This window comes from Oryza glaberrima, chromosome 2, assembly GCF_000147395.1.
Source record: "Oryza glaberrima chromosome 2, OglaRS2, whole genome shotgun sequence".
NCBI lineage: Eukaryota > Viridiplantae > Streptophyta > Magnoliopsida > Poales > Poaceae > Oryza > Oryza glaberrima.
In genome coordinates this window covers 7,351,415-7,472,845 of record NC_068327.1, presented here as the reverse complement: position 1 = coordinate 7,472,845, position 121,431 = coordinate 7,351,415, and the positions used below count along the sequence as shown (strand labels likewise).

At 40.6% G+C, this 121,431-nt stretch overlaps 9 protein-coding genes across 12 annotated transcripts; 4 read left to right on the top strand and 5 right to left on the bottom strand.

Annotated features, from left to right (window-relative positions):
* The first annotated feature begins 25,967 nt into the window (after positions 1-25,967).
* Positions 25,968-29,073, top strand: LOC127764386 (aquaporin NIP1-1). Its single transcript, XM_052289265.1, has 4 exons — positions 25,968-26,267; positions 26,362-26,784; positions 26,968-27,029; positions 28,446-29,073. The coding sequence occupies exons 1-4, from the start codon at positions 26,121-26,123 to the stop codon at positions 28,666-28,668; spliced, it is 855 nt and encodes a 284-aa protein (XP_052145225.1). The 5' UTR covers positions 25,968-26,120; the 3' UTR covers positions 28,669-29,073.
* Positions 29,074-31,446: 2,373 nt separating this feature from the next.
* Positions 31,447-43,663, bottom strand: LOC127762187 (probable LRR receptor-like serine/threonine-protein kinase At1g53440). Its single transcript, XM_052286591.1, has 24 exons — positions 43,355-43,663; positions 40,905-41,106; positions 40,700-40,771; positions 40,553-40,621; positions 40,401-40,472; positions 39,844-39,915; positions 39,345-39,416; positions 39,193-39,264; positions 39,011-39,082; positions 38,847-38,918; positions 38,368-38,439; positions 37,835-37,912; positions 37,613-37,690; positions 37,398-37,457; positions 37,279-37,317; positions 37,129-37,178; positions 36,647-37,017; positions 35,466-35,661; positions 35,192-35,323; positions 34,281-34,435; positions 33,617-33,827; positions 33,247-33,481; positions 32,984-33,134; positions 31,447-32,316 (listed from the first exon to the last, which is right to left on the bottom strand). The coding sequence occupies exons 1-24, from the start codon at positions 43,485-43,487 to the stop codon at positions 31,948-31,950; spliced, it is 3,105 nt and encodes a 1,034-aa protein (XP_052142551.1). The 5' UTR covers positions 43,488-43,663; the 3' UTR covers positions 31,447-31,947.
* A 3,617-nt stretch (positions 43,664-47,280) lies between these two features.
* Positions 47,281-53,771, bottom strand: LOC127763277 (citrate synthase 3, peroxisomal-like). The gene is made up of 13 exons (XM_052287926.1): positions 53,436-53,771; positions 52,580-52,760; positions 52,418-52,503; positions 52,208-52,312; positions 51,976-52,038; positions 51,584-51,693; positions 51,334-51,453; positions 51,189-51,264; positions 50,770-50,843; positions 50,503-50,623; positions 48,436-48,533; positions 48,234-48,357; positions 47,281-47,719 (listed from the first exon to the last, which is right to left on the bottom strand). Exons 1-13 carry the CDS (start codon positions 53,646-53,648, stop codon positions 47,588-47,590), a joined length of 1,503 nt encoding a protein of 500 aa, XP_052143886.1. The 5' UTR covers positions 53,649-53,771; the 3' UTR covers positions 47,281-47,587.
* A 4,001-nt stretch (positions 53,772-57,772) lies between these two features.
* Positions 57,773-59,353, bottom strand: LOC127763564 (protein RICE FLOWERING LOCUS T 1-like). Its single transcript, XM_052288302.1, has 4 exons — positions 59,156-59,353; positions 58,905-58,966; positions 58,228-58,268; positions 57,773-58,029 (listed from the first exon to the last, which is right to left on the bottom strand). The coding sequence occupies exons 1-4, from the start codon at positions 59,351-59,353 to the stop codon at positions 57,773-57,775; spliced, it is 558 nt and encodes a 185-aa protein (XP_052144262.1).
* Positions 59,354-74,232: 14,879 nt separating this feature from the next.
* LOC127763753 (E3 ubiquitin-protein ligase CCNB1IP1 homolog) lies at positions 74,233-77,836 on the top strand. 4 transcript variants are annotated; one of them, XM_052288543.1, is made up of 9 exons: positions 74,233-74,453; positions 75,587-75,705; positions 75,825-75,897; positions 76,206-76,251; positions 76,327-76,357; positions 76,573-76,828; positions 76,924-77,087; positions 77,290-77,557; positions 77,721-77,836. In XM_052288543.1, exons 2-9 carry the CDS (start codon positions 75,636-75,638, stop codon positions 77,725-77,727), a joined length of 915 nt encoding a protein of 304 aa, XP_052144503.1. In that variant the 5' UTR covers positions 74,233-74,453; positions 75,587-75,635; the 3' UTR covers positions 77,728-77,836. The 4 variants fall into 4 exon arrangements, with proteins under 4 accessions (XP_052144503.1, XP_052144507.1, XP_052144504.1 ...); XM_052288545.1 differs by having other exon boundaries at positions 74,234-74,453; positions 77,317-77,557; XM_052288547.1 differs by lacking the exon at positions 77,721-77,836 and having other exon boundaries at positions 77,317-77,561.
* A 1,941-nt stretch (positions 77,837-79,777) lies between these two features.
* Positions 79,778-81,167, bottom strand: LOC127763754 (heat stress transcription factor C-2a). The gene is made up of 2 exons (XM_052288548.1): positions 80,827-81,167; positions 79,778-80,740 (listed from the first exon to the last, which is right to left on the bottom strand). The coding sequence occupies exons 1-2, from the start codon at positions 81,043-81,045 to the stop codon at positions 80,057-80,059; spliced, it is 903 nt and encodes a 300-aa protein (XP_052144508.1). The 5' UTR covers positions 81,046-81,167; the 3' UTR covers positions 79,778-80,056.
* Positions 81,168-107,248: 26,081 nt separating this feature from the next.
* LOC127764070 (probable LRR receptor-like serine/threonine-protein kinase At3g47570) lies at positions 107,249-111,291 on the top strand. The gene is made up of 2 exons (XM_052288895.1): positions 107,249-110,128; positions 110,434-111,291. Exons 1-2 carry the CDS (start codon positions 107,266-107,268, stop codon positions 110,814-110,816), a joined length of 3,246 nt encoding a protein of 1,081 aa, XP_052144855.1. The 5' UTR covers positions 107,249-107,265; the 3' UTR covers positions 110,817-111,291.
* A 164-nt stretch (positions 111,292-111,455) lies between these two features.
* LOC127764071 (uncharacterized) lies at positions 111,456-115,063 on the bottom strand. The gene is made up of 3 exons (XM_052288896.1): positions 113,934-115,063; positions 112,696-113,192; positions 111,456-112,613 (listed from the first exon to the last, which is right to left on the bottom strand). The coding sequence occupies exons 2-3, from the start codon at positions 113,179-113,181 to the stop codon at positions 111,906-111,908; spliced, it is 1,194 nt and encodes a 397-aa protein (XP_052144856.1). The 5' UTR covers positions 113,182-113,192; positions 113,934-115,063; the 3' UTR covers positions 111,456-111,905.
* Positions 115,064-116,325: 1,262 nt separating this feature from the next.
* LOC127764487 (mavicyanin-like) lies at positions 116,326-117,319 on the top strand. Its single transcript, XM_052289371.1, has 2 exons — positions 116,326-116,610; positions 116,714-117,319. The coding sequence occupies exons 1-2, from the start codon at positions 116,409-116,411 to the stop codon at positions 117,061-117,063; spliced, it is 552 nt and encodes a 183-aa protein (XP_052145331.1). The 5' UTR covers positions 116,326-116,408; the 3' UTR covers positions 117,064-117,319.
* Positions 117,320-121,431: the final 4,112 nt, after the last annotated feature.

Here is a 121,431-nt window from a genome sequence, read left to right as displayed (position 1 = left end):
CTGATGTGGCATTAACGTGGTGCTTACGTGGCAATTCGATCTGGAAAAGCAATAAACTTTGTAGGACCCACATGTCAGATTCACACATAAATTAATAAAAATTTGTGGGGCCCACGTGGGCCCCACATGTCATTCTCATCATCTCGCTTTCTTCAACTCTCTTCCCCTCTTCTTCCTCCTCTCTTCCCTCTCCTGTCCCCGAGGCGGCACGCGGCACCCGGGCGAGGAGGGAGGCGGCGCACGGCGACCAGGTGAGGAGGGAGGGCTCCGACCCGGATGTGACCATCAAGGACGTCAGCGATAGCAACCGGACGAGGAGGGAGGCGGTGTGCGGTGGCCGGGCAAGGAGGGAGGTGGCGCGGCGCGGCCGGGCAAGAAGGGGCAGCGTTGTTCTGCTGGGCATCGCGGGCAGAGCGGCCGACGGAGTGGAGCTACTGCGCTCATCGGCGATCTCCTCTTCTGCCTCTTCCTCCTCTGGTCACCTCCGCGCATCCGCGGCTTGCCACCGCTCTGTTAGCAACCTCCTCCTCTGACCACCTCCGCCTGGCGTTTGCCACCAGGGTGCATCTGCTGTTGCTCCACCCGCCCCTCCGTTCCGCCCGCGGCTTGCTGCTGCCGGCGCCCGCTCCTCTTCCCCACCGTTGCTCCGCCGCGAGGATGATGGAGAGCCGAGAGGGCTTGTGGGGCCCACGTGGGCCCCGCCATCTTTATTTTATTTGTAGCTGACATGTGGGCCCCACCATTTTTATATTAATTTATATGTGAGGCTGGCATGTGGGTCCCACAAAGTTTATTATTTTCTGGATCGAATTGCCACGTTAGCACCACGTCGATGCCACATCAGATGAAGACCAAGTCAAATTTGCCACGTAGGCACCACGTCAGCCAAAACCGCCGTCAAAACCGCAGAGGGGCCTCATCTACGCTGGTTTTGTCAGTTGAGGGACCCGTTGTATCTGGTTTTCCGATTGAAGGACGATTTTAGTTTTGACTGTTGAGGGACCCGTTGTATCTGGTTTTCCGGTTGAAGGACGAAAATCGGAATCGCTGACAAGTTAAGGGATCTCAGATGAACTTATTCCGTCCAAATTCTAGGCCTAATGCGGTACGTTAATATCTTGGCCTGATTACGTGGCTGGCCAGAATGGAGGCCCATCAAACAAGGACAAATCAGGCTACGGGCATGGGCCGAAATGCTGATTTCTTGGTAGTATTTTTTTTTTCTTTTTTTGTTGTTGAAACCTAGTAATGTTTTCTTCGATCTACTTCTGTTCCAACTAGTCAAAGATAACTTTTTTTTTAATTACACAGTACAACGCAGACACTCACAACGTACGTGCACTCACCTGAAGACCCCTGTGAACATACGCACGCAAATCCTACCCCTATGAGCATCTTCGAAAACTCACCCCTATGAACACACGCACGTCACAACGTACGTGCACTCACCTGAAGACCCCTGTGAACATACGCACGCAAATCCTACCCCTATGAGCATCTTCAAAAACTCACCCCTATGAACGCACGCACGCAAATCCTCCTACCCCTATGAGCATCTTCAAAAACTCACCCCTATGAACGCACGCACGCAAATCCTACCCCTATGAGCATCTTCGAAGACTGGGCCGGCAAATCCTGGAGATTGACGAAGTCACCACAGGCGCATCGCTGTCGATGGGTACGTCGCCTACCACTGAAAGCACAACGCCGTTAAATCCTGGAAAATTCGCTCCCATGGGGAGTCGAACTCAGGACCTCAGGTGCTACTGAGACTCTTGTAACCACTAGGTTACAGGCCCTTTCGCTAGTCAAAGATAACATTGAATGGCATAAAATAGGAGCTCTTTCTATTATTATTCATAAAACTTTTGCATGAAAGAAAAATCTAAGATTCAAATTTTGCATGGCAAAATCCCCTGTGCTACAAAGATGTATTTTCCTTAAGCATTTTTGCATTTGCATCGATCATTCGATCGGTCAACTCCCTGATTTCACTTGGGGCAAGACAATTTTATTCAAGTCCAACTGTACCGGCCAAAGTGCTAAGATTATTCAACTCCAGGCAACACGTTTGCCCCCATTTCCAGATAATTTTAGTTTTTCATTATGTGAAAAAAAAATAACCATGAAAACATGCATGTTAATTAGGGGTTGAAAAGATGAACAAATTTTGTCAAAGCTACATAACTCACTTAAATCTTATAGAAGAAAGTTCAGTACGCGCAAAGTTTCGCACCGGTCAGACAGATACGTGTACCATAGTTGTAGCTTCGGTTGGTTTCAATTGTGACTGATTAGGTCAAATTCCAGAACGTCTTGACTTGATAGTGTGCATGCACACACGATGCATGTCAAATCTTGGTATATAAGTGAACAAAAATGACCAAATTTAAGTTGACATTTTATCCACCTTTACGCGACTAAAATGCTTAACCCCTTTGAATCATAGGAATGGAAAAACGGAGGAATAGAAAAAACATAGGATTCTGACAGAAATACAAGTGTAAAACAGAGGATTGCAAAACACATGAATGATTGTTTGATTGGACCACAGGAAAAACACAAAAATCGGATGAGAGAGATAGACTCAAAGGATTTTTCCCAAGAGGTTGGACCTCTTGCTAAGTTTTCTCCAAAATCTATATGCAATAAGCCATTCCATAGGAATTTTGTAGGATTTGGAAAACTTCAATCCTTTGAATCAAAGAGCTACATAGGAAAATTTCCTATAGGATTTTAATCCTATAAAATTTATTCATAATTCCTTTGATTCAAAGGGGCCTAATTAGCCAGCTTATCCTATATACACGAAGTTGGGAATTTTACTGTTTGCCAATATTCCCAAACGGTACCGTACGTAGAAATACTACTTTGTATTCCTTCCGATTATAAATATTTGCCACAATTAAGTTTGATTATTTGTATTATTTAAAAAACGTATAAATATACAAGAATATACATACTTAAAACATCTTTAAAAATAAAATAAATCACACTAAAATATTTTATAGTTTTTTTAATAAGACGAATGGTTAAACTTCATCGCCAAAATCAATCGTTTAAATATTTATGATCAGACAAAATCATGTACACATAGATACGTATGGTATATCTATTCGCCTATATATATAATTCCAAAATATCGGGTCGTGTACACGGTCAATGTCTGGCCATGTACACAGCCAGACAACCTGGGGTCTTCCGGCTAACTTCACAAGGTGGTGGGCTAGACGATCTGGGTTTAAAGCCTTACCCTTTTTAATTATTTGATATTATGTCCTTCCCTCATATTCGCGTCTTTTTATGTACACAGCCAGATAATTTAGAATTGCAGATATATAGGTGAATAGATATAATGTACACTATAAGTGTCAATGTGTAACCGATAGTTTTGCTGGTTAATTTGTGCTACTGATCGAGTGATCGATCGAGCACACGCACTAGCTACTAGATCAGTTGGACACGGGCATGGCAGCGCAGTAGCCAGTAACGGCTGCGACTTGGGGTTGGGGGCCTCTCGATCGATCGGTTGCGCGCGTGCGAGTGCGACGATGTAAGCGGATCGATCCCACGCGATGCTGATAGACTCGAAGCATACGCACGTGCCAGTGTGGACGATGAACAGAAGCCAATTTAATTTGTAGCCCTTTTTATACTAGCTAGTAACGTATCCATGAATTACAACGGTCTAATTAGAGTAATTTTATTGTCCTTAAGGAGGTACTACGAGGTACCACTTACCTCCTCAAGAACGGTAAAATTGCTCGGCTAATTAAGTACCATTCGTCTTATTAAAAAATATAAAATATTTTATTGTGACTTATTTTATTTTAATTTAAAGACGTTTTAAGTATGTATATTCTCATATATTTATACAAACTTTTTAAATATTAATACAAATACTTAATTGTGTCGAATAATTATAATCGAAGGGAATACTGAATATTAATACTATCTGTGTCGCTTTAATTTGATCTCCAATGACAATGCGATCACATGTTTTACGGTTGGTGATAGGAAGCTGTGTATCAGTAAAGTCAGGGGCTTCATCGCTCTTCATCAATGTATCAATAATCAGATGGCAGTTGAGATCCAGTACATAAATCATCATGATGGAACTACATCAAAATGGACCAGCATTTTTTCAGATCTGGATACGCTTTCTGTACCTGACACACGTAATGTCTCCCTGGAGGCCCATGGAGACAGTTTTAATCTTTTTATACCGAAAGATTAAAACTGCAGTGCTTTGTTTATACTGAAAGATTAATGTCTTCCAGGGAGACAGTTTTAATCTTTTTTTGCTAGCTTGAGACTTTGATCAGTATAAACAAGCAGATACTGTTAAGCAGTTTTGTCTCTCGTTGAAAACTACGTACTGCTACTCTGTTTCTCACTTTCTCCTGTGCATACGAAAGGCAAGTGTTAAAGCTCAGATAAAACTGTCACAAAAAGCACATGAAATATTAAAGCTGCTTTGCTAAGTGTTGAACAAACTACACATGCAGTGCTTGAATTGAATTGCTTTCGTTAGCTTTGCTTTTTACGTAGCACGCGTGAAGAACCATCTGCACAACAAATTAAAGTCTACGAGCATGCAGCAGTCAAGATCGATCGATCGATCAACATAAGCTGCACGGTTAATTATCATCTCCACTATATATACTACTATATTCCAGTGAGAGAAAAAAAAAAGGCAACGGCTGTCGTTAATTTGATCTCAGTTGCAGATGCTCCAACTAAATGTGTGGAGTACTTTAACTTTGATCACATTCAGATGGTAAAAGGCAGGTTAAGCAATGTCACAATCACACTAATACTGACAACAACATGACTAGAAACTGGTGGCACCGGCACCCAGAAGCTTAGCCCTAATTAGTAGGGGGTGAAAAAGCCCATGTAAACACAAGAAATTCCCTGCCAAATGGTGAACATTCCATCAGGGAACAAAGAAAGAACAAGTCAAAAAAGGATTAGCTGAATATATCCCTGCATATTATAAGCCTTTTTGTGTGTGTGTGTGTGTGTTAGGAGGAAGAACACAAATTTACCATATGAAACGTGCATTGTGATGCATGTGTGTGACCTGTGCTGTGTTCATCTCCATTTTATCTGGAAGTTTTTGGTTGTGGTGAAAAGCCATGCAGACGATCTTTGCTAGTGCTGAGAGATGTCGGCAACACGTCATGTCTGAATTTAATCGTCTTTTGCATCGGTAGGGAAGGACCAAATGGCAGATATCTTGCTATACAATCTAGACGCTGGGGGCTAGCTCATCAGTGTGCTTATTTTTCCTTTGTCCTGGAGAATTTAATATGTAGGGACTTTGATATTATTAATTGTTAACTATGATTATCATGGCACCGATTAATTAAAGAGTTGATTGCGACACTGGTTACAAAACAAAACAGATAGAAGAATCGCTCGAAAAAAATATCAGGTTCAGACCCTCCAAAAAAGAACACAGAGGCTGATACAATTTGGTCCTCCGGTATCATAATAACATACGTACTAGTGTCATAGTATGTTAATTAGTATATATATAAATCATAGTATTATGAATAAACAGTTTAACCATAAATTCAATTAAAAATTGTTGACGTTGTCTTGCATTTAAGCTAACACGGTAGATCTGCCCACGACTCTGCAGGAGCAGTAAGCTTGGATGATGTGTGAACACTAGTAGTACTACACTTGTACTCCCTCCTTCCCTAAATATTTGACGCCGTTGACTTTTTTAAACATGTTTGACCGTTCGTCTTATTCAAAAACTTTTGTGAATATTATTCAAAAACTTGAGTGGTAGTAGTATATTTAACAATGAATCAAATGATAAAAAAAGAATTAATAATTGCTTAAATTTTTAATAAGACGAACGATTAAATATATTTAAAAAAATCAACGGCGTCAAATATTCAGGGACGGAGGGAGTACTATCCAACGGTTACATATAACGAAATTACCGGTAGCTAGCTAGCTCTAGCTCGTAGAGTGACATGAGGTTTGTTGGAGCAATGACGGATGGAGTCAACCCTGGCTGTGTCCAGACGAAGATCAGATGTAAGTGGAAAATTCAAAGAGAAGACTGATGGATGAATCAGTCAGTAAGACCGTGGTGGTTGATTAGAGCGTAATGTGCGGCACATTTTCCTCCCGGAAGAGAGGTCGATCGACCAGCCAACTGATGACCAGTGACCGGGTGTACTAACTAGTACACTACTGGCAGTAGTATACGTCGTAGTCGTAGTAGCGTTTAGTCCTCTGTTAACTTGCTACTAATCGTCAACTGTGGTTTATAATGGATTAAGTGTATATGGTCTGTCGTAGTAGGCCTGTGAGAGAGATTAATTTGGTCTAGGACGTGTATATGGTCGATTATCTTATCGTAGTGTTAAGGATATAGTAGTACTTTCATAGTGTTATACTCTGTTAATTTATTTAATTGCTAAAAAACTTCCACCAGTGTTTTTCTCCTCAAACACTACTAAAAAAATAGTTTTTTCCGCGAGGCTAAAGTGATTTTTACGTACAGATGAGTAGCCCACTTACACCAAAAGGTCCACAAAAATCGGATTATCCCATGCGGCCAACGCAACTGCACACGAAAATGAGATTTCTGATACGGTCAACTATACCAACCGCATGCAAAAATAAATTCGGTGAAAAAAATTCGAAAAACCCCGCCGTCATTGTTGCCGGAGCCACTGCCAAGGGCGGCATCGCCGGGTCCACCGCCAGCCGTCACCACCGGCCCTCGTCATGCACGCGTCGCTCCTGCTCGCCACTCGGTTAGGGGGCGAGAGGAGAAAAGGAGAGAGAGCAGAGGAGAGGAGAGGATAGGAGAGGAGGCGAAAGTTTTTTTAGTGATGAGAGAAAAAAGAAAGAGGAGGAGAGAATATATCCGGAGAAGATGGAGGTATTTTTTTCATATGGTCCATTTAAGAGGTCCACATGTGAAAATCTATTTTTTTTTTCATATGGTCCCTTAAGAGGACTACATGAGAAAATAGACTTATTTTTGCATGTGGCTCCTTAAGTGACCCACCGGCGAAAATAGATTTTTGCACACGTGCCTCTTAAGGAGCCAAATGCGAAGATGGGGGGTTCGATTTTTGTAGACACGATCTGTTATGGTCCGCGCGCAACCTATAGGGGCTCTCGTATAGAAAAATCGTTTTTTAGTAGTTAAAACTTTTAGATTTGTGATAATAATATTGGATTGCCCCAAGATTCATGTGAGAAGGGAAACAAATTGTATACCCATGCGCTAGTTGAGGGATGGGGGAGGAAGGTCGAACTCCTAATATCGAAGTACATGGTTGTTGATACCAGCCAACCAAACACAAACATGTTTTTCATAGGTCTACGATCCTCCTAAACCAGTTTTATTCATAGCTACCATTGATTCAAGTAAATTGCATTCTGTTAAAAGAAAAACATGTACTATTCATATAACATATCAAAAACTTCAACAATCCTCTTAAACCAGATTCATATGCAAATTTTATGTAATTGACTATATTTTCTTTTTAAATATTTATGCTGAAAACTTTTAGGACAACAGAAAGATATCATCAATATTTTTTTCTACAAAATCACATCATTAAAAACTAACAAGTAAACTACTTTGCTCCACAGTTACCTGATTCAAAATTTTTCATTGCAATTACTATATTTGTAATACCTTTTATAATAGAGAAAATTCCTTCCATACCCCAGAAATTTTAGCCGATCCCTTCTATGCCCCTGAATTTTCTTCACTCCTTTTATACCTCTGAATTTTGATTTGGATCCCTTTCATACCCTTGCCGTCAATTGACCGTTTAATAGGTATAGAAAAGTTAGTTTTACCCTTCAATACATGAGGAATATGTAGAAATTTGTAGACTATATTGTTGAAAGTATAGAAATTTGTTGTGTGATTATAACATTCGTAAGTTTGTTGTACATAGACATTTTAATAAATATTAAAAAGTATGTATAGAATTTTCTTTAAATGATAAGCATAGTTTTGGAAAACATTCCTAATATATAGGACAGGAAAAAAAATGTTGATCTAAGTACCATAAAAAATGCTACATATACTCTTTTAATAAGTAAATAAATATTAGTTTTTTATGTCATTATGTAAAAATAAACTTTGAAATGAATAATACCTTGTACAATAAAATCATGAATATAATAGTCTTATATAACAAAATTATACACTTCCAACAATATAGCTAGTCTACAATTTTCAGATTTCCTTCATGTATAAGGGCAAAATGGTCATTTTCATAGGAATTAAATATTCAACTAACGGTCAACTAACGGAATGGGTATGAAAGGGATCAAAACCAAAATTCAGGGGCATACAAGGGAGTGGACAAAACTCGGGGCGTAGAAGGGATTTGCTAAACTTTTAGGGGTATAGAAGGAATTTTCTCTTTATAATAGCAGTAGAAACAATATGCATCACATATGTGATAAAATTACATAATGAAATCATTGTATTTTTAATATAAAGACAATGTAAATGAAAAAGAAGCATGCTAGCATCTGAACATCATTCATGTTATAGTTATAATTTAAGATGCTTGCTCAATTATTTTCATTATGAAAAGTTTTTGTTGGTTAGTCCTATAATTTTTTTTTTGAAAATAAACGGGAACTACAGGAAATGAACTATTCAAATAATAGAGAGTGTCTTGAAGTGGAATGAAATAGTTCAAAGGATATACGTATACATCTATTGCTAAATTTGGCATTACTTTTAGTTTATGAATCATAAATGATTATGAGAAAATATATATACTGATTAGTTGAGAAACTTATAAAAAGATCTGAATTGGTTGGCATACATTATATGATCGATTGCATGATCTGTTAAGAAATGAGACGAGAAATTCAAATAAATTTGATGCTAAGAAATGTACAATTAGGCAACATGTAAGAGCATTGAAGTCATGATGAATTGATCAGGAAAGTACAATTAAGCAACATATAAGTTAACTAAGTTGATGAAAACAAAAACATATGGAAGAACACATCAATCTAATGAAATCAAAAGGAAAGTTTTCTCTATCCTTTGGTTCTTGATTTGACATGTACTCCATCTCCTCACTCAAATTGAGCTGACAAGTATGTAAACAGCATGGGGTGGATCTACTAGGAAACGAGATCAAATCTACATCATGGGAAGTTCAGATGCAAAGAGAACACAATCAAACTTTCATTCTGCTTAGCTCATAAAACTGGGTAATAGAACGGAACAATTTTTCAACTCCTACAAGATCATATTAACTCATTTGATTTATTCATATGTCTACTAGACAACATAAATTGTAACTATAAATACAGGTAATACTACATAATTTTTTTTCTTGAATATAATACAACTATAATATCATTATTCAACAATTTACAGTGCATATGTGATAAAATTGCACAATTAAAACACTGTGATTTTAATATAAGATAATGCAAATAAAAAAATAAGCATGCTAGTTAGTAAATAGTATCTAAAAACCATTCATATTAGTGTGGGCACCCCGGTAATTATATTTTCCAATATCCAACACGAGCATCGCACATGTTTTGGATCCCACTCATCCAAATATGTGTGATGCTCACGTTGGGCATTGGATAGTATAATACCCATCCAAATATTTGTGATGCTCGCGTTAGACATTAGATTTTATAATTCCCAGTGTCTCCATAGTTATAGTTATAATTTTAGATGTTCATTAAATATACAACAAATTTTGAATATACAGGGCAATTGTAGGAAATGAACTATTCAAAGACTAGAACATGGCTGAAGTGAAATGAAATAGTTCAAAGAATGCATATATACAAATATTTCTGAATTTTGCATTACTTTTGAGGTTATGAATTATAAATAATATAGATAAATTGTACTTATTTGTTGAAAAAGTTACCAAAAAATAATCCAAACTGGTTGACATTCATTACATGATCAATTGCATGTTTCGTTAAGAAATGAGATGAGATATTCAAATGAATTTGATGCTTAGAAAAGTACAATTAGGCAACATGTAAGCTAATAAAGTTGAAGTCGAAGGAAACAATTCAAAGGATAGAGGTACATAATTATAAATCATTTCATCAGCATTTATCGGCAGCCACGAGCTGGAAAGGAAGAAATAAGGTGGAGTATGAACCTCAAACCAGACGCACATATCTTAATAAAGCGATCCAACATCAAGAATATCCATTATTTTTAGTGGTGTTTTTCTATCAAAATTGTAATAGACATCCCAAAAGCTATTGCATCTATTTTTCAAAAAAAAATGCTAAATGACTTTAGAAAACAAAACCGAATGACGACGACGCTCACACGGGGGAGAATTAGAATATACACACGCCAGTACCTAATATAATGCAGGGTGGAAAGTGGAAATCACCATGGAAAATTCATCGGAAGCTTTTTCCCTTGGCTCATGGCGACCTTGATTTATACATAAAAAATATTTTTATGTAAAACAAATATTTTTATCTTTAAACATGAATTAAATATTTTTATATCTACATAAAAAATAAATAAGATAAATGGTCAAATGTTGATAAAAAGTTAACGACGTTATACATTAAAAAGAAGGGGAGAATATGGTAGCAGTACGTTTTAATGTAGTTACGGACAATTTTATACATAATTGTAAAATTTCTCATTTGACTAATAAAATGATTTATACATAATTATAAATCATTTCATCAACATCAGCATTTTCATTTCATTTCATCAGATAATGTTCGTTGTTGAAAATTTTGAAATTATAAGTAGACAAATGAGAAATTTAAATGAATTTGACGCTCAGAAAAGTACAATTAAACACCATGCAAGAGCATTGAATAAGGCATAATTAATTGCTTATAAAGTACAATTAGGCAACATATAAGCTAATAAAGTTTAAGTTGAAGGAAACAATTCAAAGGATAGAGGTACAGAATTATGAATCATTTCATCAGCATGATGGGATAACGTTTGTTATTATATCTAAAATTTTTGAAATTATAAGTAGTCAAATGTAGGAAACTTAATCATATTTTTGTCAAATATAGAAAAATAATATTAAAGGAAGTGAAACCAGCAACAAAGAAATACCATGTTAGAATTTGACAATACCATATTTTCTCAAATTTGACAATACCATAGGAACAAAGAAATAATATTTTCTCAAATTTTTGAAATTATAAGTAGTCAAATGTAGGAAACTTAATCATATTTTTGTCAAATATAGGAACTAATATAGAAAAATACCATGTAGGAAACTTAATCATATTTTCTCAAATTTTAGCTCATAACATCAATAATTTGAGAAAATTCCTAACGGAATTATATAAAATTCTTCAAATTGATTGTATCAACATATCAATGATCTAGTAAAATTCTGGAAAAGAATAAAGATAACTCAAAATGACAATATGCATATCTCATACAATAGATAAAAAATATTAACAAAGTTCCATTGCAAAATTAATGGAATTTTAAAAAGTTTTATGACATTGCAAAAATCTTTCGGTTATACCGGTATACAACTATTCTGAATATGTAAAAGTCTTTCTGAATACCGATATACAACTGTTCCTAAATTTGCATTACTTTTCGGTTAATGAAAATTCTATTGATTAAAAAAATATCACATGCCATAGAGCAATACCAAAAAGAAAAAGAAAAGGAAAATTTGTAAGCACGTTTAAGGGGCCTCCTATCAAGTGCACGTGAGCTAGGAGGGGAAGTCGTGCACACTTCCTCTCCCTCTGCATGAGTGCACGCCCCCTATCTCACCCCATTTCCCCCCTCTCATGCACTCCCCTCCCCTTACTTCCCCTCTCCACTCAACGCACGTGAGCGGAGCGCGCGACGGCCTCACAGTGAGCTTCTTCCTCCTCACTCTAGTGATTTGCTATGATGGAGAAGAGGGGTTGCAGTTGAGCGACAATGATGCAAGCGAAGGGGCAGCAATGATAGCTCCATATTCCTTCCTCTGGTAACAGGTTAGCTCCACCACCACCCCCATCGTGCCGCCGCCCCAGCCTTGCTGGCACCGAAAGGGCGGAACGTGCCGCCCTGCCCGGCCGGCCTCCTCACCCTCCCCTTCCCCTTCGCCTCACTTTATCCCTGCTACCATCACCAGCCCATTGTCCACTGCAAACCCGGCGCCTCCAGCAGTGCCATCGCCACCTTGCCTTCCGGCCTTGTCCGCTACTCACTGTTGGTCTGTTTCCTCCTAGGCCATCCCTCTAAATCCTCCCCACACTTCCTCCTCCCAGCGCCACCCTCCCTTCCCCCAGCCCGAAACCCTAACCTTAACCTTAGTTTGTCGCCATGCAGTCGAAAACTGCGCGCAACTTAATTCTCTCCCTGGTACGTGTGCCCTAATTAGGATCCCTGCATTTTTATTCCCTACCATCAGTTGGAAGGAAAGAAGAGAAAATAGAAAAAGAAAAACTGTAAGCACGCCGCATTGACGTGCTTTTGTTGCGCTCGTCCACGTACGGATCACACATTCACACTACATGCGTAAAGACTACCCTCGATCTCTCCTAACACATGCGCCGTAGTATATTTGGTCTATCTATATAGCTTAGATACAAAGCATGACTCGAATATTTGGTCGTCTAACCACATATATGAATGTTCAAAAAAAAAATACCACATATATGCATGGGTTGATATGTATGTATATATAGTATATCGTTGTGTTCGTGTTCACTCCAGGTCAACCAATGCTACTACCAGGTCGTGTACGGCACGTCCAAACGTGTGCATGATCTCACTTACACGTAATTAAGCATGAAGAACTGATGAATCCGCAGCAAGCTAGCTAGTCATATGCATATATTGATTGCATGTGTCAGATCCAGGATTTTCCAAACCGCCGGGGCCGGGGTTACCGCGCCCCAACGGTAAGCACGATTACCGCGCGGTAACCCGTGAAAAACCGTACGAAACTGTGCAAAATTTATCAAAAATTTAAATTATTTTTAAATTTATTTAAATTTGAGGAGGTTACCGTGGTTTTTCTATTACCTTACCCCGCGATAAGGCCAATAACCACGCAGTATATATAGTTTGCATATACGTGGTTATTTCCTTCGTCAAAAAAATAATTTTATATGAGAAAAATGATGTTTTGTCTAAGATGGAGAGGGAGTATAAATTAATACATGCAAATTAATTAGTCGGTCCTACGTCGATCTTTTTCCTTGATCAGTCAAAACATCTGAAGAAGTATGCTGCGCTAGCTAGTAGTATATACTATACACGTACTATATAGTTCTCCAGGTTTGGCTACCTTAATATCCACGTACGTCGTACGTTAATTAGGTCTCGTTAATTAGCTAGCTAGTGGAGTGCTAATAATCATAATTCATTCAGTGACCGGCATGATCAGCCTTGTTTATTGTTGCGTGTTAATTAGGAAAACTTTCTTATGAAAATTGATGGCTTACGTACATCACATCGCTACATGCATGGTCGGAAGGATGTGTGATACAGTAGCCGATTCACCAGTAAACTAGTTTCTTTAATAGATAATGGACACAAATAACTGAAATTAATTTAATGGGAGCATGGAGGGTATTTGGAAACCAATATCCATACCTAATTTTACTCATCCTCATCTAATCATAGTCGACGGCTAATGTTGTCTTCGTCTTTGAATATAAATTCAGTGAGATAGCCTTGGAGGTAGCGTTATATCCCTCTTGTTTTTTTTTTCCGGATTGGGTATGTCTTTTGTTTTGGCATGTCTAGATCTATCTAGACGTGTTGCATGTTCTCCTTCCTTCTAGGGATCTTGTATTTATGCCCTCGAATATCCCCTTCTTCAAATAGAACTAGGGAAAATAGAATTAGGGAGAAGTAAAACTCTGTTTCTCCTTCCTTATTCGAAATACCTTCTGTAATAAAGCATGATTTCGTATAAGACTTGGTATATGGTGGGCTCCATCGAGCCTAAACCAAGACTATTGAGTATGCCTTATCTATAACACTAGCAATTACTCATACCTAAATTAAGTGGGTTTACCCAATGGGTATGGGTACACCAATGGATAAGAGAAGAGACATATGTGGGTCTTAATGTAGAAATTGACCAAAATTTGTACAAAATTGCTCTTTCAGAAATCATCCCTCCAAATTAAAGTCAAATTTGATAAGATTTTGTAATGTGAATGAGAGTTTAAAAATTTTAGGTGCAAGTTTTACGCATAGAAAATAGGTATGTACAAAGTGGGTAAAATAGGTAATACACTCCACAAATCCAAATTTTAAATGGGTAAATTTGTTTACCCATACCCTACATAAATAATGTGGGTATGGATATCGGATGGGTAATGAATACCGAGTGGCAGGCCTAGATCCACATGCCTATAGTTTGCTATATAACAAATACGACATTCTAATACAATCAGTCTATTACTTACAAGTATCTCAAATGCAGCCTATGATATATGCACGCGCGAATATGTGGGCTACCTTCTTAGTTTATATTTATGATCAATCTTGTGCCTCCGAAATTGTAATCACTTTATTTAATTAATAATATCACCATTTTTTGGAGAAAAAACAAATTTAAAATTTGGCCATGACTAGTCATGTTCCTTGATCTTCACATGTGGACCGCCATCATCAACCCCCCCACCACCCCCCACCCACACATTTTGCAGGCGGACTTCTGCTAGAAGAAAATATCTTCGCTTGGAAAAACATAAGCACCTCATCTGCGAAAATCACTTTTTCAGCAGTGAGTAAGTGAAACCAAACCAACAATAGGGATAATGCTGTGCACCGGGCGACCGGGCGGGGGGAGGAAAAATCAGGCGCTCCCCCCGCCCCCCGCGTGCGCGTGCATGTCTGCACTCCCCTGGCCCACCACGTGTCCACACACAAACAACTCTATTGCAACAAAAAAACCCACATATTTTGGAACCCCTCTATTAAGGGAATTCGGTTTATTTTTTTGTTCCACAAAAAATGTTTCACCTAGTGTACTCACAATGTTTCACTATATATAGATCTAATATTGCAGTGAACTGAAATATTCCATTGCAACAAAAAAAACCCACATATTTTGGAAACCTCCTATTAAGGGAATTCATTTTATTTTTTGTTCCACCGAAAAATGTTTCACTTAGTGTACTTGTAATGTTTCACTATGTATGGATCAAATGTTGCAGTGAACTGAAACATTCTTTCGCTATTTGCTGAAACATTGTTTTTATATAAGATAAAACAACACCCGATTTAAACGAGTGACATTTTTGATCTACTTAGTGAAACAATTCCGATATACCTGGTGGAACATCGTGCAACATTTAAAAATAATTCAATAATAAGCTAAAAGAAATTTTCGTCGGAATATATCCATGTGTGGTCTTGTTTTGAAGATTTAATTGCAACAAATTTAATGGTGCAATTGGATCATGATTTGGATAAATATTTTCAGAGAAAAATCAGTTTAAATTAATTTTGCACGTAAATTGGGCGCTGACGTCAGCGCCTGATTGCATCCCCTCCTGATGTCGTCCCCCAACAATAGAACTATGGTAAAGATTAAGGGGTTGTTTGGTTACCTCCCAAACATTGCCAAACCTTCTTGCCAAACCTAGCCAAATATGTGACTTATAAATTGATGGCCACACCTTAGGCATGGTTTGGCTAAAAAATGGTTGTATGACATGTGGGCCTTTGAATTAAAAAACTGTGGCATGTCACGAGTTTGGAAGTGAAACAAACATGTCTTAAAAAGTATGACAAAGTTTGATAAAGTGAGGGAGTGAACCAAACAGCCCCTTAACTATTGGTTATCAAGGCTGGCAGTGCCGACCGGCGATCGACCGAACTAGTCGATTGAATAGAGCGATTGGCTAGCAGTCGGATCGAACTATCCAAGTACAGTAGTCAATAAGGTCCCTGCATGAAGATGATCGAAAGGAAAACAAAAGAAAAGAAAAAAAACAAGCCTGTACTAGCTAGTACGATTCAAGCCACTCCGTAGTGTGCGTAATAACAAGTGATTAACGGACCCAGATCGTGGATGACAATTGAAGTGTTAGGTTTAAGGATTTAATGACCACGCGCAAATACTGATGATCCAATATGCATACTACTAGGTACTAGCTCTAGCTAGGGAGTACATGTACAGCATTAATAATATGATGAGCATTACTGATTAATTATGCGAGAACACACACGCATACATGCACCAAGGTTTTCGGCTTATCAATGGCCTCCTCCCAACACGGGTTGCCTGCCTCGCCAGCAGCTAACTATATTTTCTCCATTTTGGCGATGGCAATGGCGCCCTGCAGGCTGGCTGCTCGATCTCGTCCTGGCAAGCAAGCTTAGCCGCCATTATTATTGAATGAAGCACGTACGGGCGGCCAGTGAGATGAGAGGCCTTTGTTTGCGACTCCAGCCAGCTTCGCACCTGTACACTCCCGCTGCATTTGCTGCGGTTGTTGCTGCATGCCGTCCGTCGTCGTCGGCGGCTATTGCTTTGCACAGTATTTTCTCTGTTTAAAATACTATAATTTTTTCTAATTAAAATCTATATATAATAATATATTCCCTCAGTCCTTAAAAAAACCAACCTATATATAGGATGTGATCTATTATATAAATCAGTCCAGATTCGTAGTCTTGGATTAGGTCACATCATATCCTAGGTTGGGTTTTTTTACGAAGGGAGTAAACATCTCTACGAACCAGTTTCAATATACGGAAATCTAATATTCTAATCAACTAATTAGTTCAAATTTGAACTTAACCAATAAGATGACTGAAAAGCACCGCTACAAAAACTTTGGCACCTTCCACGTAATAAATAGATACCCTATTAAAAATCTACAACCCCACCATACAAGTGACCTCCTCTGTCTCCACTCTCGCTCATTTCCTTGATATCTCTGCCCTCTCCTCGGCCTCTCCTCACCTCCACTCCTGTCTTCTCTCTCTCCCAACACCCCCTCCTCGGCCTTTCATTCTTTCCTACCAGTGGTATCACCATTGCTTCAGTCTTCCTCAACGTATCAGATCTGGTCCTGACGCTCAGGGTGAAATATGACTGCACTCAAAGTGAATGGGAAAAAGGCAAAAGGCAGATACGGTTAGAGGAAGCAGATCTTGCAACGGCGGTGCTTGGGAGCACTGGATCGACCACCATTGGCCGATCCTACGGGGCGACGACTCATGAGCTGCTCTAGATCCATGACTTCGACCATGATAATTACTAGCGGCGGTGATCACAAGGCTACGAGAATGATGGTGACCCCAACCACGTACAACGATGACCGCGAGGGGTCATCCACATACTGTGGTGGTGGGTATAACAGGTTGCCAGATCTGGCAATTGCGATTGGGGAGGGGGGAGGGGGGCTAGCATGCTGTCACGACCGGAAATAACCCAACGGGCGTTCCTTACGTGCGTGTATTATTCCTTGTCCCAGGAGGCAAGGTACACCAAAAGTTGATACAATTCAGAGTTGAACAAGCGGAAGCGTAAATAATTAATTTATTACATGGGCGGCGAAGGCCCAGCACACAAGAAGACAAACGAAAAACAGCGGAAGACTAGGGCGACAACCACAGGCGCTTGACGGCAGGCACGAGCTAGACACCAAAGCCTTCATCTTCTAGGAACTCCTCTTCTGGGTTTGGGAAAAATTGAGCAAGACTGAGTACAACCACCGTACTCAACAAGACACACCCACAAGTGCAGAATAAATGCAAGGGAGTACAAGGGAGTTATAATATAAGGGGTTAGGGTTTGCAGTAAACAGCGTTAAAAGACACTTAGTTGCTCAAAGCTTATTCTGTAAATATGCTCCTAGAGCTATACAAGATTATTAATCAAGGCCGTGAACCCACACGAACCTGTCTTAACCCAAGGCCTACGATGATTCAGACCGAACTGGCAACCCGACCCTGGGTCCCAGCTCGTCCCAAGCCAACCCAGGCCAACCATTCCACATTTTAGTTGTTAAGAAGGTTTTAAGAATTAAAACACTAACTTGGGTACATTGCTCGGCTTGCCCATAACCGAGGGCGCGGCTATTCGAATAGATTATACTCTGATCAGAGGTGTACATCTTTACCCACAAGACACATCTTCCTCACGTGTAACCACGTGCCACGTACCACCACGGTATACGGACGGAAGACGTGACATAGTTTCCAACCCATCCTAGCCATAGACAAGAGTACCGACCCAACCCCACCTACGGCCGGAACCTCCGGGACAGGTAGGCAGGACTGAGCCCCTAGCAGCAGGACACCAGCCCTGTGCCATGACATCTCGACTACCGGGCCGCAGCTCGTGTAGCCTTCATTTGCCCTAGAGATGTCCATCGACCCCCGACTTCGTCCATCTCCATCCGTGTACTTTTGTTTATAACCAGACTGAGCCACAAACTAAGCCTTACCCACTAGACATGTGGAAGTACGGTAGTGCTTTGCAACAGAGGCCCGAAGACCGGTCCTTATATGGCCGAGGTGCTACCATCAAAACCATGCACCCCAAGCCAACCCTAAAACCATTTTGAGGATTTTGAATAGAGGGGGAGGTGTGAATCCAATTCCACAATAATCCAACCATTCCATAGTGTCCAGGTGATATGAATATTCCCAAAGTCTAGAGTTGTAAAACCACCTAATGTTGCCTAATTAACCAGCGAAGCATCTACCTAAATTCATACTAGTGGTACCATGCATAGGGTACCCACTAGTTGGGGGTTTTGTTTATTCTAGGGTGAACAAGGTAATAATAACAATAACAATAATAATAAGGTCATAACAAAGGTAAAAAGGCATGGCTAAATAAAACAGTGATAACGCGGGAATTTAAATAAAGCGATAATGCATTAATTTAAATCAAAATAATTTTATAAACTGGGATTCAATATGTTCAAGGATGATCTGACTTGCCTTGCTCGCTTTCCCAAACGTCGGCTTCAACCTCCATGAAGAGCGAATCTTCCGAAGCTGCAGCGTCTACACGACCAACGAAAAGGAAAAAGGCTTTTACTCTAATAAACTCCATATAACAAGCAGGAACAAAGCACAAAAATGGGTTCTTGACTTCTTAAGGCAAAATTAGAGACTTGATGGTCCAATTCCGAGTTCAATTGGCCAAGTTATGGCCATTTAAAGTTTATATGCTCTTTAAATGAATATTTGCGAATTTCTTTATTTAAATTTTAATTTAAAAAGGTTTATTGCGTCAGCCGAGGGGGAGGGGCGCGCGGACCGGGTCCACGGGAGTGGGGCCCACGCGGCAGCCTCACGGTCCACGGTGGACCGGGCGCTCCCGGGCTCACACCGGCCGGCGCCGTGGGCCCCACGCGTCAGCCGCACCCGAGGCGCGGGCGGCTGACGGCCGGGCCCCACGCGGCAGCCACTCGGCGCGCCCGAAGGCGGCCATGCCGGCGCGGTCAGCGGGAGGCGGCGCGCCCGCGCCCCTATGGTCGCCGGCGGCGGCCATAGGCACGGCGGAGCGGCGGCCGAGAGAGGGGAGGGAAAGGGGGAAACGAGGCGGCGGTCCACGGCTCACCCTAGATCGACGGCGACGACGAAAAACGCGGCCGGAGCGGAGGAAGGCGGCGGCGCGGCTCGGGTCGACGGGGTCGGCGGCGTTCCGGCGGTCGGCGAGCTCGACGAGGGGGTGGACGGGGACGGCGGCGGTGCGGCAAAGCCGGAGGAGGCGACGCCGGGGCGGGAAACGGTCCCGACGAGCGGGGAGAGCCGGCCGAAGGTCGTCAGCGACGAAGGAGAGAGAGAGCGACGGCGCGAGCTCGATTTCGGCGAGGAGACGGTGCGGCAAGGGGCGGAAACGGGCGAGGGAGGCGCGGGGAGGGTTTAAATGGGGTTGGAAGGGGGAGAGGGTGGCCGGGGAAGGAAGGAAACCGGCCGGGAGGTCCGGCCGCCATCAATGGCGCCGGCGAGATTTGCGGGAGCAAATCCGCCCGTTTGAATGCGAGAGAGAGAGGGAAAAATAGGGGGAAAGGGAGAGGGGATCACGGGGAATATTTTCCCCCACTTTATTGCACGCGGGGACGACGGGAGGCGGCGAGATTCGCGGCGGCGGCGGCGCTAGGCGCGGGCGAGGCGGCGGGAGCGGCGGGAGGAAGGGGATGACGGGTGGGCCCCACTCATCAGCGAGGGTGGCGGGCGGGCCCGCCTATCAGCGGCGCGCGCGCGGGGAGGGGCCGAGTGGGCCGCGGGGAAGAGGAGAGATGGGGAGGGAAATGGGCCGGGCCGGCCCAAGAGAGGGAAGGGGGATTTTTAGGGTTTTTCTTTTTATAAAACCTTTTCAACTTTGTTTATTTCTTAACAATTATTATTTGTGCTCTGAAAATTCCACTAAAATTTATTTACACATTTTAGGCTTTTAGGAAATATACAAAAATCCTCTAAGCCTTATTTGACTTTTACTTTGCACATTTTAATTTTTGGAGGCTTTCACACGGATTTTAATTATTCTAGGTATAATTTTAAAGGATATATTTTAGGGTCGTTTTGGGACGTGACACATGCAGCTCCAATTCTAGGAGCTCGGGTGATGACGACGGATCTAGCAAGGAGCTCATGATGGATACGGGGAGCAACGACTACTAGATTTTTTAGATTTTTATTTTATTTTTTGTGTAAAAAAAAGGCTTTCATAGGTCAGCCTGATGGGTGGGTGTGGAAAAACCTACAAACATTGTCGATTCTCAGTGGCCTTTAGTTCCGAACGATAATTTATCTGCCTGTGAAAACTTATTTAGAGCGCCTAACGATTTGTAATTTAGTAGTGAAGGAAATCATATCACCTAACCCTTAACTTTTGAAAAATAACATAGTACAACCTTATAACCTCCGTCCCATAATATAAGAGATTTTAGTTGGATGTGACACATCCTATAGTTTAATGAGGCCGAGTTTAGTTCTTAATTTTTTCTTCAAACTTTTAACTTTTCTATCACATCAAAACTTTCCTACACACGTAAACTTCCAACTTTTCCATCACATCGTTCCAATTTTCTACACACATAAACTTCCAACTTTTCCATCACATCGTTCCAATTTCAACCAAACTTCCAATTTTAGCGTGAACTAAAGACACCGTGAGTTCAATGAGTAGTGTCTTAGAACGGAATGGGTACAGTACGACATGCATCTTCCGAGGGAGAAGCCTAGCTAGGCTACTGATCGATGCATTCACGTCTGAGATATCATGTCATGGATGCAACAATTAACCAATTAGCGTCGTCCAATTTTTCAAAGTTGGGTATCTGATCTTAATTTTCGAAGCAAGCATAAATTTGAAATTTCGCACCAATGCTTATTATGTGTGGACGTACGCGTACGTGCTTAATTATGCGCACAATTCATCTTAATATAGTACACACCGTGGATGCATGCATGCTACCCTCGTGTCTTTGTTTTTTTTTTCGAAACATAGTACCGACTGATATACACTCACTTGTATGAAATCATATACCCGCACTTCCGGTGGAAAAGAAGCTTTTGGTCAACTTTTTATCTAGCATTCTTCAAAGTTATTTTCCTATAATCTATATCCATGTCTATTTCTATATCTACATCTACATCTACATCTACATCTACATCTACATCTACATCTATATCTATATCTATATCTATATCTCTATATCTATTACTATTATAATAATTAAAGATGTTTCTATCCGCGGTCCGTCATCCGTGTTTGAGTCGATTATAAAATTGAAGATGTTTTCGTGGTTAGTCATTTGTGTTTGAGTCGGTTTTAATTTTATGTTTGGTTTTAATCTATATATCTTCTCTATCTCTACTATTATAAAAATTGAAGATGTTTTTACCGGTATTTTAGTACGTCATTCATGTATGAGTCGGTTTTTAAGTTCGTTTGTTTTTGGAAATACATATCCGTATTTGAGTCGGTTTTTAAGATCGTTCACTTTTGGTAATACAGAAGGAATCATACTAGAAATCTGTTTTAAAAAAACTCGTATGCTAACTTGAGACGATCGGACTCCTAACTGCAGCTCATGATTTTCTAAAAATATATATATCCAAGCGAACTCCCACAGTGAATTTCATCTTAACTAAACCATATAACAAGATTAAAATAGACTTCACCCGTTGCAACACACGGGCATTTTTTTCTAGTTTATTATATTTTTATCTATCAATTGTGCCTATTCTTGTTAATGAAGTAAGGAGCCAAGCCAAAGCGCAAATAACTTTCGTTTACAATTTAATATTTTTTTTAAAAGAAAAAGATCAAATCATGGCGAGCAATTTTGAACCGAGCCACCGAGGTAGCTAATCGAGTTTTTTCAGCCCTACCCACGTCTATATCTTCTGACCGATGAAGTCATCATGAGTATCTTGTTGTTGGCTTCTACTATAGAATAATTAACCGTACATATAAGTATCCATCTCAAGTTTAAGACATGAGCCAGGATGGATAAATTCCACCGCATGTAACCAAACTAGGTGAAGTACACCAATTCGCTTAATTAAATAGTTTGTTTAGAATGCATGGATTCTAATTACAAATATTGTCAAAACTAAGAACAAAAATGCATAATTACAAATTAATGCAGCCTCAAAGTTAAAGAGTATTCACTCGTTCTAAACTATAGGAGGTTTTAGTTTTGTCTAAGTGAAATTTCTCTAATTTTAACTAGGTTATAGAAAAATATATTAACAATTGTGATACCAATAAATAAGCTATCAAGGCACAAATTTCAATATTTATTTTAGTGAAACTAATTTGGTGTTTAATGTATTGGTGTGCTTTTATATTTGAAGTTAGATAAGTTTGATTTACGATAAAACTAAAATCTCTCTGTTTTTAAATGGAGGGAGTATATACCATGTATGATTTACTTATGAGAAATGCCAGAAAATCTCATGTACTCCCTCCGTACTCGTAAAGGAAGTCGTTTTGTACAGCGACACAGTCTCCAAAACACAACTTTGACTTCTTATTTCTATAAAAAAATATTTATTAAAAAGTGATATATGTATACTTTTATGAAAGTATTTTCCAAGACAAATCTATTCATATAATTTTTATATTTTCAAACTCAACAACTTGAGAATTATTTATGATTTATATTCTCAAGGTTTGACTTAAACATTGTCCTAAACGATTTACTTTTACGAGTACGGAGGGAGTATATAGTATACATGTGAATATATGATTTAAATTTAACAATCGGACGGCATTTATTTCACCGTAATAGGAGCCGAGCTATTTATTTCACAATTAAATTAGACCAATCAAGATTCAAAAATAAAAACTAAACCAATTAAGGCATGGCCATACCAGTTTGTTGGATCGCCATAAAGCACTCGCATTTACTGGGAGACGTTGAAAGTTAATGTGCCGATCGACGATTTATTGCAACTTTTAACTTGGCGACAAGAGGATTCACAGAGCCATGGCCGTGCATTATTTGTCCAACACAAAAGCTCGTTTTTTTTTTCATTGGCCATGCTTTTTCTCAACACTCTTCAATCCCATCTTGAAAATTAATTAGAATGGCAAAAAATTGTCGGAGATCGACGAAAATTTATCTGGTACACTCCACTAGTGTGAATGATCGATGAGTTTTTTTTTTCGATTACACAGCAGACGCACACGCACAAACACCACTACACACGTAACATCCACACTCACACACCCACGAATGCGTCTTTTAGCACACTCTCAAAGAGACTGAAATCAGCACATCCATGATTTTACTAAAATTCCGTTAAAAACACACCTGCATATGTACAATATTCGTGGGTACCAGGATTTGAATCCTAGCGGTTGGAGTCATGTACCCATGATTCCACCCCTACATCGCTAATGTTTTTCCCTGATGAGTGATGCACCGGTGCTCTCTACCGGTACCATTCGTTATTAAGGGTATATCGGTAATTTACTACTACAATGATTATTGGTAACTTTGCCATTTAGGTTTTTCCCTGACCAGATCGATACGTGGTCATCCATTGTGTTGGCATCGCTCATATTCTACCAAAAAGCCAAAAAAGAAAGAAGGAAAAAAAGTTTAGTTACTGCTAATTGAGGATTATACTCATTCGCACTTTTTCTTTACAATGATGCCCCTCCACGTTTCCACTGCTGCTAACTAGAATAATAGTATAAATAGATCTGAATCTTTTGATTAAATGTGATCAATGGTTCATTTATGGGGGAGCATCGCAGTAGGACTCTTCCCCAATCGATGAGTCTATTTGTCATGACTTTCATGCATAGCTGACAATATTGTAGTTTTTGGTCATGGATTATTTATCGTTGCCTTCTGTTTCTTGAGCCTACTTTGAAAGGGTGTACTGTATTATTAAAGGAGAGAAATTTTATAGTCATTGAGAAAGTATCTGGAGGTACCAAGATTTTATACTAAAATTTTGGTACCTCAAGATACTTACTATCTAGAGGTACCAAATTTTATACTAGAAATAGAAAATATAATATCTCCCGGTACCTTCTCAAGAATGGTAAAATTATCCATTAAAGAATATATGCATGCAATGTAGGCACAAATCTATTGTCGTGGGTGTACATGTGTATTTTTTGAAAAGAAAATAATTTACTCTCTCTCTGTTCCAAAAATATAAAGATTTATAAGTTGTTTAGCCGATATTAAGGTTAGCTCGAGAGATTCCATTTTAGTCACTTCAGATATTAATCATAAATTTTATATTGTTCATATTTCCTTTCCAAGCATCATTGAAAATAATGGGAACCATGGAAATCATTACAATAATCCTCTTAAACTATGGTATAAAATTTGGATCAGAAAAAACCTTATACTTGGATGGGGGAGTAATAGTTTTCTTTATATTTTTTATAGTAAAAAAGTTATATATAGTTTGGGAATTTACTCAACTATTCAGTACTATGGGGGTGTTTAGATCCATGATGGCATGATGGGTGTAAAGTTTTAGCGTGTTACATCAGATATACGGACACACATTTAAAGTATTAAACGTAGACTAAGGTGGTGTTTGGATCCAGGGACTTAACTTTAGTCTCTGTATTTAGACACTAATTTAGAGTATTAAATATAGACTACTTACAAAACTAATTACATAAATGAAAGCTAATTTGTGAGACAAATTTTTTAAGCCTAATTAATCCATAATTAGAGAATGTTTACTGTAGCATCACATAGGCTAATCATGGATTAATTAGTCTCAATAGATTCGTCTCGCGAATTAGTCCAAGATTATGGATGGGTTTTATTAATAGTCTACGTTTAATATTTATAATTAGTGTCCAAACATCCGATGTGATAGGGATTTAAAAGTTTTAGCCCCATCTAAACAGGGTCTAATAGTAAAACAAATTACAGATTTCGACTGTAAACTATGAGACGAATTTATTAAGCCTAATTAATCTGTCATTAGAAAATGTTTACTGTAGCACCACATTGTCAAATTAATCATGGAGCAATTGGGCTTAAAAGATTCGTCTCACAATTTACACGTAATTTATGTAATTAGTTATTTTTTCGTTTACATTTAATACTCCATAAATATATCAAACATTCGATGTGACATGATGAAAATTTTGCGAGGGGATTCCCGGGCTTGTCGATTAGCCATACTTTCTGACGGTCTTCCATCAACTGTGCCTCCAGTAAAACATTTGTGAAGAGTTTCACTTGATTGTCGACTCTGCCACTGGTGGGTAGGTGGGCTTTGAATCCCAATTTTGTTACTCCCTTCGGCCTCTCATTGGACCAACAGATAATCCTCTTTTTTGACACGCCAAACAAACCAAACAGATACTAATCAATTAATCCCTGATCACGATTAAATTAAATGGATAATCACCAGCAGTTAACGGAGCACACCAACAACCAGGAGATTAAAGTGGGCTCGGTCAATCCAAACGGCTTGGAAAGTGATTACTATCCGCAGTAGCAGCATCAGCTGCTGCCATGGAAGGAGAGAGAAAGAGAGAGAGATCTTAGCTTGCTTGGCGCCAATAAATAGGAGCCCGGGTCATCGGCGAATCCATTGCCATTGCAGTTGTATCCTTCTTCTTCTTCTTCTTCTTTCTCTACTCACCTGCATCTGTAGAGAGAGAGAGAGAGAGAGAGAGATGGCAGGAGGTGACAACAACTCCCAGACCACCAATGGCGGCTCAGGTCACGAGCAGAGAGCCATGGAGGAAGGCAGGAAGCAGGAGGAGTTCGCCGCCGACGGCCAGGGCTGCGGCCTCGCCTTCTCCGTCCCCTTCATCCAGAAGGTGATCATCATTTCATGTCTTCTTCTTCCTCCTGATCTTGAGAGTTCTTGATCTTGACAATGGCGGGCGCGCGCATTGATCGATCATGGTGTAGATCATCGCGGAGATCTTTGGGACATACTTCTTGATCTTCGCGGGGTGCGGGGCGGTGACGATCAACCAGAGCAAGAACGGGCAGATCACGTTCCCGGGGGTGGCGATCGTGTGGGGGCTGGCGGTGATGGTGATGGTGTACGCCGTGGGGCACATCTCCGGCGCGCACTTCAACCCCGCGGTGACGCTGGCGTTCGCGACGTGCCGGAGGTTCCCTTGGCGGCAGGTGCCGGCGTACGCGGCGGCGCAGATGCTGGGCGCCACCCTCGCCGCCGGCACGCTCCGGCTCATGTTCGGCGGCCGCCACGAGCACTTCCCCGGCACGCTCCCCGCCGGCTCCGACGTGCAGTCGCTCGTCCTCGAGTTCATCATCACCTTCTACCTCATGTTCGTCATCTCCGGCGTCGCCACCGACAACCGAGCCGTAAGCTACCTAGCACGATTTTAATTCATTTAATTTAATTGCTCCCTCCGCTAATTAATTATCTAGTTTAATTAGTTTCTATATATCTGTAATTTGATTGCTCCACTAATTAGGATCGATTTGATCCTGATTAATCTGAAAGTTTTGAAGTGATAATTCTGTTGACCATATGCATGGATGCAGATCGGGGAGCTGGCAGGGCTGGCCGTTGGTGCAACCATCCTGCTTAACGTGCTGATTGCTGGGTACGTTTTAATTTTTCTTTCTTTCACACATCATCTCTCTCATGATGATAATTAATTAATTACTCTTCACAATGGAAAGTATTTCAAAGAGGATCTAGAGGCTGAAAATGTGTTGGTATCGATCCACTTCTTTCCATGCCCATGAAACATATAGGGTGTGTTTAGTTCATATCAAAATTAGAAGTTTGGTTAAAATTGAAACGATGTGACGGAAAAGTTGGAAGTTTGTGTGAGTAGAAAAGTTTTAATGTGATGAAAAAGTTAAAAGTTTGAAAAAAAAGTTAGGAACTAAAACAGGCCATAGTAGTAGTAGTATATAATTTCCAGTCAAAATTAAGAAAACAATGGGTCAGATTCAGAGTTCAGACTAGATCAGATGTATGCGTCCTTTTCGGTAGGGAGAGTGCGTTTTGAAGGAGCCAAAGCCAACCAATAAATTCGGTCATGTGGAGCGCAGGGCTTTGAGGGTGCTGCGGTTGGTGCAGTGAAGATCGGCCATGCACTGCACTGCAACCAAACATTAATGTCAACTTAATTACTCCTCCTACCTCCGGCCGCCTAGCTTGTAAATTCACACTCTCCACTCCACTTCACTCCCCACCCATGGTGCCTGCCTCTCAATAACTCACCGTTTGATATAGGCCCTGTTTAGATTCTAACTTTTCTCTTCAAACTTTTAACTTTTCCGTCGCCTCGTTTCAATTTTTTCGAACCTCCAATTTTAACATGTAACTAAACACAACCATAGTTGTGACATGATTCTATGGACCCCGTTTGATACAGCTCGTACTCGCGAAATTAATCTAGGATTATGGAATAGGTTTTGTTATTAATCTACGTTTAATACTTTTAATTAGTGTCCAAACATGTTATGTGAAAGGAACTAAAAATTTTTAGTCCCATCCAAACAGCCCGTAAGATTTTTATCCCGTGAAGTTGGAATTGTACCGAACACTCGGGAGATTCACTTCTGAGATCCGGGATGATATAGAGTCGAGTTGTCATTTCGGTCCTAAAAAGTGCACTACGACTTAAACCTTATGAATTTGTAGATTTTTGTTACACGCTTCTCAAACTACAATTTCTTCTTTTCACAATTTCACTAAGGCTTAGATAACTCGTTCTTATCTTTTTTTTTCAATTAATGTATAAATAATGTTTAGTCAATTCTTATAAACAAATGTCCATAATTGAGATTAATTAGAGTCCGTAAAAAAAGCTGAAACAGAGTTTTTTGTGTTTTGTTGAAGAAAATTCATTTGTACCCTTTTACCTACCTTTAACCAGCATCATTTTATATTGGACAATAATGATCAACAAGCCCTAATAAAGATTTGGGATGAGAGATTCAGAGATTCAGATAATTCTTTTTCAAAAAAAAATCAGAGATTGATGACACGTGTATTTTCTGTTCAGGCCGATCTCGGGAGCATCGATGAACCCGGCTCGGAGCCTGGGGCCGGCGATGATCGGCGGCGAGTACAGGTCGATCTGGGTGTACATCGTCGGGCCGGTCGCCGGCGCGGTGGCCGGAGCTTGGGCCTACAACATCATCCGCTTCACCAACAAGCCCCTCCGGGAGATCACCAAGAGCGGCTCCTTCCTCAAGAGCATGAACCGGATGAACTCCTCCACCTAACCTCTATCTAGCTAACCACCAAGAACCCTAATTAATTACTACTGCCAGTACTACTACTACTACTTTCTGTTCGAGATCGAGATCGAGATGCTTGATCGATGCACCGCATCGCATTTAAAAGGGAAGAGATGGATGAACTACTATTCGTGACGTACACATATATAGTTGTAATTTAATTAGCGTTAGTTCGTTGTCGTCTCGGCTACGTGCCGCAAGGCCTCCTTTGAAACGCAGGAATTTTATAGGAATTCTGTGATGTGTGTTTTTAGATGTGGGGATTCCTATAAAATTCGTGTGGAACTTCTCTGCCTCCTATATATGTAGAACTTAAAAAATCTATGTATATGTGTGTGTGGAATAGTATGTTTTGGACCACGTGATAAAATTGCAGAGTGTTTCCTTGCAGATTATCGTTTTCTTTTAAATAGGTGAGTATGATAAGTTCCCCCCTCTATCCATGCTTATGAAGTTCAGTATTTCGACATCTAAATTATCAAGAAAAAAAAGGACATGTTTGAAATAAGAAGGGAACTTAATTTTGTTTGAAATAGGGAATGAGCTTAATTTGGCCATGTACATAGCAAGTGACAAAAGACATGTGTCTTCCATGTAATCGAGGAGAAAAAATAGTACCAATGAAATGGAACCATGGTCAACCGGTGTGCTTGGAAAAAAAGCGTACCGGATGTACTTATAAAATGAGCCTTTTGCTAGCATTTCTGCATTTGGCTTTGATGTGGTGTCTTTTCTTGGACTAGGAGCAGTAGCATTTCGAAGAAATCTAGAAGAAATCTATGATATGTGGTAGCAATAGTTGAAAGATGTTAAAATTGATTAGATCTTGCATGGTCTTTGACAGTATATATTCTCACGGATTCATGGTGCTTAAATAGAAACCCGTGTAGAAAGGTAGAAAATCAAGCAATGCTGCTGAATGTTTCACATCTCCGATTTTGGTTTCATAAGATCAATTTCAGGTTCAGTGAGTTTGGATGGGCTTTAATTTGTGTTAGGCTCTTGTTTGGATGGGCGTGGATGGACCAAGGCTAAGACCCATCCAGTGATCCAGAGAGACTTTAGGGAGCCCAAATCCAGGCCCAATCCCCACCAAAATGAACTTCCAATGAACAAAACATGACTTCTTTTTGGAAAAAGTACAACCAAAGGTCCCTCAACTTGTCATCGAGTTACAATATCGTCCTCGAACCACAAAACCGGATATAACACATCCCTCAACTTACAAAACCAGTGTAAACTAGTCCCAAGACGGTTTTGAGTCCGGTTTTATCCCATGTGACAGCTGACTCAGCGTGGGACCCACGTGGGCCCCATGCGTCAGCCTCTTCTTCCCTCCCCTCTCCACCTCTCTTCCTCGCTCCTCTCTTTTCCAATCTCCACGGGCGGCGCGCGGGGAGTAGCTGCACGGGCGGCGACCGGCGGGCGCAGGCGGCGTGGGGAGGAGCCGCGCGCGGGCGGCAGGCGGCGGGCCTCGCCGGACGAACGCTAGACCGGCTCCGCCACGTCGGCCGCGAGGAGGTGGCGCGCCTCGTCGGCTCGCTCAGTCGGAGTGCCGCCAACGGCGAGCACGTCGACGCCGACGCCGCGCTGATGGGCCTCACCAGCGACATCGTCTCTCGCATGGTGAATTGGTGATGGGCCGGCCGCCGGCGACGACAATGACACGGAGGAGATGTGGAGCGTGGTCGCCGAGACGGCGGAGCTCACCAGCACGTTAAACCTGCAGTGCGAGGTCATCATAATACTTGTTGTAGCCGTTGAGCAGCCGGGCGAGGTCGTCGTAGTGGTAGGCGCCGCCCTGGTCAATGAAGAAGTCGATGCCGTCCACCGCCGCGTCGTCGCCGAAGGGGCGGTGCACGCCGGCGCGGTGGCCGCCTAGGTAGGCGTTCCAGATCAGGTTGTCGGCGACGTCGGCGGCGGAGGCGTTGGTGGGGAGGGAGTAGCCGCCGCCCTGGCCGCCGATGGAGAGGAGCACGGTGATGCCCCTGGACTGGCAGTTGCTGTATGCTAGCTAGGTTGATGGTTTTGCCATGTATTTATAGAGAGATTTGCAGGTGAAGCTTCATGTCCTCTTGTGGTGTTCGTGCGTGATGTGCATGCGTACAAGTTTAATGGATTGATTCGTCCACGTGGATTGAAGCTTTTGAGATGTGAGCATTTGACTCTATGATCGGCGGCTAGTTCGTCGGTGCTGCTCGATCGATCATATCTCGATCCAGTGCTTAATCGTGTCAATCTTGTTGATAGGGCTTGAAGGAGAACAGCAAGATGGCAATGATCTCAAATTCTCAGGTCATTTGCGTTAACGTCGGCGGCGGCACTCCGGCTGAGCGAGCCGACGAGGCGCGCCACCTCCTCGCGGCCGACATGGCGGAGCCGGTCTAGCGTTCGTCCGGCGAGGAGCTCGTGCACCGCCGCCTAGCTCCTCCCCCGCCGGCCGCCGCCCGCCCGCCCAGCCTCCGCCGCTCGCCGCCCGCTGCCCGCACGCAGCTCCTCCCCACGCCGCCTGCGCCCGCCGGCCGCCGCCCGTGCAGTTTGGAAAAGATAGGAGAGAGAGAAAGAGAGGTGGAGAGGGGAGGGAAGAAGTGGCTGATGCGTGGGGCCCACATGGGTGTCAGCTCCTACATATGATAAAACCGGAGTCAAAACCGTCCAGGGACCTAGTTGCACTGGTTTTTTAAGTTGGAAGATGCATCATATCCGGTTTTGCGGTTCGAGGACGGTATTGTAACTCGATGACAAGTTGAGGGACCTTGGGTGTACTTTTTCCTTCTTTTTTAAGTTAACAAGGGCAGAAACTAGTTTGCACTGAACTGTTATTATGTTACATGTCTTCTCTACTTGCCCACCAAACAATAACCTTCCTAGCTAGAAAAGAAAAGAAAAAAAAACTTACTAGATATCCACATTTGCACAGATTAGTTGTACATTGCATTTACTAGATACATGATGACCAAGGCTAACAAACAAGAAACTCAAGTGGTGCCCCTGAGAAGATGCTCAATTCATATGTACCATCACATCAGCAGCATCAGGTTCCAATATCTGCTTCCAGTCCCCTTGTGAAGAATATATCATCATGGCAATGCATCATTGATATCAATTGTCATATGCCATGGATGAGAAGGCTGAGGACAACTGACAGAATGCCAAACTACAGGGGATTACAGACAGAGCAAATGCATATGCATATGTACAGTTGCTGCATTGGGCTCAAAACAATTGCCAACATTTCATCCTAGCTAATCCTGGTGCTGCAGCTCACAGCTTTGAAGAAGGGGAGCTTGAAGATGGGAGGTAACCACTCTCCATACTGTTCTGCAGCAAGATCGAAGGATCGCTCGATGGCGCGTAGGACCACTCCGTCAGGCTGTTGTTCATGGATTGATTGGATTGGGAGTAACTGGGCCTGATGTATCCACTCAAATCTTCATCAGGTACAACCTCTAGAGGGGCTTGGCCACAGAGCATGCTCACCACCGAAGACATTCTTGGCCTCTGAACAGGTGATGTGTTTGTGCATAGAAGAGCTACATTGAGCATCCTAAGTGCTTCTTCTTGAGAGTAGTGAGAACCAAGACGCTGGTCAACGATTTCCAGTAGTCTCCCTTCCTGCTTCAATCTTTCAGCCTGTGGGCAGAAAATAAATCCAGTTAGTAGATTCGTGTTTAAAATGTGTAACAGGACTATCAGCAGTTTACTTGGTGATATTAACATGCAATGCAAGGCTAAATTTCTTGGGTAATTCGCCTTTCAGATGTGAAACACTTTCAGTTAGCACTAGGCAATTCTTTCTTCTGGCATGAAGAATATTGGTTTGTTTGTGGGCTAATCCTGATCAAGAGAAAATTGTTTATGGGCACACCTAGTTCATTGTTAGCCTTTGTTTGACAGAATCTCAGTAGCTACTAGACAGACTGATTATCCATTGTTATCCGTTGGGTGAGTACCAAGAAACTTGGTCTTATTTCATTGGCTATAGCAGAATAGCTGCCATTCAAATGATCGATTTTTGGAACTAATGTTGTTGGTTTATGTTACAATTGACCTTTATTCCTATCATAACATAATTTTGAACAGCCAATCCAAATCATCAATTACTCAGCATATTATCAGCCTAAAATGTGACAGAGCTCTCCAAAGTTAAGCAAACTGACTTTATAAAAGATAACATATCTATGACAGAAATTCGTCCCATAAGATCATACCCAATTCTATGGGGCTGGACGGCTGGTTATGAATCCGAGTCCTAAAAGACAAAAGCAGTAACAGAAAAAAAGAAGCTAAAATAGCATACCCAGTCAAGAAGATGGAGATATTCGTCATCTGACATGCTACTTGTATTGCTCATTCCACTAACAATCTCTAATGTCACCACTCCAAAACTGTATACATCTGCTTTACATGTCAAGCAACCTCTCGTGGCATACTCAGGTGCCATGTATCCACTGGTTCAAATAAAGAACGGTATCAGATGTTGGATAATAAAGATTTTTACATAATACAATAATAGAAAATGAAAGGTGAAGTAGCCAATAAAAATATAGAATGACAGCTTACACTGTTCCAGCTATCCGAGTGCTCATACGCCCACGGTCATCATTCAGTTTAGCCAAACCAAAATCAGATATTTTCGGTTGCAGTCTTTCATCAAGAAGAATATTTGATGGTTTAATATCTCTATGGATGATTTTCAATGTTGATTCTTCATGGAGATAGCACAAGCCTTTTGCTGTTCCAAGGCAGATATTATATCGTGTTGGCCAGTCTAGTTTCAATTGATGATCTCCACGTCCTAAAAATTGGTACACTATTAGAATAGAATGCTCTTACCAACTACGATGAGCGTTGAACTAGATAATTGTAGGGAAATTCATTTTGGGGCAGGAAAACCAGTTTGGAAATATCATCTGAATTTATGTAGTCTTACCAAAAAGTGCACGACCAAGACTATTGTTTTCCAAGAACTCGTATATCAGCAGTAGCTGTTCTCCATCAATACAACAACCAAAGAGCCTTACAAGGTTAGGATGCCTTAGGGCAGATATTATTCCTATTTCATTTAAAAACTCACGATTCCCTTGGCTCGACTGGGAAGAGAGTTTCTTAACAGCAACTGTAGTACCATTGGCTAGTGTACCCTGAAGATAGAAGATTGGTTAACAGTGTGTTACAACTCAGAAAGGAATGAAAGAGGTACTGAATTAAAATGCCTACTGTTAGTTTATTACATCTGAGTGCTGGTCGATTCACCTTTATTATTATTTATATGTTTCTTAGTTATTATGTTCGATCATCTGAGTATGTTGCAGTGGCAGTGAATTACTTATCCCAAAGGCAGTGTTTGGCTAATGGGATAGGGGAAATGATTTCCCACCCACCAAAAGACATCTTTAAATCCTAACCATTCATTTCTCCTTTTCCATTTAATCTTAACCCTTCATTCATTTCCCAATCCCAATACCACCCCCCATTTCCCATTATCCAAACACACCCAAAATGTGTATACCATATGCAGTGATGTCATGAATACAAAGTAAATTTTCTGTATTCTAACACCTTAAGGGAGAAAACCTTAAGTTCACAGTTTTTACCTTGTAAACAGGTCCAAAGCCACCCTCACCAATTTTATTTGCAGGATCAAAATTTTTCGTTGCGGATTCAATTTCTTTTAAGCTAAAGAAGTACTGTGTCCGTGTCTGAAGATCTGAATTATCGGTCTTCCTTCCATGGTAAAAGAATTGTAATCCTGTGATGCACAGTAAAATATTAAAACTAGAAGGTAGAAACACTAGTGTATTTTGGATGTCTGTCGTCAATATTAGCTGACGAGCATATCAATTTTTTTTTATTGACATTCCTCTAGTTTAGAGATAGTTATAAACTTTCAACTGCATAATACAGCCAGAAAAAGGATAGCATCCCCTTGGTCCTTATGTAATGAATTAACACAATTTTGGTTTATGTTGCTCAAGTTGGTTGCTTCAATAATAAGTTTACGGGCTGATACTTGAATTCAAAATTAGTAAATTTCACATCCCAGGTTTTGGGGCATTCGTAAGTTTTGCAATTTGCTTCGAAGAACCCCATGAATTGGGGGGAAATGCTTCATAAAACCCAGGTACATCCTACATCATCTAATTCCCATGGTATAGTATTTGTGCATAATATTTGGACAAAAATATTATGCAGTATTTTGTGTGCATAGAAACATTAGGCATTTTCTCAACGAATAGAGTATATGCTTTTGAAAATACCACACATTATAAGAATATGTGTACTTTGCATAAATCTGGTTTTGTTGAACATTTTGCCCAAAAACCTGGGTTGCTTTATACATGGCAAAACCTAAGGTTTTACGCTACAAATTCCCCAAAAGGCCAAAACCTAGGGGTTTTATGAATTCATAGTTTAGAATCAATGACAAGCATGCTAAACCAGACAGAGAAGATAACATACATTCATATAGTATGTAGGACAAGGTAGAAAATGAATATCAACTTACCATTTCCTTTCAGATTCTTTTTCCGGAAGAATTTGATATAGCAAAGAATTAGCGCAAGTATGACAATCAAACATGCTGCTACTATTATAGTAATCATCAATCCAGTAGAGATTCCATGATGGTTCCTGTTTACTGTACAAGTACTACAGTTAGCTAATTTCCAAGCATATGAGAAGATATGATTAAACAGTATCCATGCTTAATTAGAGAGCTTGAAAAGCACATGTAAAATGTTGGAAAGAAGACAGTTTAGTTGGGAGTGCAAAGAACTTACATTGTATCACAGATATAGCTGAGATCAATGGACCATACACACCCCGGTCAGGAACACCTGTGGTACCTTTGCCTGCCCAGTAGAAGTGAATTTCCAATGTATTATCTGTGATGTTGGTTGTGAAAGTTTTTGTAATTACACGATGGACACCACCAGCCTCATCTTGAATGTTAAAATCCTTCAAAACTTTAGTACCCTGGCAGATTATTGCAAATCTTAGTTAATAATGTCTTAAGAGAACAACAGTAATCCATATTTGTATGATGCTACTTTAACAAGAATTAAATAATGCATGGTATATTCAAGAAAATGAGGACAGGTGCCCAAGAAATCATTTGAGCAGTAAATAACTTACACCAACAAAAAATAAAGTAACCAAGAAAAGAAACTTCCATATTTTATTCATAATTTTATATCCACTTGGGTTGCTGACGATTTCAGATTATCCAATTTTCATCTTTGTCGCTTCTTAATACAAATAATGGATTTGAAATTGGATTTTGTGGATTTGCACAACTCTGTGTGCATTCATGATTCTGTTTTGGAATTTTTCAAACATTAAAACATGGTAAATTCTTTTTTTTCTCGAAAAACGCAGGAGAACTGCGCCTCATTAAATTAAGAAGAGAGAAAAGGGGCTAGAGCCCTACAACACACACCACACACAACTCACACAACTTCACACAACTCTCAACGAAGGAAACATAAAAGCGCCTGAGCTAAACACCAAGGGGCGACCAAGAAACTGCCACTAAACATGGTAAATTCTATAACTGAGACAACTGTTCCCCAGGCAGCAAGCAGTTGTTATTGATCCTTTTTGTTAGTAGGACAATCATTTGCTCCAGATAATATATAAATTCTCCAAATATAATGATAGCTTTTCCATGCAAAATTTCTGATAGTTATTAAGAATGAAGTAAGAATTCTATAACTGAGACAACTGTTCCCCTAGGCAGCAAGCAATTGTTGTTGATCCTTTTTGTTAGTAGGACAATCATTTGCTCCAGACAAAATATGAATTCTCCAAATATAATGATGGCTTTTCAACACAAAATTTCTGATAGTTTTTTTAATAATGAAGACAAGTGGTATAAACTAAGAGTAGCAAAGAATTAAGATGCCAGCAAGATTATGACATAAAGAAAAATGGCAAATCCTACAGATTAAGGGAATGGTACCTGGATAAAAACATCAAAAATGCGCTTGCCATTGCTGGAAAAAGTATGATCTTCTGTAAACACAATCTCAGCAAAATGAAGTTCTACAGAATATTCACCATTTTCCATGCAGACTCCATAGTATTTCAGTGAGAGGGGTGAGAGGCGAGCTTCAGTGTATAACTCAGGGTGATCCAGTGTGAGTTCTGATGTGTTTCTAGCAATGTAATCAGCATCTGGATTACCCACAAAATCTCCTGTACTACTATAGGCCCATTTTCTGTCATTTGATAAAACAAAAGTTGATGTTCCTATTCGAGATGAGTCGTCCTCATAAATATTCCCATTGACCTCAACACTTTTGCCACCACAGTTAATAAATAGGGAGGAATCTGAAGATATTTGAAGGAATTTTTTAGTACCATTTTACACTTAAAATTTTAAACTCAAATCTGAATATAAGACTGATGTCATGTCCCATCTCCATTGCATAAGAAACTTACAGCGTGGTTTGTCCATGCAGGGAAGATTCTTTCGTAAACATGGTTGCAAACTTGCAAAACAAAAAATCATAAACCCCTTAATACTTATTTTCTTATATGGATATTTGATATGAAAATATATTATATTGAAATTTCAGTGTGTGATCTTACAGATTGTCATTTGAGGATGAAAAACTTGAAACCATATTTCTGCAATTACAACATGCAAGGCATTTCAACATCATGAAAAAAAAAGCTCATTCTATGCAAAGTTCAAATGAGCAGCATACACGTTTGCTTGTTGACATTCATTTGGAGGGTTACCCGTGAAGTTATTAAACGACACATCCCTGCAAGCATTCATCAGTTGTTATCCAAGAACATGTCACCAAAACAGAAAATGACATATACAACTGATTTTCATTCTATAAAAAGTAAACAAGAGTGACCAGTAGAGAGCATATATGTATGTGCACAGAAGAGTATTGCATTATAGCATACGCACATGTTTACTTTGTTGCTTGCCTTGTTTTTCAACATCCAACCAGGCAAATCTCCAGTCAGCATGTTGTCAGTTAAGTACCTATTTATAGTAATTGAAATGAGGCGCCTTCCAAAAGCAATAAACAAAACCACCAATGTTGGAGAGAATTCTACACTTTATTTTGTCCAAAATCAAACAAAAAATGTTGATACATAAAGTAAAATCTCAAGGATTTAATCTCACAAATATTGTAGTTGTAGTGCCACCATTCTGTCAAAATTTTGTGGAATTTGACCAGTCAACTTGTTGAAGCTTAGATCCCTGAAATTAATACAGATTGTAATCATGGCATTGAGCAAAACACCAGGGCTTTGTGTGGCCACATATGTTAGCTTCAATGAACAGTAAAACTTATACAACATCCTATAGTAGAGAATGAGTTAGCATGTCAGAGAAACAAGTATTTGTAATTATCAGCATTCAGTGTAAAAGGAGACAATAGGTTATGCCAAGATTACCCCTTAATACTATTACCCCCTAATAGTGCAACAAAAACAAGTGAAATAGATAATGGTAAAAGACACCCTTGTCCAACACATGCAGTAAAAGACACCCATATTTCATATTAGAATAATAAACCATGACATTTCCAATTCTAACAACTGACTTTTCTCGTCTCACCCATGATGATGCAAACAGAAAAACCATAACCATATGAACAAGAAAGCTCACTCTAAAAGGTAATGGTTGAAGCAAAATAATGGCTGGATACTTACATGAGTATTAGATACTGCATCTGTCCAAGGTAAGGTGGTATTTCACCATATATGGAGCAGTTTCTTAGGACCCTGTAACATAAGAGAATTTAATATTGTGCTGGAAGTACTAATGTTTTTGAACGAGCACCCAAAAGGATACTAAGATGGAACTTAGCATCAATTTTTAAGAGAGAAGAAATGGTGAGAATTTCATATTGTGCTGGAAGTACTAGTGTTTTTGAACAAGAAATGGTGAGAATTCCATATTGTGCTGGAAGTACTAGTGTTTTTGAACGGACACTCAATGTGGGATACTAAGAAGGAACTTAGCATCAATTATTAAGAGAGAAGAAATGGTGAGAAAACCAGAGCTGAGGAGGGACTCGAACTCTGCCCAGCAAGAGCACCTGGAAGCTCCCATACCACCGGGCTACAATGCCGTTCTCTGCTGGAAGTACTAATGTAAGCTAGTAAAAATCACTGAAAGATAAACTTACACTTTTGTAAGGTGCTGTGCATTTTGTAAGGGAGGAAATTTCATGCTCGGTCCACTCAAATCAGTCACTCTCCTGATTATGTAATGGTTACAAGATATATTGTTAAAAACATCAGTTGTGACTCAGTGGTAAAATAATAAAGCATAGGTATGAAACATTCATACAGTTCTGTTAAGTTGTTCAACAAAGAAATTTCTGGAGGAATAGGCCCACTCATCAAGGTACCCTGCATGTCTCTGAAAAATCAAGAGAGAAGATTTAAACGAAATTAGAACATTGAACAAAAGTCATTTTCATCCATTTCAACTGCAACTCGTGAAATGTTCTACATCAGAGTGAAACTAACATTCTGTTGACCCGTTGCCAATTTTTTATGAAACTGGGTATTCTTCCTGAGATATTGGTCCCGTCAATTCGGCTGAAATTGTTCCAAATTACAACAAAAATTAGAACTTCCTAGTCAAGAAAAGATTTTCTTGAAATAAGGGTGGGACATACAAATCTGTCATATTTGTGAGCCTGGAAAAGGTTGAAGGCAACTCTCCTGTGATGTCATTTGCAGAAATGAAACTGTAAGAGGAAAATGAGTAATAATTCAAGAAACTTTAGACAGCCTTAGTGGAAAAATAATGAGAAACTTTGTTTTCAAGGCATATTCATGTTTCTTTAATTGATAAAAGTTATCAGCATCTGAAGGAGAAAAAAAATCATTCAAAACATGGCATCGTGTTATTCTAATTAACAGTATATAAACTGTAATGGGAACAATTGAACAGCAACGATGTATTAATGCTAATTAGGTATGGTTACTTATCACATTCATGCTAGTTTCCAAAGTCGTTGCAAATTTAACTTTAAATAAAGAAGTCTGGTTATTTGAATTTCCATTCCCGGTAACAACATAAGTATATATCTTAAACAACAACGCAAGACAAGTGAACCTCCTTAGCAATGAGGATGTAAATGATTATATAAAGGTATCAGTACAGGAACTTACAATCTCTCCAAACTGATGATGTTACCGAATTCTGGTGGAATATGACCCTCAAGCTGATTGCCTTCTAGATTTCTGCATGCAAATGGTTGAGGTTCAAAAGTTAGTTCCTCTAATATTTTAGGGGAGCGTATCCTATGGACATAGGCCCTCGTGTGTACACACCGTGCACACCAACTAAAAATTATCCCAAAAAATTCTAGAAAAATTCATACATGTACTTCCAATAGTATTACATCTACGCGCAAAGTCACATCTTCCAATAGAGAGTAACAAAAAAGATAAAATTCTGACAGAATTACAACCTTAAAACTGTCAGATGTTCTTTTTTGTTACGGCTAAAATATAATGAATTTGAGGTTAAGATTTTACCATTATGTGTAATACTATTGAAAGTACATGTATGAACTTTTTTATATTTTTTGGTGACATTTGTTAGTTGGTGTGCACGTGTGTATACGTAAGAGCTTCTATGCATAGGATATGTTGCCATATTTTAGTATACACTTTCAGCCCAGCAAGCTCCAGGTGCTTGTAATCATCGTGCAACCACAACTCACATAGATTTCAAGAAGGGCATGCGTCCAAGCTCCTTAGGTACTGTTCCAGATATGCGATTTCCCTGGAGAGACCTGTAATTGCACTAGAAAGTTGAACAAATGACTACTTACAGGCATTCTGACGATATGATGTAGGATCATGCAAAACATACAGATTAAAAACAGGTAGGCTAGCCCATGATGCTGGAATTGGTCCTTGGATGAAATTGCGTGATAAGTCACTGCAGGGAAAGTGAGACTTTTATTTATGAATGCTTGTGAATGTTCTTAAATTTAAGTAGCTGGATGGAAGCACTTACAGATTTGTCAAATAAGTGAGGTTGACAACTTCTTCAGGTAGAACTCCACTAAGATTCTGACGCATAAGTTCCCTGCCATGTGCATGAACAAAGAATAAAAAAAACATTTTAGTGAACAACGAAAGACACTGAAACAGTTGAACTATTCTGGATAAGAACCACTCTAGAGCAATAAAAGAAGTGGAATAATAGGTATTATCCTTACAAGCTGATAACATGACACTCTGTGTTGTTCTTGAATGAACAATCACATGTCAGATTGCTGACTGGAAAATTAGGATAACTAGATTTTGGGTAACTATTGGAATCACTGGCATTAACCCAAGTTTTAGACCCAGTGCATGGATCCACACTGAAGTCCCAATCCATCTTGTTAAGCTTGCGTGCTATTCCCTTAAGTGCTTCAACTGCAAAAGAAAAGGCAATTGAAATTTTAGCTTGTATTTCTGTTAGCATGTAAGAACTCAGCAGTCTCAATACAATGTTGTTTGTTTGCTTCCCTCAAAAGAAACAAATAGAAATCACCAGCACCAACAAGACAAGTATCAAGTGTTCCCGCATGAGAATTTCAAAATGTTGCAATATACAACTTAAACACACAAATTTTGACAATTTGACCCTTTCCGAAAACTAATTTTACAAATGAACCGCGGCCAAAACTTATTTCAAAAATGACCCTTTTGTTCAACGCCAAATCGTATGGTGCTGAACTTAGACACCTCAACGCCAAATAGCACGGCGTTAAATGCACGTTGGCACGCCAACTCAGCCTCTCATCCGCGGTGGCACAGCATTCAGCGCCAGTTGACGTGGCGCTGAGGTGTCTAAGTTCAGCGCCATACGATTTGGCGCTGAACAAAAGGGTCATTTCTGAAATAAGTTTTGGCCGCGGTTCATTTGTAAAATTAGTTTTCAGAAAGGGTCAAATTGTCAAAATTTGTGACTTAAACAGTACAAAGCCACGGAACAATGCATAATGAGTGAGCTAGAGAACCTATCAAGCAGTGGATAAAAGGAAGTTTGGTATTGCAATTCTCATTTGCTTAGAGAGTAAAAAAACTAAAATGTTGGCACAAAAGCCTCATGTTTGATGGTAGCAGCCTCCCAGAACTCCATATTTATCCTCGTTAGCAAGTGAAGTGAGACATTCATAAATTATTTCTCTCCACACATAGCTACCAGCATAGGCCATGGCCATGACATTAACTTTGAGGCATTGAGCTATCAAACATGCCATTTCTTTCCCTCAAGTGCCCAATTTCTTGTAGCGCATATATGCACAGTAGGCCATGGCTTTGCACAACTCACCCATCAGCTCAAGCCCATGACTCATTGCGCTCTAGCAACTAAACCTCCGAAAAATTGCAAGCACGGAGCATTGTGCACTGCCATTCTCCGGTTCATCATTCCTTGCAAGAGGAAGGCTTTGCGAAACGAAACCATCGCTGTTACCAACTCAATACAATCACCAGGCAACATATTGTCGTAATGTCATGAGATGCATACAACACATTGTCACCATGGTTTGTATTGCACATAAAGCCAAGCCAAAGCAGCCAACGTCTCCTGCCAGCGCACCGAGCCAACTTTGGCACTCCTAGGAAGTTGCCCGGCGTGCACCCTGGGCACTCAGCAATTTCATCAAACAGTTGGCGTGCAGCACCCATTGGACTAGATCAATCTGTTCACCACTGCATATGCCTAACCCGCAGCTCTGGCGCAAGATGGGATCTTCAAGACGAAGAGAGCGGCCAAGTCAAAACTCAAAAGCCAAAACAACTTCCTGCTCAGATTCGCCATCGACAAGATCGCACAGCTTGCCCTTATCTTGGGGGCCCTTGGAGGAAACAATTTTGGTGGGGGAATAACCGAAAAGGCGAAAAATGGCGATGCTATTTGCTCTTATGCCCCTAAAAGGAATACCAATTTGCATTTCAACCCTGAATGATTCAGGGAATGCTATATATTTGCACTTAAGCTGGATGAGAGAATTTTTTAGAAACGTCCTGAGAGAAGCAACAATTCGGCACGAACTCCATGCGTCCTGAACACAGTTCACCCGAGGATCACAGGCGCAATAAGAAAAGAAGAAAAATGGCATTTCGCCATTTTGCACGGTGTACGACTGTACGAGTTCTTGAGGCATTGCCCCCCAAGTGAGCAGCACTGATGGATCTGATGCAGCAGAGCAGAAGAAATGCCTGAGTGCCCTTCCGGGCGATCTGGGTGAATTTTGCAGATGATCTTGAGACGCCAAAATCAGCGGTAAAGAAAAGGGAAATCTTTGGCAGTTTTTCATCTCCAGATCAAAATAAACAAACATTTTTTTTATTATTCTTGTTTCCGGGGATTGGTAGAGGCTGCTAGTTGTAAATACGAAGTAGTAAAATAAAAATCAACTACTAGCGTGTGGAGGCCATCGATCGATTTGTAGTTGCGGTTGCAATGACAGATTGGGAGCAGCAAAAAAATCCACAAGAATCTCAAGACAAAGCTCAAGCTTAGCTAAGCGAAAACACACTTAGACGCATGCTTACTACAGTAATTAATTCTAATTAACAAAGAAATTAGCAACAACAACCAAAAAACAAAACAAGAAGAAGACCAAAATCTGAGAGGAAAGCTAGCTAGCTGCCGCCGCCGTACGCAACTCACCTTCTTGCTGCGGCAGCCTCTGAGTCTGCGCGGCCGCGGCGGCGCACCGGCGGCCATCTCTGCAGCCGGCGCCCAGCAGCAGCAGCAGCAAAGGTAGGAGGAGGAGGAGGAAGAGACGGCTGCCTCCCACCATTGCCCTTCGGCCCCTCCCAATACTGGGCAGCAAGCAAGCTACAGAGAGCTTTTGGTAGAGCTAAGCTAGCTAGGCTAAGCTAAGCTCCTCCTCACTGTGCTCGTGCTGCGCTTGCGCGTGCGATGCGACGCTGGTTTTTGGGTGGAGTTGCGTATGGGTTGTGGTTGTGCGGCGCAGCGGCGGTAGGCCATATCGCAGCAGGCTCGGGTTTTTGACCAGCTGGGGGATTAACGCTTAATGCGCGCTGACACTGCTGCTGATCGTGTGTTTTTTTTTTTTTGTTCGCGGATAAGAGGTAGGAGTAGTACGGAATTTCTTTCTACTGTACAGTTTCTACGTCCGGTCAACTTGTCTTTCTTTTTATTTATTAACAACGAGAATACTAGTGTCTCCGTCCCAAATTATTAGACATTTTGAATTTTTTTTATTTTAATATTTAATCGTTCATCTTATTTAAAAATTTAGTATAAATATAAAAAAGATAAGTCATACTTAAAATATTTTTAATAATAAAGCAAATCACAAATAAAATAAATAATAATTCTATAATTTTTTGAATAAGACGAATGATCAAATATTAGAAAGAAAAACTCAAAACGACAAGTATTTTAGGACGGATACAGTACTAGTTTACATATCGATACCGTTAAATACGGTGTGGTTTGATTTTGATTATTAGACATACTGGAGAGATAAATTAAATATTTTTAAAATTTTAATAAATAATCCAAACAAATGGTCGTACGTATTACAGTAAAAAGTGTTATGATAGCACATGTTTTGAAAACATAGAATAAATAATTTAGAAAAGACAAAAAAAAAACAAAGAGATGATATCTCCGAAGGTTTCCCAAACCACATCGAGGCTAGACTCCATCTTCCTTTTGTCGACGATTCAATCTTAGAGTACAACCTTTGATTTCTTTAGGCTTGATCACATATACTCCGTCCGTTTTCTAATATAAGGGATTTTAATATTTTATTTGCACTGTTTGATCATTCGTCTTATTTAAAGAAAATTAGAATTATTATTTATTTTATTTGTGACTTACTTTATTATCCAAAGTATTTTAAGCACAACTTTTTAGTTTTATATTTGCACAAATTTTTTTGAATAAGATGAGTAGTCAAACGTTACAAGAAAATAGTGAATATCCCTTATATATAAGATCTAAAGTATTGGTTTAAGGGATGAGATAGGTTGGGTTAGGTTAGAATCTATTTTTTCGAGTATTTGGCTTAAGGATAAGTGGGATGGGATGGTATCTCATAGAAAATATTATTAAAACTGACGGATAAATCCAACCTACTATTCTCTCTAACATCCCTGATCTCAGAAGAATATTCCCTCAAGATCTGAATTGGTTCAAAATTGATGGACTATTCCAAACCATTTTTTTTATCTGGCTGATATATAAGATATCTTTTTAAAAGTAGGATCATTAGGATCATTTCATTCCTCATGCCAAACGAATGTACGAGGCCGTCACATCTTAAAAACAGAGTTTAACCTATCCCACGTGACCCCGATAGCCAACCCCTGCTAGTTAACCTTGCACGCCTTCCAACGGTTTTGAGCACATGTACGTATCTGATTGCATTGCTTGGTCCATAGAAAATAGAGCTTCGGCTCAAAACATTTTTCATTAGCTTCTTTAAACCGCGTGGGATCCTTGAAGAATTAGGATGCCACGTCAGCGGTTCCTTTTGCAAATTAGCCCCCGCACATTGGAGATTAGGAGTGTAATTTTTGCAAAAAAATCCCTATGCTTCCAGTTAATTACCTATCAGTCACCGCTACTGTCCACCGTCCGATCTCACCTAGTAGTATGCATGCTTGTGCATCTTCCGTGTAACCTCTCTCAACCTGTGGTAGATTACCATCCACTTCATTCTGCCAGATACAGACATACAGTGCATGTAATGGAGCCAAAAACTGTATTGATCAGCTGTGGCACCAGTCAACCCAAGCATGTGATTCTACTACTGGCTTGGCTAAAAACATGCCATTCCCCTTCATCTACTTGGACTAATTAAAGTGGATACCTAGTTTGATGTTTGACATTTCAGTCCACAGGAACTCTCTTTGTGCAAAGAACCAAACGCCACTGCTAGCCAAGTGCCACTTCTCTTTCCTAGTTCCAAAAGATGAAAAGAGGATCCAAACCTTTCCTAAAGATCAGCAATTGATGCTACTGGTAGCATGCATATGGTTGGAAGGTGATCTTAATTTCTTCTTCCCTGATGGTGAAATTGGACTGAAAACCACTTTGCTTAGGAATGATGTGAGCTCATGCCATGCATGATGACCAACCAATAGTTGCAAACTCTCTACTAGTACTAGCCAGTGAAAGCAGGTGATTTGGATCAACTTATGATGTGTCAAATCCATCATTACTAGTAGATTATCTATACATCTTGCAACTGGTCAACAAAGATCAACTTCAAATCTGTTGTTGGACATAAATTAGAGGCTGTTGTCAAGAACACAACAGTCCACTCTGGCATGGCATGGATGGTTTGTCAATGACAAGTTGTGCTCTCTGACTCTGACTTTCTTTGGCTGGTCTGTTTGCTGCTGACCTGGTCATCTGCATGGATTAGCAGTGGTATAGTACAGGATGCAAGCTATTAAGTCATCGCACACCACTGAGGAAGCAACTATGAATGGTTGATGTTGATGGTAAATGATCTTGGTTGTTAGCAGGTAGCAGGCCGATTCATAATTATCAAGGACTTTCTGACGCATGCTAAGATCGATCTTCTAGTAGTCTACTAAAGTCTAATTTTGAGTAATATGTAAATCCGCAAATGGAAGTTGTTTTGGTCGATTTTGCTTAGGAGTAGTCCAACTTGACAAGTTTATTTTTCAGATAATGTTAAGTAATTAGCTGACCACTAAATAAGTCCTATAAAACGTGCATAGGCATGAGATTAGGCGATAGGGCATTAGTGGCAATGCTTTTTTTTAAGATGCTTCCTTGGAAAATTCCAGGTCATGTTCCACCGCTATGAACATGGAAACTTACCAGCCGTAAATGCAAGAACCAACCACAATTAACAAAGAGGAAGAACTCCAAAAGGAGATGTAAATGAGATGACCCACCAGCACATGAGCACATGATTGCAGTTTAAACCATTCTGATCAACATGCAGCAAGGAATGGAAGGATGGAGACACTTAGGTAGGCAGTGAAGGGCCCTACCTAAGCTTGATGATAAGGTCCACATGAATGAAGACAAGTAATAATCTGACCAAAAAATGCCATCATGACTAGCAATAGAACAACGCATGTGTATAGTTCCTACGTGTGAAATATCTAGGCCAATGCAGACAGTGACATGCCACAACCTGACAAGGATTAGTTTAGTGACGAATGGTGAACTGAAAATGATGCAATGCATTTTGTGCTTGGGCTTAAGGCCCCAACCCTCGATCTCAGCTAGTGTTCATAACATTAAATCCACTGTCACATAAGCACAAATCTAATGTAGCAAGAAAGTTAATGAGAAAAAAGGTAAAAAGATGAAACAATTTCTCATACAAGAAATATCTCTACACAAAAATCAAGAATTAAAACAAAGGAAAGAGAAACGAGGTGATTAGATAAGAATTTAAAACCATGTGGTTAATGAGTCATGACAAAAACGGCAATTATAGTAGACAGTAACAGTTAAGATTCACCATCCACTGAAACAAACGGCAGTTTCTGATTTCTCAAGAACGAGCAAGAAATTGACCATGCAAGTTTGCCTCCTGTAATGCAACCAATAAACTTGATGGCATATTGATATGATCGACTGAACTGGAAAATCTTCTTCAAATTTTGCATTTTCATAGTTTCTGCCCAGAGATATCCTTTCATTCTCCATGCTTGAGAGAATTCAAGTTACAGAGAAAAAGTACATTGGGTGAGCACGATTACAACGCACGCCTCAGTGCTCTCTGGTGTGGCATTATTAGTTTATTACCCATATATACGTGAACTTGACAACTTAAGACTTACAGCTCCCAGATTCATGCAGATATGTAGACTTGTTAGCACAGGGATGAAGCTTTGCTTTTATTTTGTACGCTGGATGCTGTACCTTGAAGCTATCTTACAGGGCAGAACCTGCACGCCGACGCCTTGTTGCGTTAGAGGTAGCAATCTGACCAAGCTGTTCGCCCTGGCTTGCTGGGACTCGTTCTCTGACAGGTGTGTAATGCCTCAGCCAAACACCAGTGTATACCTGAAGAAAGAAGAAGCCATCATCAAGATATCTAGTCAACTAACTGATTAACACCATATCTGTAATTATGTATCGCATGAATCAAATATATAGTACATAGGACTTAATTGGCCAGCATTCAGAATACACCCAAAAAGGTCTAGATAGAGAGCACAGTATCAAGTGATGAATGTATAAAAGGAGTCAATATATCAAGAATACTGCTGGACTTTGTTAGTGAAAGATATAACTATGCCGTGGTCATAAGAAAATCCTACGCTCCTTGTTTGCAGCCCAGAGAAGAGCTAGCCAAACCAAATGATATTCAAAAGGAAAAGAGCATATAACTATTTATTTCCCATCACCGCAGTCACTGTGCAGAATAACAATGGCTCCAATCTGGCTCAATATTGATTGACAAGAAAATCTAAATGTTAAGTTGCTCAAAAAGGAGTAATCATAATTCATGATTGACCTGGAGTTCATACTAAGGGAACATAATAATACATGGCAAATTTGTTTGCCTATCACTGACCTGCTGAGGCCTCATAATCTTAGTGTCTGGATCATCAAGTGACTCTTTCCAATGTGCTAACCAACCAGCCATGCGAGGAATTGCAAACAGAACAGGGAAGAACTCTGTAGGGAATCCCATTGCCCTGAATCAACACAATCACAATTAGCTACTCAATGACAAAAGGAGAGAAAAGAGAAAAACAGCTTTCCCACTGATGTACCTATATATTAAGCCAGAGTAAAAATCCACATTTGGATACAGCTTCCTCTTGACAAAATAATCATCTGACAATGCTGCCTTCTCCAACGCAACAGCAACCTGACATGGCATCAGAAACCATCACAAAGGTGTATTGGATTTATCAAAGTGTTATTGCAGTTGCACACAGATAACCATGTTGTTCAGAATCCTACTTCACGAACAGAAAATAATTATTGTAGTTTTTTGTTCCATTAGGAAAAGGTTTGGAAGATAACACAGGGTAGTTAACAAAAATGTGACACCATCAATCCTCGAAGAGTGCTAGTTATAGCCTGCTTGATATTTTTGCCAAATAACTTTCCAGATTAATCAATCAAATTTCAAGTATTGTGGAAAGGATAGAATATAATCCTAATAGTTCTTGGGATTCCTCTAATACGATGGATCAAATGATCAAAGCCAGCAACCAAAATATGATATTGATTGTAGCACTTGGGCAAGTAGAACACAATTACTACACGGAACAGGTGCTTAATGTTTTGCCAATATAGCTTGTTAACCTCATGTTTATTTGAGCTTTGCAGTATTAAATATCAAAGGCTTTCTGTGATAACAGTAGTAAATCTGCAAAGTACATGTGGATGAAGAAACTGACTGAAAGCAACAATCAATGTTTCATATGTATCGGCATATGATTGATATACGAAATTCTGAAGGACAAGAATAGCATTAAAAAAGTTTTTTCTGAATGGTTAAAAATAATACATCTGTCAATAAATATCTTGATTGTCTTTTTAATTTTACAGACTCCTGAATAAAAATGATTGCTCTTTGAAATATGTGAAGCACGACAATTAATGGCATCTAAAAAGGCTAGTTGTTATTTTTTAATACAGAACCATGAATTTAGGTTTAAATTAATCATTCTGAACGATTATTAGCTTAGCCAGTTTCGTTCAAGGAGATTTTTAAATATCTAGCCAAGGGCCTGTGCATTGTAACGTATTTTCTTAGCGATTATAAAAATATTTTTCAACTTTTTACCCAACATCATCTGCCTATTAATTATAAGAAATAACAAAATTTAAATTTTAAGTTATTTTTTGTAGTGATTATTTTGTAGCATTGGTTTTAGAACCACAAACAATATAGATATAGGAGTCTTTAAAGATATTATTTATTTATTTATTTTTCATGCTTAATAAGTCAATTAGACATGTTATAAAAAACATTATGGTCTAAATCATGTCCACTGTTTTGTTTAAACAAGGTTAAAAGTATATGTTGTGTCCATTTCCTCCCATGGACCTATGGTCCCCACATGTCAGTTGGTAAGGTGGTGACAGAACCACCACTATCGCCGTCATTACTATCAATTTGCTACATGGTAGAAAAAATAGAAACAACAATGATTTAAGAGTGCATATAAACAAGAAACATTTTAATTTATGAAACTCATATTCTAAAAAAAATGTGTTTTTAAGAAAAAAAAATGAAGCGTATATTTTAAAAAACATGTGTTTTAAGAAAAATCGAAGTGTATATTTTATCCTGTTTGATGAATGTAATTACTTTTTTCACACAAGCGTATATTATTTCCTATATTTTTATGAGATTTTAAGGGAATTGAATTTATTATTTATAAAATAGTTGTTCGATCTAAATGCACTTTATATAATATGCACAGGTACAAAATAACGAGCGCGTCAACAGACGCGCTTATATTCTAGTTACAGGAAAAGGATTGCGAACAGTAAAAGACTAATAAATCTGTTTGTGTTTATTCAACATTGATCAGATCAAGAAAGAAACTAATCAGAAGTATTTCATCCATCTCAATGTGTTGTGCAAAGTCCATATTCATTCATTGCAAATAAAATGTAGACCTACTGTTTAGAAATGAATGCTTCATGTTCCCAAGTACATGTCATTTAGCATCCTATAGTGTGACCTGACAAAATCTGTTTCTTGGGTGTTGATTGCAATGTGAAACATTAACCAAATATTTCACTAACTGAATGAAGGTTACATACATACAGTCATCATAAACTGGACTTCTTGAATAAAGAAATTCAGCATAACTAACCTCGATAAGAGGATCCCGTCCGACAATAGAGAAGACCTCCTCTGCTAGCTTTCGGATGACTTTAGCACGGGGATCATAATTCTTGTAAACACGGTGCCCAAAACCTGACATCTTTCTCTTCCTAAAGAACAAAACAGATCTCATAAAAACAAGTCCAAACATATATATTTAAAAAGGTAAAAGCTTAAACTTCATTAAACTAAAAAAGACCTCAATGATTACATTTCAGATCAGAAAATATAAATCAGGACAGGAGTTATATATTACCTGTTTTTCACTCCCTCGATGAAATCTGGAATATTCTCCACACTTCCAATCTCATTTAACATTTTAAGTACCGCCTGGCATGTTAGAAAATGGCATTAGTGCTTCTGCATCATAATAATTGAGTAATGCCTTAATTACTTCTAAAAATAACAGATGTAGAGTCAAGGTTAAAGCGAAACAAAGGTTTTAGAACTAAATTTTCAATTATATAAAAAAATCCAAGAAAATAAAAACCTCTCTATCAAGGAGGTGACTTATTTACATTGTTAACAGAACAAATTTATAGAGTACATAGACTGTATGTCTTTGTTACTTGTGAGCTTTATCCTTAGATTCTGATGATGAGTGTGTATATAAACTATTAGCAGTCCAATGCAAGAAACAAAAGTGACAACTGCTCATTGCTCAGCATTGTTTACCTCATTTGCACCACCATGCAGTGGACCATATAGAGCTCCAACAGCACCAGAAAGAGCAGTGAAGACATCAACACCACTGTAAACACAGGATAAATAATCAGGCAAGGTCAGATTCCCAATTCTTAGAATGAATGGCATTATCTACCTTGAAGCAAGGTGCCTAGCAGCAGCTGTAGAGCAGTTCATTTCATGTTCAGCATGGAGAATAAAAAGGATATCTAGAACCCTAGCAAGTCTAGGATTTGGCTTGTATTCTTTGTCACCCCTGCATCACAGTCGAAAAGGAAAATGAAGTCAATCACAAAATTGAATTGCTTATTGATTTCTAACAAAAGAAAAATGAAAGAGCACATGAGAGAACAGAATACAAATAATTCCAAAGTGATGTGACTTACAAAGAGTCTAGCATATACAAGAAGTTCTCTGAATAAGAGAGACTATTTGTAGGAAGGATAGGAGGTCTTCCAGCTAATCTCAAGTACGCTGCAGCTGCAATTGTTGGTGCCTATACAGAAAATCAAGTTAATATTGCATCAATTATTAGTAAAACCAAACATATATAAAGCTAACTGCTGGGCTTCGCCCGGCAGTGCTTGTTTCCGGAAAAATAACATTATATAAATCTAAAAGAGAAACATCATTGTGATATGCATCATGACCTTCCATAGAATATCTCTGGCTATTTTATCACTTCACTAATTCAAGAAAGAGGGTGTATCATTTAACTGGGAAATTATCCTCGATTAACTTCACTAGTACAAGAATAATCGGATTTCTTAAGTCATACCTTCCCAAGTACTCGCACAATCTGCTTATCCCTAACCTGCTTCGACTTGTAAAGATCTTGACCCTACACGAGTACAATATATGTCATTAACAACAGCAAACTATTACACATAACAGATGGTGCATACATAATTCAGATATTAAAAAATCCAATTTTTGGCTGATTCTATCATGTTAAGTAAAATCATGTGAAGAAACAACTAGCTCAATTAGTGCATTTAGAGAGTGCTTACTCTAAGAGCAGGGTTTGCATCCGGATGGAAGACAGAAAGCGTGCTCATTGCACTGGCAAGGACACCCATGGGATGAGCGTCATGAGGCATTGCTTGTATGATATCCTGTCAACGTTAAAAGAACACCAAGCTATTAGTTATTAGTACAAATTAAACAGAAAAGCTGTCCATATATACTGCAATGATACACAATAAGATGGCAAAACATACCAAGAGTCCCTGGGGAACAGCAGAGTGCTGAGAAATCGCAAATTCCCATCCAGCCAATTGGCTCTGGGTAGGCAAACTTCCGTACACTGCAAGAGCAAACATGTTTTCAACAACAAAAACTACATTTGCATTAAAGAGGAAATAAAGGTGCAGAACACTTACTCAGGAGGTAGGCCACCTCAACAAATGAGCTGCTTTCAGCCAACTCTTCAATTGGGTATCCCCTGTAACGAAGAATTCCCTCATCCCCATCAATGTAGCAGATGGATGAGCGAACTGGGGCTGTGTTGAGATAACCAGGATCATAGATCTTAAGACCCTTGTCGTCCTTTCCAGTGGTAATCTGCAACAATTAACCCAAAAAAAATCCTATTTAACTCTGGGATGATCTCATATAGCAAAGGCATCATAATATGCACAGAGCTTGAGCTGTCCACACATTCTCTTGAAATTTTAGTCCTAAACCAAAAGGTAGTGAAGTAACATTTGCATAGTTATCTAATAATTCGGTAGTTGCATTCTAGTTTGTTCGCAAGAAGTACCTGCCAATCAAGCAGAACAATTTACTACAACTACGAAGTCACATGCAAGCACTAGAAGATTTAGGATAACTTCATTGTGAACAAACGGGTAAGCTGCGACCTCATCGAAGTCAACCAGGATAACAATTAGAAATCGCCACACCTACATCCATACAGACACTATAATGAGGAACTAAACTCAATAATCATGCTAGTTTCGACTTTCTGACATCTCCAGGGAGAAGATTTGTCCAAGGGGGGTGGCGATTGGGCGAAATTTACACATCGGTTTTGTCACCCAATCACTAGCAGCAGACGAAAATTGAGCACAACCAAGATCGCAATCACCTAATCCAAGCCGATTCCACAGAAATCCAGCTTGATCCACCAACCAAAACCCGCATCCCGAAATCCCGCAACACCCCCACATAACCCGGCGCGGATCACGGCGCAGGTCGCGGCAACGAAGAAGCCAGCAGTAAGCGTAGCGCTCCTACCTTCTTGAAGTCGGTGGCGCGCACGGTCCCCTCGTCGGACACCTTGACCTCGTACCTCTTCCCCGTCCTCCCATCCACCACCGCCAGCGCGCCGCCTCGCGCCCCCGCAGACGCCGCCGACCTCTCCAGCGGCCCCGCCGCGTCCGCCTCCCCGCAGGCGGCGGCGGGGGAGGCGAGGTGGGCGGAGAGCACGGCGAGGCGGGCGCGATCCATCGGCGAGGAGAGCAGAGCAGAGCAGAGGTGGGCGCGGGTGGTGGTTGCTTGGACGACTCGTCTGCGTTGGGTTGCAGGTTGGGGTTTGTTTGGGTTTGGCTTCCGCTTTGCGGGAATTATCGAGTCGTGGATGCTGCTGCTGTTATTATTGTGGGGGGAGATGGAGAAGGTGCAGGACTACTGGGGGCCTCGTGGGGGGATCAGATGATGATGACGATGGTGATGACGACGACGACGATGAGATTTGTTTTCGGTGAGTTTGCACGTCTTACGGTTTCATTTTCAACGCGGGCTTCTATTTGAACTCTTATTTTCATTTTCAAGTTTAGAGGGGTATTTGGAAATTTTCCATTCTTTTTCTCCTTTTATTTTTCCTTTTTCTCCCCTTTCTCTTCTTCCTTCCTCTTCGTGTGTAAGAAATAAAAAAAAGGGGAAAAAAATCAAAAACATAGAGAATAATAATGAAAAAAATGGGATAGGAATGTGTGTATGACATATCATGTCAATGTTACGTAAGATCGGGTAATTTGAAACCAGAATAATACACTTTAACAAGTCATGGATCTAAAAATCTCTGCTACTTAGAAAACCGATATTTTTGGTGGTGAGTCCTGAACAATCAAACAGCTAAGTTGTTTCCTAAGATCCTCCCACAAAATCAACACTCCAAAATGCCCAATCCTTGTATCGCGCTCCAACCACCCATCCGTGCATCCACTCTCTTCGCGCTCCGTCGCACGCGCGCCCGCTCCCCTTTTGCCGCCCACCTTCCAACCCTGCTCCCTTCGCCGCCACCAAAGTCGTCGTCCCATTGCTCATACGCCTCTACCCATTGCACCGATCCACACTGCCACCGATGACGATTTCCTCCGCTCATCCCCTAACCACCGCCCCATCCCTCCCAAGTCAAGGTACACGGATGTTCGTGCAAGGGATAATTTCAGGTTGACGTGGCATATTCGCCAAGGTGTAGTTTGTTAGAGCTTTGTGTCGAATATGTGTACGTAGTCGGTTGTAATTTAGGACTTGGAGTTGTAATAGGTGTTAGGACTAGAGTAAGAGTCAGATTTTATCTTGGTTGTAACCGCAAGACGACAATAGCATAGGTATGGATACGACTGGCCGACGGCCTAGCCGATGGAGGGTCGTGAATACCTGGATACACTGTAATATGTTGGATCGGGGAAGAGCGCTCGTAATCAGTGCTCTGGGGATGTAGGTTTTGACTGAACCTTGTTAACAAATATCGTGCCTCAGTGTCGCCTTCATGTTTAGATCTTCTATGGCGTTTCTTCCACGTTCGGTTTTCGAGGTATATATCGGGCTGGTTTTATAACAGTGTGCGTGTGCGGCTGCGAGGGAGAAGGGAGTGGGGAGGCACTCGAATGACTGTGCATTACATAATATAATTTGATGGACATAAAGAACATTAATTAGATCACCATCCTAAAGATAGAGACAACACTATCCACAATTAGTGAAAATCCTGCAAGCTACATGTAGTCCTTGTTCAAACCTAAAAACAGATTCCATGAAATTAGCGCCTGATGGTTCTACCAATGAGAACTTGCGCACATTGCACATCACCGCCGGCAACATCGAACCGAATTAGAAGGTATCATCAGAGTGTAACTGCATTGCAAATCAACCACTCGTCCAAGTGTGGTCGCAAAATGCGAAGAACAACCAATGACTGCAATCAATCGGCCACGAGCCAATGTGGGGTCCCACCCACGGCATCAACTGCACGAAGAAGGTTCTCTCAAGCGGCTCTCCCATAGAGGATGCGATATGATTCACCGCTGCCGCTCATCCGAAAGTCGGAGAGAGGTTTTCACCCATAGATATTGATGTGGTGGAGAAGGAGAAAACCCATCATAACGATGTCTATAAGGAGGGGAGCGGTGCCACATATAATCACAGGACATTATACATGCATGAATATATGAATATATGTTGCTGCATTACTCTAGCTACCAAGTCAGCTCAAAGCATAAATGGATTGAAGCCTCGCTCATTTTGGAGATAAGAATTTGAGCGGCAGAATATCATGTCGAGATGAGTGGGTGAGATACTTTTTTTGACGTTGGTATCTCATCATTGAAGTATATACCCTCATATGTCCCTTCCTTTTCCTTTCGTGAGGTATATGTCGGATATGCACCTTTTTATATATGTATCTTTTACAGAATTGATCTATCTAGTGCAGAATCTTATCTATTTTAGCCTTACATGCAACATAAACTTACTCTTCTGAGAAAGTCGATTTACAACACGTGCACTTATCCTTTGTATATCATCTAAATACAATCCATTCTAAAATATATAGCTATCTTATATATCTAGTCATAGCCATAAATATATAGCTATGTTTTTGGAGCCATTGTTTCACTTATTCGCGGGATAAGCAAAACGACATATTTGCAAAAGAAAAATAATTTGTGAATAAAATTTTTATATACATGTTCTTAGTGATCTAAAAGCAAAAGCTGAAAAATAAATTTTGATGAAAAAAAATCTCAAAATCAGCTCCAAATTTAAAGTTGAAAATTCAATTTTGGCTAATAATAAGCATAATCATAAGTGAAAAAATGAGGCCCAAGAGAGGGAGGGTGAAGTAGTCATTAAAAATTCTAGAACAAAAATAATAACATAGTGATTACAACGTTATAATGTTATATGCTAAACTATGTTTTTTATGTTATATTTATCCATATATAACTCACTCTGTATGTAAAAAAATAGACAAATAGTAATAAGAGAAAATAACCCCTATTTTCTCTGTCTTAAAATGTAATAGTAGCTATTTCTATCTACAGAACATGCACTTATCCATATCCACATCCAGAAATAACTACATTTCGAGGCTAAGGGAGTATAAAAAACCACTTCTCATTAACATATTTAACTGGGACAGATTGGGAGTAAAAAGTTAAATTAAATGCGTCTTAGTCTCTTAATAATTGAATCAGATATCTTGAATCATATATTCTATCCTTCTAAATTGTGCTATATCCATATCAAATAGAGAATATATCTCTACTATTATAAAAATTGAAGATGTTCTTACCGGTACTTTGATACGTCATCCGTGTATGAGTCGGTTTTCAAATTTGTTCGCTTTTGGAAATAAAAATCCGTACATATTTGAGTCGGATTCTTATAATTCCGTTCGCTTTTAGAAATACAAAACGAGTCGTATAAGAAATATCTTTAAAAAAAACTCGCATATTAACTTGACATGATATTTTAGAAAAATATATATATCCAAATGAATTCTCACAGTGAATTTCACGGTGAATAATAAAATAGCCTTCACCCATTGCAACGCACGGATATTTTTTCTAATGACTATATAAAGATAAAAATTATGCTTCGTTCATCCCATTTAAGTGCAGCTATAGATTTCTGTGTCTAACGTTTCATTGTTCGTTTTATTTGAAATTCTTTTATGATTAATATTTTATTGTTATTAGATGATAAAACATGAATAGTACTTTATACACGCGACTTAATTTTTATTTTTTTTATAAACTTTTTAAATAAGACGGACGATCAAATGTTGGACATATAAACACACAATTTCATTTAAAATGAGACGGAGGGAGTATATATGATGTTCCATGCATGTACCACATGGAGCATCGCACCACACGCATGAATGATATATGTTTTAATTTATTATTATACGGACACACATCGATCTTACATAAAAATACCTGTTTGTATGTGTCTATATATGTGTGTGTGTATATATATATATATATATATATATATATATATATATATATATATATATATATATATATATATATCCATTTCGTTTACTACATCACATAATTAACCTATAAGTGTATGTATAACAGTACATATATCGCACACCACATCCTCTCACTATATATAAACTACACCAAGCACAACAGGGATAATATTGCAGCTAGCTCTAGCTACAAATTAAACTTAAAGCATGCAGCATATACATATAGATATATAAGTACATATATATATCATCATATGCTACGTTTTTATTCGATCGTTGACCACATTGATCTATATAATATAGATACTGCATGCAAATTATAAATGCATGTAATATAGCTAATTAAGCTATAGAGCTTGATTAATTAGGCTTGGCGGCGGCGGGAGGTGTAAGGTCCGGTGAACCTCCGGCCGCCGGAGCCGGCCTGGCGCTGGCAGTTGAAGTAGACGGCGGCGACGGGCGCGCCGAGGTTGTAGCGGCGGGCGAAGGCGCGGGTGGTGAAGTTGTGGCGCACTGCCGGCGCGTACACCGTCTCCCTCCCCAGCTGCCGGAACAGCACCAGCACCATCCTGTGGATCCCCGTCGTCGGGTTCGGGCTCTCGTAGCACACCACCTCCCTCCCTGCATCCGCATCGCAAAGCAACCGCACCTCTCAGATCATATGTATCGCTAATTCATTAAATATTTTATATATAACGTTGGTCAGTTTATTTTAACCTGACCAACAGAGAAAGTATATATTATACTATTCTAATCTCGATCTCATGTCTCATCGATCTATAAATCTAGTGTTAAGTAGAGATTGCATATTGTACGTACCATATGTAGCATCGGTTGAAGCCGGGATGTCAGTCACCATCCTGCACATACACGCATGGACATAAATCGATAAGTAGCTAGTTAGCACATAGATCCATATATAGAGTTCCATATATGTACATATTGATCGATCCCGATTCATATGATCTAGCTGTACTGCATCACGGATCGATCGATCGATCGATTTATGTATGTATTGTGTGGTTCGAGATGAACTAACGCACACACCGATCGACCACGTGGACACAACGCATGCGTGTACATCCATGACATAGCGTAGCTGATCGACGTACACGCGTGCAGCATGCATTGTTACATGTGTATATTTGGTCCCTAGCTATCTATACTATACACAATTATCCACAGTTTTTTCTGCATGCAAGTTGCAAGCTGCATTTGCACCGTTTGTTGCGCACACAGGGGGCTGTAAGTGGGTCAGCCGCGAACCCACTTATAGGTCAAAATAAGTGGCTTATTTTAGCCTATAAGTGGGTTTCGTGGGTTAGCCACTTACACCGCGCATGCGTATGCACATATACCCTAGCTAGCTAGGCTTGTGCGTGCAAAATGATCGGTTTAATTTATTTTATGGAATGTAAAAAAATTGACACTAATTAAATTGATTGATAATTAACTGAGATCGATGTAGCTAGCTATAGCTACTATATAGTGCTCACCAGTGGAGGTATTCCCTCAGAGTTGGGTTGCTAGGGTTAGGTGCATCAGGATCAACCATCACCTACAACATAGATGGGTATTCACACAGTTAGCATAAATCCACGCATGAACTGATGAACATATATATTATATGCATATATATGATCAGGTGGTGCCAATTCGGTAGGTAACATAATTAATTAACGCGCAAAAGCTTTATACGCCAATGTATTAACACTAAAATTGTATAAAGATGGCACGAAAATAGTACCAGAGTATATGCGACGCGAAGATCGTCTCCCCCGACTTCGACCACCGGTTTCTCCGCGACCGCCGGTGCGCGAAGCTCCACGCCGCTTATGACCGGCATGCCATCATCCCCATACATGACGGTGAGATCGACGGTGCTGATGAAGGGATCCAGGACATCTCCGATCACACGCCCTGTAGCCAATGAATCGTTGGCCATTTCTGACGATTTGCTTAATTGGATCGAATTGCTAGCTAGCTATATTGTGCTGGGGATTGAGCTAGACAGCAGTGAGAACAAATACTGCGAGCTACAGGAGCTTGCAGCTGGTATATATGTTGTATATGTTTTTTGGGTGTGTGTCGTCGTCGGCGATGGCTAGCTGTGTAGATAGAATTGGTTTGTGTTGTGTTGGGACAAAAGCTACAAGGGTTGCGTGGTATTTATAGGGTACAAACTGCCGACCTTGCACATCACACATTCGCATGCATCGTTCTCCGGCCGGCGCTTCGGTGACAAATTCTCCTAGATTTTGACAGGTCTGACAAATTTATTTCTAGCGTGTCTTTAATTTGATTTCCTAGGACGGCAGATGTATGTTCAACTACATATTTGATGTAGAGACTCGATTCAATTGTGTTTGTTTTTAAGAAAAAAAAATATGTATGTCAGAATATATCTCTACTATTATAAAAATTAAAGATGTTTTTGCCAATATTTTGATACGTTATTCATGTTTGAGCCGGTTTTTAAGTTCATTCGCTTTTGAAATTACATATTTGTATTTGGGTAGGTTTTTAAATTCGTTTGCTTTTGAAAATATAGAAAGAGTCGTATAAGAATTCTCTTTCAAGAACTCGCATGCTAACTTGAGACGATCAGACTCCTAATTATTGTAGCTCATGATCTTGTAAAAACAATATCCAAGTAAATTCCTATAGTGAATTTCAGTTTAGCTAAATCGTATAACAATAATAAGATTAAGGCTGTGTTCGCTCCAACCGGTTCCTGACCCAAACAGTACGCACGGAAACGGAGCGGTCCATTAGCACGTGATTAATTAAGTATTTTCTCATTTTTTTTTTCAAAAATGGATCAATATGATTTTTAAGCAACTTTCGTAGAGATTTTTTTTTTCAAAAAACGCACCGTTTAGCTATTTGAAAAGTGCGCGGGCGGAAAACGAGAGCAGGGAGTTGTGAACCAGCTCTTGCGAACAGCCTAAGCCCTAAGATATATAGCCTTCACCCATTGCAACGCACGTGTATTTTTTTAAGTATATATTCATATATAGAGACTGGATTCATCTCGATTCTATCATTGAAAAAGAATTGAGGCATGCGTACACAGGTCGTAAGCATTTCTCTTTTCCTTTTTAACTTGAAAGGAATTTCTTTTTCCTTTTCTAACAATTGGAATGAAATATGGATAAAGCTACATACGCATCTCTAGCGTGTGTGCTGTGCGTGTGTCTGTTAATTTGTATGTGACAGCACATCCTTTTTGCCATGTGTGTGATTTCAATAGGCTTATGGATCAACTTTTTTTTTTTCAAAAAAAAAGAAGGGAAAGCTTAGAATCTTTGAGACTTGAGAGCGCGCTGGAGATCACTGCTGGTACGTATTCTTGGCCTTTTTCGGGTCAAATATTCTCTCCTTCACTATTGGCTTATTGGTTTTCACCTTTTTTTTTTTAGCTTGGCCCGGAATGGATAGGCCGACCTACAGATGTGCACCCATTTTTATTAACCAAGGTTGAAGCCATACAATATTGCTGTTGAGTTCACTGAATTTTTAGGAGTCACACTATACTAATATCAATATGATCTACATTTTAATTTGACAATGATTTTATTTGGGCGTCCAACATGATCCATGCGATTGGATACCCTGAAGCACCACTCCACTTTGTGTTCTACCCTTATCTGCACCTCGTTCTTAGGCTGATCCATACATACCCCTTGCCCTTCTCCCCCCTTCTTCCTTCCTCTCTTCCCCTGGGTTTGGCAAACGTACTCTAGCTAAGGGCATGTTCTTTTTTTATTATCATTGTCAGATTATCGCGTTCATGCATGCTTTTCAAGTTTCTAAACGGTATGATTAATGCAAAACTTTCTTCATCAGTATGTCTTATTAGTGAACTCTTTTAAATCAACTTATCATATTTCTAATATTTAATTCGTTCGCCTGTGTCCTTGAATAATTATCATAAATTTAGTTTCATCCATTACTATGATGGCAATGACTTAGGGACCGTTTGAAAGTGCTAATGGGCCCTAAGTCATATTGCTTATCCTACAAGCTATAATTATTCTGCAATTTGCCTCATGCTGGTCCTTGTCAACAATGCAAACCCTTCTCTCTCTCTCTCTCTCTCTCTCTCACACACACACACACACACACCCGATCGAGGTACATCTCGTTGGGTGTCCGCATTTGAGTTATTAGCTCGAGAGGACGAGGAGATCATCTGCAAGGGAGGAGATGCCACCATTGGAGTGGGGATCTAGCTAGATGGTTAATTGGGGACTCTGCTTGATCCATTTGGTGCTAATTAGAGCAAGGCTAATATTATAGCCTATTGCCGGCTACACTTCATTCTATAGCTAATGCTGAAGCCAACTACTCATACAATAGGTTGCTTGTTGGCTAGCTACATCTCATAAATCAAATAATTAATTATAACTAGCATACGTCAATGTGTATGATCAAGAGTGAAGTGGATCATTATTGTAGCCAATTTTGTTTTGACATTAACATTTGTATGCTACAGAAGTAATCACAAAACACCACATAGTTCACACACTTTTCTAAGGACCAGTAGAGCTCACGATGGCCTAAGGAGCTGGTGCCACCTCCCTCTTCGTCCGGTGAGACATGGTGTTGGTGGTGGGGAACTATGGTTTTAGGCAGGAATTTCTCACAGGGGCGGGAGAGATTATTCAAGGTGGAAGAGGAGCAGGGCTGTGGTCGAGGTTGCCAGCGGAAGAAGGAGATCGGAATCGGCGAAATATTGCGATGGGGAATTTTGGAGCGACTGGATTTTTTTGTCATATATATAGGTAGTTTCGCGAGTGCGGGAGGGAGAGGTGGAGAAGCGTAGGAGCTGCGTCGGAGAGAGGGGAGGAGAAGCACGGGAGCCGGAGGGGGACATTGCACCGTCGGAAGAGAAATCGTCACGGTGGTCTCGCGCGTTGAGAATCAATGGGGCGGAGGCGATCGAGAGGAAGGGGATTGGGAGGGGAGGGCAATGCAGATGGGGAGGGCAATGTGGAGGGGTAGTATGATCCACTGTGGTTGCACAGGCCCCACAATGTGTGTTTTTAATCGCCGGGAGCAGCTGCAAGAGAGCGATACCAACTAAAAAATCTCTAGCGCCGGGCTACAAATTAGTCGGTCGTTTTCTTCTATCCCTCTTCTCTTCTCTCCCCTCTACACAAGAATATGATGATGTGGCATAGTTTTGCAACTCATTATTTTACCTGCTCTTAATGACATTGATGTATAGAGCGTAGTTCTAGCAGGAGGAGGAATTCATTAGAAGGCACCAATAGGTACTTGTATATTTTTTATGATTTTTTTTGCGATCATTTTCTTTATTTTGTTCCATATTCGAATGTATGGCAACCAACCAATTGTTTTCAGAGATGTTGCACAACTTTATTTTTCGATTAATGTACAAATTTCTAACATTTTAACTTAATTTATTAAATTATTCTAATTTCACAAAAATATAAATTGTCCTAACTAAATTGTTCTTTTATTGATGTGGGGATTTTCAAAGGAGCCTCTAATTAATGGTACTAGTTTGATACCCCGCGCGTTGCTGCGGGATTTTATGGTGATGATAAACAACTTTGTAAATATGTGCTTACAAACATAATTGAAGAATTGAAATATCAAAAATAAACATTCTAAAATAATAAAGTGTAAAGTTGGCATTTGATTAGTAGATGGTTAAGGGATATAGCAGTGGCTTAATATGGGGGATGGATGCAATGTATGACCAGGAGCACTTAAGTGGGTCATCCATTGATGTGCCTAATTACCCATGGCAGTTTCCTTACTTAAAGCATGCACAGTTAAACAAACAAAGATGCATTTGATCCGACGGCTATTGATTATCGATGATATGGCTTAACCTGGATGCTTCTTTATAGTGTTAATGCTTGTAGTGGATACCAACTATATAGTAAGAAGGGATAAGAGAATGCATATAAATTGTGCATCACCAGCATGCTGAGATCATGTGCAAACCTGATGTACTTTTGAAAGGGAGAGGATCATATACCTATTAATTATAATTTTTTCTCTTGTTATTTGTAAAATTTCTGATACAATATGATATGATGGGACAAATCATCGATGTTAACTAGATAGCGTCCCGTGTGTTGCGGTAATAGGGTATTGAGATGTGAACATAGCATTTTCCAAATTACAATACACATAGTCTTATAGAGATATGCCTAATCAAAAGCAAAAATAAAATAAAATCAATGGGCCATCAATCCAAATTAGTGAAAGGTCACCAGTGATACGGGTGGTTTTCTGTGGCAGCTATTTATAATTAATAATTAATAATTAATGTGGGTTTCAACTATACATATTGTATACTAGTTGATATCCTACACTTTGCTACGGGATATGTGGAATAATGCATGTTACGGGCCCCTTTGAATCGCATGGTTGAAAAAATGGAGGAATAGAAAAAACACAGGATTCTGATAGGAATTGAAGTGTAAAACAGAGGATTGCAAAACACAGGAAAAACACAGGAATGGTCGTTTGATTGGAGCGCAGGAAAAATGCAGGAATCGGATGAGAGAGATAGACTCAAAGGGAATTTTCCAAAAGGTTAGATCTCTTGCTATATTTCCTCCAAAATCCACATACAATGTGCCATTCCATAGGAATTTCATAGGAATTGGAAAACTTCCTATAGGATTTGAATCCTATAAAATTCCTAGATAAATCTTTTGATTCAAAGGGGCCCAACACATTATATAAATGGTAGATGTATATGTTTAAATAATGTGAAAATGATGTGGAGATAATGATTTGACATTGCTTGCATATTGAGTTCTAAAAATACAACAAAATTGTAAATGATATGTCATGTTAGCATGATATTTAAAATACTCTAGATAATAATTGCTAGTGAGTGATGATGTGACACACTTGCATGTTAAGTTTTAGTAGTTAGTGGGCATCAACTTTATAGTAAAATAGGATTTGAAATAATTAACTATTTGCCACTCTTACGAGTGGTTCTAGAGGATTTTCCACTAGACCCACATGTCATAGATACACGAGGGCCCACATGTCATAGATACACGAGGGCCTACATGTCATAGACAGCAAATGGCAAATCCTTAATTGACACATCTTAAAAGTGGCAAATAATTAAATGTCCCTTTATATACATATAACTGGATGATTTTGTGATCACTATTCGATGGTACAACTTAATTAATTAATTATTGTATAGTTGAAAATTGAATTGAAAATATTTATTTAATAAATTGATATACCTCTCTAGTTTTTACAAAAATCGGACAGTTTAGAGGCTTAGAAGCGTGTTGCATGCATTAATCCATTCTTCCATTCATTCGAAAAAGAAAAGGCATAGATTCTTAACATGCAGTACGTGTATCAATTATATGTAGAAACCTCATGTAAGAAAATAATAGCCACAAAATTTGTCAAACTTGATTCTGTCTTCACTGGATGATTAACTGAAATTGACATAACAGAAACAGATTCAATAAAGTACAGCAAACAGAGGCATAGAAAATTCTATCAAATATATTGGCTGGCTAGCTCTAGCTAGCTAGCTTTGCTCTCTTTTCACAAATTTCCTCACGTGCAGCTAGCCCTTCCCAGCTTGTAATACTACTGGTCCCTTGCAAATCTATCCAAGCTAGCGTTTGTGATGGCTATGGATGTCACGTCGATCTACCGGACCGGGTGCCCATCCGATCGATCGATATCGATAAAGTCCGACCGTCCGATCGCTTTCGTACATTTTATTTACTTCTTTGATTGATCCTGTTTCATGATCATATGTGGGCCGGCCGATAGTTGTCCGTGATGAATACCGATCGACGGTGTGTACCTTGGAATGAATCGTTGGCGCAGCCGGATTTTTGACATTCTAGCTAGCGATGTTTACGTTATCTAGATCAGGAATTCCATGTCTTTTTAGAGTTTAGGCAGGAAAGAGGCGGATAGTGTGTAGTGTCTTTTTCATTGCAAAAGCTACTCGAGATAAAGTTAATTAGAAGCGGTGAAATACTTTTCTGGAGAGATCATGACGGATGAAACTAAATTTTATTATAGTACATTTGCGATGTAATTAAGAGCCATCTACTACCTTCACTACAAGAGGGCGAATCCCTCTGTAGGTTTGTTCCAGAAAACCTTTCAGTCCTCCCACGAGACAAGTATTTAATTATCCCAAATTAATATAAATTGGTTCTTTTAGGCGGTTTTGATCATATTGCAATCAAGATCAGAAGCTATTACTACTACAGAAAAGCAAATAGGGAACGGGCGTATAGGTGCCGGAAACACAAGAACTGGCACCTATATGGCTTTTCCCGCTCACGCGCATGCCCGTGGGAGCGCTGGAGGATAAAAAACCGGCATTAATGAGATGTTATTAGTGCCGATTTTATTCTTTGTAATAAAACCGGCCGGCACTAATGATATTAGTATCGATTCATTAATAAAAATTGGCACTTATATGTGTTTCATCGGTTCTTATAACTGACACTTATATGTCATATATTGGTTTTGTTCTTTTTAAAACCAGCACAGATGGATCGTGGTGAGACATTCGAGTGAAGCGTGGAGGCCACCGACAAAATAGTTTTTTATTTCATCTGAATCGCTCGATCGTTTTTTTAATTTCGCCTCTGGATCCTTCTCAACCTCATCGTTTGCCACATTTCTCTCTCCATCGCTCATCCCTGGATTCCCTTGCCCCTTATCTCTCGCTTCTCCTGGCCTCCTCCACCTTGACGGTGATCTCCTCTCCCTCTCCCCAAACGACCTCCTCCTTCTCAACGGCGGCGTCATGTGCTGACAGCGGGGACGGCTAGATCCGAAGCAGGGATGGCTTCATGGGCAGCCAGATCTAGAGTTAGGGCAACAGCAGGGTGGCTCCTCAGCAATGGTGGCGATGCAGGGCGGTGCAGCCCGTTCGACTGCAGCAGCTCCATCCCTCTTCCTTGGAGCAAAGGCGTGTACCTCCCCCTCCCCAGCACAACAGTGCTCCGAGCAAGAGTAGGGTCAAGTGCTATGGCCTCTGCCTCACCCCCAAGTACCTTGTCGTGTTCCCCTTTATCTTTCACCATCACTGCCACCCATCCCTTCGAGGCTTCGACAATGAGAAGAAGTACCAACAACAGTAGAAGTTCACTGATTTGTTAAGTGGTTTTGATAACAATTCGGCCTAGGTGGGGTTGGCCGAGGCCCAACAAATTAAGGTTGCCCGAACCCCAACAGTTCTTAGGCCCACCCACTCGGGGAAAGGCCCAATCTCCCTAAAAGACTAGTCTATTAGGGGAAGGGTGGCTCTCCAGGAAATGCCCAATCTCCCTAAAAGACTAGTCCATTAAGGTGGCTTCCTCCTCCCAAGCTAAGCAAGGTGGGATTATTCAGAGGCTCACACGGTCGCCGCCCGACTTTTGCGTCTTTTGCCAACGGATAATAGTGGAGGATGTCCTCATTATTCCCACCCCCTTAACAAGGGCCCAGCTCTGATACCAAATGATAACAATCCGGCCCAGGTGGGGTTGGCCGAGGCCCAATAAATTAAGGTTGCCCGGACCCCAACAGTTCTTAGGCCCACCCACTCGGGGAAAGGCCCAATCTCCCTAAAAGACTAGTCCATTAGGGGAATGGTGGCTCTCCCTTTTAAGGTGGCTTCCTCCTCCCAAGCTAAGCAAGGTGGGATTATTCAGAGGCTCACACGGTCGCCGCCCGACTTTTGCGTCTTTTGCCAACGGGTAATAGTGGAGGATGTCCTTATCAGGTTTAGTTCTTTAGCTTCCAAGTCAAATAGTTAGAAATTATTATCGTCAAATAGACTATTTAATTTATCTCACATTAGTAAATGACTTAGTATTTGCGGATCGTGGAACACTAGGCGACATAGTTGTGGATCTCCTCCTCACCATCGCTAGAGGGGAGCGTCAGATTCCGGCAGTCCTCGAGAAAGGTGAGTGGTGGTAGGGATTGCGGCGACACCCTCTAGCTAGAAGTTCCTAGGACATGGCGTGGCAGGAGGCTGTGACAGGTGGCACTAGCGAGGCAGGGGGGACAGTGGCATGCAGGAAGGCAAGGCAAGAGGATGGTGGTAGCTTAGTGTGGAGATGTCAAGTGAACGGGCTGCTCTTGGACCCACCAATGGATCTAGCCATGCCCTGTGCGGCAACAACAAGAGGATGACGTGCGGTAGTGGTGGACGTGGTGGCGGTGGGCTTCTCTATTAGTGACTAAGGTTTCCCGGCCAGATTTGGTGGCAATGGTGGGTGCAGGTGGCTACAATGCCATTTCTAGTCGCCACTGTGGAAAAGCCGGTTGTCGTTAGAGTCCTGACATTGGAGATGCCTATAGGCACCACCTATCTTTCCATAGGTGATGTCGTGATGCCCCTCCCTCATTTGTACCTTAGGGTAAACTCTCTGAATAAACCCATTGTTCTAGATGTTCAGAATAGTGATGACGATATTCTAGATGTCATGACCTTCTTATAAGCGTCGCATTGGAAGTTCCCTAATGACACGATGTCCTTGTGGTGGTGTACCCGCCGGATCGGGTTCAATAACAATGATGGTGAAAAAAAATCTAGACAAATAACTGATTTATATATTATATTATATATAATGTACATATGTGACTTGTAATTAATATTTATATATATTATATATGCTACATGAGACTCTCCTACTTTCTTTTATAGTAAAAGTTACTCTCCTGATGTTATAATTTGCTTTGGTTAACATCAGTCGCCGGTGGTGATAGTAGCAACAAAATAATTAAATCGACAAAGAATTAGCTATTGATTTCGAAGATTTTGAGCCATTGTGACAAATAATTGTTATACATATATACTCTGGCTAACCATACAAGAAAATCGATCTATGTATTTAAGGTGGTATTTTTAAGTACTCCCTCCGTCCAAAAAAAACCAAGTTTGGGTTTGAATCTGTATGTCTAGATTCTCTATGTCCAAATTCAAACCCAGAATTGGTATGTCTAGATTCAAATCCAGGATTGGATTTTTTTTTGGACGGAGGGAGTAGTTTTCTAATCTTTAGTTATTTGTCATGTAACCTCTATAATAATTGGTTAGAATGAATTAAATTATTTAAAAGATCTCATATTAGTCAAGAAAGATATACTCCATCCTTCCCATAAAAACCAACCTAATACTAAATGTGATACATCTTAGTACAACGAATCTAGATATACATCTGTCTAAATTTATTGTCATAAATTTATTTTTTTTAGGACGGAGGGAGTACGCATGTTGCTCAGATCGTACATGGTAGGTGTGATCATGTTTGCAGATTTCCAGTTCGATTTCTACCAGCCGCACGCCAAACCTTCGATCCACGCATATGCACCTAGTAAAACCTGAAGATAGATCGATGTGACTTGCATTGAGAACGACATCGATGCCACATGCATGTCACCAGAGCAAAACGTGAGAAATTGCCGAACGAACGAATTGAAGGCATGTGCTTATACGAAATATACACGTACACGTGTTCATTGAAGTCGTCGTAGTTGCACCCCCGCCGTTAAGCAACACCGACGCGATCGAGTCATATGTCTCGAAGACCAAGAAAACGGCTGTGCTACTGTGCTCCCATGCAATTGTACACCGTCCAGCCAAAACTGTGGTGATCACGACAGATCGAGATGGCCTCCGTCCATATAATCAATGATCAAGATGCAATTAATTAGCTGCGGGGAAGCATAGATGGTGTGGTGGTGTGTACGATAAATTGAACCCGTCAGGATTTACACATAAATATTGCGCAGATGCATGTATGTTTTTTATGGAAATTTAGTAAAATCAAAAAAGTGTTGTTGGTTTTAGTCCCGGTTATCTAACCGGCACTACGAATTCGAGACTAAAATTGATCTCTAGTCGAACAAAAGAGGGAATAACAGCAGTTCGGATGGTCCCCTTTCTTTTTTTTTCTTTTTTTTTCTCCCAAATCAAGTGGCATGCATATCCCCAAATCCCAAATCAAAGTAACATCTTAAATCCACATCACAAATCTTAAAGTTACTTATACACATAAATCAAATACATCGCAAATCCTAAAAAAAATTACACACAAATCAAATTACATCACAAGTTATACAAAATTCATCGCAAATACATCACAAGTTCACATTGCACACAAATCAAATACATCACAGGATCATGCAATAAATCACAAATTCAAAAAAAAAAAACCACAGAGGCGCCGCCCGGCCAGCCGCTGCCGCCTCCTCTCCGCACCGGCCGGCCACCGCCGCGCGCCGCCGCCCACCGCCACTGCTCAAGCCGCCGCCGAGCCGGCCGCCGCCTGGCCGACTTGCTCTCGCGCTCGATCTCGCTCAATCCAAAAAAAGAGGAAGGAAGAAAGAGATAAGGCAGGAGTTAGAGAGGAAGAAAGAAAGAAAGAGATAGAGTTTACTGTGTGGACGAGAGAAGAGGATAAGTAATAGGGATTTTATAGTTCGTGTTGATTTTTATTCCCGGTTAGTAACACCAACCGAGATTAAACTTAGATCTTTAGTCCCGGTTGGTGTTACAAACCGGGACTAAAGATCCTAGGCGCCTGACACGGAACCAACCGGAACTAAAAATCATCTTTAGTCCTGGTTGGTGTAAAGATCATTTTTAGTCCCGGTTGGTAACAGCAACCGGGAATAAAGATCATCTAGTCCTGTTGTTCTTATAAACCGGGACTAAAAATCGTTTCCAGTCCCGGTTTTTAATGGAACCGGGACTATTGTGGATTTGGGTCAACCGACCAAAGATTATTTCTCCACCAGTGTTATTAGACGTGTGTTACGAAATACATATTCATAGATGTGTGAGTGTGTTGTTGCATGTGTGCACTTTTACCGTGTACTACTTTGCTCATCGGATTATGAGTGTGTACACTTTGTGAGTGCGTGAGTGTGAGTAATAAAAGAAAGACATATAGTTAGGTATTGTTAGTTACTTTCTCTCTCTCTTTTTCTTTCTTTCTCTTTCTCTTTCTGTTTTTTAAATTAAAGTTAAGATAAGAAGATTACGTGAAAAATTAAATAAAAGATGATTATCATCATTTGAGATGAGAGTGAAAAATTAATAAACAAGATTTAAATTTTAGAAATAACCACAATACGAGGACGGAGATGGTAAAACGTAACGGGAAAGGTGAAAAAAAAATTGGCATTCACCTTTGAATATATATTCGATCTGGTGTAATGTTGACTGAAGTGAAATTGAACCCTTACTTTGCCTACCGCTTTCAATAATCCTGTAGGCTTTGTGTCGTACTACTCATCGGTCCATTCGTTTTGCTCATCGGATTATTCAAAAAATGAGAGAGAGAGCGTTGCCATCAATAACTAAAAAAAAATCTACATCATCATCGCGAGTAGCAGTGTGCCAGGTAATTTAGCACCTGCGGAAACATGACCAATAGAAGAACGCAGGTTGACTTCAGACATTCTCCTGTTCTCCATTTCGGCTCTGGACGGTGGCTTTTTTCTTGATACTTAGAAAACCACTGCTAGGTGAAATATTTGCTAGTACACAAAATATGGTGACTAAGAATATTTCCAACAGAGTGGTCATCCCACTCTCCAAGTTAAAATTTGACAGCTATGAACTAAAAACGAGCTTCAATAGTATTGCTAAACGGATGGCCAAGCCATCTGGCTGGCCAAACTGGCTCTCTCAATGGCCAAACTTGGCCAGTCCAAATTGGCTTACCAATCGTGGGTCCCACGTGAGATGCTCTCTTCCTCCTCTTTCTCCCCCCACTCTCTTCCGGTGGCCGATTGAGGTCACCGTCGCCAGCTTCCCTTGCCCGTCGTCGCCTCCAGCCTCGCACACGCGGGGAGCCGTCGCCTCCCGCCTCACACGCGTGCGTACTCGAGGATGGATCGATGGGCCGATGCAGGAGAAGAGAAAGAGGAGGAGGAAGAAGGCAATGGAGGCTGACATGTGGGTCCTTTATCATTTTGGAGATGTAAATATAGAGACTGTTGAAGTGAACACCTAGTTTAACTATCCAAACCAGTTGAAGAGTTGGCTATATCAGTATTTGGAGAGTCTAATTTAGAGATGTTGTTGGAGATGCTCTAATCTTCTTGGAATGTACCGCAGATTATTTGCCTATTAATATGTATAGTCCATAGTACTGATCATTTATAATATTTAATAACGAAATTTGGTTGTAACCTACCTAATTTTTTCATATTCTCACCAGCTGACTTCTTACCAGCTGTTTCTCAAAATTTTAAACTTATCTAAATAAGGTCTATATACCCAATTATAACCATAAATCTGCATAAAAAAGAATATGTTACCGACAACATGTCATGCATCAATTTTTCCCACCTACCTATTCTACCCATCTCCACCTTCTATCCATCTCTAATTCTACTCTAGACCCATTGAATAGGTAAGTATTGAGCTCATGAGTAGTCAATGCTATGGCTATGGATATGGCGTAGCTAGCCATCTACTGCTGGCCTGCGGCTAGTAGTTGGCTATTAGCTTACCTTCCGATTTTTGCTGCTGCAGCTAGCTAGTGCAGCCGAGTAAGCTCAGTAGTAACTATAACCTAAGTCAATACACCATGTTTGTTATAGAATTGTTTGATTTTTCAATTACCTAAAAATACCCACAAATTTCAATCACCTTTAGATGGTATAGATTATGCTACAACTCGTATGCTACAGAAACCTTGTCCTAATCTCTTCTCCCCTCTCACCTTGTCCTTAAGAAATACCTTTTCATAGACGACTTCCCTATAGAATTATAGGCGAGGCCTTCAGGAGGACCACCTACGATAAGGCCATTTCGAGGTAACGCTAGATCGAACGCTCGCCTCCCCAATGAGCGCCACTATCTCCTCGACCACTAATGCGTCGCCTTTTATAATTGTTCGCGCCAACGAGACTGCTCTAACTGGCTTCCTCCTCCTCCCCTTCCCCACCTTCCCAAGCCGGGCAGCAGTGAGGACCCCTGCCATCTTCCTTGTCTCTAGCGGCTCGCGTCATTGAAGACACCCCTAACACCCCCCGCCTCTTAACCACCCAAACTTCCACGCTCCTGCCGACCTCCCCGCCCATTGCCCTTCAATTCTACAACTCTGAAGGAACCACTCCCGCCTCGCCACCCACCTATGTTTGCCGCCCACCGCCATTTTCGTCGCCCTCGGCTATCCCTCTAAATCCGTGAAAGCTCTCCGTCCTTCCTCTCCCCACCCTTTCTCACATCGACTCCCACCCTGGAACCTAAACTCTAAGTTCTCTGCAAGAGTTTCGATGCTTTGAGCACCGTCGAGGAGTCACATCCTCTTTCACCGTTAGTTGGTGAGTTAATTACCCCCTCCTCCCTTCATCCGTCCCTACTCATGGAATTTAGTGTTGTATTAAAGGGAGTTCAGTGTTAGGTTAAAGGTGATTGAAGTTCATAGCATCCTCTTTTTTTTTTAAGTTTGAACTATGGATCACATGACGTATTTAACTTGTGACATGTGCGCAACGACTTTGCTAAACATCTGTCGCGTGATTTTTTTCTCTGATATTTGATGTTTTCCTGGGCGTAGGATCGTGTGTCAAGATTAGTGCAGGAAATTACAGTTCTATATAACTAAAATTACATTCGTAAATTCAGTTGATATATATGATATGTAAATGTATTGTAATTGGTAAAAATGTTGTGCAAGTAAATATGTATTTGTTATTTTCTTTAAAATATAAAATTACAGTGCTATATAACTAAAATTACATTTGCAAATTCAGTTGATATGAAATGTAAGTGCATTATAATTTTGATAAAAATATTGTGTAAGTAAATATGTATTGTTGTGTTCTTTTTTAGTTATTTGGATGTAAATCTAAGGGTAGAAAAAATCTGGGTGATTTTTTTTTTTGAAATCACCCGACAAATGGATAGACAGTTCCGTGTCGTAAACGCCTTTGACACAAACAGAAAAGTGTAGTAAACATAACGAGGCATCCCCCCACGATTCATATTTTTTTTATTTTTACATTTTTATTAAGATATTTACAAAAACATTTTTTTCAAAATTTACAAATCTAGTCGCCTCTCGCCCTCTGGAAGGCCATTTTTTAAAAATCGTCCTTCCAGAGGGCTTTAGGGGACCTAAATGCAAATTTTTTATTTGTGTTCAAACTCTTTCCACCGGTTTTAATTGCTTAAAAACTAATAATTCTTATTCGACGCTCCAAATGATTTTAAATGGAAAAGTGATAAGCTACAAAGTTGTAGATATCATCCAGATCTACAACTTTTATATAAAGTTTATCTCCATCTAATGTCGTTTGAAATATAGATCTAAGATTTTTTAAAAAATAGGTTTTGCATTTTGTAACGAATATTTGGATATCTAAAAGATCTTAAATGAAAAAGTTGTTAACTACAAAATTGTATATTTCCTCGAGCTCTAAAATTTTTATATAAAATTTTATTTCATTTGACTTTATATAATATAATTTTAAATTGTAAAATCATAGAGTTGACAAGTTATACTGGAAAATTTATATTTATGTCCCTTAACACCCTCGTGAGGGCGATTTTTCCCAGCGGGCGAGAGGCATTTGTAAATTTTCGAAACAAAAGATTATTTTTTAAATATTTTAATAAAAAAATATATAAATAAAAAAATTCCACGATTCATCTCATTAGCCCACTAAGCAAACTAGTGGGCCCAATAGCCCAATTCCGTGGCCCCAGAACCAGCGCCTCCGAGCCCAGTGGGCCCATCTTGTCAGTGACTGACACCAAGGACACCGCGACGCGGCCCCCTCCGCCTCGCAAAGCAATTTTGCCATTCTCCCGTTTCAAACCCGCGCTCTCTCTCTCTCTCTCTCTCTCTACCCCTCCCTGCCGCTGCTGCCGCCACCGCCGCGGCGGCGCCCCGATTCTGCGCCGTGACGTATCGGCGACGCGGAGGGAGCCCCCCACCCCCCCACCTCCGGATCTAGGGTTTCGAGGCCCAGGTGGCGTTGCGCTGCGCCCCCGCTCCTCCGCCTCTCCCCCGCCGCCGAGGGTTCCGCGTGAGGTAACCGACGCACCCCCGTTTGGTAATCGCACCGGCAGATATCGTGGGGGTTCGTTTCTCCGTGGCGTGTTTTGGTGATGGATCCGATCTAGGTTTGTTTTAGGGGCTATTTTGACCCAAATTTCAGGTGTTTTGCGGAGATTGTAGTGTTTCTACCTAGAAATACTGCGATTATTGGTGCGTTTGGAGATGCCACTGGCTGTGAAATTTCCTGTGGGAACTCGTTTCCAGTTCGCTGGGGATTTATGGAATGGTTACGGTTTTGCAATATTACGGGTTTTGCGAACTAAGGCTTCGGTTTGTTCGCTCATGGGAGCAATATTTAGTACGATTGTCATCGCCATTTCTGCAATTCCACCAGCGATTGGTTGCTCATGTTCGTACTCCCAATAGAAAGCTTGCTCCGCTGCTGATATTTAAAGTGCTTCGTTGGTGGATTTCAACTGCAGATGTTGGGCTCTGAAGGAAATGGTGCAATTTCTTCGTGCATGATGCTCGTATATTGTGTCTATTATGTAGTCCTGCCTACTTCGGTGGTTCTAGATGCTACAGCTTTATCTGCCATTCTATTTATGCTGCATTCTATGTTCAGGGCATGCGCAAAATATTATTGAAATGATCATTTACTTGAAGATAATTGGATTTATTTCATTAATTGCTCCGTAAGCCTTGATTCATAGGTAGTATTATGCTTTTTTTACTACTAAGTCTGTAGAATCCCATCTCTCCTGCAATAGCTCATAAGAAAGTGACATGTTGTGCGATGCAGAACTGGTTCTGAATGCATAGTCCTTAGTGCATTTTGAGCTACCCTTTGTCAGGACTGTAGTCTTTGTAAATAGTGGGAGAATTCATTGGCTAAAAAGATGACAAAAGCTAGCTGCTTATCAGTATTAAGTGTCGCACCATTTCTTTTATCATGCGAGTAGTGCAAGTGCCTGAAGGGTTATCCCATTTAGCTATTCCAAATGGCACATACGAAATATGATTATTTGTTCATTTGATCCGTGATACTTAGGTAGCTATGATCTGTCTCTGCTCGGTTTGTTTTTCTGTTCAGACATGCAGAATACAACTGCTGTCTGTATTCAGTTTATATCTTGCAACTCATAATTCTATGTTTCTACCTGCAGGTTTCTGCGTATTACCAGCTCTGTACTTAATTTACTAGTGAGAAGCAAAATGAAGTGCAATGCTTGCTGGCGGGAGTTGGAAGGCCAAGCTGTATCAACAACCTGCGGTCATCTTTTATGTATGCCTGCAATCTTCCTTACTAGTTTTGCTTAACCAGTTTCTCATTGTAAACTAACATTGTCTGCTGCTATTGCAGTATACATAACTGATCCTTGCTGATGATTATCCGTTGAGCAGGTACAGAGGATGCTAAGAAAATACTGAGCAATGATGCTGCATGCCCGATTTGTGATCAAGTGCTTTCAAAAAGGTCTGTTGTTTACTCTTGAAGTGTTATTCATTATCTCATACTACATTTTCTCTTCTTTCCTGTAAGCTATTTTTGAATGTACATCATGATTTGACAATTAGGGATGCCAAAAGTACCTCAAACGCATACATATTTATCATCTCGATGGTTATTGCCATGTCATTTCATCTGAATGGGTGCTTAACACATGGAGTTTACTTTCTAGCATGCTTTGAAGCTTTTATACTTCTTTGATGTGTTCGAGTGAAAATGGACTCCAGTGGTTTACTATTTTGAGACAGCCTAAACATTAAAATTTTTTTTCTCAGCCATATGAGACCTGTTGATACAAATCCAAATGATGATTGGACAAATGTAAGTTCGCTTACGATTCATTATAGATAAAAGCAATCCTTCTTTTTCTAACAGCCAGTCTGCTCATTGGTACAGATGTCAATGGCTGGAGTTTCTCCACAGATACGTATCCTTATTATTTTCTCATTGTCCGTAAGATTCTTGTGCTACTTTTGTTGAAAATCATCAGTAACTGCTATATGGAATCTATGGCGCAGCTAGCCTCTTGTCCTGTTTTATTGTCATAGTAATGCAAAAATCTGAAAGATCAAAATTGTTTATATGATTATTGTCTAAGGCTTGGTGACTATTCAGATTTTCCCTAACTATGATGCTAATCAGTTATGAAGAGTGCATACAGAAGTGTCATGTTTTACATTGGGCAAAAGGAACTGGAGATGCAGTACAAGATGAACAGAATTGTTGGTCAGTGTAGGCAAAAGTGTGAACTTATGCAGGCAAAGTTCACTGAGAAGCTGGAAGAAGTTCATACTGCATACCAGAAAATGGCCAAAAAATGCCAGTTGATGGAACAAGAGGTTGAAAACTTGTCGAGGGATAAGCAAGAGCTACAAGAAAAATTTGCTGAGAAATCCAGGTCAGTATGTACAGTACATTTCTAGTTTAATTCTCATATGAATAAACCTCTGCTTCATCCAACTTATATGGAGAATTGACTGCTGTCATTTCCAGGCAGAAAAGGAAGCTTGATGAGATGTATGATCAGCTGAGAAGCGAGTATGAGTCGGCAAAGCGTTCAGCAATTCAACCTGCGAACAACTACTTCCCAAGAGCCCAGCCAGACCTGTTCTCAGGCATGCCCAACATAATGGATAGCAGCGACCCTCTGAGACAAGGTAATTTAACATGTTATCATTCAGCTTATTAGTTCTCTCATACCATATAACTCATCCTTTCCTCTGTGCACACCCTTTTGTTATGCTTCCAACCAGAAAAACTGTTAACTGTAATGCTTGGATTGCTAGTAGCCACTATTAAATATATAAAAGTTAAAATGCTTTTAGCCCTCCACAAAAACAGCTTATTCACTGGCTGCAGGATTGGCTGGTCTTCCTGAAACTCCAGGGCGGAGAGATGAGGGATGGGCTCCACCACCAAGGCAACGTCGGTCCACCTCTGGACCATTTGAGCTGTCTGCGGGATCTCCTGCTCACAATGCGGCGCCTCCGGTTGATATTAGGCCCAGACAGCCAGCACGGCCCGTATTCGGCACTGCCATGAATAATACTTCTGCAGCTCTGCGAAATATGATAATCTCGCCTGTGAAACGTCCTCAGCTTTCCCGAAACCGTCCACATATGTTCACGTAATGTCCTCCTTATTGCTCATGCATGTATTTCACATCTAAATGAAGCAGTTTGGGAATGAAAATTGATGTCCAACTTGCTCAAAAGAATTATTTCAACAGTAACATGACATATCTACGCTTGCCCTTTCCTATACTAATTCATGGAAATGTGAAATGCCAGGTTGTAGAATTGGAAGAGCTGATGTGGCATCCTGCTTCGGAATCTGTCACGGTCTTGTCATGGACTTGCTAACTGTAAATGCAGTAAGATCAATCTGTCTCTTTCCCTCACTTCAATTTCTGCCCCATCATCTTGGTGTATAGAAACTGTTACAGAAGTCCCTTGGGAGAAGATTGTTAGGGAAGTTCTGATATATACTTGGGGCGCAAAGTCACTCCTTCCTGATTGCAATAACACGTAGTGTATCTGCAGCTAAATTCTTGGACTTTGTGACTGTCATCACACTAACCATCTACTATTAGTAGTAATAATTTACTACTGCTCGGGGTGGACTAACCCCTGAATGATGGGGACGGTTTTTCTAGGATTATGTTCTAGGGACCAGTACTGACTTGTCGGATGCGGGTTCTATAGCTGGAAACTACAAAGGGATCTGTTGTAATCGTGCCTTCTGTTGTTTATTATATTTGTAGTTACCTAAAATGCACTTAACCAGTTCTTCATTGAGCTATAGTACAGCACATCGTGGTCCTGAATTGTAGAAGTGGTACGTGGCATGCTATTTGTATGCACCCTAGCAAACTCATCAGCTCGAGACTAGCGCCTTTCGGCCTACCTGGACGAATTTTTATACCTTTCTGTCAACAGCCCAAGGGATATCTCACGCCATCGCCCATCGATGATCAGCTGACGGCCACCGATCGTGAAGGCGAGAGGTACAGGATAAATACTATCCGTGATGGCTGCGTCTGCATTTTTTTTTTGTTTAGCATTGTTCGGGTGACTATTTATGGCAGCGGGCCAGCTGCTCCACCGAGCTGAAGCCTCGTCACCGCCCACGTACGGTGCGGCGATTGGCTGGGCTTGCGCTCGCCGGAGACGCTCCTGATTTAAATTAATCGAATGATGAGGAGATTTTGTTCCAGCTAATCCCTCTTGAGGTTGACAGCGAAAGCGGAGAAAACGAAACCTGCCGCTCCAATCCGGAGCATGGGTAGAGCCCTGGAGGGTGACGCTGGGCCGGCTGAGCACGTCAGCACTCGCCATTGAAAAGGATTACGGGGTGTTTGATTTGATGCTTCTTGTCGCAACGTGATAGTACTTTAATTTGAGGAATGTGCTGGGTTAATTGTACTAACAATCATGGTTAATCGTACTACTCTGTTAAAAAACCAATCCTAGTTTATATGAACTAAAAAATCAATTCTAATTATGAACCTAAATATAATCCTAGTTATGAACTAAAAATCAATCCTACATAACTAAAAATCAATTCTAATTATGAACCTAAATATACTCTAGGTTTGTAGTTAGGATTGAATTTTTAATGGGGGTGGAGGGGTATTTCACTTATTTGCCCACCTGGTAAAGATTATTTTACGGCCAACGCAAATAAGTGAAGTACGATTTGAATTAGGAGAGTATTATTGTTCAGTTCGGTTAGTGACTAGCTTTAGCAAACCACACTTAAACTTCCTATTATGTCTTAACAAGAATGTGTGGCTTACGTTGGAAAGAACGGCTAGCAGAACGGTAGCCATAAGTAAATTGATGTACGTCATATATGGGACCATATAGCTAAAATGAGCTACAATGCGTGGTGAATCTCATCTAAAAAAAATGCGTGGTGAATCATAATGATGGCAATAAAATCAAACAACTGCTATGCTAAGATGGTCTAAAGATAAAGTGAGCTAAGATGCCTTGTGATAGTCTAAAGTGAAAGATACAAAGATAGCTATCGCGGGAAAATTCCTTCGTACTCTCTCCGTTTACCGTTAACTTTTTAAACACTCCTATCATTTGATTTATTATTAAATATACTTTTATTTATTATTAAATATAGTTTACATGTTTCACAAAATATTTTAAATATGACAGAACGGTTAAACGTGTGCAATGGTACCAAACATTTAAAAAACGGAAGGAGTACATATTTTTCCTTTCATAACCATCCAAACAAGGCACACTCAACATTCGATTCCAACATTCGGTTCCTAATACTGTGCTTTTCCTGTTTCTGTAGTTTTTGAAATCTTTTGTTCAAACGGAGCAAATTTTGTTGAACTTAGATACTACCAGTACTATTATTTTTTTTTTTGCTTGCGCATATACACCCGGCTGCCCCACAAGTCAGGCACACACCGAGACCAAAAACCCCCAACAAGGGGGAAAAAACCCAACATGGCTACTAGGAGAGCTACCTAGCTTCCTTCGCCGTTCACAGCCACTTCGTCCAAACACTTTGGGGAGGGCAAACTGAAACGGAAAATACTACTGCGTACACAAATCGTTGGATCGGCAACAAGAGCACGAATCTCAAAGCGGTTACAGCTTTAGTAGCCGCTGTCCACCACCGGGAACGCGTACGCCGGCGGGTAGTCGACGCCGGCGTCGACGACGGCGTTGCCGAACCCGTCGCCGCCGGTGTAGAGGCCGGTGAAGTCGACCGCGTCGTCCGGCACGAACGCGGCGGCGGCTGCGGCCTCCGGGCCGCAGCCGCCGGCGTAGAACCCGTCTGCGGCGGCGGTGACGAGGTGGCGGTCGCCGTGGGTGGTGGTGGTGGAGGATGAGTCGAGGAGGAGGCGCGGCCTCTTGACCTGATGATGCACGGCGGCGTCGTCGGCGTTGGAGGCGGCGGCGGCGGCGTTGGTGTTGTCCCTGTCGACGAGGCGGCGCAGCACCTGCGGGTCGCCGACGACCTTGACGAGGAAGGCGAGCATCTGCTTGGGGCGGCGCTCCGTCTCCTGCACGCGGCGCCACATCGCGGCGACGCGGCCCTCGATCTCCCGCTGCTCCCGCCTCAGCCGCGCCACCTCCATGGCCACCACGGCGCTCTCCTCGTCGACGTCCCCGGCGGCCGCCTCCCCTCCGCCGCCGCAACCGCCGGCCTCCTCCTTCCTCTTCGCTCCCCCTCCGCCGCTGCTCCGTCGCACGATCCGGCGCAGCAGGTGCGTCTGGCCGCGCAGGAACGACACGTGCGCGAACTCCCACCTGTCCGGATCAACCTTGCGAAACCCCTGCACAATCCATTGATGACAGAATTTTGAATATAATCGAGCGAGCAGGAAGCAGGGAATGGAATGGAAGGAAAGCGAGAGCGTACGTAGGTGTTGAGCTGGCGGACGAAGCTGGAGAAGTTGGAGTGCTTGAAGTGGGCGGGGAGGAGGGTCTGGGAGAAGGCGAAGGGGTCGGCGACGACGAAGCTGTTGCTGTCCCTGCCCCAGGCGATGACGCCGTCGGTGGCCGGGTCGTCCACCATCCGGTACGTCTTCGCCACGAACGGCGCCACCCCGCCACCGCCCTCCGCCGTCGTCGTCGTCATCACCCTTCTTGCTATACTAGTAGTGGTAGTACAGTGGTTGGTGTTGGTATGCAGTGGAGGAAAGGGAAAGCGGGAATGAAGAAGATGGGAAATGTGGGATGCAGGGGATGGTGGTGGGGTGACGCAAATTTTATACGGGGATAGCGTAGCGAGAGGTGGCAAAGGTGATCGGCAGGGGGCGGACGCGTGTGCGCGCCCTGGACCCTCCCGTGGCGCACCTCCCAGCCACAAGTTCTCACGGCCTTTTTCATTCCTAGGCCGCGGCCGCTTTGGGTGTTTTTTTTTTTGGCCGTGCCGGTTTGCTCGCGCGGTTAGGCGCGTGCGTGGACTTGTTGGATGGGAGGGAGGGGGGGGGGGGGGGGGGGGGGGGGGGGGGGGATCGCGTGCCATGTGGTGGTCGTGGACGAATCGCGTTGGTTGGGGAGTGACCTGGCGCTGTGGGGCCAATGGGGATTCGACGTGTCCGAACGCGAGTAGCTGGGGGCCAATTAACCCAAACATCACGCTACAGAAAGGGCAAGTACTAGTGTGCTACTACTACTCCTCCTACAGTAGTGAAGTACTCCTCGACGGTCCAATGCGAGAAGGGCATAAGCCATGGGGCGTCGCGCCGGCGCCGCTGGCTGGGCGGTCCGTACAGTCGGCAGCCACACGCGGCAGCGAGAGGATATACTCCGTAGATCACAGTACAGGTCACCCCGCGGCAGCGCGAGCCGAGAGCGAGCCTACCTGGACGCGCCACGCCTTGCATGCAGGTACGCGTCTCACGGGAATTCGCGCGCTGGCTCCGCTTGCCCCGTCGCTCCACCAAAGCGGTGGAGCTCCTCCGTACTCCGCTACTGTCTCCCCAAATGGGCCATGCCAGCCCGTCTCCAACTCTCCGTGCATGTATGCCTGCCAATACTTCGGTTTGGATAATTTTAGTCTCTCTCACATCAGACGTTGAGATATTAATTAGAAGTATTAAACAATAAACTAATGATAAAACATATTTCAAAACTCTGGACTAATTTGCGAGACGAATTTATGATTAGACTATGTGATGCTACAGTAAACATGTGCTATGGATTAATTAGGCTTAAAAAATTTATCTCGTGAATTAGCTCTCATTTATATAATTAGTTTTATAATTAGTCTATAATTAATACTTCAAATTAGCGTCCAAACATTTAATGTGATAGGAACTAAAGTTTAATCCTTGGATCCAAACACCAGCTTACTATGCCTAAATAGGTCAGTGTTGTGGATAACGGTTGGTACGGCCGTATATTCGGGCATTAATACGTTGGCGCCGACCCCTCCGTCACGAATGAGCAAAACGCTGAACATTAATCATTTTAGGATGTATAATCACCGTCATTAGTGATTAATCGGCCGTTTCCGACTATTCGGCCGAATAAACGGGCCAAATCATGTGACAAGGCCGGAAGGCCCTGCCCAGCCAGCCCACGATACTGGCCCCATTAGTTGTGTAACCTAGCAATATATAGCTACAGAACGTCGTTTGTAATAAAAAAACCCTCGCAACTCATTCCTGAAGCTACAACCTGCAAGTCTAGGGTTAGTTCTTTTCATCTAATCCTCTTTCAAATCCAATCTCCATATTTTGTTGTTGTCATTTTAATCTTCTGTTTGAATCTCGAACAGGTGAGCATGCTTGAAGTTTTTCTTCTATCAAAAATAATAAGCTATTATGAGTTATGTACATATATTTGTACAAAACATTAAATTTCCGTCAAATACCAATTATTCGCCCGTACTCCGATTAATCGTTTAGCGGAACCCTCTCCGTCCGACATCCGTGTTCCGTCATCCACAACACTGAAATAGGTTATTTGAGAATAGCTATATATATATATATATTTATCGATAAATCTTTTTTCTAAAAGTTTTTAACAAATATAAGTATAGTATATTTATTGTATATTGCATGTACCTATAATACAATTGATACGTAACTTTTAAAAATCTCATGGTAACATGTTATTTTTGTGAACCGAAGATCATAATACCGAATCTCCTCACTACGATGCCACCGCTGACCTCCCTCTACACGCCGCTGCCCCTGGTGCCGCGCACCGCAGCCACCACCGCCCCCGAAGCCACTCCGCCGTGTGACGCCGCCTCCGAAGTCCCGCGCAGCAGCCGCCACCACTCCGCCACGTTATGGCGTCACCGCAGCCGCTGGCGTGCGGTGCTCCGCCGCCGCCGACGACCTCTCCCTCTGTGCGCCGCTCGCAAGAGATTAGAGAGAGATAGGATTGGCCTGGATAGGGTTGAAGTGTGTCGAGGGTATTTTGGTCAGTTTAAATAGTAAATATTTTTTTTCTTTTTTCTAATTGAAATCCTAACGGTGTAATGAAAAGAGGGTTAGACGGGGTGTTCGATTTTGAAAAACGTGGTCAAATAAGCAAACGCGTCGATCGGTTCCATGGATCGGTGGCCGGGTGGGCATCCCTGCATCCAACTATGAACTACCAGTGCCCATCAGGTTGGGAGTTTCGGATTTGTCCTCCCCCACGTCTCGGAAATTAACGATTTGACGAAAAGAAAATTTTTGGATGTCACATCGGATGTTTGATCGGATATCGGAAGGGGTTTTCGGATATAAATGAAAAAAACTAATTTCATAACTCGCATGGAAACCGCGAGATACATTTATTAAGCATAATTAATCCATCATTAGTACATATAGGTTACTGTAGCACTTATGGCTAATCATATACTAATTAGGTTTGAAAGATTTATCTCGCGATTTATATGCAAACTATGCAATTAATTTTTTTTATCTATATTTATTGCTTGATGCATGTGTCAAATATTCGATGTGACGTTTTTAAAAAATAAAATTTGGAACTAAACAAGGCCATATATAACGGGCGGCAAAGTGATCGATCGAGGTGATTATTTTTCCTTATCTTTTTTCAAAGAGATAAAGATGATCTTAACAGAGAGAGAGAGAGAGAGAGAGAGTAGCGGTACGTAACCTGGGGCGAGTGTAACGCATTAGATTCGGAGATGGGTTTTTGCCACATGGCGCCCACCTCGTTTAATTTTCACTTGTGTAGAGTTTTTTTTTTTTTTATGGAGGGAGTACTGTCATCTCGTCAAACAAAACGGTAGGCAGGCGGGTTTGACCGACGGCGCCCTTTCTAATTCCGTGGAGTCCCAGTCACGTCACGGCATGCGCATGCCTAATCTGTACACCGAGCTTTAGGTGGTGTTTGGGTCCACGGACTTACTTTAGTCTCTATATTTAGACAATAATATAGACAATAATTTAGAGTATTAAATATAGACTACTTACAAAACTAATTATATAAACGAAAGCTAATTCACGAGATAAATTTTTTAAGCCTAATTAATCCATAATTAGAGAATGTTTACTGTAGCATCACACAGACTAATTATGGATTAATTATGCTCAATAGATTCGTCTCGCGAATTAGTCTAAGATTATAGATGTGTTTTATTAATAGCCTACGTTTAATATTTATAATTAGTGTATAAGCATCCGATGTGATGGTCTTAGCCAAACAAAACGACAACTTGTAGTAGGCAGCAAGCTACCGTTACAAAAGGACAACCCAATCCGGGGGTATGGATGCAACTGTCTTTATCTCCTCTATTAGTAGTATTGTAAAAAATAGCTAGGTGGCCTGTGCAATTGCGCGACTAGCACCTAAACAAAATCATATATTTTTAGTATGATTTTACTTAAAATTTATTAAATAGCTATCTCGTTGTCATAAGGCTTTGAAAGACCAAACCTTATCATCCCCGTATTTCTAATTATATAGTTTTCAAAAGTAACACTAGCTGCTACCCCTTACGTCTGTCATATCTTCTTTATTTGCTTGCTTGATTTACTACTATTTCTATTCATTCTTCTTGAAACCTTCAAAAATTAGATCTTGTAGTTTTTAGAGCTTATTGTCTCGTTAGGTTTCATTTTTATAATTTCTAGAAGTCCCGTCAAACGCTGCCATTATACTCCTTTACGGCTCGTCCACAGTCTTTTATCTTTATTGTCATTGGGATTTTAAAAATCGAACATAATTATTGTTTGGTTTTATGTTTTTCCTTTCTAGAAGTCCTGCCAAACCGTCAACGGCTTTGGCATTGTACTTCTGTTAACGACCAAATTTGGTAATATCAGCATCGGAAAGGAAGATTAGATCTAAGCGGAATCAAAGATAAGATTATCGCGGAAACAGAGTAAGAATCGGCTGGAATCCGGATCGGCTACGACTGGGATCGGCTGAGTCCGAGTTAGACTATGTTAAGTGATACAGCCGATTCCGACAATACGACTTGGTGTACGACATCGGGTCGAGTTGATATGCTTCAAGATAATTGCCACGCATGGATAGAGTCCTGGGAAGGCAATTGTATCTATTAATTTGAATATTTTATGTAATTTCCTTAGAGATATGTTTGGGCAAAAGTCTGCCGCAAAGGCTTATGGTATCTTAAAGTTTGTTAGAGATAAGAGTCGTGTCCGATATGGACATAGTTTGTAATTCTCAGGTATGAATAGACCCCGAACCCCATGTAATTAATTAATATACACGTTCAATACAATCTCGGCGCATCGCCACCCTTTTTTGCTTTCGTTTTATTTTGACGAGTTCTTGCTTTCGGGTTGAGCTGCATCGGTTTCGATTTTCAACAAGAGGTAAAACTTGTTATGGCGGCTTGTATTCTCAGGATTAGTACTTCCATCTTTATGATACTCTAATCTTGTTTATGTAATTCGTCGAGTTATCATATATGTTGTATAATTTGTGGCAATATCGTCACAGGGGCGAAGCTATAGCCATCTATCGGGGTCCACTGACCCCGACGATTTCTTGTGTACGTTTCTTACTCCACTTAATTTTACCATGTATGACCCCGGTCGATAAAAACACTAGACCCCGGTAACCATGATTTGTTATAGCCTGATTAATTAGCAACTTGAAACGACACGTTTGAGATTAGCAAGCAACAAATAGGAATTAGCTAGCGCTAATGATTATACGTCAGCCCAAAGGCCCAATATACATTTTGGTAATCTTAGCAGTGAGTATTTGTGCATTTAATGTCTACTTTGTTTACATATTAATTATGTCCGGTTTTTAATAATTTCTCCGTTTCAGGTTATAAGTCTTTCTAGAATTGACCACATTCATATAGATATTAATGAATCTATGCATAATATGTAGATTCATTAATATCTATATAAATATGGGCAATGCTAGAAAGTCTTATACCCTGAAACGGAGGTAGTATAATTTATAGACATGTCCGTGCCAATGGTTGCTCGTAGCATTATTTAATATATGGATTTTCATCCTCGAGGGGATATCCCCTCATTGTTTGCATGTCATCTAAATAGTTATAAAAAAATTGACAACATAGGTTGATAAGAAATATATCACTCTACGAACATGCAAAATCAAATTTGACTTCTACAAGTTACAAAAAAAAAAATAAACTGAAAATAGTTATCGTACATTCGCATTTATATTTGTTATTTTTGTTTCAATTTGTAGAAGTTAAATTTTAACTTGCATATTTGTGGAGTGATATATTTCGTATTAATCTAGCTATTTAGATGAGATGAACGAAACGAGGGATATCCCCTCGAGGGATGAAATTACTTTCCCCGTTATTTAGTTTTCTGTTGGGTCTGGTTTTTCCCAGTTTTTTTTCTTTCAGGGTGGATGATAAATTCTGTTTTTATGTAGTAGAGATAAAATAGGCAAGCAAAGTATTATGGAGCGATTCTTGAAACCCCCCCCCCCCCCCCCGCTATTTTAGAAGATCTAACAATGTATCATACACTAAATTAGTATTGACCCCGTCGACCATTTATCCTGGCTTCGCCCCTGTATCGTCATCTAACCTACAATCGGCTAACATCTGCTAATAGAGGGCAGCCGATTAGGTTAGGATATTGATGTTGGTTTAGATTATATATGATATCTACCACCATATGAAACTTCCAATGGCTTGATTGTCTAGATATTGCGCTTCTTTTCATACTTATAGCTGCATCAGTTGTTTGATCTTATGAGTCGTGATTAAAATCTCAATATCTAGCCTGCTTCTTGGTTGCCGATTAGGGTAGTATCGGGATTTCAGCCAATCTTACCTGATTTAACTATATTTGCTTTATATGCTTTACTGACATGTTAAATCTGCCCTTTATGTCAAGATCTTATTGCATTTAAGTATATTAGGCTTTTGTTTGGTATATTTTGCTTGGTTTAATATTTTAATATAGAGTTGTATCGGAGTATTAGCCGATACGTGCTAGATCTATTTGATCGGCTATGCTATGAACATATATAGTCTTGTTGTTAGTATATATTTCAATCTAAGTGATTTATACTGTCTCGGTATGGCGACCGATCTATCCCAATCACTTGATTAAGTATATATCGACATAAGGATTATATATTGTTAATATCTACAGCCGATCGAGTAGATTTAGTTCTTTATTATCTACCTATAACTGTCGATCGATGCATATATGACATCGGCTCAAAGATAAATGATATGTCATCGGCACTTAGCCGATCGGCTATCGTTTATGGATTTAACCACGTTTTCTTTGCCTTTGTTTCTTGTTGACTGCAGGATCAAATCAACTGGCACGCTAGCATACCCGAAGACGAGTTTTGGACCTGCACTGGAGTTAAGCAGATATCCCAGGCCTCGTGTTTTTCATCGACAACTTCTTTATGGCTCGCATTCTGCATCCCTTCTTTATTGCCATTGAGATTTTAAAATCGAACATAATTATCATTGGGTTTTTTTTTTACTTTTAGAAGTTCTAAACCTTTAAAAATTAGGCCTTGCAGTTTTTAGAGTTTATTTTCTTGTTGGGTTTCTTTTTTTATAATTTTTAGAAGTCCCATAAAACGATGCCACTATACTCTTGTACGGCCCATCCGCCGCCTACTCTTTATTGTCATTGGGTTCTAAAAATTGAATATAACTATCGTTGGAATTCATTTTTTATTTTCCAGAAGTCCCGCCAACGTCGGCAGCTCTTCAACTATAATCCTATACACCCCGCCCGCTCCTTCTCCTTTTTATTGTCATTGAGATTTTAAAAATCGAATATGATTATCAATGGGGTTTATTTTTTTTACTTTCTAGAAGTTCCAGCAATCGCCTTGCACGTTTGCTTCACGGCCTGCCTGTTGTCCTTCCTTTTAATCGTTATTAGGATTCTATTTGGTGTTTATTAACAAATTTTATATGTCATATCAACCGCCACCACTCTACTCCTTTATACGCATGTTACTCAATTTATCTCTTCATGTGTTTTAGATGGTCTTTTCTTTCAATAGTCTTTATTTTTTATCACCAATTTTAGTTATTTACAAATTGTATTCCTAATTGAAATCTTTTTTTTCTTTTTCTAATTTCAGAAATTATTTTTCAAATTTTAATTAATACCGTATAGTGTTCTTTCAATATTTTTATTTTTTATTTTTGAATTTCAGTTGTTTCAAAATTGTATTCCTACTTGAACTCTCTTTTATTTTTTCAAATTTTGGATATTGTTTTATTTTTTTATTCTGAATTTTAATTAATCTCGTATTGGGTTCTTATATGGACTCTTCTCTCAAGATTCCTTAGTTTTAATTCGAATTTCAGTTATTTTTAAATCGTATTCCTACTTGGACTCTTCTTTTCTTTTTCTAATTTCAGATTTTATTTTTTTATTCCAAATTTTGATTAATCTCGTATTGTGTTCTTATATGGACTCTTCTTTCAACAGTGCTTATATTTAATTCCAAAATTCAGTTATTTTTAAATTGTATTTCTACTTGGACTCTCCTTTTCTTTTTCTCCGATTAATGTGGGAATTTCTAGCCCCCTAGTAAACGTGGTGCCTCCTTTCAAAGCCGCGCAATTGCGCGGCTAGCACCCATATAAAATTATATATTTATTTAATATGATTTTACTTAAAACTTATTAAATAGTTATCTCATTGTCTTAGGATTTTGAAAGACCAAACCTAATCATCCTCATGTTTCTAATTTTATAGTTTTTAATTGTCACACAGTTGCTACCCCTTACTTCTGTCATATAATTCTTTATTAGCTTGCTCGATATACCACTATTTTTATTCATTCTCCTTGGAACCTTTAAAAAATGGATATAAAAACTTATAGTTTGAGTTTATTGTCCAGTTGGGCTTCTTTTTTATAGCTTCCATAAGTCCCGTCAAACGCTGCCATTATACTTCTCTACGACCGTCCAATGCATCTTCTCTTTATTGTCATTGCTATTTTAAAAATCGAACATAATTACCGTTTTGGTTTATTTTATTTTATTTTATTTTTATTCTGAATTTTGATTAATCTCGTATTGGGTTCTTATATGGACTCTTCTTTGAATAGTGCTTATATTTAATTCTGAATTTCAGTTATTTTTAAATTGTATTTCTACTTGGACTCTCCTTTTCTTTTTCTCCGATTAATGTGGGAATTTCTAGCCCCCACAGTAAACGTGGTGCCTCCATTCAAAGCCGCGCAATTGCGCGGCTAGCACCCATATAAAATTATATACTTTTTAATATGATTTTACTTGAAAGACCGAACCTAATCATCCTCGTGTTTCTAATTTTATAGTTTTTAAATGTCACATAGTTGCTACCCCTTACTTCTGTCATATTATTCTTTATTAGCTTGCTCGATCTACCACTGTTTCTATTCATTCTCCTTGGAACCTTTAAAAAATGGATCTAAAAACTTATAGTTTGAGTTTATTGTCCAGTTGGGCTTCTATTTTATAATTTCCATAAGTCCCATCAAATGCTGATCTACCACTGTTTCTATTCATTCTCCTTGGAACCTTTAAAAAATGGATCTGATCTACCACTGTTTCTATTTATTCTCCTTGGAACCTTTAAAAAATGGATCCAAAAACTTATAGTTTGAGTTTATTGTCCAGTTGAGCTTCTTTTTTATAATTTCCATAAGCCCCATCAAATGCTGATCTACCACTGTTTCTATTCATTCTCCTTGGAACCTTTAAAAAATGGATCTGATCTACCACTGTTTCTATTCATTCTCCTTGGAACCTTTAAAAAATGGATCCAAAAACTTATAGTTTGAGTTTATTGTCCAGTTGAGCTTCTTTTTTATAATTTCCATAAGTCCCGTCAAACGCTGCCATTATACTCCTCTACAACCGTCCAATGCATCTTCTCTTTATTGTCATTGCTATTTTAAAAATCGAACATAATTATCATTTTGGTTCATTTTTTTTACTTTCTAGAAGTTCCGCCAAAACGTTAGCGACTTTATCACTGTACTTCTCTATGGCCTGCCCGCTGCCGCCCTTCTTTATTGTCATCGAAATTTTAAAATCAAACATGATTATTTTTGGGGTTTATTTTTTTATTTTTTGGATGCCTGAACCTTTAAAAATTGAACCTTATAGTTTTTAGAGTTTATTATCTTGTTGGGTTTCATGTTTTTTATAATTTTTAGAAATCCCGTCAAACGCTGCCACTATACTTTTCTATGACTCGTCCACCGCATACTATATATTATCATTGGGATTGTAAAAATCAAACATAACTATCGTTAGAATTCATTTTTTACTTTCTAGAAGACCCACCAACCATTGGCTGCTCTGCAATTATACTCCTATACGATCTGCCCCCTATCTCTCATTTTTATTGTAATTGAGATTTTAAAAATCAAATATGATTATCATTGGGATTTATTTTTTTACTTTCTAAAAGTCCCTGCCAACTGTCTTGACCAATTGCTTCACGACCTACCCGTCGTCCTTCCTTTTAATCGTCATTAGGATTCTATTTGATTATCAACCGCCACAACTCTGCTCCTCTCTAGGCTTATTACTTAATTAATCTCGTCATGTGTTTTAGATGGTGTTTTCTATCAATAGTCTTAATTTTTTATCAGCAATTTTAGTTATTTATAAATTGTATTCCTAGTTGATATATTATTTTTCTTTTTCTAATTTCAGAATTTATTTTATTTTTTGTAATGTGTTCTTTTGATATTTTATTTTTAATTTCAGTTGTTTTAAAATTGTATTCCTACTTTAACTCTCTTTTTAATTTTCCTAATTTCGGATTTTATTTTATTTTTTATTCTGAATTTTAATTAATCTACTATTGGATTCTTATATGTGCTCTTATTTCAATTTTGCTTATATTTAATTCCGAATTTAAATTAATTTTAAATTGTATTCTTACTTGAACTCTTATTTTCTTTTCTTTTATTTAATTTCAATTTTTTTATATTTTTATTCCAAATTTTAACTAATCTCGTATTGGATTGTTGTATGGACTCTTATTTCAATATTCCTTATTTTTTAATTCCGAATTTCAGTTATTTTTAAATTATATTCCTACTCGAACTCTTCCTTTTCTTTTTCTAATTTCAAAATTTATTTAATTTTTATTCTGAATTTTAATTAATCACGTATTGGGTTCCTATATGGACTCCTCTTTCAATATTGCATATTTTTAATTCCGAATTTTAGCTATTTTTAGATTGTATTCCTACTTGAACTCTCCTTTTCTTTCTCTCCGATTAATGTGGGAATTTCTAACCTCCACAGCGAACGTGATGCCTCATTTCAAGGCTGTTTTAATAATATAATAGATAGATAGATTAGTATAGGGCCCCCGTAAATTACGCGGCTAGTATTCTTATCCTTTCTCTCATATAATAACATATATATTTTCTTATTTTATTATTAGAATTTCTTAAAATAACAACATATTTAAATTTTGTACTAACTTGACCAAACTATCCATGTGTAATATTCATATTGTGTTGTATATACGTGATACTACCTCCGTTCCAAAATATATCAATTTTTAGCTATTCGTAGCTAAAAATGCTTACATTTTAGGACTGAGGGAGTAGTTCTTAATTATTTTCTAATACCAAACTTTTGTTATTTTAAAATTATGTTTGTATATGGACTTTAGACTCCTTTTTCCAACATTCTTTGTTTTTTTAATTATGAATTTCTATTATTTCTAAATTTTACTCCTATATTTCCTATTTTAGATTTAAAATTTTTAGCGACACCGCCAGTGATGCCACTCCCCTCTGCCAGATCTGGGAGGAGAGGGAAGGAAGGGGAGGGGAGGGGAGCCAGAATCCATACAGGGGTTGACCGCTGCCTGCCGGATCCCGCGTCTCCACCGCTAGAGGGGCCCGCTGTGCACGGTAGAGCGTGGAGGAGGCCGCCGCGCGCCGTCACCCACCCCTTCCGTCGCCATCGCCTACGCCCACCGCCGTTGTCGCCGTCGGGAGGGAGGAGAGGAGAGGAGAGAAATAGGGGAAAATTTGAAGTGGGTAAGAGGGAAAAGAGGGAGGGGCATTTTTACGTGCGGACTTCTTAATAGGTCCGCCTGTGAAAAATATGCTCATTTTCGCGTGCGGTCCATTTAATAGATCTGCACGCAAAAATCGATTTTTCCGTGCGGTCCTCTTAAGGAGTCGCACACAAAAATGGAGGACGATTTTACAGACGCGACCAATTATGATCCGTCTGCAATCTAAATGGGTCCCTGTATAGGAAAATCATTTTTTTAGTGGGACTACCTAGGGAATCAAAATAGATCCTACTCTTGAACTTACTAGAGGATGCCCCGCGCGTTGCTGTGGGACTTGGTTAACATCAATTTGTTAGATAAGAGATATAATCTCAAGAAGAAATAGAAGAAACAAATAGCTTTCTTGGAGAATTTTTTTAGCAGCCCTATCAAAAATTTATAGATAATTTAGGTAGCACATATCAACTGAAGGAGCGTTCAGCCATAAAACTCTTTTATGCGGATTGACGGACTGGATACATGTAGATGTGTGTGGAGATAGGCCGATGTGTTCATGTGGGCTACATTTGGCATTGAGGAGGCGAAGAGACTCACTCGGTGACTAATGGGTTGGGCTCTATACTGCATTCCATCCAACGTCTGAGAAGCAATCTAATACATTCATCCAACGGTTCACAATTTGATGATGACGTGAAAGCACAAGGTTTGAGCTTTTGGCTTTAACTTTATAGAAAGAAGGGATAACTTGAGGAGCCTAAAAAAATTTTTAAAAAAAGAGAAAAAAAAGGGTACGGTTTTGGTTGTTATCAACTGATGATAAGCCATTGATTGATGTGTTGAATTGTACTACATGTATGTGCTTCTGAATTGGTATATTACAAAATAGAACCTGATGAGGAAATACAAAACATCAAAACAATTGAATTTGCTCAATGCGGTTACGAAGAGAACAACGACGACATGGTAATGATCAGCATTTGCATGGGCAGCATGGACATGCGTTGCATATCGGACTTGACCCTGCAAGAATCGTTTACATGTCGGTGAAAATGACTAACGATAAATAGAAGCAGAAGTTATGAATTCCGTATAAAAAATGAATCGAGAATTGGCTGTAAGCATGATTAAAAATATAATAACTATTCAATTTTTAGAATATTTTTTGATGAAAAACATTAGGAGAGGCTACTAGTAGTACTGGACTATATATATTAATTAAATTGGGAAAGTAATTTACACATCTACCTAAGTGAAAATTGAAACTCAATAAGCAACCAAAATGAGTCATGCCATCTATCAAATAATGGCAGTTGGATTCACAAAATGACAAAATACCAAACAAATGACAAAATACCAAACAAGAATTCTAGCCATCAAAATGAGGAGTACGTCTTCTAAAAGGGGTAAAATATATAGTGAGTACCGTAATTTTGACAATTTGACCCTTTTAAAAAACTTATTTCGAAATTGAACCATGCCAAAAACTAATTACAAAAATAGGCTGTTTTCTCAGCGCCATAGAGATTGGCGCTGAGATATAACATCTCGGCGCCACTATCATTGGCGCTGAGATATCATTCCAGGTGTCGCGGATTTTACACGTCATCCGAGGACAGCGCCAAAGTATTTTGCGCTGATCTCTGTTCAATTTACAAATATTAGCTATCTACAAGCTTCCTTTGCACTTAAAGAGAAGATAGCTTGGTGGAGAACTCTAGGTGCTAAATACTGAGGTAATGGGTTAGATCCTCAGCCACGCAAGTTTTCCCATCTAAGTACAAGCATCTTTTGCTGTTCTATTTAAAAATCTCACATGTTTTTCAAATTCATTTTATTTTTAAATATGGATGTTTTTTAAATTTATTTTATTTTTAAATATGGAAGGAACAAAATTATGTATGCAGTATTTATAGCTTAGTTTTTTAAATTTATTTTATTTTTAAATATGGAAGGAACAAAATTATGTATGTGGTATTTATAGCTTAATAGTTGGTATAAATTTACATCTTTCAGTTTTTTTTCACCCTCTATTTTGCTACATAATTATGTAGATCCTAAAAGGAAAAAAAACAAAAATAAGAAGCTACAGGGTTCGATCCCTTGACCTATAGTTATGAGAGGCAGCCCTTCACCACCAGGATAGACCTACCATACAGTAAGAATGTACATGCATGATATTTATACAAACTAGACCATGGCGCTGACATCACATGACGTGTGATTTATGTGACACGTCGGACCGCATCTCAGCACTAAAGAAAGTGGCGCTAATATGTTGTAGCTCAGCGCCAAGTACGATGACGCGAGAAAACAACTTATTTTTGAAATTAGTTTTTTGACACGGCTCAATATCAAAATAAGCTTTTTCAAAGGGTCAATTTATCAAAATTACGGGAGTAGGAAAAGGCTGAGAACACTCTTTGATGAAGTGGTTGCCTCACATTAGTCTCTCAAATAGGCCTAATGGGCTGGTTTGGTCGAACAGACCAAATGGTCCTTTGGACCATATGACCAATCAAATAAGTAATAAGTTCATCCAAGGTCCCTTAACTTGTCGACGAATCCGATTTTCATCCTTCAACCAGAAAACCAGATACAATGGGTCCCTCAACTATCAAAACCGGTGCAATATAGGTCCTATGGCGTTTTGGACGGCGGTTTTAGCTTACGTGGCGCCTACGTGGCTAAATTGACCCGGTCTTCATCTGACGTGGCATAGATGTGGCATTGACGTGGCAATTTGATTTGGAAATTAATAAAAAAAGAGTGACCCCACATGTCAGCTACACTAAAAGAATTAATTAAAAAATGGTGGGTCCTACATGGGCCCCACTTGTCATTCACTCCCCTCATCTTCTTCCAACACGGCCGGCCGGTGGCGGCGGAGCCAGGGATGACCTCGAGGACGAGGACGCCGGGGAGCTGCGCCTGGACGGGGACGCCGACGGTAAGTGCCTAGACGTAGACGATGAGGAAGGCGAAGAGGAGGTCGGCATCCCCGTCCAGGTGCAGCTCCCCGGCATCCTCGTCCTCGAGGTCATCCCTGGCTCCGCCGCCGCCGGCCGGCCGTGTCGCCGAACCGCCGGCGCCTGGAGAGAGGAGAGGGGAGATGGGGAGAGAGGAAGAAGATGAGGGGAGTGAATGATAAGTGGGGTCCATGTAGGACCCACCATTTTTTAATTAATTATTTTGGTGTAGCTGACATGTGGGGTCACTCTTTTTTTATTAATTTCCAAATCAAATCGACCTCCTCTTCGCCTTCCTCATCGTCTACGTCCAGGCACTCACCGTCGGCGTCCCCGTCCAGGCACAGCTCCCCGGCGTCCTCGTCCTCGAGGTCATCCCTGGCTCCGCCGCCGCCGGCCGGCCGTGTCGGAAGAAGATGAGGGGAGTGAATGACAAGTGGGGCCCATGTAGGACCCACCATTTTTTAATTAATTCTTTTGGTGTAGCTGACATGTGGGGTCACTCTTTTATTAATTTCCAAATCAAATTGCCACGTCAATGCCACGTCTATGCCACATCAGATGAAGACCGGGTCAATTTAGCCACGTAGGCGCCACGTAAGCTAAAACCGCCGTCCAAAACGCCATGAGACCTATATTGCACCGGTTTTGACAGTTGAGGGATCCATTGTATCTGGTTTTCTGGTTGAAGGATGAAAATCGGATTCGTCGACAAGTTAAGGGACCTTGGATGAACTTATTCCATCAAATAATGTTCATTGAGGGGATAAAGTTATTTTACATATAAAAGTTTAAATTAGTTAGCAATATTCAAAACAATATATAGAACAAAAGTAACTTCTCAAACACAGCCTACAAGATTATAATTACAACCATGTTGTGCAATTTTACTTAAATATAGACCCAAGAACCAAGGGAATAGTGAAATTCTATAATTTTGGTTCTTACGATAATATCACAAGCTTAGCGTAATCATAGTAAATTATTTATTTTTATGACAATACACGTTTATTACAGATCAAGATAAAATATTTGTGTTGCACCTAGACTTCTTTGCCAATACTTTCTCTGAACATTAATTTAAGTATGTAAAACAAAATTATATTTGTGAAAAGCAGGAGGATAAGTAGAAAATAATAGGAAGATAAGGGGTTGTGCAACAAAGAAGGGAATATTTAACCATTTACCACATTTAGATGTGGCAATTAACTTTTTGCCACTGGACCCACATGTCATAGACACATGTGGATCCACATGTCATTGAGATAGGGGTGGTATATAGTTATTTGCCAAATCTAAAATTGACAAATAGTTAAAACCCCCACAAAGAAGATAGGGTGGCAAGGCGGCGGCTCAAGTGGCAACAATAAAGGTGCTAAGGGTCTGGGGAATCGGAAGGAGGAAACGGCATGGAGAAGATGAATATAAATCCTAAGCCTATACGATGCGCTCACCATTTTGTTTTAGCCGAAAGATGGGTATTTATTGTTAATTGTTATCCTATATATACTTATATAGTTCATCCCCACTAAATATAGTTAATGCCTTTTCTCTCTTCTCTCTTTAAGCCATATCACCCAAATTATTTATAACATTTGGATGATAGATCTATGGTCCAATTTGTTTCTTCTTTCTTCTCTCTTAAAAACATGCAATCTCAATTATTTTTAGGCTCAAAATTGTATCAAATTGTTTTAGTTTTGATAATCAAATTACATCTTATTTGTACATATTATGCAATTTAATTTTCCGCAGCAACACGGCAGGGTATTAATCTAGTTTAACAACACTTAATAGGTAGGAAGATTATAGTTGCACGAAAGCAAGCTCTAGGTTCAGCTGAAACACCACCTGAGCTTATGATTCCTATTAGACAAAAATATTATATGACAACAATTAAAATCAAACATAAATACGGAAAAGAAATATCTTTAGAAGTGAAATAAGTATCTATGAGTTGGGACAATAAATAGTGATTTCAAATCTAATGTATAATATCATTAATATTCTTTTCACATACCATTCATATTAGAATGGTCATAGTCGCACCAAGGTGCGACTTAATTCACTAGTATAAAGAGAAAAGACATTACCACAGATTTAAGATAATGCGTCTAAACATGACTGCCAAAATAAAATAAAAATAACTTAAAATCCTTGCCAAAAAACTATAACTGAAAATAAAATCCTCCTATTTGAAGAAAAAAAAAGGAAAAGAACTAAAGGAAATGACCTAAAATTACATGAAGTCTTATTTTGAAAGGTCAGTACAGTTCTTCGGTGCTTCTATTCTATATGTCTTTCTAATTTTATATAACTTCTGATGTTTGTTTGAAAACAGTGAAAAATATACATTATTGAAAACAGGAACTCCCTCTGCCAACCTCCCACTGATCTGTAATATATAGCATGCTTGGAATGGGATTAAGTGCTTACAAATAGTAATAGTGCTAAGAGATTAAATAAGAATCATTTTATCTTTACTTTTTTTAAAAAAAATTACGTACGATTAATCGATTAGAATTCCCTATCAAAACGCGGAAGGGATCATGCCATATAAGCCTACAAATATATGTGTTCCCTCTAAATTATGAGTGATAATGGAACAGGTATTTCCTGACCACCCACTCGACTTGAGGCTTGCGGTAAGAATATAGGAGAGAAAACAGGATAACTGATACTATCCAATTTCAAATCTAGACACATAAAAAAATATAGTTTGGATACCGAAAAACTTGTATCTGGCCGTATGTCTCATATTATGAAACATATATGAAAATATATTGTACATCCATATTTGATAAAAGATTGGTTAATCATTATATTACGACCTTAGATACAATATTGTATAATTTTTTCATTAATGTATCTATTTTTTAACACTATAATTGTCTCTCTATATTTAATATTAGTATGTATTAGAGATATAAATTAAATAAATAATATTAGATAGGATACATTATGTGTAATACGTTATCCGGCACAATCAATACCCGGTTCTAAATTTAAAGCAAAATACAAGCTAGAATACGGAGATAGTGAAGAGATAAAAAAAAAGATATTTATGCACCGGATGTAGGTAAGAAGATAAAAATCAATCTATTAACACAAAGTTTAACTCTAAAGTAAGTTGTTTTACGACAGAGAGAGAGATAGAGAGTACTCAAGATGGTTTTTGTTTTTACACGATTATTAAGAAAACACTGCACTTATATTAGAGGAGTACTTACTCAAAAGTTTAATATCCTTGAACAAAACCCGTCCGAGATGATTTCATCTCAGATAGTTCTAATCTATCCGGCTATCCCTGGAGAGCGCAGAGTAAAAAAAAAAAAAAAAACTGTGACGATTTTACAGAACCGTCTAATATATAGTATATATATAAGGTGTGAAGGGCGACTCATATTGTACTCACCTGATGAACCTGACCGAAAATCTGATGCTGTGCTTCGGACAATAAGCATAACGATCTCCACCGTCACGAATATAAGAAACAGGCGGTATCTAAAAGCCATGATCAAATAGGGGCAGAAATGAATATCTCTCCGCTTTCACCGATAGCTAAACACAGAGCCTTAATCTTCTTTCTTCGTTGTTCTACATATCCTGCTAGTTTCCGTTCAATATAAAGGGTGCGAACTAAGAAAACGTCAAGTCATCACCGAACAAAATTTTCAAAAGCCATCGACCTTCCATGTATGATGTGATGTTTTTTCTCCGCGATCTTTCCAATCTGTTCAACGCCCTGGTGGACAAGTTAAAGACATACGAAGTTTCTTCGAAAGTTTAAAGCGTTCCAGTACAACTGACAATCGACTATTGAGCCGCTCAGCACACCTTCCATTCAGCTAGTTATATATCGAATTATTGTTGTGGATATCTTTAAAAATAAATGTTTTCTCAAAAATGTTTCTTTGATTTCATTGTTTATACCACTTTTTCTAAATTATTATTTTCATAATATTTAATTTATTAAGAGAGTGTTAACTAATGCAATGGACTTCCATTCGCACAATTCGGTGGTTTCCTACTCCACGTCATGGTCTCTAAGCCCGGTTAGACTGCCCGTACAGGTCCAGTCAGACCGCCAGAAGTTCGCTCCATTGATTTTACTAACAAGGACTTATCATTTTGCGGAAAAATAAGGTCTTAATGTAGTTTGCATTATCGAAACAATAGTCAACCTATTCCAGCTTAATTCAACACGATCTCCGTAATTAAGTCCATACACGGAATCTAGTCATGTTCAACAGGAATACATTGACTATTCGACTTAGGGGCTGTTTAGTTTCCCGAACAAAAATTTTTCACCCATTACATCGAATGTTTTAATACATGTATAAAGTATTAAATATGAAAAAAAATCAATTATACAGTATGCGTGTAAATTGCGAGACGAATCTTTTAAGCCTGCGTCATGATTTGACAACATGGTGCTACAGTAAATATTTGCTAATGATAGATTAATTAGGCTTAATAAATTCGTCTCACAGTTTTCTGGCGGAATCTATAATTTATTTTGTTATTAGACTAAGTTTAATACTTCAAATATGTGTCCGTACATTCGATGTGACAACCAACCCTAAAATTTTTCCCCAACTACAATCAGCATGGGTAGAAAATGTCATCTGCAGCTATGCCATCTTAAAATCATATTGACTAAAAGCCTATGAAATGTCCTAGTCCACTATAAGAATCAAAAGCATCTCAAAACTTAAAAGGAGCAATTGCTCATTTTATCCTATTTCGAAGCTTAACTATTAATATGACTATTAATATGACTATACTTTTTTAGTTCGCTTATTTAACCATGCTTTTCAAAATTGAAGATGAATGTTTACCCTATTCCGTTAAAGCGAGTTAACAGTGTTACCTAAAGCGCAAATGGCCCCTTTTGCTCTACTTATTTGACCCTGTTACATCAAAACATGCATATATTTGGATCTTTTGACATATTTGTAACGAATTCTGTATATCTACCAGATTAGAGATAAGTTTGACAGATTTGGCTTCAATTTATAAATTTGAAATTTTGAATCAATTTAACAAATTTGACTTAAATTTGACGGATTTTTGACAAAATAAGGCAAATAAAATTTGGCAGAATTTTTAACAAAATTTTGACAGCATATTGTCTTATTTTGTGGATCCCAACACTACTGGAGAAACCATCTTTACTCGGTCGAGCAAAAACCCCAATAGTCCCGGTTGCAATAAAAATCGGGACTAAAGATTATCTTTAGTCTCGGTTCTTTTTTATCTTTACCAACCGGGACTAAAGATCATTTTTAGTCCTGGTTAAAAGAACAACATGCAATGTCAGACCTCTCTATTATCTTTAGTCCTGGTTGGTGTTACCAACCGGGACTAAAGATATATTTCTAGTCCTGGTTAGTTACACCAACCGGAAAAAAAGATCGGCATGCGCGGCGGAGAGGCTGAGGCATGCGTGAGATCGAGGAGGAGGAGATGGATCAGTTAATAAGTTCTATCTCCTCCACCCTCACCTTATCTCTTCCTCCTCTTCACCCCATCTCTTCCTCTTCCTCCTCCTCTCCTCATTCTCTTCCTCCCCTAGGCGGCAGCGGCGGCGGCGGCCGGGTGGCTGCGCATCCGGGAGGGGAGGCAGCCGGCCGCCGCCGGATCCGAAGGGGGAGGCGGCCGGTGCGAAGGCTAGTGCGGCGGCAGGCGGTGGAGGCCGGCGCTGCTTTTGGATTTTTTTTTCTTTTTTCCTTACCGTGTGATTCAATATGTGTTGTTGTGAATGATTTGGGATGAACTATATTACCGTGAATAATGAATGTTTGATCTGAGATGATTTGGGCAAATAGCAAAAGAACAGTGAAAAAGAGAGAGAAGAAAAAAAAGAAGGAAAAAACCCTCTAGCCGGGACTACATCTTTTGTCCCGGTTGGTAACACCAACCGAGACTAAAGATCGATTGAACCAGGACTAAAGATAGCGATCTTTAGTTCCGGATTCACCGTTCCGGTTGCATAACTGGGACAACAGATGGTTGTTAATCGGTGGTAAAGATTGGTTGTGCAGCCGTGCAAATTGCATACAATGATGTAGAAACACAAATTATAGTCAAATCCAACAGAGATGATATCCAAACGACAAATTAACGGCAAGTGCCATAACAGTAGTCGCCGATGCCACACGCAACAGTTGCCACTCCCCCGTGCACTGGCACCAACGCTGCCAGCGCCTCCCTCCGCGTGATGGCGCTCTGCTGCCTCCTCCCTCCACGCGCCGGCACACCGCCGCCCACACCTCCCTCCACGTGCCGCTGCCCCCTCCTCCCTCCACACGCAAGCGCACCACCACCCGCGCCTCCCTCCCCGCGCCGGCACCATCGCCACTCCTCACTCCACGGACCGGCGCCACAGTCGTGCCCTCCCTCCACATGCAGGCACATCACCGCTTATCCCCTCCGTGCGTCGTGCACCTCCCTCTACGGCGGCGCTCTCTCCCTCCGCGCCCCGACGCTGCTGCTACCTCCCTCCACGAGCCAGCGCCGCTTCTCCGCGCCGCCCTCCCTTCGCGAGCCGGTGCCGGCGCGGATCCCCTCCCTCCATAGCCCGCTGCTCCCTCCCTCGACGAGCCAACACCGCCGCTTATCCCCTCAGTGTGTCGCCACCACCACTCGCTGAGAGAGAGACGGGATACAAGAGAGAGAGGAGATCTGAAGGGACAGGGTTATATGTGGATTGGGTTTTTCGAGGGTATTTTGGTTATTATGAAAAGTAATTATATTTTTTTCTTTTTTTAATGAAACTTTAACGGTGCAATGAAAGCAGAGTCAGACGGGTGTTCATTGTGAAAAGCAGGGTCAAATAAGCCAAAAAAAAAAGTCTAGATTACTAGTTAGGTTTTGAAATATTGTCAAATAAACGATTGTCTCAACTTACAACCATACGATAAAGCTCTACTCCGAGCGACCGGCATGGGGGGAGCCGGATCGGGCGCTCCCCCTGCGCGCCCCTCCCCCCACGTGCGTATCTGCTGGACCCACCTACTTCTCCCTCCCCTTTTTTTCCACAAAAGATGTTTCAACTAGTATACTTACAATGTTTCACTATTTATAGATCTACAGTGAATTAAAATATTCTTTTGCAAAAAAAACCCACATATTTTGGAAACTCTTTATTAAGGGAATTTTGTTTATTTTTTGTTCAAAAAAATGTTTCACCTAAAGTACTCATAATGTTTCACTATGTATAGATCTAATGTTGCAGTGAACGAAATATTCCATTGCAACAAAAAAAACCCACGTATTTTGGAAACCCCCTATTAAGGGAATTTGGTTTATTTTTTGTTCCACCGAAAAATGTTTCTCATAGTGTACTCACAATGTTTCACTATGTATAGATTTAATGTTGCAGTGAACTGAAACATTCTTTCGCTATTTTCTGAAACATTGTTTTTATATAAGGTGAAACAACATCCGATTTAAACGAGTGAAACATTTTCGATCTACTTAGTGAAACAATTCCGATATACCTGGTGGAACATCGTGCAACATTTAAAAATAATTCAATAATAAGCTATTTTTTTCATCGGAATATATCCACGTGTGGTCTTGTTTTGAAGTTTAATTGTAACGAAATTAATGGTGTAATTAGATCAGGATTTGAATAAGTAATTTAGAAGAAAAATCAGTTTAAAATAGTTTTGCACGTAAATTAAACGCTGATGTCATGTTGCGCGAGCCGTAGGCTCGTCCACAACCATATTGTCTAAAATACACACCAGCCAGATGTGTCATGTGCAGCTTCCCCGCGGAAAAAAAAAAAGAAAAAAAAGTCATGTGCAGCTATGCATGCATATTGCACTGCAGCTCTACCTGCACGAGCAATTCCTCAAATATCTCCACGGAACCGTCCACCACCCTATTGACAAGCTCCCTGATTCGGTTTTGGGTTTTGACACATGCCTTTCCACCGAACAACCGTTGAAGTCCATTCTCAGGCTCTCAGCTTGCCCAAAGAATCAAATTAACACAGCGAGCAACAGCAAGAGCTTGATGGCATCCTTCCTGACATCACATATAGCACGGCCAAACTTGAGAAAATCAAGAATACCACCAGGCGACGCAATCCCGGCGAAGCATGAGGACGCGGCTTCAGGCCGCCGTTCAAATACCGCGATGCAGAACTTCCGCCACGAGAGCTAATTCACGCGCGCGCGTTTTTAGGCCCATAAGGCTCACGCGTAGCGTCTACGTCTGTAACTTTTTTCCTGGAAAAGCTACCGTCTGTGTTTTTTTTGTTTCTTTTTGCATTTTTTTTGTGATTTTTTATTTTAGAAGTTGAATCTTTCATCTTCAATTTTTGTTGAAAGTTTCAAATTTGAGTTGAAAATTTTTAAGATTTGAGTTCAATTTTTGAACTTTGAGATGAAAGTTTTAAAATTTAAGTTAAATGTTTTGAATTTTCAGATGAAAGTTTTTAAATCTGAGTTGAAAGTTTTCAAATCTGTAGTTAAAAGTTTCTAAACCTGACTTGAAAGTTTTCAAATCTTGACTTGACATGAATTTTTTCAAATCTAGATTTGAAAGTTTTCAAATCTGGGTTGAAAGTTTTCAAAGTTGAGTTGAAAGGTTTTCAAATTTAAGATGAAAAGTTGAAAGTTTTCAAATTTTGACTTAAAAAATTCAAATTTCGAGTTAAAAATTTCAAATCTAGATTTAAATTTTTGAAAATTTGACTTCAGGTATAGATTTCTTTTCAATTTGTTAGTTAGAAAAATCATATGAAAAAAAAACTTAACTACTACCGTCATTATCTCAAAATGTAATTATCTAAAACTAATTGATTAGCTAACTATACCTTCTCGTCCGAAACGCGCGCTGGAGGCACACACGCGCCAAGTAGGCGCCACCGCTCTGCCTTTGGGAGGTGGCGCACCGCAAAATATCTCTCAAATCTAGATGCGGTCCCCAACGCTCCACGTTTGGGGTGAGAATGTAACATGAGCATCCTCGGTTGGGTTCCTGACACTTTCTATCCCGAGAAGACAATTTCTTTTTGGATTTATCGTATTCTCTTAATCAAAAGATACATTCCCATGTATAATTAGATATATGGTACTTCCGTATGTACAAACCCAACTATAGAAGATACCCACTATATTCAGTGTTTTATCCTTAACACTGATACCCACTATATTTTCTCACCCTCTACACTAGAGGTTAGCAAAAATATGTCATGCATGCATCTACCATATGTGATACTTCTACACTGAAAATCAGCATCAGTCATCCATCCACCAAATAAAGACTTCATACACTTACAATCCTACCTCTAACTATTCATACAAAATGAGACATGAGCCAAAAAAAATATTGATGAGAAAAAGAGAAATGCTCACAAAGAAAAAGAGACAAAATATTCTCGAGCATGAAAAAAAGAAAAAAAAAAGGGGAGAAAAATAGCCATGTTCACTAAATAAGTGCAAGGAGGAGGATCATACAAAGGGGTTATCATTTCACTTTCACATTTCCACACACATGCATATCTTGATCATAGTTTTATAACTAGCTATCTTCTTGAATCCGATTTTTGACTTTACAATGTATGTTATACAAGTACGCCATTCTTATTTTCTACTATGAGCTCCACATAAGCCTTATGACAAGTAGAATTAGAAAAATGTACAATCAATGTCATGGTGAGAAGTCGTACACATTGAGCGATCCGAGAGAATCAATTAAGGAAAAAAATTAAAGTTACGTTCCTTATCAGCAAAAAGAAAAAAAACAAATTACTTGTCAGGAGGAGTGGAGGTAACTTGAATCAAAGCCGTTCCATTCTTTAATCACCAAATATGACAAGGTAGTGTTGATAAAAAAATCCGCGCTCGGTCGATGGTGCCAAATCTGCGTTAACGCGAACTAAGTCGACAAAAACACGAAGGCCTGGGAGATCCGCTTAACTCCAATACAGGTCCTAAAATAGATGATATGTTGGCGTGCCAGTCAATACGATCTTGTAACTGACAAGATATATAAATAGCAGATCAAAGAGCCAATCGGCTGACAAGCTAATGGGGTAATTCCAGCCGATGTCGCTAGGGTTTTGAGCAATCGGCTATATGTCCAATGTAGTCCAGTGTACGTTTAATACTTCTAATTAGTATCCAAACATTTGATATGACAGGGACTAAACTCTAGTCCCTGGTTCCAAACAGGGTCTTAGAAACAACTAGATAAAGGTTCAGTGAAAAGCCTATCTACCTTAGCACACAGCAAACCGACTAGGGGTAGGCCCCTAGTAGAACCATCCTGAAGATCAACTATTCCCACATCACTCAAACCTAAGCAACAATTCTATTTTATCACTTAGCATTTGTGAGTTATGAATTTACCAAGTTCTATGTTAGTTATACTTTATTTAAGTTAAATAATTCTAAGTATAGCTTATATCTAAGTTCTATAAAGATTTGGGTTACAGCAATAAAGAGTGTGTTCTATGAAATTCAACCCCGTTGAATTTTCCATTTTTAGAGCTAGTATGAATTTTACAAGTTATGTGACCAATTGTAGTATTTACTAGCTATACTATATTTTAGAAGTTTTAACTCTACTCCATCCGTCTCATTTTAAGTGTATTTTTTGGGTTTCTGTGCCCAACATTTGGCCATCCGTCTTATTTGAATTTTTTTATAATTAGCAATCTTATTGTTATTAGATGATAAAACATGAATAATACTTTATCTGTGACTTTTTTTAACTTTCTCATAAATTTTTCAAATAAGACGAACAATCAAACGTTGAAAACAGAAACCCATAAGTGTACTTAAAATGGGACTGAGGGAGTAGTAGTATATGTTCTACATTTAATTCAGAGTAATTAAGATCATAAAATTATGAGTCTAACGAATGTAGAGCCACTGCATTTGAACTTATAACTAATTATTTATAAATTTTAGAAGTTTTTATATGATGTTTTCTTATCAACGACCAATGAGCAGTGACTGGGCCTAAACCAGTCACAAATGTCAAAGATACATCATTGGTATCGAAAGGATAAGGTGAAATTTCCAGACTTATCAATTTCATACGACTTTGAGGCAGATCATGTGTTGACTAATGTAATGGAATGGACTTCCATTGTCGAGGAAATTACCACGTAAATTTGTTCTTACTTTTCTATTCTTGAAGTTTCAACTACTTCATACCTGTGGACAGTGACAATTTTCCCATGATTGACATGTTCGATGACATAATCCAAAGTAATAACGATATAAGCTCTACAAATATAGATTAGTGATCTGCCAAAGAAAATAACAAATACGTTTAAAATTAATATCCATCATGTTCCTCCAATTAGTTTTATAAAGCATTGATATTCCTTTTTCCTGACAACAGGGCACCATAGGACAAAAGTGTTTGTCTAATGCACAAAATATGTAAGAGGTTTGATAGCACAGTTTACTTTGTGGATTGTTAGGTGAAATTGGAAAAAGATCATGCTTTTCAAATGAACCATCAGAAGTTCAGAACTGGTCTACACCGCGTCGCAAAATACCGTCAGACGGATGTTGGAAAATGTACGTAGGCAGGCAAATTGTCAGTTGGTATAACTAACTAATAAGGTACCATTACTTATTTTGCTGAAAAATAAGGTCTGAAAGTTTGCATAATAAAACAATCTAGTCAAAGCTTAATTCAACAAGATCTCCGTAATTAAGTCCATACACGCAACCTAATCATGTTCAACAGGAATTAATGCATTCACTATTTGACTAAGAATATGGCACCATCCAACAATCAACATGGGTCAAAGATGTGGCCAATATATGGTTTTAATGGGTAGAAGATCTTGACGCATCCTAGTCCACTATAATTAAGAATCACAAGCATCTCATAACTTACAACCAGCATACTGTCCAAAATACACACCAGCAAAGCAAGATGGCATGTGCAGCTCTGGTTGCAGTCGCTGCAATCCTCTTCTTCTCCACCCTGACAGCATTAGCTGATGAACGGGAAGCACTGCTTTGCCTGAAATCACATCTTTCAAGCCCAAACGGGTCCGCCTTCTCCACATGGAGCAACACCATCTCACCCGATTTCTGCACCTGGCGCGGCGTCACTTGCTCCAGCAAGCTCCAAGAACGACCTCGTGTGGTTGTGGCCCTGGACATGGAGGCAGGAGGCCTCACCGGAGAGATCCCACCCTGCATCTCCAACCTCTCGTCCCTCGCGAGAATCCACCTCCCCAACAATGGCCTCTCAGGTGGCCTCACATTCACAGCCGATGTGGCCAGGCTCCAGTACCTCAACCTCAGCTTCAACGCGATCAGTGGTGAGATCCCACGAGGCCTCGGTACGCTTCCTAACCTCTCATCCCTGGACCTAACCAGCAACAACCTCCATGGCAGAATCCCACCATTGCTTGGGAGCTCATCGGCGTTGGAGTCTGTCGGCCTCGCGGACAACTACCTGACCGGAGAGATCCCATTGTTCTTGGCTAATGCGTCGTCACTCCGCTATCTTTCACTGAAGAACAATAGCCTCTATGGGAGCATCCCTGCAGCACTTTTCAACAGCTCAACCATCAGGGAGATATACCTTAGGAAAAACAATCTTTCTGGTGCAATTCCACCCGTAAAGATGTTCACTTCACGGATCACCAACCTTGATCTTACAACGAATAGCCTGTCAGGAGGCATACCACCATCTCTAGCGAATCTCTCATCGCTTACAGCATTTTTAGCTGCACAGAACCAGTTGCAGGGAAGTATACCGGATTTTAGTAAGCTATCGGCCCTGCAATATCTTGACCTCTCTTACAACAATCTTTCTGGGACTGTAAACCCCTCCATTTACAACATGTCGTCCATCAGTTTTCTCGGTTTGGCCAACAACAATCTTGAGGGGATGATGCCTCCTGATATAGGAAGCACACTTCCTAACATCCAAGTTCTCATGATGTCTAACAACCATTTTGTTGGAGAAATCCCTAAATCTCTAGCTAATGCTTCCAACATGCAGTTTCTGTACCTGGCCAACAACTCTTTGAGAGGGGTGATTCCTTCTTTTAGTTTGATGACAGATTTGCAGGTTGTCATGCTGTACTCAAACCAGTTAGAAGCTGGAGACTGGGCATTCCTATCATCCTTGAAAAATTGCTCCAATCTGCTGAAACTGCACTTTGGTGAAAATAACCTACGTGGGGACATGCCCAGCTCTGTAGCCGACCTGCCGAAAACATTAACTTCACTCGCTCTCCCGTCAAACTATATATCTGGCACCATTCCCTTGGAGATTGGGAACCTATCTAGCATGTCCCTACTCTATCTTGATAACAATCTATTGACAGGGAGCATACCTCATACTCTTGGCCAACTAAACAATCTTGTTGTCCTTAGCCTTTCACAAAACAAATTTTCAGGAGAAATACCACAATCCATTGGTAACTTGAATCAATTGGCTGAACTTTATTTATCAGAAAATCAACTGAGTGGAAGAATACCTACAACTTTAGCGAGGTGCCAACAATTGTTGGCATTGAACCTTTCAAGTAATGCCCTTACTGGAAGCATAAGCGGAGACATGTTTGTCAAGCTAAATCAATTGAGTTGGCTACTTGATTTATCACATAACCAATTCATAAGCTCCATACCACTAGAATTTGGTAGCCTGATAAATCTTGCTTCTTTGAACATTTCCCACAACAGACTCACAGGCAGGATCCCATCTACACTTGGTTCTTGCGTCCGATTGGAATCACTTCGTGTAGCAGGCAACCTCCTAGAGGGAAGTATTCCACAATCATTAGCAAACCTCAGAGGCACCAAAGTGCTGGATTTCTCCGCGAACAATTTATCTGGTGCAATACCGGATTTCTTTGGGACTTTCACCTCATTACAGTATCTAAATATGTCATACAACAACTTTGAGGGGCCAATTCCAGTTGGTGGAATATTTTCTGACAGAGATAAGGTGTTTGTCCAAGGAAATCCACACCTTTGCACCAATGTTCCAATGGACGAGTTGACTGTCTGCTCTGCTTCAGCATCCAAAAGAAAGCATAAGCTCGTTATTCCAATGTTGGCAGTTTTTTCATCTATTGTCTTACTTTCTTCAATCCTCGGATTATATTTGTTGATCGTAAATGTTTTCCTGAAAAGGAAGGGGAAATCCAATGAGCACATAGATCACTCCTACATGGAGCTGAAAAAGTTAACATACAGTGATGTTAGCAAAGCAACAAATAATTTTTCTGCAGCCAACATAGTCGGCTCTGGGCATTTTGGGACAGTCTATAGAGGTATACTGGATACAGAAGACACTATGGTCGCTGTTAAGGTGTTCAAGCTCGATCAGTGTGGTGCATTGGATAGCTTTATGGCAGAGTGCAAAGCATTGAAGAACATCCGTCACCGAAATCTTGTCAAGGTGTTAACTGCATGCTCAACTTATGATCCGATGGGCAGTGAGTTCAAGGCTCTAGTATTTGAATATATGGCTAATGGTAGCCTAGAAAGCCGACTACACACAAGGTTTGATCCATGTGGTGATTTGAGTTTGGGAGAAAGGATTAGCATAGCATTTGATATTGCTTCTGCTCTAGAATACCTTCACAATCAATGCATTCCACCTGTTGTTCACTGCGATTTGAAGCCAAGCAATGTACTTTTCAACCATGACAATGTTGCCTGCGTCTGTGACTTTGGTCTGGCAAGGTCAATTCGTGAATATTCATCCGGAACTCAAAGCATATCAAGAAGCATGGCTGGGCCAAGGGGGTCTATTGGGTACATTGCTCCTGGTGAGTTGGTTTTCACTTTTCAGAGCACACTGCAGAAAATCATTTATTTAATATAACGAAATTACGGTTATATCTCTTATGATTATACACCCCCGTTGCTGAAGAAGCCGGGTTTAAAAATTCCCATTATCTAAAAAATCTCTTATGATTATAATATGGTACTCCTATATTTTGCTGGTTATCTGAATCTTTTGTTTTCAAACAAAGCAGAGTATCATTTAATAAAAAGGACTTCAGTATTTTATGATTAACAATATGGTTCATTTTACTGGTGATCTGAGCTTTTTGGTTTCAAAACATTGCAGAGTATGGCATGGGCAGTCAAATCTCAACTGAGGGTGATGTCTATAGTTATGGCATTATTCTTCTGGAAATGCTAACAGGAAGACACCCTACCAATGAAATATTTACTGATGGCTTCACACTCCGCATGTATGTCAATGCATCACTTTCACAGATCAAAGACATACTTGACCCCAGGCTTATTCCTGAAATGACAGAGCAACCTTCTAATCATACCCTGCAATTGCATGAACACAAGACAGGTATAATGGATATCTGTGCTCTACAACTCCTTAAACTTGGCCTGGAATGCTCTGAAGAGTCGCCAAAAGATCGGCCATTGATACATGATGTATATAGTGAGGTAATGTCAATAAAGGAAGCATTTTTCGCCACGAGCATTTGACGTTAGGTAATAAAATGGTGTCAATAGAAGTGGAACACTGAGGAATGAAGCATGAACGTTAGGTAATAAATTGGTGTCTGCAGCACTGCCGAATTTATCTTCCGAAGTTTCTTGATCACTACAGCAGTAAGCTACAGATGTTTTTGCTGCTACAACACGATACATTTGCACACTGTTATTTACCGATGCATTTCAAGCAGCAATTCCTATCATGTAATAAAAATTCTTGTATAGTTCAATGATTTGTTGCCGGGATGCAGCTTGATCTGTTTTCAAAGTACTACTACTAGTAAAGCCTTCACGTCGCGGGAATAAAGAAAAATATAAAAATAGTATCGCATATTCTATCTTACTTAGGAAAGATAGACATATTTGGTAGAGCTCCAACTCATAAATTTAACTTTAGGAATTGGGTTTAGAGTGGAGTTGTAGAGCAGCCTAAACCCAGCTCCAGCTCTGTAGTTCATTCATTTTCTCTAGTTCATTTTGTGATAACACTCTCCAGGCAGCTCCACACTCATTTTAAATAGAGCTGAAACTGTTTAGCTAGACTCCAGCTCCACCTTTGAGGCCCCGAGGGTAAATTCGTGTGATTTGGGGGTAAATTAGGTTACGTACCGTAAATTCGGGTGTAATCTGGAAGCTGTGCCTGAGCGTGTTAAGCATTTTATTAGTTGGAAATTTTATAGTATTTGTTGATTGTTGACAATTGAAATTTCTAGTTGGTATTTTTTTAGTCCGTAAGATGCAAATCTAAAGGGAGATAATTTTTCTCAAAAATCACCCGAGGGATGTATAGGCAATTCCTCTTTTGTTACGCCATTTATACTGGCGTGGCGGTAGTTAAATGCCACGCCATGTTTGCTAGCAAGGCACTATCTTGGCAACCACAACATCCACACAGATTGATAGCCAAATGGAGGACATGAAAATGTCATATCTTACTGGTGGGTGTCAACTGAGTACAGCTTCTACAGGGCATTGCCTAGTTCCATCTTTAACCATAAACATCAGAATTCAAGATACAAATCACACATGAGCAGCTCTTTCCTTTCACCTATATGTTGTTTGGCCTCAGAATAGGGAAACCTACCTCCTGTTCCTTTCATAATCTGTCCACATCTTCTTCGCAATATAATCTCTCAAAGCATCACCCATGCTACATTGGTTGTTCAGTTCTTCGACATCATTGCCATATGCATCATCCCCACTGGGTAAAACTACTGTTCTACGGGATGAAACTGGCATTGCCTGGTTAAATGCCCACCCATCATCATCATCATCATCATCTCTTTGGCCCTGCATTATATTGTGCAGCACCACTGCTGCTGCTGGGATTTTCGCTTGAGTTTCTATCTGATAGAATGTTGCGACATTTAAAATTGGGAACCTCATCTTCAATAGCGCTGTGGCACGCTTTATGTTGTTGCGCAGCTTTGAGTGACGAAGGTTGAACAACTCCTTGTAGTCACTTGGCTGACAATTGCTCTGCTCTTCAATATGGTATGCAGCTTCTCTATAAGGAGCAAGAAAAGATGGTGTGTTTGCATAACCCCTATCAACCAAATAATACTTGTTACTTGGGACTTCAAATCCACACTCCACAGCAGCATATAGGACTGCCGCGTCGGATGCAGACCCTTCATGGCCACTGCACACATGGACAAAATTCAAATCAAAGTCACAAGCCAGCATCACATTTTGAGAAAGGGAATCTTCTATATTTCGATATGGAGCTGCTTCATAGTCTGATATTGTGATAGGTACATGAACTCCATCGATTGCCCCTATACAGTTCTGCAAGGAAACACACTACTGATTCAGATGTAGCAGAGAAGTGTAGAACTTCATACAATGCAAAGAGACAGGTTAAACCTACCTTAAAATAAGGCCCATATTGCGGATCAGATGATATTTTCCAATGAGTCTCAGTTGAAGGATGCTTGACAAACTCATCTGTCAATGAGGTGATTGCATCAAAGCATGCCTTGATATGTCTATGGATAGTCTCCCTACTGTGCTCAAATCTATCACTCATTTTCTGAAAGCTGGCATTTCGAGAGAGCATATAAATAAACATGCCAATTTGCTCTTCCACAGAAACGCCTCTTGTATTCCGCAAAAGATTCTTTGACCTAAGAAAGTCTGAAAATTTCTGAAGAATTTGAGGCTCCATTCGAAATTTGGCATAGCCTTCACCACGGTCATCTTCAAGCACTTCACAAATCCACTCTGCACCACTGAACTTCGATGTATGACATGGCTCTTCGCTTCCAGTAGAAACAAGATATAGTGTAGGCAAGATAAAAAACATCATGTCATCATCTTCATCTTCCTCAGAGTCAGTAAGATCTTCAGGATCCATTTTCTCAAAATCTATTAGAATCCGAGTAGATTAATTTTAGAATGATGAACTAATAAGAATATCAAATGCCTAAAACAATGATGAAAATTCGAGTGCTGGCTGCAAAACCCCTGAGGAGTTAAACAAAAGCATAACAATATTTGTAGTTTTATGCGTGAAATACAGGCCAACAATCTGAGTCCCAAGATTTTACATTCTTTTTGTTGAACAAATTACACAACAACTTAATTTTAAATCAAGGAAATACAGATCATATTTGTAACAAAGCAACCTTGCATCAAAATTTTGGCTCGCAATTTCGCATAGTTTATGATCCAGAACACATGCTACTGTCTATGTTTTAAAAAATACTCTACAGATGAGCCCATCCCCCTTGGTGTTCCTACAAACAACAGAGGAATGTGAAAGAAGTCACACGAATGATTCAAGGAAAGGCCCTCAGTTATACTGTTGAGGCACTGCAGCCAACTTCAGCATCGCATCAGCTACCTAACTAAGGACGATTGGTGAAATGCCAATAAATCCTTCCTACTCCTATACATTACCGCGGCCGCATCAAAGTAACAGAAATAGCAAATCCCACAGCACAGATGATGCAGAACATAGCGGCATTTACACATCAGTAGAACACACAGTGAATCGATCCTATCTCTCAACTAATTGATGGATACATCCGTAGCCGCATGAAGCACAAATGCACAATGGATTGCTGTTAGCTATTCAAATGATTGGAGAAGTATGTGCTCTTTTACCTGAGGATCGGAAACGGAACCGGAACCTTCAACTTGGCCGGAAAACAAGGGCGAAGTAGCCGAGGCCGCCCAAGTCGCCGCCGGCGGGGGGGATGGCGACGGAGCCGGGACGGAAGAAGCAGCCCTTCTAGCCGACGGGAAGAGCGCGCAGGCGAGGAGAGGAGGATCTCGGAGGCAGCGAGGTCACCGGACCCGACCGACGGGCGAGCGATTCGACGGCGACGAGGGCACGCAAGCGGCAGCGGCGACGGCGACGGCGACGGCGACGGCGAGGAAACCCTTGCCGAGTTGACTAGCCTTGTCTGGAATTCTGGATGGGCCGCCAGATAATTACCAGGCCCACATAAACTTGTGGGTCTTAACAGAGGTCCATTAAAAAGCTTAAGGAATAAGTTCACTTTAGGGCCCTCCATTTGTCGCCCTGTCCGATTTTCGTTCCCTAGTCACAAAACCGGTTACGACGGGTCCCAAAACTTGCGGAACAGTTTAAATGGGCCCCTCAACAGTATTATATCCGGTTTTGGCTGAGGTGGCACCTATGTGACTCATTTTGACTAGGTTTTTGTCTAACATGTTGTTGACGTGACGATTACGTGGTAATTAGATCTGACAAAATAATAAAACTCGTGGGACCCTCATGTCAGTTTCACACACAAATAATAAAAAATGATGGGCCTATGTGGACCCACACGTCATCACTACCTCTTATCTCTATCTCCTCTCCCTCTATCCTCTCTCTCCCTCCTCTCTCTCCAGCCGGCGGAGCGTGGTGGGTGGCGGCCGGAGCGGGCGACGGTGGGGTGGAGCATAGGGGTGCTCGGCGGTCAGAGCGGCGGCGTGTCATGGGCGAAGCGGCCAGTGGGCGGCCGGAGCGGCGAGGCGGGCGGTCGACGGCAAGGCAAAGCCATTGGGCAGAGCAGAGAGGCGGCCGGAGCAGCGTGGCGAAGCCGTTGGGCGGAGCGGTGGTAGAGCAGAGGGGTGGAGCCAAGGGGTGAAGTGGGGTGGTCAGCGGCCGGAGCAGCAGCGTGTCGTGGACGGAGCGGCCGGTCGACGGTCGGAGCGGCGACGGGGAAGAAGAAGAAGAGGAGCAGCGGCGCGTCGTGGGCGGAGTAGAGGGGCGGAGCGGCCGACCGGCGGGGGAGAAGTCGTGGCGGTGGCCGAAGGGGCGCGCGACGACGACCGGCGGGAGTGGAGCAACCCATACCTGCATCCCTGACGAACGGACCACCGGCGGCGGCGGCGATGGAGCTCCTCCCTACCATGAGGCAGAGGGAGGTGGTGCAGGCGGCACACGTGCGGTGGATCGAGGCGGCGGTATGGTTGGGGACGAGGAGGGTGACCCTAGGGAGGATGCGGCGGTGAGGTGCGCGGCGGCGGTGGAGGTGGTGGGGAGCACTGCTGGGGTTAGGAGGAGCGCCAGGATGGACGTGGCAATCGCCACCGCGGCAGTCGTGGCGATAGGTACGGGGAGCCGTGTCATCTACAAGCTCGCCTCGTGGCCGTGGCATGCCGCTGCCCCGCCACTCCGCCTGGCCCTCCGCTCCGCCGCTGCTCCGCCGGCTGTGAGGCGGCGCCGCGGCGCGATGATGAAGATGAGGGAGTGCGTGGAGCGCCGCCTTGCCCCTCGCCTGCTCCGGCCGTCGCCGCTTTGCCGGCCTACTCCGGTTGCGGCCCGGCCCGCCTCACTCGGCCCCACTCATCGCTTGCTCTGGCTGCGAGAGAGAGGAATTATTTTGTGTGTAGCTGACATATGGGTCCCACGATTTTTATTATTTTTTGGGATAAAATTGCCATGTAAGTGCCATGTCAATGCCACGTGGGACGAAGATCAGTCAAAGGAGCCATGTAAGTGCCACGTCAGTCAATTAAAACTACGCTCCATACTGCCAGGGGACCTCGTTTGCCCGGTTTTCGTAAGTTGGGGGACGGGTTATACCCGGTTTTGCGGTTAAGCGATGAAAATCGAACTGACGAAGAAATAGAGGGACCTAAAGTGAACTTATTCCAAAGCTTAATAATGAACAGACAACTCCAGGCCCATTATCGTTAAAGGGCCGGCCCACCGATCCACATGTATGGGCCGTAATTCAAGCCCATACACCCCTATGGACCGAAATTGTTGACGAAAAACAAATGGGCTGAATTCCAAACCTCGTCTTCACGGTGCAGACACGAACAAGTTCGCATCGCATATGCAACTGCAGAGCGCGCGGAGACGACCGAGTTCAAACGGCCACGTTCTCCACTCCCTCCCGCGCGCGCGGCGCCGACGAGGCTTTTTGACGCAACGGCCGCCGACGCTCCCCCTCTCAACGGCTCGATCGATCGATCGTGCGCCTCCGCCTATAAATTCTTGCCACTTCTGTCGATCGCCGCGGCACACCATCAATCACACGTACGAGCAGTTTCCGCTTCTTTCTTCTTCGATCTCCGGCAATCGCTCCATCGATCGGCGCTTTCATCAGTCAGTCAGGCATGGCGGCCGTCGCGGCTTCGTCTCGTCTCCGTCTCCTCCTCCTCGTGGCTGTCCTCGCCGCCGGCGCGGCGGCGGCGGCGGCAGGGGAGCAGTACCGCGTCGGTGGCCCCGACGGGTGGATCGCCCCGCCGCCGGAGGAGAAGGAGTTGTACTACTCCCGGTGGGCGTCGTCCATCGCCTTCTACGTCGGCGACTCCATCGGTAACGAATCAACGGCAGTTTCATCTCATCGTCGTCAACTCGTCATCGATCTCCTCTTCTTTAATTTTGCATTCGCATTCGCATCCATGGCGTGTGGTGGCAGAGTTCGAGTACAGGAACGACTCGGTGATCAAGGTGAGCAAGGCGGGGTACTACCACTGCAACGAGACGGCCGGCGTCGACGCCGGCGACGCCCCCGTGCCGGGCGACGGCGCCAGGGTGTTCTACCTCTACGTCCCCGGCTTCGCCTACTTCGCCAGCCCCGACCTCGGCCGCTGCAACGAGGGCCAGAGGCTCATGATCAACGTCCTCGCCGCCGTGCCGCCGGCAGCAGCGCCGGCGCCGTCGACGGACTACGACACCGGAGCGGCGGCGGGATCCGCGTTCGCCGCGGCGTCGTTCTTCGCTCCCGTCGTGTCGGCTGCCGCGATGGCCATGGCCGGCTTGGTTTGACACTTTGATAAACTATCAAGCGCGTAATATCTACTGTAGGATTGTAATTTCATTTAGGATTAATGATTGCTCGAATTAACTTGCTTAATTCAGGGTTGTTCAAGCAGTGTCGTTGCTGTCGATAATTTAGGATCAGTGTTTGTTCAAGTTCAAACTGTTAGTTTGTGTTAATTAAATGGAGTGTGTCATCTTGTACGTATTTGCATTTTCGATCGATGAATGTGGCGTTTCATGTGTTCAATTCAGTGTAATTAATAGCCGCTTTGTTCCTTTGAGATTATGGCTGACGGTTCTTGTTTGCAATCGAGCACCCTGTTTGTCGATAACTTGAATTAACGAAACTGCTAACCTTCATTGATAGAAAATGGACTTCCAAATGTTGTAGATTTTGGATCATTGGATGTGCTTTTGTGATTCGTGTTACTACCCTTCTCCTTCAGCTCAAACAACCTCCTCATATTTTCCAACCCCAAGCCTCACTAGGGACCTACGGAATAGGGTCATTGGGGTGGGGGGAGGGGGAAGGGGGGATGTCGTTGGCTTTAGAGGAACGGACGTGGGAGGGTAACCCGTGGTGAGCAGCGAGGCAGCCGTGGCGCCACCGAAGCCACGGGATCAGAAGCAGGCGACGGGCTAGTGTTGGCTGCAGGAGACAAAGCAGAAGGAATGGTTAGAAGCGACGGTCAGTGGTGGTGGATCTAGCTGAGCGAGGGCAACTCACCCCGCTGGCTTGAGAAAAAAGAGAGGAGAGGGAGTGAGAGAAGGCAAGATTGGGAGGCCTTGCCAGAGTCATTGACACATTTCGGCCAGCCAGACCTTGGCACGCTGGGGCGAAGGTGGTGGAAATGGTGCAGATCGCGATTAGATGCCTGTGATAGCATTGGCAGCGTGTGGGGGAGTTGGGAGGAGGGGGGGAGAGAGAGGAACAAATGGGTTTTAGGGTTTGATTGATTTGTATGAATCTTAAAGTAATCGAATGGTTTAAAATTTACATGATTTCTAAAGGGTTTCTATCAACTGGTGGATAGTCCCCTGAGTTAATGCTTGCTTGTAGGTGAAAAAAATGAAATATTGCAATCTTGTACTGTGTTGATTAGCATTGATAGCAGTTTGACAGCAATGAGGTAAAAATGGAAGGAAAAAGTACACCAGAGGTCCCTCAACTTATCATCGAGTTACAAAATCATCCCCCAACCACAAAACCGGATATAGGATATCTCTTAACTTACGAAACCGTTTACTTTAGGTCCTTCGGTGGTTTTGGACCCAGGTTTGTCCGACGTGGTGGCTGAGTCAGTGTGGGACCCACATAGGTCCCACATGTCAATATGCCACATCATCACCATCTCTTTCCCCTCCTCTCCTTTCATCCCCTCTCTCTGTCACTTTGCTTCTCTCTGCACGGTGGCCGGTGGGAGGGGAGGAGGTCGCCGTGCCTAGGTGGGAGAGGAGATCCGGCAGTGGGCGACGCGGCGCCGGGCGACGAGGCGGCGGCGGCAGCGGCTACGAGGCGGGAGAGGAGATTCGGGGCCCGGCGACGCGGTGGCGGCTATGAATCGGGAGAGGACATCCGGCACCCGACGACGCGGCGGCGGCTGCGAGGTGGGAGAGGACATCTGGCGCCCGGCGATACGGCGACGGGTGACGAAGCGGTGGCAGCGGCACCCTCGCCTTCCTCGAGCTCCGCCACCTAGCGCCCACCCACGACAGTTGATGCACAACCACTGCACACCCGCCGGGCCCATCTTTGGCAGCCGCGGAACTCCGCCGGGCCACCGCCGTGCTTGCACGATGCAGTGAGGTCGCTCACCTCGCCGCCGTGGTCTCCATCCTCGACCTCGCTCGCGCGGCGTCGACGCCCTCCCCTTCTCCTGCGTCTTGCCGCCGCCGACGTCGACGTCCTCCCTCCTCCTGCCTCGCAGCCGGCGCCGCCGCTGAGAAGAGTGAGAAAGAGGAGGAACCGATGAAGGGCGAGATGAGGGGAAAGAAAGAGGAGAGAGTGTGATGACTGATGATGTGGCCTCCTGACATGTGGGATCCACGTGGGTCCCACGCTGATTCAGCTGCCACGTCGGACAAACCCGGGGTCAAAACCACCCAAGGACCTAAAGTGAATGGTTTCGTGAGTTAAGGGGTGTCATATATCCGGTTTTGCGGTTGAGGGACGATTTTGTAACTCGATGACAAGTTGAGGGACCTCCGGTGTACTTTTTCCAAAATGGAATGATTGCAGCCTCACAGATTGGGCTGGGCCTGAAACAAGTACCGGCCTATATGTATGTGGTTATGGGCCTCGGTGATTGCAATTCTGGCCCACCAACTAGGCCTGACACACATCTGGCTGTTCTACATCTGCTGCAGGATTCACCAGCATTAAGAGCCCAAATGTTATTGGGCTTAATTCTACCCGATGCTGAACTTTCAGATAAAATTCCAATCGAAGTAACGAATAATATATCCAATTAAAATCTTTGTCATGTCCATGTGGTTTGCGTTCTGTATATATCTATATGTGTGCTCCCTTGTTTAACCATATGATGATTTCTAAATGTCAGAAATTTAGTTTTACCAATTTGTTTAAAATTGGCCAGCTACATGCTTAGACATATAAAGGTTAGATTGTTTTAAATCTCTAGTATAAACAATTTGTTTGAATTATTATTACCGGCCTAATACATTAATTAGTCATCACTCTGTTTATTTTTTTAATATCATCGAATTCATTTCGATATTTACTTTAAAGAAGCTATATCTAATTACTGCAGAGTTTGTATGACGGATAGCTATGAATTATAAAATCATGGATTAATTACAAAGCAAGAAAACTACTTAAAAACAAGAAAAAAAATAATGTATAACAATTGTTCCACCTAATGACTTATTACAAGTTGGTCGAATTTTTCTCTCTATTTTGCTGAAATTTAACTCAACCATAGTATAACAACGGTTATATTTATGCATCATATTGAGCTGAGGTAATGAATTAAATCATAGTATCACGCATGCATGAATCCAAGGGTAGATAGAAAATGTTTTGCAGATCAATCAAGCTGCATGCCGGCGATCGATCGACCTCTCGACAGATCCTCCTTGGAGCCCATACCTCTCTCCATGACTCCCATCTGCATAATGCATTTTCATTCATGAGCAGCACGATCAGTTAGGCCGTACGGCTCTCGCTGCATCGATCATCGATCGACAACTAATAATTTCAATCATATATCCATCACAGCATCGTGACTGGATCGATCGAACTGTAGTTAGCACTTAGCACTATGCTGCATTGCTGCATTCATCGACCCATGCATGCGTTTGATTTGCGCGAGTCGATGTGGATTAATTATTTTGCAGCTAATCACATAGTCTAAAACAATCGATCATATAATCTGTTTTTTTATACTACCTCCGTTTCATGTTATAAGATATTTTGACTTTGGTTAAAATTAAACTGTTTTACGTTTGACCAAGTTTATAAAAAAAATAGTAACATTTTTAACCCATTACAAATTTATTATGAAAATATATTTAATTATTGATTTGATGAAACTAATTTAGTATTATAAATATTACTATATTTATTTATAAACTTAGTCAAACTTGAAATAGTTTGACTTTAATTAAAATCAAAACGTCTTATAATTAACCTGAAACGGAGAGAGTACTATTGAACAAACCAACATCATATAAAAAGAATGAGGGTATAAGTATGCGCGCGTTATGACTTATGAGTGATTATGTATTTATGTTTGTCCTGTGTTTCTCAATAAAATATTTAAAAAATGGAGGGAGTATTATTTTAGTTATGCATTTGAAATGATGCAATATACTGCAGTCGATCGAGTTAATAAAATTAATCCTTGCAAATAATTAATCTCCATGCATGCATGACGACGTGTTTGAAGTTTTGCTTGGCCTTTTGGAGGCAGTACCGACGGGTGGGCCCTACTCTGATTTCGACGAGACCTATTTTCTTCATTCAAACACAGCAGCAAACCTAGCCGGCTCATGCCAAGAAAATATCCAAAAATACGCCCTATATACCTACCTAGAGCTAGCCGACTAGCTAGGTTCGTTGCTAATTTATTTAATTACTTCTTTTCCTCAGCTGCCACATGTATATATACTCAGGATTAAATCAGTTACTAATTAAGCAGGTGATATATATAGTACTATATATGTGTAGAACATGATTAATTTCTGTCTTTAAAGTTAAAAAACTCATCATTCTAGAAGGTGTTAATTTGTTTGTTTATTAAAAGTAGCTATAGGTTAGACAATATGTCAACTCAAAAAGATGAAAAGGAGAAAGCATTTTGTAGTTTTAAAGGGAAGAATCAAACAAGATGGCCCTGTTCATGAGATCATATG

Excerpts from the sequence above, each read along its gene's own strand:
- LOC127763753 (XM_052288543.1), top strand. The coding sequence starts at position 75,636 with ATGAAGTGCAATGCTTGCTGGCGGGAGTTGGAAGGCCAAGCTGTATCA. Across the intron at positions 75,706-75,824 it reads AACCTGCGGTCATCTTTTAT|GTACAGAGGATGCTAAGAAA; the intron begins GTATGCCTGCAA and ends TCCGTTGAGCAG. Across the intron at positions 77,088-77,289 it reads CAGCGACCCTCTGAGACAAG|GATTGGCTGGTCTTCCTGAA; the intron begins GTAATTTAACAT and ends CACTGGCTGCAG.
- LOC127764487 (XM_052289371.1), top strand. The coding sequence starts at position 116,409 with ATGGCGGCCGTCGCGGCTTCGTCTCGTCTCCGTCTCCTCCTCCTCGTG. Across the intron at positions 116,611-116,713 it reads CTACGTCGGCGACTCCATCG|AGTTCGAGTACAGGAACGAC; the intron begins GTAACGAATCAA and ends GTGTGGTGGCAG.
- LOC127764386 (XM_052289265.1), top strand. The coding sequence starts at position 26,121 with ATGGCAGGAGGTGACAACAACTCCCAGACCACCAATGGCGGCTCAGGT. Across the intron at positions 26,785-26,967 it reads TCGCCACCGACAACCGAGCC|ATCGGGGAGCTGGCAGGGCT; the intron begins GTAAGCTACCTA and ends GCATGGATGCAG. Across the intron at positions 27,030-28,445 it reads CTTAACGTGCTGATTGCTGG|GCCGATCTCGGGAGCATCGA; the intron begins GTACGTTTTAAT and ends TTTTCTGTTCAG.
- LOC127764070 (XM_052288895.1), top strand. The coding sequence starts at position 107,266 with ATGGCATGTGCAGCTCTGGTTGCAGTCGCTGCAATCCTCTTCTTCTCC. Across the intron at positions 110,129-110,433 it reads TATTGGGTACATTGCTCCTG|AGTATGGCATGGGCAGTCAA; the intron begins GTGAGTTGGTTT and ends AAAACATTGCAG.
- LOC127763564 (XM_052288302.1), bottom strand. The coding sequence starts at position 59,353 with ATGGCCAACGATTCATTGGCTACAGGGCGTGTGATCGGAGATGTCCTG. Across the intron at positions 58,967-59,155 it reads TTCGCGTCGCATATACTCTG|GTGATGGTTGATCCTGATGC; the intron begins GTACTATTTTCG and ends TCTATGTTGTAG. Across the intron at positions 58,030-58,227 it reads TTCAACCGATGCTACATATG|GGAGGGAGGTGGTGTGCTAC; the intron begins GTACGTACAATA and ends ATGCGGATGCAG.
- LOC127763754 (XM_052288548.1), bottom strand. The coding sequence starts at position 81,045 with ATGACGACGACGACGGCGGAGGGCGGTGGCGGGGTGGCGCCGTTCGTG. Across the intron at positions 80,741-80,826 it reads TCCGCCAGCTCAACACCTAC|GGGTTTCGCAAGGTTGATCC; the intron begins GTACGCTCTCGC and ends TGGATTGTGCAG.
- LOC127763277 (XM_052287926.1), bottom strand. The coding sequence starts at position 53,648 with ATGGATCGCGCCCGCCTCGCCGTGCTCTCCGCCCACCTCGCCTCCCCC. Across the intron at positions 52,504-52,579 it reads TGAGGTGGCCTACCTCCTGA|TGTACGGAAGTTTGCCTACC; the intron begins GTAAGTGTTCTG and ends TTGCTCTTGCAG. Across the intron at positions 50,844-51,188 it reads TGCATGGTGGTGCAAATGAG|GCGGTACTTAAAATGTTAAA; the intron begins GTAAACAATGCT and ends CTAACATGCCAG.
- LOC127762187 (XM_052286591.1), bottom strand. The coding sequence starts at position 43,487 with ATGGTGGGAGGCAGCCGTCTCTTCCTCCTCCTCCTCCTACCTTTGCTG. Across the intron at positions 39,916-40,400 it reads ATGCCCTTCTTGAAATCTAT|AAATCTAGAAGGCAATCAGC; the intron begins GTGAGTTGTGGT and ends ATTTGCATGCAG. Across the intron at positions 38,919-39,010 it reads TTGAACAACTTAACAGAACT|GAGAGTGACTGATTTGAGTG; the intron begins GTATGAATGTTT and ends TTACATAATCAG.
- LOC127764071 (XM_052288896.1), bottom strand. The coding sequence starts at position 113,181 with ATGGATCCTGAAGATCTTACTGACTCTGAGGAAGATGAAGATGATGAC. Across the intron at positions 112,614-112,695 it reads AATATGGGCCTTATTTTAAG|AACTGTATAGGGGCAATCGA; the intron begins GTAGGTTTAACC and ends GTTTCCTTGCAG.